At 48.1% G+C, this 122,098-nt stretch overlaps 5 protein-coding genes across 8 annotated transcripts; 2 read left to right on the top strand and 3 right to left on the bottom strand.

The window, feature by feature from the left end:
• Positions 1-4,391: 4,391 nt before the first annotated feature.
• On the bottom strand, positions 4,392-30,024 carry GCKR (glucokinase regulator). 3 transcript variants are annotated; one of them, XM_060251765.1, is made up of 19 exons: positions 29,916-30,024; positions 27,414-27,569; positions 25,193-25,261; positions 23,778-23,846; positions 18,812-18,885; positions 18,534-18,600; positions 17,708-17,761; positions 16,730-16,824; positions 15,882-15,987; positions 13,507-13,625; positions 12,913-13,011; positions 12,466-12,563; positions 11,446-11,522; positions 10,459-10,555; positions 9,544-9,641; positions 7,324-7,407; positions 6,925-7,074; positions 5,459-5,593; positions 4,392-5,224 (listed from the first exon to the last, which is right to left on the bottom strand). In XM_060251765.1, exons 1-19 carry the CDS (start codon positions 29,973-29,975, stop codon positions 5,057-5,059), a joined length of 1,875 nt encoding a protein of 624 aa, XP_060107748.1. In that variant the 5' UTR covers positions 29,976-30,024; the 3' UTR covers positions 4,392-5,056. The 3 variants fall into 3 exon arrangements, with proteins under 3 accessions (XP_060107748.1, XP_060107758.1, XP_060107767.1); XM_060251775.1 differs by lacking the exon at positions 17,708-17,761; XM_060251784.1 differs by lacking the exons at positions 4,392-5,224; positions 5,459-5,593 and adding an exon at positions 6,770-6,798.
• Positions 30,025-38,020: 7,996 nt separating this feature from the next.
• On the top strand, positions 38,021-54,973 carry FNDC4 (fibronectin type III domain containing 4). The gene is made up of 6 exons (XM_060251395.1): positions 38,021-38,180; positions 46,434-46,549; positions 46,732-46,936; positions 48,335-48,424; positions 49,864-49,997; positions 53,166-54,973. The coding sequence occupies exons 1-6, from the start codon at positions 38,102-38,104 to the stop codon at positions 53,199-53,201; spliced, it is 660 nt and encodes a 219-aa protein (XP_060107378.1). The 5' UTR covers positions 38,021-38,101; the 3' UTR covers positions 53,202-54,973.
• A 2,371-nt stretch (positions 54,974-57,344) lies between these two features.
• Positions 57,345-69,957, bottom strand: LOC132580523 (low density lipoprotein receptor adapter protein 1-like). Of its 2 annotated transcripts, XM_060251372.1 has the most exons (9): positions 69,722-69,957; positions 62,370-62,512; positions 60,925-61,037; positions 59,798-59,912; positions 59,425-59,497; positions 58,958-59,061; positions 58,739-58,797; positions 58,152-58,183; positions 57,345-58,028 (listed from the first exon to the last, which is right to left on the bottom strand). In XM_060251372.1, the coding sequence occupies exons 1-9, from the start codon at positions 69,936-69,938 to the stop codon at positions 57,919-57,921; spliced, it is 966 nt and encodes a 321-aa protein (XP_060107355.1). In that variant the 5' UTR covers positions 69,939-69,957; the 3' UTR covers positions 57,345-57,918. The 2 variants fall into 2 exon arrangements, with proteins under 2 accessions (XP_060107355.1, XP_060107365.1); XM_060251382.1 differs by lacking the exon at positions 58,152-58,183.
• A 61-nt stretch (positions 69,958-70,018) lies between these two features.
• IFT172 (intraflagellar transport 172) lies at positions 70,019-112,147 on the top strand. Its single transcript, XM_060251360.1, has 48 exons — positions 70,019-70,150; positions 81,113-81,256; positions 81,833-81,945; positions 82,759-82,798; positions 83,256-83,321; positions 83,510-83,589; positions 83,883-83,970; positions 85,189-85,403; positions 85,501-85,624; positions 85,796-85,891; positions 87,561-87,722; positions 89,447-89,500; positions 89,775-89,878; positions 89,983-90,068; positions 90,155-90,267; positions 90,366-90,533; positions 91,766-91,902; positions 92,102-92,209; positions 92,654-92,738; positions 94,474-94,566; positions 94,661-94,738; positions 94,872-95,120; positions 95,588-95,666; positions 95,906-96,026; positions 96,579-96,723; positions 96,808-96,897; positions 97,318-97,415; positions 97,637-97,772; positions 97,850-97,966; positions 98,446-98,588; positions 98,905-98,998; positions 99,098-99,162; positions 99,358-99,538; positions 99,933-100,042; positions 100,321-100,450; positions 100,716-100,814; positions 100,952-101,061; positions 101,617-101,680; positions 102,196-102,282; positions 103,060-103,176; positions 103,280-103,390; positions 104,526-104,645; positions 105,619-105,714; positions 107,335-107,394; positions 107,496-107,594; positions 107,812-107,965; positions 111,723-111,814; positions 111,973-112,147. Exons 1-48 carry the CDS (start codon positions 70,112-70,114, stop codon positions 112,060-112,062), a joined length of 5,250 nt encoding a protein of 1,749 aa, XP_060107343.1. The 5' UTR covers positions 70,019-70,111; the 3' UTR covers positions 112,063-112,147.
• A 1,084-nt stretch (positions 112,148-113,231) lies between these two features.
• On the bottom strand, positions 113,232-116,739 carry KRTCAP3 (keratinocyte associated protein 3). The gene is made up of 6 exons (XM_060251349.1): positions 116,678-116,739; positions 115,872-116,056; positions 115,480-115,539; positions 114,523-114,717; positions 114,307-114,441; positions 113,232-113,667 (listed from the first exon to the last, which is right to left on the bottom strand). Exons 1-6 carry the CDS (start codon positions 116,709-116,711, stop codon positions 113,569-113,571), a joined length of 708 nt encoding a protein of 235 aa, XP_060107332.1. The 5' UTR covers positions 116,712-116,739; the 3' UTR covers positions 113,232-113,568.
• Positions 116,740-122,098: the final 5,359 nt, after the last annotated feature.

Genomic DNA, 122,098 nt, shown 5'->3' with positions numbered 1-122,098 from the left:
ATTCAGTAAGAAGCGGGGCATATGTTTCAGCTGCAGAAACTGGCTTGTCTGGAAGCTTGCACAGTGAGATTCCTACCACACTTCTCTCAGTTCACATGAATCTACCCTGAGAAAGTAACAGAAACTGTTCTTTTGGCCCATGCACGCTGGTTGACAAAGTGAAGCAACACCCTAGGTCAGGGGTGTTGAACTCATTTGTTATGAGGGCTGGATCTGATATAAATGAGACCTTGTCAGGCCAGGCCATGGGTGTCATAAAATGCAATGCAATAGCAGAGATATAAACTTTATAAAGGGCACAAACACAATTAAAGTTTGTTTTTTGTTTTTTTTAAAAAAGCTTACAACATTAGCACTTGTTGGTCTTAATGGTGCTTTCTTTGTATCTCTCCTGTAAGATCCAGTGAACTGGGCAGAGGAGGTTCTGGCTCTTTCCTTCCTTCTCCAGGGGACCAGGCGGGAGAAGATCCTCATCCAATAGAAGAAAGAGAGGCTTGGCTCAGTAGCTCTGCTGTGCGATTGAGCGAGCCTGGCAGAGCAAGTTGTGATACAGAAGCAAGCAAGAGAGGGGGAGAAGGAAGCAGATGACAGCCAATTGCTTGGGGGCCTGATAGGAGCCCTTCGGGGGCCTGATTCGACCCCTGGGCCATATGTTTGAAACCCCTGCCCTAGGTAGGTACTGCTCTATTTCCCAGTCTTGTATCAAAAAAGAGTGGGTTATAACCGGAGGGGGGGGGGGGTTTAGTAGGAACGCAGTTCTGACTGGCTTGGTGTCAGGGGGTGTGGCCTAATATGCAAATGCATCCTGGCTGGGCTTTCTCTTAAACCTCCCCCCCCCCAGTTATCTTAAAAGAAGCTTCCACTTTTTCTTTTTAAAAAAATCTTTCTACCTGTGGTTCAGCGATGTAAATCAGGAAACCCCCTCCTATAAGAAAGCTGTGCTGCAGAAGGACAGCAGACTGCCTTGGAAAGGAATGCCAGAGAAGCAATGCAGCGGAGGCAGGAGCTATGAAATGAAATGCAGTTTCCACAGCTATGAAATGCAGTTTCCCCAAGGTCAATTGTGTTTCTCAGAGGGAAATTCTCTCTTCCCTAGGTCCCTTCCTTCCTCACCTCCTCTTGTCTTGTTCTTGGAAAAAGCCACTTGGGAGATGCTTTTACCATTGCTGGAGGAAAATGACAGGTAACTCTACTGTTTCTTCTTTAGGTCACCACCAGCAGGGCCAAAAGCAACTTTCTGATGGCTCTTCCCACTGAGAAAATCAGGGGAAGGATTGCAGGTGTCTTCTTTTCCTTGACAAAGCAATCCTGACAGCTACATTTGCAAAGGTGTGTCTGGGGGAGGTGCCTGAATGATTCCTAATGCAGATTTCCCATGGCAGGATCTGCACTTATCCTTTGTGCCCACCCCGCCCCCTCAATCTAAACTGAAGCTGTTTGTTCCTTGGTTCTGCAACACAAAGGGCAGCCAGCAGAGAAATCAAGCAGTCTCTTCTTTCTCCTGAATAGATCCAAAGGCAAACGGAAAGGGGACTCTTGTCTCCCTGCCCCAGCATTTTGTGCCCTGGTGAGCCTCCTGTAGACAACCTCCTAAAAGTCTGAGTGCTTGGGGTATACAGAACAAGATCCGGGAGTGGCAGTGGAGTTCTGCTCACCTGCTGCTTCTTCCCTTTTATGAGGCTGTCCATAAAGCGAGGAACAATGAAGAGAAGTCCCAACCAGGAGAACTAAGTTAATGCTGAACTTTAAACAACTGCAAGTAATGATGAACTTTAAACTACTACAGCTTCAAGTAAAGCTGAATGTCAGTTAGGAAGTACCTAGTGTAGGGAAAGAAGACACATATTTGCACCTTTTATTTGTTCCCTTGTGCAGCCTGAAATGCTTGGACAGTATCCTTTTATTCATTCTTTAAACTTTCTTATATTTCATACAGGGCCAGCCCTACCACTAAGAAAACTAGGTGATTGCCTAGGGCACTGGCCTTCTGGGGGCACCAAATTGGGTGCCCTCCATGTAACTCGGTGACATTATCAGTGTGGGGAGGGGGGGCGCCAGACAGTCTAGGGTGCCAGTCTGGGGTCGGCCGTGATTTCAAATGTTCTAAGTCTGATCTCTGGATAAACAGCATGCCTATTCTGTCTGGCTATCTGAAGTGTAATAACAAGGAGGAGCAGTGAGACAGCTCTTCATCCCCTGGAACACGATAGCTTGAACAGCTGTGATGCTGACAGAACAGCCCTGTGCTAGCTCATGGACTGAAGTGGACAGGCACATCAACTACACAGAGTGCTAGGCAGATTAGTCCATTTGTTGGGAGCAATATTGTTGGGACCAATCCAGTTTGGGCTTTTTGCAGTCCCAGGAAGCTAGGGTAAGGGGCTTTGTCATCACTATGCAGAGAATTGGAATGGTCAAGGTGGGGGAATCTTCTGACCTCTCAGGACCAACCAGAAGGAACAGAGAAGGGCTTGTGATTCTGTTATTTCACATCAGAAAGAAGAAGGTTTCTCTATCTTACTTTTCTCTAGCCTAATGAGTTTCAAAGTGGCTTACAGTCACTTTCTCTCTCTCTCTCCCCTGTGAGGTAGGTGGGGCTGAGAGTTCTGAGAGAACTGTGACTGGTGCAAGGTCACACAGCAGGCTTTACATGGAGGAAGTGTGGAGAGTCAAACTGGATTCTCCAGATACAGAATCTATCGTTCTTAACCACTACACCATGTTGCCTCTCCTTGCTGCCTCTTTAAAAGGTTCTGAGGTGGAGTTATTTTGGCAAGCGTTCCTATGAAAGCTGTTCTTGCAGATGGTTTTGGCTATATTAGGGATCTGTGTTCTCTGTTGTGGAGCTATTGCTGTGTTTTTATTTTTTGAGTTTGTAAGTCAATATTGTCATCTTGAGTCCCAATGGAGGGTGGGTTAGAAAGATGTAAATAAATGAATGAATACATAAATCATGAGCATGACCAGACATGAAGGTGCCCTATTTACAATCAGATTATTGGCCTACCAAGGTCAATACTGGCTAGCCTGACCAGGATGGCCCAGGCTAGCCCAATCTCATCAGATCTTGGAAGCTAAGCAGGGTTGGACCTGGTTAGTATTTGGATGGGAGACCACCAAAGCTGTCTATGGTTGTTAACACTGAGACAATGGCCAAACACCTCCTGCCTTGCATAAGTTGGCTGTGACTTGATGGCACTTCCCACCACTACTGAATGGGACCCCTCCAGAGTCTCAGGCAGAAAGCCTCACTTTAAGAAGGATGTGAACAGAGGAGAGTGACAAGAATGCTTGGGGACCTGAAGACCAAACCCTCTGAGGAAAGGCTGAGGGACTTGGGAATGTTCAGTCTGGAGAAGAGGAGGCTGAGGGAGGACAGGATTGCTCTCCAAGGGCTGTCACTTAGAGGAGGGCAGGGAGCTGTTCCTGTTGGCAGCAGAGGAGGGGACTCACAATAATAGGTCTAAATTAGGAGTGGGAGGGTACTGGCTGGATATTAGAAAAAACCTTTTTACAGTCAGAATTGTTTGACAGTGGAATCAGCTACAGAGGGAGGTGGTGAGCTCCCCCGCACAGGCAATCTTTAAGCAGTGGCTGGACAAACCCTGGTCAGGGATGCTGTAGGCTGATCCTGCACTGAGCAGGGGGTTGGACTAGAAAGCCTGTATAGTCCCTCCTAAGTCTTTCACATTAGCTGCGCCTTGATCCTTTTAATGGGAGATGCCAGAGGTTGAACCTGGGATCTTTTGCATGCAAGGAAATGCTCTCCTGCCGAGCCACAGCCCTTCTTACATGTGGCCTAGCCCAGTGCTAACAAAGGTGGGTCTGACTTGAATGCTCCCCCCTTGGAGCCTACAGAGGCTGCCTAGTTCAGCAGTTTGGGGCTCAGGGTTCTTCTACTGCTCTGCTCCTGGAGAAGGCTAACTGTTATGAGATGGCAAGTGAGAGCTTTGGGCAAACAAGAAGGGGACGTGGCTGGGATAAGCTCCAGGGCATGCTGCCTGTCTGAGGCCCCTGGCTTATAAGCAAATATACAGTTGAAGCATGTGAGGGTGTAGGAATGCAGTGCTCATCATTGCAACCCAGCAACTGCAGGGCAATCAGTGATGCTGCCAGGGAGTGGAGAGGGCAGGGGATGGCCAAGGCCACTGCGGGCTCTGCCCCCAGGTTCGTGGCATCTAACCTCTCTCTTAACAGATCTGAGAACTTCCCACTATGAGGACACATCTGGCCCAACATAGACACTCCATTGCCATGCAAAGCACTGAGAGTTCAAGGACAGCAAGGATGATACCCTGGGCCCTGAACCAGGTGGGGAATACTGGGCCCATTTTCCAGGAAACGAAAGCTTTGCCTCCTCCCAAACTCAGCTAGAAGAAAATGCACCAGAATACAGACACATGTTTTATTACAAAAAGTGAGAAGATTGCAGGACACTGACCACTCTACCTTCTCCTTAAAAAAAGGAAGAACCACAGTGAAAATTGGCCTCCAAAGAGGGAAAGTGCAGGGATGTTCCAAATCCCAGCTACTTCCACCCTGGCAGAGTTATGAATAGCTTTACAGGAGATCTGGGTTAGGAAATACCTGGAGATTTGGGGGGTGGAGCCTGAGGAAGCCAGGCTTTGGGGAGGAATGGGACCTCCAGGTGCCACATGGAGGCAGTTATTCCTGAGTGGCACAGATGCACCTCCAATGCACCAAAGAGGGGAGGGAATTGCAGGAAGAGCCTAATTTCCCAACAGAGAGAGGATCTTGGGATGGTTCAAACCCTCAGGTCCCTTAACCCTTTAAATGCTTCAAGACCCCCTGTCCACAGGAAATATCCCTTCCCAAGTATGCAGTTCCTCCTGCAAGATGCACCAGACACCTCTTTTGCCTTCCCCTCTTGCTGGGAAAAGAGGGACAACACAAAGTGGGGCAAAGGAAGGATGGGCCAGAAGCAACTTCTCCTAAACATCTCTGGCTGGAAGACCGTCCAGTACAGCACCTTGCAGCAGTGTCAATGTCAGCTGCCCCCTTTCTTTTTAGGGCCCTCAGGGGCTGACATCCACTCCTATGTGCTGTTCTCATCAGGATCTGATTTGCCAGCCCCTCGTTTGCGTCCCGGCGCGTTGAGCGCGGCATCCAGGGCATCACGTATGGAGGTTGCAGCATCAAGGCGGGAGCGGGCCTCCTGGGGCGAGCAGCTGCGTAGCAGGCAGAGCAGAGCTGTGGGGACCACCTGGCAGAGGAAACAGAGGCTCTCTGTTAGGGCTGGCTTCTCTGCTTGGGTCCCTTCTAGTGCTCACATGATGAAGAGATTGGGCTACAAGACAGCTGAGCAAGATGTGGAACTGAACAGGGGAAAGGCCAGGATGGAGCAGAAGTGGCTAAACTTTGCTAAACTTTACTACTACAGATTCCAGTCCATGACTGCTTTTGCCTCTCTGAGACAGGGAGGAAGGGAAATTCTTACCTTGGTCTTGTCTGTTGCTACAGCGATGTGCTTGGAGACTTCAGCAGCATGGATCTCTTCAGTGAGAGGCTCAGGATCATAAATCACCTGCAGCAGTACTTCCAAACACTTGGCCTGCGAGTGTCCCGTGAACCTCTGGTTTGGAAGGGACAGCTGTCAGATGGTAGCAAAAGGAGCAGCTCCCTGCCACTGGAACTGGGCTGAGAGAGGGCACCTCTTTCCTTGCAACAGTCACAACCCCATGGAGTCCATGTGGGGTAATGGGCCCTTGGACTGGCAGGGAGACCTGAATGCTTTTGAGCCAAGCCCTGTCTCTGTTTAAGCCTTGCAAGGTTGTTATGAGGGTAACCACTTGGAGGCCCAAGCTGTTACTGTTTTCGACACATCATGTCTGTATTCCCCATCCTAACTTTGAATCAGCCACAGCCTGAAAATGGTGCAAGAGGAGGCTAAAACGCCTTCATCTCTGTGTGCTGTGGTCAGGATCCAAAATCAGGGTCCTCTGTGTTAAGGACATGAGTTCCCGGTAGGGAACTCTCACTATGACATCTAACTGACTGATTCAAAGTCAGGTTGAGAAGATCCAGATACAACATGTTAATATTGTAACACATATCTTGGGTCTCAGAAAGTGAGATTCACATGTCTGAAATAAATAGATACAGAGTTCTGGAGCCACAGGGCCAGCCATAGAATGTGTGTGTAAGGTGCCATCATGTAACAGCTGCCTTATGGCAATCCCATAGGACAGAGGTGGCTAAACTGTGGCTTGGGAGCCACATGTGGTTCTTTCACACATGTTATGTGGCTCTCAAAGCCCCCACCACCCTGTTGGCCAGCTTGGAGAAGGCATTTGTTTTTTAAATCACTTCTCCATGTCAAGCCAACCAGCGGCTTGGGGAATGCATTTAAAGTTACTTGCTTTCTTTCCACCTCTCTCTCCCCCCAATCTATTTTCCTTCCTTCCTTCCTTCCTTCCTTCCTTCCTTCCTTCCTTCCTTCCTTCCTTCCTTCCTTCCTTCCTTCCTTCCTTCCTTCCTTCCTTCCTTCCTTCCTTCCTTCCTTCCTTCCTTCCTTCCTTCCTTCCTTCCTTCCTTCCTGTCTTGCAGCTCTCAAACATCTGACGTTCATGTCTTGCAGCTCTTGAACATCTGACCTTTATTCTATGTGGCTCTTACGTTAAGCAAGTTTGTCCACCCCTGCCATAGGGTAATCAAGGGAAGAGACTAACTGAGGTAGTTTGCCATTGCCTTCCTTTGCACAATGACCCTGGAATTCCTTGGTGGTCTCCCATCTACATACTATCCAGAGCTGGGCCAAGGGTCTCATCTCATCCTTCTCTGACAAAGAAAGGAAACATAGCTGGGAGGGACAGTCCTCCTTGAAACATGGTGTAAGTCAAGCCGCCTCCCAGTGTGACACGAGATGGTGCCTCCAGCTAAATCATGCTGAATCCCAGGTGATACCTGCAGGATGCTGACTGCTCTCCTGAAGAGTTTGGAGTTGCTCACTTTCAGATCCACCATGTAGTTGCGTAAGATCTTGCCTTTTAGCACATGGGCCCCAGTGCTGACTGTGTTCAGGATCCACTTGGTGCTCAATTCCCTTTGGAACCTCTGTGCAGAGCCAAAGAGCAGAAGAAAAATAAGGCAGGAGGATGGGAAGATGGAAGGGCTGGCGGGGAATGTGGGTGCTCATTTCCACTGTGAGTATAGCAGCCCCAGGCAGGTCCTATTAAAAGCCCTCCTACAAATAACTGTCACAGAGGAAGCTGCAAGGAAACTGAGCCAAACAATTCACACATTCTGGCCTGGAACGCCTTCCTCCCACCCGCCAATGACCACTGATCCTGCTGTGTGGGTTACCTGGATGAAATTCCCTTCATATTCCAGAAACAAGATGGGCCACATGACGCTTATGATGGAGGGAAAGAGCTTCTTGAGAGAGGCCTGTGGGGAAAAGACAGGAGTGGAGACAGACAGAAGAACTCCTCAGCTTCAAGACCAAGCTCTAAAGCAAGTGTTAAAAGCCACCAGGGAAGTACATTGGACACATACACTTGCCCAAAGGCTTTTGACAGAGGAGCCAGTTTTCCTAGTACCACAGTGGTGCCTCTTAGTCCTGATCCTTGAATAATTTTATCTATTTTATCCTCACAACAACTCTATGAGGAAGGTCAGGCTGAGAATATGTGATTGACCCAAGGTCACCCAGCAAGCTTCCATGGCAGAGTACAGATTCACACTTGGATCCCTCACATCTGAGTCCAACACTTTAACCACTGCACCACTGAAGTTTTCCCTGACGTTTGTTATCTGATGTCCTATACCAGGTGAATATACAATACAAAACAATAGACGTAATCAGACCTCAGATTCATTGGGAGCTCACAGGAGCACAACTCCTGAACTTTTCTGAGAGTTCTACCTTCTCCTTCCCACCTTGTCCATTGAATAGTAGATGCAGCTGCATAACAATCCCTGGATGAGCTCCACCACCTATTTTTCTACAAAATGATCCCTGGACGTGATGGTATACAAAGTGTAACCAAAAATTGATCCGACGCTAGGTGGTTCCTCAGTGGAACAGGCTTCCTCAGGAGGTGATAGGATTCCTTCCTCAGAGGTTTTTAAACAGAAGCTAGATGGCCATCTGACAGCAATGAGGATCCTGTGAATTTAGGGGGAGGTATTTGTGAGTTTCCTGCATTGTGCAGGGGGTTGGACTAGATGACCCTGGAGGTCCGTTCCAACTCTATGATTCTATTATTCTAATATATATTAATAATTAATGTCCACATAGAGTTCTGCTATCCCATGAAGCCCAGATGAAGACCCCAGGTATTTTATTTCTCCGTTTCAATTTTTTAGAAATTTTCAACAGTGGTATCAGCTTCAAATCAAATTTGGATGCCAAGGAAGAACAATGCCAGCTATAATTATCCATGCTCTGCCATGGAAGCTTGCTGGGTGACCTTGGATCAGTCACTGTTTCTTTCTTCCTATCACCAAGTATCTAAGCACTGTCATGGAATTAATCCCATTGTCGGTTAGAAAGGCCACCGAGCCATGGGCATGTATTGCAGGAACACTGGCAGCAGCCATAAACAAAACCAGACCATTGGTCCATCCAGCTTGGTATTGTCTATCCCAGGGACCCCCAACATGGCGCTTGTGGGTACCATGGTGCCCATGGTTGGAAGTGAAGGTGCTGTCCCCTGTCTCAGCCTCTAGACATCATGGCAACAGGTTAGGTAGCTAGACAGCCACACTGACCCTTCCTTCCTACATGTCTGCTCTTCTGCCTCTATCCTTTTGAAGGGTAGATTGTTTTCTCAGACAACTTCTTTCCTTCCACCCCCTCTCACACAATGCCAATGCCCTTCTCCCTGCACACACCAGGAGAGTCAACATGCTATCTGCTCTTGGCACCATGAGGCAGATGGCTCTGCTTCCATCCTCAGCTAGTAAGTTAGTAATCTATCCTGTCTCTAAAGTGTACTCCTCTAATAATGAGAGGAGTATTTTCTCCTTTTAAACTCGCAACATGGCTCTGTGTAACTCCCTGGTTGAGTGATGCTCCTGCTTTTGTAGCTTTATTTAAGCACTCTACTAACTAGTAGGAACTGGCCTCACTATTCCCAGCACCCACCAGGTGCTTTTGGAAAGTGGGTGGGGCCCGGTGGGGCTTTTGCCCAGCAAAGATTCTGATTGGCCATTGGAGCTTTAATAGATTTTTAAAAACATTGCTTTAGCAAAATCTGCCACCACAGCAAAAGGATCTTCACTGCATGAGTGAAGGTAAGCTGTGGCAGTCATTTTGTGGTTGGCTCCACCTTCTGTGGCAGCCATTTTGTGGCTGTACCCACCACTGTGTATCAGAATTCTAGTCTACCTTAACAATAGTTCTCTAAGGTCCCGGGTAGAAATATGTCATTCCCAACAGTTGCTATCTGAGCACCAGAATACATTAGCTTTTGTGATGAGTTGGATCTGGATCCCCCAGCCCCTACCCACCCCTCCTCTAGGACACAAGGCCCTGCTAAGCACAAACCATCTTAAAGGAAGCCCTTTGGGGGTTCTTACTGGCAGATACTGCCCAACGGTGGCGTGACAAAGCGCCTGCATATTTGATGTCCTCTCCTTCACCTGAACTGCCAGCTTCTCCACCTCAACAAGGTCATCTGCAGGTGAGAAACGGGAAGAGGGAGTTTAGGGGAGCTCCCTCGTACCATCTTGCATAACTGGATAGTGGGGCTGCTAAATCCAAATTGGGAAATTCCTAAAGATCTGGGGGTGCAGCCAAGGGAGAGTGGGGTTTGGGGAAGGGAGAGATATCAGCAGGGTGTAATGCCATACAGCCCATCCTCCAGAGCAGCCATTTTCACCAGGGGAACTGATCTCTGTAGTTCTGGAAATATCCAGCCCCACCCCCCAGGGATGTTGGGAACCGTAATAAAAGACCAGCCAGGCAGACCTTTGAGCTGCGTAAATTTTGAGATATTAAAAAAAAATGACAGCAGGCTTTTGTTGCAGCAGGAACTCCTTTGCATATTAGGCCATACACCCCTGATGTAGCCAATCCTCCTGAAGCTTACATCAGGCTCTGTACAAAGAGCCCTGTCAGTACTTGAAGAATTGGCTACATCAGGGGTGTGTGGCCTAATATGCAAAGGAGTTCCTGCTACAAAAAAAGTCCTTTCTGGGACATATTATGGATTTCTTCGGAACTGAACTCAGCATCATTTCTACTGACTGGTAGCAGCTCTCAGGGAAAGAGAGGCCTTTCCCCAACCCTGATACCTGAGAACCAATCCTGGGATCTTTGGCACACCAAGCTGGTGCCCTGCCACTGAGCTGTGTACAACTTTTGGAAAGTAAAGATTCCCTCAAAGCAATATTTGTTGCTAACCCCTCAGTGCTTGCTAAATCCTAGATATCACGCCATCTTTCCACCCCCAGCTCCTCTTGCCCTATTATCCAGACCCCTTCCAACCTCACCATCCACTGTGAAAAGGAAGAGGACAGTGTCAAGCTCTGTCAATGATGGGAGGATTGTTTTCACAAAATCTTCTTCAGAGAAAGCAAATTTTGGTCCCTGCCAAGGAGAAGACAGAAGAAAGCTGTCAAGACACCCTATGACATTGCGTATGACATACTGGGCCAAGAAATGTAGAAGAAGAATTGCAGATTTATACCCCACCCTTCTCTCTGAATCAGAGCCTCAGAGTGGCTTACAATCTCCTTCCCCCACAACAGACACCCAATGAGGTGGGTGGGGCTGAGAGGGCTCTCACAGCAACTGCCCTTTCAAGGACAACCTCTGTCAGAGCTATGGCTGACCCAAGGCCATTCCAGCAGGTGCATGTGGAGGAGTGGGGAATCAAACCTGGTTATCCCAGATAAGAGTCCATGCACTTAACCACTACACCAAACTGGCTCTCTGTATTTGGTCTAGTCATCACATTCCACTGGGAGTCATAAGCCAAGAATTTGAACAATGTGGACTGGATCCCACAGCTCTGTGGATGACAGCATTTCCTCCTTTTACAGAAGGAGCCAATCAGAAGGCCTTCCTTGTAAAGAACCTTGAGCAACAGCTGAAGTTTCCTTGCAGCAACAGAGGAAATTGCAAAATTAGAGGACTGGATCTGTGAACTCCTCTCTTAGATTTGTTGGGATAACTAGATCTGCTTCCTTTCAGGAGGCAGATCAAGTTGGGTAGGCAAAGTCTAATGAAATTTGTGGCAGGATATCAGCTTTCATGAGTTACTGCTCACTGTATCTGAAGAAGTGGGCAGTGACTCATGGAAGTTCATACCCTGCCACATTTTGTTAGCTTTAAGGTGCTACTGGACTCTTGCTCTTCCTACTGCTGCAGGAGTCAGGTTAATGATTTGGGGTTCCACTGAAGTATAAAGAGAAGATGGGATCGAAACCCCTTCCCCCATCGTTTGCCCTAGCCCCCATTCTCCTCCAGCCACTCACCTGTGCTATGAGATCAGCCTCTCGGTTAAACATTTCACTGTGATCCCCGATAAGGAAGCCCCGTACATCGTTGATGTCTGTGCCACAAATTGACAAACAAGGAACTGAGTTCTTAATCTCCATCGAAAAAGGAATATCCCTGCCCTGACCCGGATAGCCCAGGCAAACCTGATCTTGTCAGATCTTGGAGGCTAAGCAGGGCTGACCCTGGCAAGTACTTGAATGGGAGGCCTCCGTGGAATGCCAGCAGTCGGGAAGCAGGGACAGGCTTTATTCAGCCACCTCTCTGAATGTCCTCCAGGCTCCCAGAGGTTGCCATGACTTCCAGGTGTGTGCGCATACACACACACACAAGATACAAAAATGCCAAAAAAAGAAATAAAGAAATAAAATGGATATCTCACACCCTCACCTTGGGTCTCTTTTCACTGCAAGCTCTTTCCAATCATCCTTAGCCTACCTGCCCCCCCAATAGGCATATTATATATAATAATCCTGGAAAGCAAAGATATTTCTCTCTTTTCTTTCTTGCCTTTAATGAATCCATTCTTATAGCCCAATGCCTTGGAACGGTTCATACTGATAGGCTGGATAAATTAAAATCAAGTAAATATCAACCCACCTATTTTATATGTTTAATAACCACTGACTTTATTACTTCCTGGATGTTTTTGACTTCTGTTCGGTAACATTGCCATATTATGTGTAAAAGGGAGATCCAGCAATGTCTGATTGAAATAAGCAGGGCCCATTCAAATAAACAACGCTCTAGAGTGTCAATATTTCCCGTTGTGCAGTTACAAAGCCCATCTAAGAAAAGAATCCTTCCCTGACAGCCTATCATTTCTTCCAAAGGGACAGTTGCACCAACATAAATAGTCTCCTATACTTGGGTACTGTCAAAAACTAAAAATAAAATGGCAAAGAGTAAGCAAAGATATGATGGGGGGCCCCACCCATACCCAACACTTCTCTTCCTATTATGCAGCCCCTTTTCCCTTGGATGGTGGTGAGGCTCACCTGCCCCAAAGGTGGGAATACATTCTGCTCCATCCATGATGGCAATGATGCCCAGTGTGTGCCACCCTACCATGTACACATAGGCCTTCTTCTGTAGGCTGGGAAAGAAAGAAAAGAAGGAGGGAGGGAGGAAGAAAGGAAGGTTTTATTTATTTATATAGGTATTTAGACCTTGCTTTTTTTCCAGTGGGAACTCAAAGCAGCTTATAATACCATTTTCCCCTCCTCCATTCTATCCAACCAGTAACACCCCTGTGAGGTAGGTTAGGCTGAGAGTATGTGATTGGCCCAAGGCCACCCACTGAGTGTCCCAGCACTCTAACCACTACACTATATAGTCCACACAAGTGAAGACACCTAGACCAGTGGAAAGCTCTGTTTGATCATGGAGATGTCTCTGGCCCTGTTTGCACGGGAGCAAGAATCCCTTTGCACCGATGAGCTTACCTGGTGCCTGCTTGCTTCACCAGAGCAGCAATCTTCTTACTCTGGCTATAGGTGACTTTGTGGGCCCGTTCATAGGTGCGTAGAATCTCCAGAAGACACCTGGGGGAGAGGAGGGGGGAGGTTAGCAGGGTTTTGAGAGAGCCAGTTTGGTGTATTGGTTAAGTGTGCGGTCTCTTATCTGGGAGAACTGGGTTTGATTCCCCACTCTTCCTCTTGCAGCTGCTGGAATGGCCTTGGGTCAGCCATAGCTCTGGCAGAGGTTGTCCTTGAAAGGGCAGCTGCTGTGAGAGTCCTTTCTGCCCCACCCACCTCACTGGGTGTCTGTTGTTGGGGAGGAAGATAAAGGCGATTGGGAGCTGCTCTGAGATTCAGAGTGGAGGGCAGGATATAAATCCAATATCATCATCATCATCACCTAGAGTTGCCAAGCTCTAGGTGGCGGCTGGAGAAGTTCCAGAATTACAACTGATCCTTGTCCAGGCTTACCCCCAAATTTCCATTAATTCACCATCATGGAGTTGGCAACCTTACAGCAGACACTGCTAGACCAATGTCTTCTGCTATGTGGGACTCCCGCAGACAACACCTACTCACTTCTCTGAGATCTCGCTGTCCTTAGAAACTGTCTTATGGGCTGTCAGAAGCAGAGTCTCCAGAAGAACCTTTGTGGCACTGCCACCCTTCATCCGCGAGGAGCCAGTGATACCTTCAGGCTGAGAAAGGGAGAAAGCCCAACAGATAAAGACACACCCTCCCCGGGTTCTTTGAACACATGAGGCTGCCTCATAGGGAACCAAACCATTTGTCTCTTTGCTAAGATGAGTCTTGTGGGACCTTAACAGCCAACAGATTGGCTGCAGCATAAGCTTCTGTGGGCTAGAGCCCACATTGCCAGATGCAACCTGCTAAGTGGATGGCTCTGTATCGTCAGCTGATCACTTCTCAACTGGTGCTGGTGGGTGAGGGATGGTCCCCGGATGGCTTTGTTTAAGCATCCATGGGAGCCTGGGAAAGAAGCCTGGAAGGTTTTCTTGCCATCTTCTGGGCATGGGGCAGGGGGTCACTGGAGGGTTTCCTTGGTGGTGGTGATGACTACCGAAGAGGGGGAGGAGAGATCCATCAGTGGCTATTAGCCACAGTGTATTGTTGGAACTCTCAGTCTGGGGCAGTGATGCTCTGTATTCTTGGTGCTTGGTAGGGAGCAGCAGTGGGAGGGCTTCTAGTGTCCTGGCCCTACTGACGGACCTGATGGCACCTCATTTTTTTTGGGCCACTGTGTAACACAGAGTGTTGGAATGGATGGGCCACTGGCCTGATCCAGCATGGCTTCTCTTATGTTCTTATATGTTCTTTTGTATTTCTGAATTTCCTGCATTGTGCCGGGGGTTGGACTAGATGACCCCAGAAGCCTCTTCCAACCCTATGATTCTAAGATGACCCACTTGGCTGACCAACTGGGCAGAGATGTGTGTATGTGTGAAGAGACAGGTAAAGAACAGGTGTAGAAAGAAGCAGACAGGAGGGACTTGGCTGAAGCATCTTTGGGACTACAGGATCCCCACTCCTTCCTCACTTGAAAGTCACTGTGGGGTAGTAGTTGAGCTGCCAGCTCCAAGTTGGGAAAAGTGGAGTTTGAGGAGAGCAGAGTTTGAGGAAGGGAGTTCCACCAGCAGCTTATAACACCATAGAGTCCACATTCCAAAGCTGCCACTTTCTCCAGGTGAACTGATCTCTTTCACCTGGAGATTAGGTGTAATAGGGAGAGATCTCCAGGTGGAGGTTGGCAACCCTAGGTAGTGGGTCTGTATAAAGTGCCTGTTTGCTTATATCTGCACTTGCATGTTTGCAAATGAAGCAAATATTAGTCAACTATCATAATTCTCCAGTGCACTGAGATCCAAAGAAAATCAGCCCAGTATTGTTCTTGGAACCTCTTACTGGAGTGGGTGCTCAATATAATGTTTTCAAGCATGTTTCTCCATGGTGAGTAACCACACAATCTTGTGTGGAGTTTATCAGCCAATTCTAGCCAGGAGGATGTCAAAACTATTTACTTGGAAAGTAACAACATGCTCCCTACATTTCCTTTTCTGGATAAAAACAAATACAAAGAGGGTATAAGGTAGAGATAGGATAGAGAAGGTAAGATACTTCACTTTCTCTATGGGGGTCTGGCCTAGCTCCATTTGGCTTCAGCCCCTAGAGCCAGTTTGGTGTAGTGCTTAAGTGTGCAGACTCTAATCTGGGAGAACAGAGTATGATTCCCCACTCTTCCACATACAACTGCTGGCGTGACCTTGGGTCAGGCATAACTCTGTCAGAGAGCTGTTTTCTCAAGAGCAATTTCTGACAGAGCTCTCTCAGCCTCACCTACCTCACAAGGTGTCTGATGTGGGGAGGGAAAGGGAAAGGAGATTGTAAGCAGCTCTGAGACTTGTTTGGGTAGTGAAGGGTGGGATATAAATCAAATACCTCCTCTTCTTCATCAGACCTTCCCTCTCTCAGTGATGGCATCTATTCTTATAACCTCCATGGAAGGAGGATGCTTTGAAATCCATGAAATACTGCACTAAGTTGTATCCCACCATAAGGAAGGTTTCTTTGGTGGTGGCTACCAAAGGGCAAAGACCTGAAAGCTCATGAGGGAGAGCACTGGGGACCAGTGAAGGATTCTTGTTGGAAGGGTGAGTTTCCCTCAACCTAAACAACTTCCCTCCTAGCTTCTGAGAAGGGCTGAGCCTCGATCACTTACATAAGGGATGATTGCCCAATCTGGGAGTGAGGGTGGACTGGCAGATGGAAATGTTACAATGCCTGCCAAGCTTTCCCTCCAAATGCCAACCTCTGCTACAAGTGTGAGGATCTCAAATAAATCCAAATGTTGCCAGAAGTTACACCTCCTCTGCCCAAAAGTAGCATGGATGGGAGTTCATGACAGGAAGCCCCCCGTGCGCCCTCTCATCACCTACCCCCACCGCAGGGTTGAGGATGAAGGCCTTATGGGATTCCTGCAGCTTCTCCATCCGCTTGGCTACCTGCCAGAAGGTGGAGTGAAAATCTTCAATCTTCTCATTCCTGCGAGGAGATTTGGGGTGCGAAAGACAAACTCAACTAGGCCACAATATGACAGCCTTTCAAGGGAGTTCACTTTACTCTGCAGCCATACACTTCAGCCCTTATGAGATTTGCCTCAGTTTTTAAAAGAAATGGTTAGTTTCTTTAAAAAGAGGGAAACTAATGTGTTGTAGAGGTTAGAATGTCAGACACCCAGCTTGCAATTCCAGCTCCACCACTGAAACTCACTGGATGACCTTGGGCCAAGCTGCCAGTCACAAATTCTCTACTTAATCTACTTTACAATGTTGTGGAGATTAAAAAAAGAGGACTGATGTAAACCACTTTGGGTCCCAATTAAGGAAAAAAGCAAGGTATAAATGAGGTAAATATTTGAATGGTGCACTTCATATGTGTAAGTTAGTTTGAAGACAAACATCCTTAGACTTTTCAGGCAGAAGGCAAACCAGGCTGTGGCCCCTCTCCAGTCCCCTTTGGGCCTGTTAATCAGAGAGGTTTCTCCCATCTTAAGTGAGACTTGGATTGGAAGGACCTGGAGATCTCCCAGAATTGCAACTGAGATTTGCAGTGCTGGGTTTTCAGGCTCCACCTCTCCCAGGCTGAAGGGGCCTGTTGAACACATCTTGCTTTAAGGCCCCTGAAGCCAACTCTGGGTATCTAAGATCAAGAAAGACCTCAACCCAGGTTGGACACCTCAATTATTAAGCTGTTGTCCCCAGCAAACTCTTCTCTGCCCCCTTACCTGGCCATTGAGACTGGGTTGAATCCCACCAGCACTGGAACAAAGATGTCCAGGTTGTTCATGCAGAAGTCCAGCTGGCCAGCCACATAGGGGGCCTGTCGTAAGCCAAACCAAGACAGTGAGGCACCACCTTTCTCTCCCTCTCTTTCCCTGCTGCAAACAGATGCTGAGCAGGCTCATCTTCAATATCATGCTGGCCCTAGCCGCACCCCACCCATAATACCATATCCAAGATTGTGTCACCATCCCCTTTCTCCACCCACATTTCCTTTTAAAAATCAGGATCTCCAGTTTGGGAAACTGGTGCATGCCTCAGAAGCCAACAGCTTGCTGGCACATCTGTCTACCACTTGCGCAAGAGGACTGTGCTGTGGCCAAGTTAGCCATGTGTCTTCCTTCCCTTCAAATCCCCATGCTCCCTTTGAGGAAGGCGAGGCTGGGCTGGCAATACACTGGGGGCAAGGGGTCAGAAGCAGTGGCTAGTAGGGAGATAAGAAGGAAGTGTCCAAGCAAGGAGGGCTTCCCTCTGCCACATCATTTCAGAAAGGGTCATGAGCAGAATGCTTGCTGCATTCATCCAGAGACTAGGGGACTCCTCCCCACTCTTCTTGGCCCTAGGAGCCTTGAACAGCACCTTCTCTCCCCTCCCACAAGCCCTAAGAGAGGAGAGCCAGTTTGGGTAGGAGAGCCAGTTTGGTGTTGTGGTTAAGTGTGCGGACTCTTATCTGGGAGAACCGGGTTTGATTCCCCACTCCTCCACTTGCACCTGCTAGCATGGCCTTGGGTCAGCCATAGCTCTGGCAGAGGTTGTCCTTGAAAGGGCAGCTGCCAGCTGCTATGAGAGCCCTCTCCAGCCCCACCCACCTCACAGGGTGTCTGTTGTGGGGGAGGAAGGTAAAGGAGATTGTGAGCCGCTCTGAGACTCTTCAGTGTGGAGGGCGGGATATAAATCCAATATCTTCTAAATGAGCTACTCACAGACAAGCCACAGGAAATCCCAAAGAAAATGACCTTCTTCTTCCCTTCGCAGACCTGAGTGAGAAAAGGGTGGGTGTTGTGTGTGGTGCTGTGGTGTGGTAAGCATTCCTACAGATTGCTGCTGCTGGGAATCCTTACACAACAACACAAATAAAGGTGTCTTATACTGAATCAGACCTTTGGTCCATCAAAATCAGTATTATCTGCCTAGACTAGTAGCAGCTCTCCAGGGTCTCAGGCAGAGGTCTTTCACAACACCTACTTACTGATCCCTTTTTTTAAGTGGAGAAGCTGAGGCTTGAAACAGGGACCAAGCATTTTCTACCATGGAGTCATGGCCCCTCCCAACCTTTTCTTGTTGCTGCCATCAAGTTGCAATGAACCTATGACAACTGTAAGTTTTTCAGAGCAAGAGGTGGTTTGCCATTCATTGCTTGCCTCTGCAAAGCTATTTCTTGGTGGTCTCCCATATAAACACTAACTGGAGCAAATCCTTCTTAGCTTTCAAGATTGGACAAGATTGTGTTAGCCTAGGTTATGCTGGTCATGTGTGTTGCTCTACTACTGTTTGCACGGTTTGTGTGTGCCCAACTACTTCTGTCTTGCTGAAAATAGGTCTTTGCTTGTTGGGACCTGGAGGGCAACATGGCTTCACAGTGTGGAACTGATAAGCTCTGCATCGGAAAATGGCCCTTCAGAGTTCTCATGTTCAGAATATGTATGCCACTTTTGTATGCCACTTCTGGGGATCAGAAGGACTACTTGGGTCTAGATGCTGGTAGACCACTCTGTGCCTTACACATACACCTCATCTCAACTGTTTCACCTTGTTAAGATCCTGTATGCCCAGAAGCGCACTGTCCTCCGGATCCTCATGTGATGCTACAAGAGACCTGTGGGAAGACGGCAGATTTGCTGAAGACCTTTTCAATCCCTCAGACTGTGGAATTCCACAGCCAAGAACCCCAGCCAATCCCATCACACATAAAATGGAATCCCTTCTCCAACTGGCAGGGCAAACCCCCCAGTTGGGGTACCACAGATCTTGCATGCCAGATTCGCAACCCCTGCAAGCCCCAAAGTGGCCATTTTTCTCAGCCTCACCTGTCTCCCCCAGCAATGATGTACGTGTATTGTGGCAGCTGCCCTAGGCCCTTCAGAAGTTTGTTAAAGGACACCTGGGAAAGACAAACAGACAGACAATGAGAAGGCTGTGCTACCCACATGCATTCCTCTAAAGACAGGATGCTACAATTCAAAAGGTCTTCACGGACAAGCTAACAGATCCCTGGCAGCTCCCCAGAACTCCTGTCAAGCCTTTCAAGCACATATTTATTTAAATATTTATACCCCGTCTTTCTTTTGTGGCTCAAGATGGCTTATAAATCCAAATTTAAAATGTACAAAATCAAAGCCCTTTCCCCAGCAGTTATTTTTTTGTCTGTTAAGGCACTGGGACTACCACGGTGGAGTTGGGGTCAGAGTGTTGGGTTAGGACTCACTGGGGAGACCTAGGTTCAGCTCCCAAATCTGCCACAAATCTTACTTTGATGACTTAGGCCAGTTATTTTCTCTGATTTATCTTGAGGGTTGTCATCTATGGGTTGGGAAATTCCTGGAGGTGCTGGAGGTGGAGACTGAGGAGGGGGGGTGATTGGAGTGGAGAAGGATTTCAATGAGAAATAATGCCATAGAGTCCACCTTCCAACGTGACTGTTGTCTCTAGGGCAGTGGCTCCCAACCTTTTTGGCATCAGGGACCAGTTTTGTGGAAGAGAATTTTTCCACGGACCGGTGGGAGGGATGCTAGGTTTTTTGCTGCCCCAGGCTGCCCCCACCCACCCACGCCCTGTCCCCGCCTCCTCTTGGGGGGGTGGGGGTCCTTAAATGAGACGTAGGTGAAGGTTGCTGCCGCACTGACCCAGGCGGATGAAAGAGGTAGTGCTTTGGAGCGAGGCCACACTGCCTCTTTTGTCTGCCCGGGTCCTGGGCCAGCAAAAGGGGTGGTGCAGTGCCTCTGCCTCGCTCTGCGGCCCAGTTGCTAATAGGCCACTGACCAGTACCAGTCAGCGGCCCGGGGGTTGGGGTTGGGGACACCTGCTCTAGGGGAACCAATCTCTGTCACCTGGAGATCAGCTGTAACCCTAGGAGATAGCCAGCTGCCACCTGGAGTTTGGCAACCCTAGCTATCTTGCAGGATTGTTGTGGGAAAAATGGGGGAGGGGAGAATGACATATGCCTCTCTGAGCTTCTTGGTTGAAAAGCAGAGTAACAATCAAATGCATAAATAAATGATAGAACTGCACCAATAATTGATTATCCTAATGTGACTCTTGAAGAATTTCATTTATGGAGAGAATGTTATCTATGGATTTATTAAACAACAGCTTGTGGGAGCATAAAATAAAGGTATAGGAAGTCACGTGTTATGTTGGCTTGTGGATTTGCTGATAAAGCAATTATTAGCCCCTTTGGAAGAACTTATATCTGATGAGAAAAAAATTAAAATGCGAATGTTTGATAAAATATCAATGTGAAAGGAAGCAAGTAAAAATTGATGACATGAGATGATACTTGGGGCAAAGTATAAATGCTGAGATCTGACCATTTCAGTATTCATTTCTTGTGTTATAACAATTTAAAGAATTGCTACAAGGCTATGGCTGAATAGTGTGCAAGAAGAAAAAAGATTGCATAAAATTCAAGGTAATTTCCACTTTCTAAACTAAAAATGCAAAAGTGGATCTTTTTCATCTGTGGCTGTCCTGTTTATGTGCAAAGGCTAAAATACATAAAGCAAATCAAAAGAATCCTCACTTCATCTTTTAGTAGCTTTTATCACTTACATTGTTTTAAAAAACCCTGGAAAAGTAATCATGATTTATAACTACAGAAAGAATTTTTCACACTTAGTTCTGGAAGAAAAAAAACACACTCAGAACTGGGGCACAGAAGAATAAGGTGCAGATATAAGCATGTATGGCCAAACAGTTCAAAAACATGGCCAAAGGTAGAGGGAGGGAGGCAAAAACATAATCTGTGTAATGAAAATTGGAATCCAGTTTATTAGTTTGGCATAAGAGAACAGATTCTTAAGATTGCCACTTCCAGGGACGGAAACTCCTGGAGATTTGGGGTTGGAGGTTTGGGGGGGGGCAGGAACCTTGAGAGGGGGATGCAATGCCATAGAGTCCACCTTCCAAAGAATCCATTTTCTCCAGGAGAACTGATCTCTGTAGTCTGGAGATAAGCTGTAATTCCAGGGGATCCACCTCAGGCTGGCATCACTAACTGGTATTGAAGACAGTTCCAAAACTGTACCTGGTACAAAATGCTGCTGCGAGCAGGGCTGGCTCGCCCACGAGGCAAACTAGACGGTTGCCCAGGGTGCCGGGAGGGTGGGGACAACGAATTGGGCTCCCCCATTCCCGGTGCCCCAGGCAAGCACCTAGTTTGCCTGCCTTCACAGCCCGCTTGGCCGCCACTGCCCGCCCTTCCTTTCCCTTCGCCTCCCCACCCCCTGCACGATCACACCACTGTGCCTGGGATCTACCAGCCATAGCACAGCATGCCTGCCTCTTCCTCTGCCCGTGCACCTGCCCGCCGCGCCTCCTTTCCCTTTCCTTCCTGTCCCTTCGCCTCCTGCCCCCCTGCACCTGGGCTCTGCTGGCTGCAGCATGCCTGCCTCCCCCTTCACCCCCGCTGCCACCACCTGCCCCCTCCTTCCCTTTCCTCCTTGTTCTGATCCGTCCCCTCCCCCCTCGGGTCCTGCCAGCTGCAGTGTGCTGTGATCGCACGTGGGGAGGAGGCGACTGGAAGGAGGGGGCGGGCGAGCGCCGTGGCCCCGGGGGTGGTGGTTTGAAGTGCTGCAGGAGGCACCTGCCTGGGGCACCATGTGCCTTCAGGCCGCCGCTGGCTGCGAGAAGCCTCAGTGGGATATGGTGCCAGGGCCAGCCCTAGACTGTCTGACACCCTAGGCAAGGCTAACGTCTGGTGCCCTCCCTGCACTGATAACATCACTGAGTCACATGGGGGCACCCAATTCGGTGCCCTCAGAAGACCGGCGCCCTAGGCAATCGCCTAGTTTGCCTAGTGGCAGGGCCGGCCCTGTGTGCTGCAATGTCGACCCCGGTGGTACTTCACATGCAAAGGCTTCTAATTTGTTTCCAGGCTGAATTCAAGATGCTTGTTTGAACCTTCAGAGCCCCAAATGGACTGGCCCCAGGGTTCTCAATGGATCATCTCTACTTGTATTAACCAGCCTAATGCTGATGTCCATGAGTGATACCATTCTCTGAGAAATGGCCTTATTGTTGGTCTGCAGGGACTCATGCTTTCTCAGCTACGACCCTACAGTTTTAAGATCTCCAGGAATAGATTGAATACTTTCCTATTCTGCAAGAAGGGCCTGCCCATCCACTAGGCAAATACTGGGCAGGGGTAGAGTTCCAGAACTTGGGCGGGGGGGAGAAACCAAAAGAGTTAAAGGGCTTCAGATAGCCTCAGAGGTCCAGCGTGCAGGAGAAACATGGAGCTGAACCAGAATTCTTCCTATGCTTGTCTACCGTGCTTACTCAGAAGTAAATCTGACCCCAGGAATTACATCTTATCTCCAGACTACAGAGGACAGTTCCCCCAGAGAAAATGGCTACTTTGAAGGGTAGACTCTATGACATTGCACCTAATGAGGTCCCAGTCTTTCGCAGGCTCCATCGGGAGTTTCCCATCCTGGATCTGCTAATCCTACCCTTCCATCCCCTGCTGGTGGCCAAGAGGGACCTGGCAACCCTAGCAATTGCCTTCCCTTCCTCTCCCCACAACAGGGACCTTTTGAGGCAGGTGGGGCTGAGAGAGTTCTGAAAGAGAGTATTGTGACTAGCCCAAGGTCACCCAGCAGCCTTCCTGTGGAAGAGTGCAGAATCAAACCCTCTTTGTCCAGATCGGAGTCCCCCTCTCTTAACCAGCTCACCATGCTGGCTCCCTGTATGTTGTCTGTGTGTTGAATGGGAGAAGGAGCACCAAAGTCATAGTTTGCCTGGGGCACCCAAAACCCTTGAGCCAGCCCTCTCCAGAAGACCTTTGAATTTGATACAGTGATTGAGATGGTGCTTAGCAATTCCCAAGACTTTGTTTGTAGAAAAAACTCAGCAGGAACTCATTTGCATAATAGGCCCCACCTCCTGACATCACCATTGTTTCACATAGGGCTTTTTGAAGAAAAAGCCCAGTAGGAACTTATTTGCATATTAGGCCACACCCCCTGAAACCAAGCCAGCTGGAACTGCATTCCTGTGTGTTCCTGCTCAAAAAAAGCCCTGGCAATTCTTTGAGCCTTGTTATTGATCTGTCTGCTGGTTGTATGGGACTTTTGTGTGTGGTTGCGTGTGTGTTTTTAAAATCTAATTTGTAGCATATTTTACATTCCAACCTGATGGCTGCTGTGAAGATCCATAAAAGAGCACTAAAGAAATAAAATATTCTGCATCTGTTCAATTTGCTGTAGTATATTACATAATTTCGTTGTGTTTTTGGATCTGTATGATACAGAGGTTGCTGAAATTTTCCCCAGTGACAGCCACTTCTAATGAAAAATATTCTGAGCTACAAACCCAATACATATTTTTTTTTTTAAAAAAAAAAAATTACATTAGTGTGTTAAATTGGTTGTTGCAGTCTTTTCCAGAGTCTTCTAGGGGCTGCACAAGCAACCCATAAGCTACTCTTGGTAGTTCCCAATCTGCATTGGAGATAGGATTGCCAGCTCCAGGATGTGGAGAATTTGGTGGTGGAGCCTAATGAGAGCAGGGTTTGGGGAAGGGAGGGACTTCAGTGGGGTAGAATGCCATAGAGTCCACCTTCTAAAGTAGCCATTTTTCCCAGGAAAACTGATCTCTGTCACCAGTTGTGATCCCAAGAGATCAGTTGTAATCCCAAGAGATCTCCAGCCACTCCCTGGAAGCTGGCAACTCTACTTGGAGGCCTTCAGTACAATCTATTTTAAGGGACTTTAAAAACTGCAACTCACAGACACAGGAGGGGGGAGGGAAAGGAGGTGGGAACAGGAAACTCACAGCCATGAGGAAGGCAAGTCGGCCAGAAGCTCCACCACCGCTCAGGACGATGAGTGTGTCATCTGGTTCCTGGGGGAGGAAGAGAAGAAAGAAGAACCATGAAGAGGGACTCCCCACCCTCCACCATCCCTGTCTCCACTGGGGCTTGCTGGCAAGGAAGCAGCAGCCTTTCTTCTGGGGCTCCTCCATCCTTGGTATGGTTCTACAAAAATATACAAACCACACCCCTTCAGTGAATGAACAGGAACAAGTCGGCACCACTTCATTTGGCTTTGTATGCCTTGCAGTATAAGTGCCTCTGAGCATGAAGTGGGAATGCATCAGGGGGCTGGATAAGGATCTGGGAGACCCAGCTTGAAATCTCCACTCTGCCATGAAGCTCATTGGGTGATCATGGGTGAGTCATTCACTCTCAGCTTAGCCTGCCTCACACGGTTGTTGCAAGAGTAAAATTGGAGGTGCACAAAACAATCTAAATCCTTGGAGGAAGGATGGGATGGTTATATAGTAAACATATGTGAGGTCTTCTCTGGACTGCATAACCAAACCAACCCTTAGAGATATGTAACCTGCCCTGAGCCTTCCAAATAAATAAATACATTCAGAATTAGAACACGCAACTTCCATGAAGCCTCTCTTTGTTTACAGGTCAGACTCAGGGACAATTTTATCAACTCTCAGCAGCCCTGCCACATTTTAATCAGTGCACATTCTTGTATTCCACTTAGGATATTTTATAAAGTTCCTCTGCCCACCAGTAGACCCCAACCCCTGCAGTGAGGGCTCATCAGTTTTATCACAGAACCTGTCCATGTACTGGTGCTTGGAAGGCATAAATCTGGAAGCAGGGAGGCTAACCCAGGTATTCACCAGGTATGTGCAGCAAGGCTGATGGGGGGAGTATTATGACCAAAGCTGAGAGGCACAAGCTGGTGCTAGAGCATAGATCAAGGCTGTTTCCACTTAGCTCCTTCATGATCAGGACAACAGTCTGTGCATGAGACTGGAGGGCATTCCCTGAGCTCAGTCACCCAAGCCATTCCAATCATCATGAGATAAATAAGAAATAAATTCAAAATCGACTTTCTCCCATTCTTTCCATTGCACGAAAAAAAAAATCCTATCGGGTAAGCAACAAAATGGAGGAAATCTGGACAAGCAGGTAGAAGATGGGCCAGTGAGAAGTCCAGTTTGTGTAGAAGCTTTTAACCTTTGAAACATTGTCTGCAGCACAAGATTACAGTTGTTGTTTTTCCTTGGTTTCAAAATTAAGAACTGGATTAAGTTGACTGGACTTTGGCAGTACAAGGGAGCAGTGTTCAATAATAAGGGGCTGAAGAAGCTTGCAGGGCCTAGCCCATCCCTACCCCCTCATACAACACACAAACAGCACTGTGTACATTCGCCAACCATACCTTCAGCACCTCTTGTACTCTCCCAACGATATCCATCATTGTCTTCAGCACCGAGTCGCTGTACAGCCTCTGAAGGAGACACAATAGGGGCCTGAGCACCTGCTCTCACAACACTGAGCTCACCTCGATGTCAGCCCCAGGCCAGAGGGGACTAACAAACCACATTGCTGCACTGGGGGAACAGACCCTTCCGTGCCCTATATAGTTCAGATGGATCTGTCATTGGGCACAGGATTGTGGGGACAGGATGATACCTTGCAAGAGAAAAGCTCACACAATAGAGCAGGAGAGACATGGAGCTGAACCAGAATTCTTCCTATGCTTGTCTACCGTGCTTACTCAGAAGTAAATCCCATTATGTTTAATGGAATTTACTCCCAAAGTAAGCACGTTCAGCCTTTGGAATAAGCCAAGTGCTGTTTCATATTTGTAGAAAAGTAGGTTTTTATACCTTGCTTTTTTCTATTTTAAGGAGTCCCAAAGGGGCTTACAATTGCTAGGGATGCCAGCCTCTAGGCATCCTTTGAAATTCTGACACAGTGTTGTGGTTGCAGCAGAAGGCAAAGTCAGCTACAAAATGGTTGCCCCAGTTTACCTTCAGTCATGCACTGAAGATCCTCATGCTTGGTGGCAGCTGTACAAAAGCAACATTAAAGAAAATAATCTGTGCAGCCAATCTAGGGTTGCCTGGTCTGGTTCAGGAAATATCTGGGGACTTTGGGGGTGGAGCCTGGAAATTTTTGGGGTGGAGCCAGGAGTAAGGTTGTGACAAGCACAACTGAACTCTGAAAGGAGTTCTGGCCATCACATTTAAAGGGATTGCACATCTTTTAAATGCTTTCCCTCTACTGGAAATAATGGAGGATGGGGGCTCTTCGGGGGGCTCATAGAATTGGACCCTCTAGTCCAATCTTTTTGAAACTTGGAGGGTGTTTTGAGAAGAGGCATCAGATGCTTTGCTGAATATTTGGTGCATCCACCTCAAAAAACAGCACCCCCAGATACCCACAGATTGATTCTCTATTATACTCTATGGAAACTGTCTCCTAGAGTATAATGGAGTGCCCAGCAGACATTTCCTCCCCCCCACCCCACTTTCTGATAACCCTGAAGAGTGGGGAGGGCCTCCAAACCAGGGGATCTCCTACCCCCAACTGTGGATTGGAATCCCTGTCAAATCTCCAGCGGCCAATCAGAAGCCTTTCTGGGCAAAAGCCCCTCCTGGCCCAACCTACTTTCTAAAAACTCTTTGCAGCTGTCAGAAAAATATGAGTGAGCACCACGGTGCCCATGGCCCATGCAATAGGGCTTCCATCTAGGGTTGCCAGCCTCTGGATGGGGCTTGGTGATCTCAGGGAATTACAGTTGATCTCTAGACAAGAGTGATCAGTTCCTCTGGAGAAAATTTCTGCTTTGGAGGGTGGACTCTATGAAGTTATACCCACTGAAGTCCTCCCCTCCCCTGCCCTCCCCCTGCCCTCCTCAGGTTCCACACATTAATCTCCAAGAATTTCTCAACCCAGTGGTGACACCCCTACTTCCACCCTACACACGCACAGGCACAAATTTGATTGATTTGATTTATTAGATTTATATCCCGCCCTCCCTGCTGAAGCAGGCTCAGGGCGGCTCACAGAAATAAAATTGCAATAAAACATTAATTATACATTTAAAATAATACAACATTCAGTAATATGACAGTTTAAAAACAATTTGGTGCTAATATTGTTAATGTCAGTGCTCTTAGGTATCCTTTTATTACTATATCACAACATAGAGGTATCTTCTTCACCACACCCACAATTCTGTACAACTTGGGGTGCACCATGGAAGGGTGCCACATCACAAAACTAATCTATAGAGGGTTCTGTATTAACTCTATCTGGACCATTTTGATAAGCCATCTCCAGTTTAGGAAATTTCTGGATATTGGGGCAGTTCTTGTGGAGGATGGAGGAGGGGAGGGATCTCAAGAGGGCTCTGATGCTTTAAAGTTTACCCTCCAAAGTTGCCATTGCCTGCAGGGGAAGTTGAAACTGATCTCTGTAGTCTGGCAGTCAGTTGTAATTCCAAGGGAACTCCAGGGCCCAGCTGGAGGCTGGCAAACCTAGCAGATTTGTCTGCACACAGAATCCCAAGAGAAGATTGGCTCAGGGTCCAGGCAATGGTTCATGCATCCTAATCTTCCCTCCAGCGTGGTGTGCTTGAGAGACAGAGTTACCTTATAGTTAACCAAGGCCTCATCCTCTTCCTGAAAGATCTCGGCATCACAGTCCTTAAGGAGCTGGACAATCTGCGTGGGGTCAGCTTTGTCGATTTCTCGGGTGATGGGGTTTGACTTTTCTGTGATAGGCAGGGCTGCCTCATACCCTGCCAGCTAGAAGACAAAAGGCATCCAAGTCATAGGGGGAATCAAGGCCTGAGGAAAGTACTGGGCAATATTAGGGATGACACGGGAAAAAAATAAAGCAATTGCTGTAATAGCACTATAATAACTTTTTAACAAGTATGCTATTTTTGATTTTCCAAATATATTCTTTTAGTACAACTATCCAAATATGCATACATACAAAAACTAAATTTCACCAGATCTAAGAATGTCACCAAGTCTTCATAGCACCTAAATGCAATACATCATTATAAAGTGCAAAAGTCCACACAAATCCACACAGGATTTCTAGATAATAAGCCCATTCCGAAGTGTCTTCCTCAATGGACCCTTGGGGATGAAGGCATCATTTATTTAAATGTCCACAAAAAATCTCTGTGTCTTAATGACTGAAATTAATTATTTGTAAGCAAGACAACCTCCAGAAAATTTTCCTTATAGAATGAAGCTTTGGAATAGGGGGTGAGATAAGGGATGCTTAAACAAGTGTTCCAGAAGTAGGACATTTTAGGGCATATTTGCACCCGAGGCTGAAACTGGGACACACCAGTATCCTCACCAAACTGGGATTGACAGGACTCCTTGGGAGAAGGCATGCCAGTTAATCTGGCATAACACCAATATCACTATGCAAATAATACCAAAATGGACAGCTCGTGGTGATTATGAAAGCAGCAAAATCAGGTCACCCAAAGTCAAGGTGGGACTTTCTGCATACGCTGGGGACTCTCCCCAAGTAGATAGAAAAATAGGAACTTTTATGTTAACCCAAAGAAAAAAGACTGTTACCTCCCACCCCCACCCCCCGATAAAAAACCAGTATGATGATAACGGAACATACAACAAGAGGTACAATTTGTTGCGATGGATTGAGAGTCAGTTAAAGGCAAAAGAAAACAGGGAACTGGGGCAACGGTCCTACTCATATCCTTGAATAGCGTAAGAACTCCCTCCATGTTCACAAGGGATTTCCAAATTGTTTAACCCACCCTTCTTTGATTCCTCACAGATTCTCAAATTGTAGGCTTCTAATGTAGATGTAAGCTGATGTTTCAGGAGAGGGAATTTGATCAATTTTGGGGAAGGGGTCTAAAACATTTTCCTCTCCGTTTTAAAGAATGCTAGGTTTTTCAGAGTTAGACGAGAGCTGTTGCAGCAGCATCCTTGCTTTTATATTGCCAAATGAAGTGGCACCTTTAAGACTAACCAACTTTATTACAGCAGAATCTGATAACATATAAACATTCCAAAATGCAAAAGTCATGTGAGGCTAAAGGATAGCGTTATCTGAACCAGGGAGGTCACATCACTCAAAGTGTCTTAAAGCCTCCTGGGAAACAGTACCAAAGTTTCAACTACAGAGTCTAATTAATATAGAACTTGAAATAGGGAGGCAACTGAGACTCAATCCAGCCCTAATTCCACAACAAACACATTAAAAGAGAAACCTATAGACAGACAGATAGCTATTCTCAGGGCTTTTTTGTAGAAAAGGCCCAGCAAGAACTCATTTGCATATTAGGCCACACACACCCCATGCCAAGCCAGCTGGAATTGCATTTCTGTGCTTTCCTGCTCAAAAAAAGCCCTGGTTATTCAAATGAACTGTATCTAAATAAAACTTTGTGTATGCCATTTCTGTAGTATAAAAGTATGAAAGATAGGACAATACCCCTCACATGCACTGGCAAATAACTGCAAAAGGAAAGCAGCTCCAGGTGAACTTCTAGGCAATGGTGAGACATTCATAAATGCACATACAAAGATGCCTTCTATCAAGTCAGGCCATTCATTGGTCCATCTACCCCAGTATTGTCTGCTTTGACTGGCCAGCAGTCTCCAAGTTTTTGGGCACAGGAAAGTCATAATTTGAACTGGATATGCCCTGCAATTACATTTGGGGCTCTTCTTCATGCAAAGCGCGTGCTCTACTACTGAGTGAAGACCACTCCCTAAGATCAAAAAATTGACCCTTCAGACAGGTATGGGGCCCAGCACCAAACTCATCATTTTCAATATATTTACTTGGAAGGGCTATCAAAATAAACCCAGGCTTGCTTCCAAGTAAATGTTCCCCTACGATTGTGACAAATCTTCCTCAAGGCCGTCTTTCCTAGATGACTTCCCATAGATCATCCTCACAGACTGGGAACAAGTAGCTTCCATTTACAAGAGCCATACTGACCCAGCTCCTACTTCTCTTCATATCATCACATTCCTCCCATTGTGTCCTTGGTGGACACAGTCGGCCAGTCAGTCTCGGACACACTGGCTCATGGTCTCCAGCATCAGGCATGAGCCATTCCCACCTAAGCTTCTCCTTTTGTTCCTTACCTCCCATTTGCCGGGGTCTGGTGTGTCAATAACATGAGAGTATTTCTTGGTGCCCCTCATACTAGTTTGTGGCCAAGAGCAAGGCTCTGAGCTCCAGGAGGCTGCCTTTGCCCTAGCCTTATCAGGTTTCTGCAGTAATGATTAATCCTGACTAGTTAAATTTCAAGCTCCTCTATCTCTCTGTGCCCCACAGGTGGGCAGAAGTCCCTTACTTATCTTCAAAGGGGACCCAAACTCTGCCCTTACCAAATCCCGGGGGGGGGCACGGCTGGCTGCTTGCGTCATTCTTGGCTCTCCTAGAGGAAACGGACACCCAAGCCACAGCTGCGCAGCCACCCTCCACACCACAACTATGTATAAGATCCATAAGTAAGAGCGTGGAAAGGCTGTAGGCTGAAAGAGGATGGGTGGCTTCCCATGCAGGTGTTTTGTCCAGGTGTCTCTGGGTTCAGCAGGCGGCAATGTATCTACTTCCTTTTGAAATTTCCCCTCTAATCCCAGAATTCCAGTTGCTGGGAAATCTAATATCTGGGGAGCTGAAGATTGGCAAAGGGAATGGAATGCTACAGTCAGGATCAGAATTGGGGGACAGGCCTTTACGACTCTTGAATAGGCAGTGTCCTGTTTTGCCGCTGGTAAGAGAGACATGCCTCACAGGCTCCTCTTGTAAAGGCAGAGCTGACCACAACTGCTCAAACACAGAGTCCACTATCTACCCACTGGGGCATGCCCTGAAGCTTGGAACATGCAACAAAACAAGCTTGTTTGCACCAGGTCAGGGTCAAAGGCCCAGTGCCATCACATGATCCTGCATGCGCCCTCACCTTCCAGCTGATGCCAGAGTCAAAGATGGTGCATGGCTGTGCCTCAAATAGCAGCTTTCAGGGGAGGGGGAGGGGCTCAGTGGGAGCAGGAGAACATTTACTTTGGATGCAGTAGGTCCCAAGTTCAATCCCTGGCATATCCAGCTAAAAGAAAGGGAAAGATCCATGCCTGAGACCTTGTAAAGCCACGGCCAGATCAAGCAGGCCAGGGGTTCCCAACCTTTTTTGTACTTGGAATTTTTGGAATTCTTATGCCGCACAGTGGTCACAGCGACAGAACAGCTGCCACAGCTTACCTTCAGTCACAAGGACAATCTTTGTGTTATGAGGGCAGCTGCTGCCAAAGCAATGTCTTTACAAATTGGAACAGCCAATCAAAAGCCTTGCTGCAAAAGCCTTACATGGCCTCATCTCTTTCTAAAAACACTTAGTAGACACCAGGAAAGGTGTCAGTGGGTGCCATGGTGCCCACGGGCACCACGTTGGGGATCCCTGAACTATCACTACTGACTTTGATAGACAAATAGTCTGACACAGTATAAGGGAACTTCAGGTGTTCACATGTCACAAGCATCCTTACTGCATAGGGCAGCTCTTTGTGGGACTGGGGGAGTCTATGACTTGGATCTCATGGAAAATTTCCATGGATGGATGGAAGGTGATTTTTGTTAATTCCTCTTCCCTCTGCAAATTTATGATATACCACTGGCTGTTCTGGAGGTATGTCTTTTTCCCCTACCAAGGGTATTTTGGGCCACAGTGGAGGCAGGGGAACTCACATTCCATCAATGGAAATCTTTTCCATCTGGGGAAATCCTCCACAGGACCAAACCCCAGCATCGCCCATGACACTCTGTGCTCAGTTGATCCATAGGGCTCCATTCCAGGGGTAAGCCATGTGGATGCAGTATATGGTTGTTGTTCTCATATCAGGTTCCTTTTTTAGATGCTCTCAGGGACACAAAAACTCCCGCCCAAGGCCAGCAAAATTATTTGCCTGACAGCAATGATTTTGGATGAGCACCAACAAATTGCAATTCAGGCTTGACCAAATGCAGGTCCTGTTGTCAAAGTGTAGCCAGGCAGAGATTATGGCAGGAGTGGCCTGCCAGACTATGGCTCAGGAGTCACATGTGGCTCTTTCACACATATTATGTGGCTCTCAAAGCCCCCACCACCCGATCAGACAGCTTGGAAAAGGCATTTGTCTCTTTAAAACACTTTGCCACATCAAGCCAGTCGGCAGCTTGGAGAATGCATTTTGAATTTAAAGTTGCTTTTTTTTAATCTCTCCCAATCAATTTTTTCCCTTCCTTCCTCCCGTCTCTCAAACATCAGACGTTCATGTCTTGCGGCTCTCCAACATCTGAGGTTTATTCTATGTGGCTCTTATGTTAAGCAAGTTTGGCCACCCCTGGATTAGGGCATCATCTGTTGTGGATGGGGCTGCACTCACCCTAAAGGAGCAGGTTTCTTGGGACATGCTGTTAGATCTGCACCTATCAGGAAACAGAATGGGATTCTGAAAGGATGAGAAACAAAAGAATGTGCCCTTCTCCATTTGATCCTCATAACTACTGTGTGAGATAGGCAAGGCTGAGTGAGTGACTGACCAAGGTCACCAAGCAAGCACCCATGGCTGAGTGGGGATTTGAACCTGGTTTGCCCAGACCCTACTCTGAGACTCTTAACCACTCCACTATGTTGCCTCTCACTGGGTGGCCTCAGCCCAGTCACTCTCGCTTAGCCTAGCCTACCTAAGAGAGTTGTTGTGAGTAGGGGAGAACTTTGTACACAACCCTCCTTTGAGGAATGCAGAATAAAAATCTAATAGACAGTAATATGTTTAGCATGCTAGACAGGGTCTAACTGCTTCTTTAAGTCAAGAAGTTAGAGGTCCATACTTGAAGACTGTTATAGAAAATCTTATGAAGCTACACGCTTGACAAATGATTTTATAATTTTAATTTTTTTAGATTGCTGAAATATTTTAATGTTCTCAAGTTCTCTTCTTTGGGGACCATAACTGTATAGAAATATGAGCATAAAAATGTTTTAAACAAATAAATAAAGCAATAGATGCTCTGGTGTTCCCCAAGGCTACTTTTGAGATTGTTTTCATCAAAGTCAATAGCGGTCATAGGGGGCCGGGGCAAACACATTCATGCTTGTCTATTTATTTATAGTCTGCCTTTCTCATTGAGCCCCAAGGCAGATTGCATTATGTAAGCCAGTACAATCAATAGGATGTGCAGACATCTAACAAACAATATAATAGGTCTAGGACTGCAGAAATTTGAGACAAGCAGTATTAAACATGACATGGTTAATCAATGCAAGAAATGGCATTACGTAAGTAGTAATATAATGCATACAACAACAGATAACACTCATTAGAAGTACAGCCAACAGTTCTGTTTCCTCTTGTGAAGGATCTTCCTGAATCATTCAGTTCTAATGCAGTCCTATTAATTTCTGCCCTGGCCTGTATAGCCTATGCTAGCCCAATCTCATCAGGTTTCAGAAGCTAAGTAGGCTAGCATTTGGATGGGAGACCTCCAAGGAACGGTGGGGTCATGACCTGGAGGCAGGCAATGGCAAACCACCCCTGCATGTCTCTTGCCTTGAAAACCCTACAGGGCTTCTATAATTCAGCTATGATGGCACTTTCCACCACCTTTCATTTATAAAAATGTCCTCCTGAACAGTTCCTTCCTGACCTCCTCAGGCAAGCCATTTCATTGGGTGGGGCCCATAATAGAGAATGCACATGCCATGGGTGATTGTTGAGCTTGCCCATTTGCACCTGCAGAAGGCCCTGTTCAAATGAGTGGCTGTGGTGGGGCAAAGGAGAGGCTGCCAGGAGATGCATGGGCCACACATGAGCAAGGGAAGCATTCAAACTGCTCCTGCGTGTGTGGGGTGCTTCCATTGCGCGCCCCAGCCATTCAGACAGCTGGGGATTGTGCTCTGCCTGTGTTTTAGAGATTTGCCACCAGGAAGTTCCCAGTAGCTATTTAGTCTGATCCCAGCCTGTTCTAAGATGAGGCAGGACTTGGGGGGCAGATGTGCATGTGTAATTGTGCACATTAAATCCGGAGGGAAAGCATGGCTAGATTGGGCCAAATCTCTTGTGTAACTGCACCCATAGTTTAATTATTGGATTTAAACAAAGTTTAATTCATGTGCATGCAGTTTCTGATTTGATTTTTGGGGGGTGGGGGTGGGAGACCTATCTAGAGTACATTGCAGTAGTCTAGTCATGATGTTATCGTGGCATGCATCCAGGTGGCCAGATCAGCTGAGTCCAGGCTAAACTAAGTTGAAAGAAAGCAATTTTTGTGGTTGAATTAATTTGCTTCTCCAGCAGAATGCTGGCCCAGTGTAACATTAAGGCTCTTGACCAAGTCAGCAAGAATCAGCCGAACCCCATCAAAAGTGGGACTCATAATGTCCTTTGACTGCAGGTTTCCCAGACAGCATTACCTCCATTTTGTCAGGGTACAGTTTCAATGTGTTCTCTCTCAGCCATTTAATCACAGCAGTCAGGCAGTAGCGCAAGACCTCTACAGCATCACCAGAACATTTGGATAGAGAAGCATATCAATGGCACTTTAGTTCCAAAACTTAAAACAATTTACAACAATTGAGGGCATTGGTCAGAGACAGAATAATTGCTGGGAGATATCACCTCTCTTGTGGGTTGGCTCAGAATTATAGAAGAAGAAATTGGATTTATATCCCACCCTCCACTTCGAATCTCAGAGTCTCAGAGCGGCTCACAATTTCCTTTATCTTCCTCCCCCACGACAGACACCCTGTGAGGTGGGTTGGGCTGAATGAGTTCTCACAGAAGCTGCCCTTTCAAGGACTACCTCTGGGAGAGCTATGGCTGACCCAAGACCATTCCAGCAGCTGCAGGTGGAGGAGTGGGGAATCAAACCCAGTTCTTCCAGATAAAAAATGGAATAAAAACTGCCATCTCTATGAGATATCATAATGTGAGATGGCTAGGCTGGGCATTATGTGAGCCATGGTAATCTGAGTGCTGTTGAGTTGTCTGTTTATAAAATGTTTTTATTGTATTTTATTGTTTTATTATATGTTGTACTCTGCCCTGAGCCCTACCAGGAATGGGCGGAATAGAAATTTACTAAAATAAACAAACAAACACATAAATAAATAAATAAAAGTCTGTACACTTAGCCACTACACCAAGCTAGCTTTCAGGCCTGATTTTTATGTGAGCCCTCCCCTCTCACTAAAACACTACAAACCTGCTTGGCCCTCAATTGTTGTGGTTTTAAGAGTGTATGCTGTTTGATTTTAGGCCACTGAAGAAGGCTCTCAGAATTGAAATGCACCTGGTCTAGTGCCTTTTAATGAGATATTCAGTTGTGTGATTCATGTTTAATTAACAGGCAAGTTCAATAGGTTGGATTTTAACTCTGCTTATATATCGATCTTATTTTTAATAGTTAATTGTTACACTGTGTACTAAATAGTTACGTCTGTTATACACAAACTTCTGAGCACTGACTTCCCATCCAAGTACTAACAGCAGCCAACCCTGCTTAGCTTCCCAGATCTGATGAGATTAGGCAAGCCCAGGCTATCCAAGTTAGGACCTGATTAAATTTACCACATTGCTTTTACTGGATTGCCTTCTGCCTTTGTATTCTGCTCTCTGCATCATGGTACTTCATGCCTTGACCAGTTTTCTGTTTGCATTGTTTTCTACGTTCTGGAACCCTAGTCCTGTTTATTGGATGTCCAGTGCTGCTGGATTGAATTGCTTTCTCAGGGAGAAAGGTGGGCTATAAATGAAGTAAATAAACACACAAGAATCCTGTGCTGTTGCCGCCTCATACAAGGCAATGTCTGTACACGATCACCGAAAAACATTCTATTGGCTGACAACAAGGCAGGTGGGGGAATCAGACACAATCTACAGCTTCCCAGATTCCTGGGCTCCCATTCATAGCAATAATCCTCAAAGGGGCCGTGTGTGTACTCACAGATGCTCATGTGTTCATGAACCATGATTGCTGATTCTCGTACGCCAGTTCCAGGTGGAGTGTGACAAGGAGGGAAGAGGAAGAAGAGAGTGAGCTGGAGAGGAGGCTGAGTAGCCATGTAATATGCAAAAAGGCCAATAAATACAGTCTGTAACTCAGCAATCCTATATAGCAATCAGTGCTAAACATGAAAATACAACATACGCTCATTTAGTGTTAATTGATGTGAGACTGCTGCTTTTTATGTTAGGATGGGGGAGGGGGTTATGGATTAATTTTGTTAGCATGACTTGAAAAGAACACTCAGTTTAAAAATTACAGAAACACTTTTCCTGCAAAGACTCAAGGTGGATTACATAGAGTCAATACAATCAACAAAACAGGAGATCCAGTACCCAGTGCACTAGGATTTTAGAAGTCCAGAGCCACCAGAAGAGCTGAATCACAGCAAAAGTATCCATGTGACACATTAAGTGGGACAAAAATTGCATAAATAGACTCCTATTTACAATAAGCTATACATGTCATGGACCACATTAATCATTAATCTAAGCCAGTTTGTAAAACAATTTTGTACTGTGCAGCCTTATTACCTCTGCAGAAAAGCCCTCTTGAATAGTTCAGTTTTGCATAGTTTGCGGAAAGCCAGGCGAATGGGAGCTTTCCTGACCTCCTCAGGCTGGCCGTTTCACAAGGCAGGAGGCAAAGTGTTCCAGGAAGGAAATACAAGTTGAGGTGGCAGATGTTTAATTCTTTTGGCCTCCCCTTGTCATGATCTTAGATCTCTCAGAATTCCTTCTGTCTCTCTGATTGGGTAGCAGAGTTTTGGAGGGAAAACCAGCCCATAGGGGCTACGCATCTGTCTGACATGAGGCATGCCTTTTTGTTACTGTTTTATTGTGCCATCCATTGTTTTACTGTTTGTACTGTTTTTATTGTTCTGATGGGTTTCCGATGTAACCTGCCTTGAACCCTCTCATGGTATGGGGCAGGGTATAAATCAAATAAATCAAATCAAAAGTGACTTGGGTCATTGCACAACTATTTATAGTTTCTAGGGGAAAACTGTAATGGTCATTCAAAGCTCTCCCCCAAATCCCTTGCATTTTCCCTTCTTCCACCTGTACCAACCCTGCAGGGTAAACAGGAAAGGTAAAGACCAGCCATGCTGTTTAAAGACTTTGGAAGACAGAGATACACACCAAGGGGTTTTTTTTAAATGTCCCTTGAAAGAAAACCAAGAAGAGACTAGGAGGGGAAAATTGGTACTGAAGAGAAGGTGTTTCCTAGCCCTCCCTCCAGCAAGTTAGGGTGGGTGTCAGTTGTGGGCTGCTTGTCTGATGAGCAAATGCCCAACTGGTGGTGCATAAGAAACTGTTGTTACCCAGCAGTCTGGATGCTGCCAAGCTAAACTATGTGTTATCCCAGCTGAGAGGCTTCCCCTGCAAGTAGGGAAATGTGAACTTGTTTGAACAGCTACAAAGATGGGCCATCGCACCTGCAGAGTTGTTGCACCTGTCTCCGAAGCCCACCAATCAGTGCAGGGATTACTCTGGGGGTGGGAGTGGATGATAGGGGAGAGAGCACTGCTTTTTGGAGTGCGCATGGGAGCCATGGACCGAAGCTCCAGGTGTGACTTTGGGTCAGTGGACTGTTGAACGTGGTTCCTTAACTCCCTCCCGCCCCCCCAGCACCCGTGCCAAGCTCAGTCCCACGCAGATCATGGCCCCAAGATTTCCTTCGGCGGCAGCTGCTGCCCCTCCTTTAGGCGCTGCTCTCTCCGGTGGCCAAAGCTGACGAGGCCCCTTCTCGTCCACCCCTGCTCGGGGTCGGGGATCCCTGGAACAGGTTCGGGCTGCTGGGAGGGGCAAGGAGGAGGAGGCGGGCCGCTTGGTGGGTGCCAAGCGGGGCGGGGCTTGGCGGACCCGGTGAGGCTTGGCTGGCGCTGCGGGACTCGCTCGCTCGCTGGCTGGCTGGCTGCTGCCGTCCGGCCAGTCCTTCCTTCCAGCGGCTCCGGGTCAGGTAGCTTTGCGGCGGCGGCAGCAGCTGGCCTCGCTCGGCTCTCAGGGCTCTGGGCCGTCGGGGGCTGCTGGGCATCTCGCCTCCGGGCCCCGCCTGGATGGAGCGGCGAGCAAGAGGGAGAGGCGGCGGCGGCGGCGGCGGCAGCTCTCGGGGCCCGGGCGAGGGGAAGGCGGCGCTCGCACCCGGCCCAGCGCACCCCCTGCTGCCTTGAGAAGACCCCGAGGCCGGCGGCCCTCCCCTCGCCTCGCCTCCCCGGGGGGACTCCTGCAGCGGCCCTCGCCTCGCCCGGCTCCATGAACAGCTGCGTCTGGCCGCGGCCACCATGGCTCCGATCGCCGCGTACCTCAGCCCGGCCGCCGTCCTGGTGCTGGTCAGCTGCGACCTGTGCCTCGTGCGCGCAAGTAAGTGGCTGCAGGCGGGCCGGCTGGGCTGGGCTGGGCTGGGCTGGAGCGGGCCTCCGCGACCTCGCCTCGGTCGCTGGCCTTGGTGCTGAAACGGGGCGCCCTGGGCATGGCGGAGGGGCCCAGACTCCGAGTCCCTTGGCGCCGGGCAGGAGGGCTGGGGACGGGGGAGACGGGCTGGGCCGGGCACAGGGCGACGCTGTGGCAGGCAAGAGTGACGGCTGCGTCACCGGGACTGTAGGAGCAAATCTCCCCCAGCCAGTCCGCCTTGGATTCGGAGCAACCCGCGCCGCACCCCAACCTCCCCCTCCCACCCAAGCCTTCCATGCCTTTCTCCTTCCCAGCAGCCAGAAGCGAAAATCCCCAGCCAATTTCATTAACGTAAAAGCCTGACTCAAGAGAAGACACTGCTGCCAGTTCCGGAGTGTGGAACATCTCCCCAGAGCATCCCTTGCCTCCACAGCCAGTGGCACGCACTTCACACCCTGCAGCGTATGCAGGCGGGGACACTGTTCACCAAGAGCCTCGATCCTCCAGGGGTGGAGATGGTGTTAGGCAGCTGACTGAACCTGGAAAGTGTCAATCAGGCCACTGCTCTCTTCGGCTGGCAGAAAGTGAATGGCTTCTCTGCTTTCCTTATGGGTGATCCCCATTTAAGAACCCCTCCCATGATTTCTCAAGTCTTGTCTGATTTGCAAGGGAGTGGGCCAGAAATGAGAGTGCCTGACTGTTCACTTCCTGGTGCCCACACCAGCACCTCCAGGGAGCCAGCACCCCTTAAAGTAGGGAGTTAAGGAGCTTCTAGCCAGCATCCCAAACCAACATGGCTAAAGAGATGACTCTGGCACAGGGACATGACTCACAGCAACTCAGTGCATCTCTCAATGGAAACTGCCCAGTTGAGAATAGTACAGAGAACAGTACCACTTCGTATGTACAGAGTTTCTTCCACAGTATGAAGCCACAGAAATTCTCCTGTGCTCTGTGTTCAACTGAGAAACATTTCTCAGCTCACCCGTCTGGGGATCTGCAGCCCCTGCTAAGGCTCTGACAATGCCTACTCTGTTGTGCTACACTCCTTTGTAAATATGATGCAACCCCAGCAAAAAGTTGGTCATCACTAAAACAGCCTGTTGTGTTTTGTAAGAAGCTAACTTCTATGTCAAATGCACTTACCCTGCTAGCAAGCATTACTGCATCTTCTGAGTACATCTTCTGAGTTAGGATTTGCCACAGTTACTCAAAACAAAACTGAGCATTTGGATTTGAACATTATATGTATGTATAGTGCTGTATTGTAACATAACTTTAATGTGACCCTCCATCTCCAACTAAGGCTGGATGCTCTTCGTGTTTCCCTGGGTTACAGATCCACATGCAACCTCACTTGATAAAGATCTCATCATCCATGTGCATGAAGCTGTACAAAGCAATAGAAACCAAAAGGGCAGAGCCCTGATTTTTTATTTCTGTTACTTTGTGAAGCTCCATGCCAAGAGCTTACACTCACAGAGGCAATAGAACAAAGCAGTAGACAAGTGTACCTTTAAGACCAACTAAGTTTTATTCAGACTTCATCAGACAAAATGGGAATGGCAAGCAGCAGTTCCTAGTATAAGTGGGAAGTGAGTTGTTATGTGGAATCATGGGAATGTTTTTAGCAGATTAAAAGAATCACAAATAGGGATCTGTGTTTGTTAGTGCTGGAACAAAGCAGGGCTAAAACAACACTGGAAGTGATAAAAAGCAGACTGCTGTTGTAGGTGTGAAGTGCTATAAATCTAGGTAACTCACAGAGGCAATCAGTGGGAAGATCAAAAGAAGGGGTGCGGAATGGCACCATTACAAAAAAGCAATATTTTGAACTATGCTTGTCACATTTTTATCCTCCAAGGAGCTCAGGGTAGCATCCATGGCTCTCTCTTTCTACATTTTATCCTGACAAGGGCCCAGAGGTAGGTTAGCGACTAACTGGTCCAAAAATTTAATTGTTGAGTAGTGATCTGAATATAGGTTTCCTTAGCCTGACATTTTAATCCTGCATCACTGTGGCTCATAGTTGTAAAACCTCCCCCACCCACCCACCCCACCACCACACATATCCTTTCATTCCTTTCCCAGGTCCCCTTTCTCCTACAGCTTTCAAAATACTTTCAAAATACTGTCCTCTTTTCCATTTCTGTTGACCGCATCCACCTCTCCATATGCCACCTTGATCCTACCCCATCCTAGTGGCTATCTCCCCCACACTATTCTTCCTCCTCTCCAGGACTTAATCATCCTATCCCTCTTCTCTAGCCCTTCCAGAACTCAAACATGTCACTGTTTCCTCCTTTCCAAAATACCAGCTCTTGACCTGGTTTCCTTCTCACAAGTTCCCAATTTTCCTATGGCCTTTTGACTCTAGTTCCCTAGAGGAGTTCCTTACTCCAGCTCTTCCCTTCCTCTCCTCCTTTCTCATCCAGCTACAATTTGCATTATGCCCTCTTCATGACCACTGAAACTACGCTTATCCAAATCCCTTTCTCTTCAGTGCCAGAGCCAAAGGGACTATCTTCATCCTCCTTGACTTCTCTGCTATCTTTGATACAGTTGATCATTGTGTTCTGCTCAGCTTCCTTCACACCTAAGCTGCTCCTGCTCCTCCTTTCCCCAAGAGATGACCAAAGCACTTCCCCAAAGTGCTCTGGTCATCTCTTGCCTTGACTACAGCAACTTCCTCCTCTGTGGTCTCATCACATTTCTTCATCTTCACCTCTGTCTAGCACTTCACCACCAAAATAACTCCTCTCACTGCTTGAATCACATCATCCGCTGCATTGACTTCCTGTTCACTTCCACACAAGGTGTGCCTTAGTCATAGAGCATCTTTGCATGCAGAAGACCCCAGGTTCAATCCCCAACATTTCCAGTTCAAAGGATCGGGGGCCCATATGTGTGGAGACATCCATCTCCCTTCATTGCATATCTTCTACCAATCCTTGGACCCATCCTTATGGGAAATAAAACCCTGAAATGCTTGTCAGCAGCTCTCAGGGAAGATGAAAGAGAAACTGGAGATTAGAGAAGGTCTGGGGCTGAGTAGCAAAGTCCCTGGGTTCAATCTCCAGTTATGAGGATCAGGTAATGGGTAATATGAAAGATCCCTACCTGAGACTCTGTACAGCCACTGCCAGTTAAAGTAGATGACACTGGCCAAGAGAATAGGCAAGTTCACATGTTCTTGTTAAGGAAAGAATATGCATTTTAGTGGTAGAACATCTTTACTTGCAGTAAGTAGGTTCAATTCCTGGCATCACCTCCTAACAGGTGATGGGAGAAACCTCTGCTTGAGACCCTGGAGAGCATCTGCCAGCCACAGTAAACAATACTGACCTAGATGCACCAACAGTGTGATTCAGTATAAGGCAGCCTCACATGCTGAGATCCAGCACAGATTCCTCATCGCTACTTTCAAAGTCCTGCATGGCTATTCCTCTCTTTATCTTTTATATCCTATTATCTCTCTTCAAGCACCTAAATAGTAGTTTCAATTCTGAGAAGCCTCTTGGATAACTAGTCTACATGCATCATCAGAGCTGGAGGAAGAGGCATCTCACACTACCTAGATTAGCTACTTCGCTAGCTCAAGATTGCTGGTCTGACGCTCTCTCTCCCCTCCCCAATTAATCTCCACCACTTCCCTTGCATAACCACTCCTTTTACAAGCATGGCAATTTTGCTTCCTGAACCTTTGACTCACTTCATTGCCAGTTTCTATAGTGAGTGAGATCACTGGTCATTTGTCTTCTATATGGATGCTGATAAAATATTCAGAGGTCTCTCCATACTCTTGTCCTGTCTTCCTCTGGGCTGCATATGTGCAGTTCTGCCTCCACACATCACAAGCCATTCCAAACTATCCTTCAAAGAGCCCCAACTTGTTCCCATCATCATAAGAGGAAATGTCCCTTCTTTCAGCAGTTTAGGCCAGTGCCAAGCAGAACAACAACTCAATTGTTTTTTTTGAGGTTGAGACTCAGCAATGATCCTAAATGGTGCAGTTGTACCCCAGAAAGAGTACATGCACACACTGTGAACATCCCAAGAGAATCCCTTGGTGGCACTAATGTGCAGCCAAAATATGCTTGTTCCATGACTTGTTTCAGTTTTCATTGGGGCAGCCCCTAGCCATTTGGCATAGGAGATGGAGCGCCGCTATTTCCACCCCATTCCAGGACCCCCGTTTCCTTCCCCAAACCTGCCTTACCATCCCATCCCTTGTATCTGGCTGACTTCTTCCTCCAGCAACACTAAAACAGAAATACTTCCAAGAGGGTGTTGGAAATGCACAGTCCATATTCTATAGTTGTTGTCAGATGATACAGCATCTACTTTGTATGCAGAAATCTCTGGTTTCTATCCTCAGCATCCCCATTTAAAGAAGGATTGGGTAGAAGGTGATAGGAAAGCTTTCCACTTTACCCTGGAGACCCAGTGCCAGTCAGGGTGGACAGAACTGACCTTGAGGGCCTAAGATTCTTCTGACTCAGTAGAATGCAGCTTGGTGTGTTCCTGTTCTAGGAAGTTTGCATGCAATGCACAGACACATTTCTCTACCCCATGTCATCAGTAGTTTTTTAAAGGTGTGTTGAGACTGAAAAAAATACCCAGACAAAATCTGCCATCATTAATAGCATCCATAATCTGAGTCCTCTGCTTCTTTCATGGTAAAGCAGCTTGTGCTTTTGAGTCCCTTGCTAGCCTGAAATTATTGTTGAGCCTTTTCCCCCATACATTTGTGCTTCCGGCTTCTAGAACTGCATACTGAAGGTGTTTCAGAGCCACTGTATTATAGGTGTTAGACAACTGGTGGTGTGGGGGGGGGGACTGGGTTTAAAATCCCACTCAGTCATGAATCTCACAAATAGTGCAATCCTAAAAACACTTTCCTGGGAATAAGGCCCTTTTAATAACCTAAGCAGAGTTCTGGGGAGATCTGTTTAGGATGGCACACTGCAAGGGACCTTGCTCCTGTCACTCTAACCTAACCTACCTCACAGGATTGATGTAATGATAAATGGAGGACAGAAAACCATGCATATCATTCAGATTTCTTGGAAGAAAGGTGGGTTAAATGTATGTAATTTTTTTTTAAAAAAGGAAAAAGGTTAGTTTGACTGATTGCACCCTTGTGCCATTACAGTGGAACAGCAGATTTTTTCAGGGTTGTAGATCAGCAGGTCTTGGGATCCAACATGAACCAGGATTGTAGCTTTTGGTAGCAGACCAAATCAGCAATGTGTCAGGGGAGAAGTTCCTTGACCTGGTTGGCCTAGGCTAAACTGATCTCATCAAGTCTCAGAAGCTAAGAAAGGGTCAGACCCATTGGAAGACCCTGGTTGCTACGTAGAGGCAGGCAATGGCAAAGCACCTCTGCACACCTGCTGCTGTGAAAAACCTACAGGGTGACCATAAGTTGCCTGTGACTTGATGGCACTTTACACATAGGCACACGAAGAAAAAATGTGCAATGGTGAAAACTCAGAAATAAAGAAAGGGAATCTAATATTGAAGGAGAAGCAGAATGCAATAACCAGCAAGAGAAAATGAGGTTCATAAGACAAAACAGCTGAATGGCTTTTATAGACATGCATAATTTTGCATCAGCCAATTAAGACTTGGAGCTCAGTGGGTGACTTGGCACTGCTTTTGCCTGCAGTTCTGAGCACACTTTCCTAGGAGTAAGCCCCAGTGCATAAAATGGGATTTGCTTCTGAGTAGGTCTGCTTAGGATGACTCCCCCTTGGTTTTTTTTCTGTTTGTAAAGACATCTATTAGCATGCCTGCATCTTTGCAGCAATGAAATCTTCAAGTTAATTATGCAATGTGCGAAGAAGCACTTCTCACAATTGTCCACCAGCCAGTATTGACAGTAGAGGGGTTTTTTTTTTTTTTTTTTTTTTAAAAATATGATTAATACCAATGACAGCCAAGAAGAAACTGGAAATTTATGTAGACTGCAATGAACTAACCACTGAAATGCGTGATGGCTGGTGTTACTACTACCCCTACTGCTCTTTGGTCTTTTTGTAAAGTGACAGGAAAGCAAAACCCTAGGAAGGTTTCTTTCTGTTGGCAGCCATAACTTGGCTACAAGAGCCACCTGGACAGGGGAAGAGTACAAGGGGTACAACTTCTTTGTCTTGGCTGCTCACCCTGGTTCCTGGCCTGACACTCATCCAGCCTTGACTTACAGCCATTTAGGTGACCTCCCAGATCTCATGAGAACATCTCAAGTACTCCATCTTCAGCATGCTGTGGCTGATTGCAGGGGTATGGATCACCATTTCCATAAGCAAGGCAATTGTGAATCTGGGACCTCTTAATGCTGCAGTTGGGCTTCTGGATTTGCAAGGGATCCTCTCTGCTCTTGAATATATGCCTGGGGAATGGACTGCTTCCCAGTGCTGAAGTAGTAGGGTTGGTAAGCTTTGGTTTTGCAGTCACTCCATTGATTTATTTCAGAATTCATTTCAAAGTGATGGCTATTACATACAAATCTCTTCATGGCCTGGGAATCATACATGTAAGGGACTATCTCTCCCTCAGTCTGCCTCACAGAAACAGCTGTGCTCATCTGAGCAAAACTTTTTGAAGATTCCATTCTGCAGACAGGTAAGGTCAACAGCAGCCCATATCTGAACATTCTATTTTCAAGTTCCCATTTGGTGGCAGGGCCCACCTGAATAATCCTGTCCTGTTATTTCACAGAATGTGTCAGAACTGTCCAAGAAGGCATTTCTATAAAGCAAACAGAGTTGTATTTCAACAGCACAGTCCTAAGTGAGTTACATTTTTCTAAGCCCATTGACTTCAGTAGAGCTGGAAGAGTGTAACTCTGTTTAGGATTGCACTGCAAATGACTGAAGAACAAGTGGCTTCTTCCACTGCTTATTTGTACTAAATTTACTGCATTATTTAAAATTGTTGCCCCTCAGTCTCTGCAAGAAAGGCAGACCATAAATTAAGTTACAGAACAAAGTTTAAGTCCAGTGGCACCTTTATGACTAACAAAGTTTTAAAGCTTATACCCAGAATTAAACTTTGTTGGTCTGAAAGGTGCCAGTGGACTCAAACTTTGTTCTGTTGCTTTAGACCAACATGGCTACCCCCTGAATCTGCAAATGAAGTTCTTATTATCAGCGTAAGCTGCAGAGTAATAGTAATTCCAGAAAAAGAGGCACAAGAACTCTCAAGTGGGAAATGAAGGAGAAACACACAGGTGCCCCTCGTGAATTTTTAAACATTTTTTGATAAGTTTGTTTCTACAAAGCGGTTCCAGAATTCCATTCCGCCATTTTCCCTCAGGGAAAAAAGCCCTGGATAGTAGTAGTAATCATCATAGGTCCTCACCTGACAGTACGTTCTCTAGCCAGAAGGCAGAGAAAGTGGCATGAAGAAACAGGCTGGTGCCAAATTTTTAAGCTCAATACAGTTCTCATGCTTCAATTCACCCACTGGTTAGACAAAGGAGATAATACTTCAGCTCCAGAAAGTTCAGAAGCCGGTAGAGCACTCCCTCATGCACAGTGAGGATCACATCAGTTCTTGAAAGGCAGCAAGGAGAACATGCGGCAAGGCTCCCATTCTGCTTCAGCAGGCAGGATTCAGCTTTTGCTCTGACTCAAGGAAAGAAGGGCATTCTCTAGCACAGCTGCCAGTGCTGCATCCATCCCTGGCATGACAGACCCACTGTGTTGGGAGCTTCTCATTAGCAAATTGACACTGGGGCTGGGCAGCAGAGCCAGAGTCCTGGCAGGCTTGCAAAGGACCACTGGGAGCTTCTTGGCAGGGCAGGACAGGAGGCTGTTTTGCAATGCGGAGAGGAACGAACACCAGGAAGACCAATCTGGGGTGGGAGGCAGTCTTTAAAGTGGGAGGGATAGGCCATCATTCCTCCCCTGACCCTTTGAAGCATTCTGACTTTGTGCACCAATTTGATTTTGGAAGGGGGGAAGGTCAGACAGAAGATGGGTGCTCAGTTTATTTTTCTTTCCAAGGTTAACCTTGGAGCATGAAAAGTGACGGCTTTAATAGCCCTGCAGAATTGGAAGAATCAAAACCCCTCTCTTCTCCCTCCATGGCCCCCTTTCTAATCAGTCCCTCATACATGACATGTAATATTCCACTCTAGAGGGACTACCAAATGCTGGCCATTTTTTCCAGCCTTGCCCAGAAATGACCCTGTCCTCCTCTTCTCTTTATTTGCAGATAGGCCTCCATCCCCCGTCAATGTAACTGTCACCCAGCTCAAAGCAAATTCTGCAACCGTCTCCTGGGATGTCCCTGAGGGAGATGTCATTATTGGCTATGCCATCTCACAGCAGGTAAGTCTGCCGCAAGGACCACGGCTCCTCCAGGTCTACAACTCTCTGGGCTCCTTGTTCTCCACGCCAAGACCCTGAAATCCCTGGGGAAAATCCCTGCACAAACTAGGCCCCTGGTAGAAGGCCAGGAGAGGCTCCTTTCCCCCAGCTGGTCCCTCTGACCACCTCCCTGGCTCTGGCAGCGGCAAGACGGACAGATGCAGAGATTCATCCGAGAGGTAAACACCACGAACCGGGCCTGTGTGCTGTGGGATCTGGCGGAGGATGCAGACTACATCATCCAAGTGCAGAGCGTCGGTCTCTATGGAGAAAGCCAAGCCAGCAAGAGAGTCCATTTCCGCACCCTGAAGCAGAGTGATCGCCTCCCGTCCAACAGCTCCAACCAGGGTAGGCAGAGCAGAGCAACCCCCCCCCCCATCCAACTCCTAGGAAGTATTGATTCCATCCCCCTTCTCTCTGCCCCATCCCTGCTCTAACCATGCAGGACTTTTGATTTCTGAGGAGGTTGGCAGTGTGTCTAGAGCAGGGCACTTTTTTGTAGAAAAAGCCTAGCAGGAACTCATTTGCATATTAGGTCACACCCCCTGACATCACCATTGTTTCACACAGGGCTTTTTGTAGAAATAGCCCAGCAGCAGTGTTCTCTCTAAGCTGAGCTAGTGTGCGCTAACTCACAGATTTTTAGTCTTCAGCTCACACATTTTTGTCTGAGCTCAGGAAGATGGCCCTAGAGCAAGCTAATCACAACTTTAATACCAGTAGTTCACTGCGTTCCTGCGCATTCATGCTCAAAAAAAAGTCCTGGTCTAGAGTATATGTGCATCAATATCTGTGGGTATATCCACCTCCCTCCACGGCATGTCTCCTACCAGTCCCTGGGCCCACCTTGATGGGGAAAAAAACCCTGAACAGCCTCCTGCTGAGGCCAGGCTTACCAGTGCTTGCCAGCATCAATCAAGCAAGATGAAGGAGAGGGTGGAGATGAGGGAGAGGTTGTGGCTCAGTGGCAGAGCATCTGCTTGGCATGCAGAAGGTCCCAGGTTAAATCTCCAGGCCTTGAATTCAGCAGGAGTTTACAGGAGCACAGCTCCTGAAAGTTTCTGAGGATTCTCCCTCCTCCTCCCCACCTACCTTGTCCACTGAATAGTAGGTGTAGCTGCATAACCACCCCTGGGTTAGGAGAGCGAGCAGCCAGCCAGCCACCAGGGGCTTTGCCATGTCCCCAGCAGCCCTCATTAACCCCTGGAGAAGCCCCCCCCCCTTTCTCCACTTCTTATGTGATTTTGGGTGGCAGGTGGCTTGCTGGCCTTTTGACTGGGGTGGGGTGTGTGTGTGGCCAAGGAGAGCGAGTTCTGCTTAGGCTGCATGGATCTATAGCCAGCCCAAGCAGGCCTTGCTCGCCTGGGGCCCTCCTTCCTTGCATTAGGTTGCTTTTGGCTGGGGGGGGGGAGCATATGCTAATGAGTTATGCTAATGAGCCCCACCATCTATTTTTCTACAAAATGACCCCTGTAAATCTTCTTTTAAAACAATCTGGTGGTGGGTGATGTGAAAGACCTCTGCCGGAGACCCTGGAGAGCCACAACCAGTCAGAGCTGATGATAATGCTCCTGATAGACCAATGGTCAGTATAAAGCAGACAGGGGGCAGGGTATTTCCAAGTGTGTGGGTATTCCACCCCCTCCCAAGCTCCAGAACTGAGCCCAAGAATGATAAATAAGTTTAATAGCTAAATTACTGCAAGCCTGGGCTGCTGCTCAGCTGTGCGTCTTTGTGTCCCTACAGGAGACATCACTGTGGAAGGGTTGGACAAGGAGCGACAGCTGCAGACAGGGGAGATTATCATCATAGTGGTCGTGTTGCTCATGTGGGCAGGTGAGTTGAGTAGACGACTGATCTCCAGACTACAGAGACGGATTCCCCGGGAGAAGTGGCAGCTCGGTAGGGTTGTTGGTTCCCTCAGAGCAGCCAGAAGGGGATGGGGGTGCACTTAATGGGAGATTAAAGGAATGCTAGAAGTTAAGACAACGTGCCTACGTGGCCCAGAAGTGATGTAGGCACATCAGTGGGGGATACTCTGGTTTGAGGGCAAAACTCTATGGTAGAATTAGCTTCTACCATAGAGTTTTGCTCAAAAAACAGCACCAGCACCAAATGTGCCTACATCACTTCTGAGTCACACAGGCACATCACGTTCATTTCTGACATTCTTCGCTTGGGGGGATGGTGGTAATTTTCCCCTGCCAGCTAGCTGGCCAGCAGCAGAGAGATGGGGACTGAAAGCGGGAGACCTTCACCTCTACTGGGGTGTGTGTGTGTCTGGCATCCCTGCAGCTTGGGAGGAGGGACTGTGTGAAATAACATCCCAAGCATCCTCCCCTCCCCAAACTCCACCTTTTCCAAGTACCACCCCCATCTTCAGGAATTCCCTGGCATCTCTCACAGTACAGGGTCTTGTGGCCTATCCAAGCACTTGCTCTGCTGAAGTACTGGGATGAAGAAATCAAACCAGTCATGTAGAGGGTATTTAGCAGCCTCATGCACACAGCTTTGCAGGCAGGAGCAAATGCTGATGAACCCTAGCTAGGAAGTTGTGGGGAAAGATCAAAACATACAGCTGGAAGGGACCCCAAGGGTCATCTAGTTTAACCCACTGCATAATGCGGAAATTTCCCACCCCATTCTCCCAGTGACCCCTGCTCTATGCCCAGAGGAAGGCAAAAACAACCACCACCACCCTCCAGGATCCCTGGGCCAGTCTGAGCTAGCTCACTTATTTTTAGCCTCCAGATCACACATTTTTGTCTTAGCTCAGGAAAAAGAGCCCCGGAGCACAATAATTTATGCAGTAGTTCACAGCTTTAATGCCAGTAGCTCACAACTTTAATACCAGTAGCTCACAAATAGAATTTTTGCTCAGAAGACTATGCAGCTTAGAGGGAACATTGTTCCTGACCACAAAGTGGTGATCAGCATTACCCTGGGTATACAAGAAAGGGCCACAAGAGCTGAGCACTGGTTCATTCCTTCCTCCCCCCCACTCATGATCTATCTAAATTCATAGTCAGTCCCAGAACCAGCATTGCTGTCAGACGGCCATCTAGCCTCTGCTTAAAAACCTCCAAAGGTCTACTTTAAAATCTCCAGAACCACCAGCTCCTGAGAAGCCTGTTCCACTAAGGAACTGCTCTGCAAGGAAGTTCTTCCTCAGGATTATTGGGGGGGGGCAGCAATCAATGAGGCAAGGTGACTAAGTGACACTGTCTTTTTTCCCACCACCCTAACCTTAACCCACCACCCTGGTGGCATCTTAGCGGTCATTGCGCTCTTTTGCAAGCAATATGACATCATCAAGGACAATGATTCCAACAACAACAAGGAGAAGACCAAGCCTTCATCGGAACACAGCACTCCGGAGCGGCCGACAGGGGGCCTCCTGCGCAACAAGGTCAGTGTGCCCCCGGGAGCGGGCAGGTGGCAGGCAGAAGTTGGCTTGGGCACCATGGGGCAAGAAGCGGTGCCCTATGCAAAATGTAGAAGAAGGGTTTATTCTTTATTTACAAAATTTATATCCCACCTTTCTGCCAAGTCATGGCTCCCAAAGTGGCTAATGCACAAGAGCAAAACATTATAAAAACACATCATTACAACTAGGACTTTTTTTTGTCGCAGGAACTCTTTTGCATATTAGGCCACACACTCCTGCTGTAGCCAGTCCTCCTGGAGCTTACAGTAGGCCCCATACTAAGAGCCCTGTAAGCTCTTGGAGGATTGGCTACATTGGGGGGTATGGCCTAATATGCAAAGGAGCTCCTGCTACAAAAAAAAGCCCCGATTACAACCATTAAAACCCAACATAAAATAAGTATATGAAAACACAAAACCAGCAATTCCAACACAGGGCAAAAAGGAGTCATTGAGCAAATGCCAGAGGAAACAAAGAAGACCTCCCCTTGCTGGTGAAAGACCATACTGCTAGTGTACTCTTGCAGAAGGGAAGCACTTGCTATGACTTCCATTCAACCAAAGGGTTCTAGGGAAACATTTTGTATTCCTGTAGAAGATTGTAGCTGTTGCCGAAGCCCTGAGTTTTAAACTCTTTGCTAAGATCAACAGGTGCTAGGCAGCCATGGTCAGTAGACTGCCTGGCTTCTCATATCCCAGGAAGTCCCACCCTATTGGCAGACCTGGGTCAGGTTCATTTGCCATTCCATGGGGCTTTTGCGCCAGAATATATCTGCCATCCTTCTGGCAGTCTATGCAAGTTTGACAGTTCCCAGTAGGTGGCAGCACATGCTGTTTATTAGCAGGCAAAGAACTATAAAAGAAGCTGTTTACTTGCTGGGTTTTGGAGACGTTTGAATATTTAATTAAAATCACATTGATTGTGATGAGATGCTCTGTAGTTAACAAACTGTGAAGTTCAGCACTCAGGGCTGGGAATGGTTGGAAGTGAGATTACCCTCGCCCCAAATCCTATTGTCCTGGAGAAAAATATTCTGTGGTTTAACAGATTTAATGTGTGGAAATGGGCAGCTGATGCTTTTCAGGGTATGGAGGTGAATAACACCACCTGGTAAATAACATCCCATTAAGCCTCTATAAAAAGGACAGGACATTTTTTTAATCCAGGCAGTTGGCAATACTACAAGCTGCTGGTATTTCCAGAGAGCCCTCTTTGGACAGAAAACAGATTAAGACAAAATTAAATTTTTATGTTAATTACTATTGCTTCTCCACAGAGGCCTGAACCTTCCAGGTTCCCCCAGCTCCCTTTTTAAGCATTGGCATTCCATTTGCTACTTTCCCAAAGTGAAAAATATTTTTTGTTAGGAGACAGCCAATTTCACACCTGAGATCTACAAAACTCAAGGGGGTGGACGTGCTATGCCAATTTTCTTTGTAAAAGTAAATATCATCCAATGATTCTGGCTGGCAATAGGCTCAGAACTGGCAGAAGGAAGCATTTCCCCATGCAATGAAATGTGCTATTGCAAAATGGCATTCATGCTTGCAAGCGCCTAGACCTGTTTCAGACTTCAGAGCTTCTTGGTTTCAAGCAATCCAGTAATGTGTAAACAACCATCACATGGGTAGCTGGAACAGCCATTTCACACATACCTGCTAGCCCACCCTAGGAGGAAACTACTGGCAATAGGATGATTCACAGTGTCCCATTCTGATTTTCCAGAGCCAAATGAACAAGGCAGTGGCCATCTTATAGCTGGCCTTAAAGGCACATGCCTTTTCTGTCATGGATAGGCAGCAAAACAGGGGTGGGGAAAATTAACAAATCCCAGAACCTGGAAGATGTTGAGGTTGTGAATAGGGATGGTGGTGCAGGAAAAGAGATTTCAGTGGATTCTTAAGCTGCCTTTGTATGGTTGTCTCTGCTTCAAGGAGCATGCTAAAGCGCATTTGGTGTCATTGGTACTGCAAGAGTTTGGTGAAAGCTGAAATTTGGGATGTGTGTGACAAGAGGTCTAATTTGGTTGAAGCATATCACCCAACAAGTGACTGCATTGTGAGTTTTGAAGGGGAATTGGACAGGTTCATGGAAGAGAAGTCCAATTCAACTAGCCATTATTACTGTTGGAACTATTTCTTCACACAGTGCATTGTAGTCATGTGCTGAGCCATGTGCTTGTGGGGGGAATATTAGGGAAGGCCTTGGCCTCTCTATCCTGTTTGCTGGGCATCCAGTGTTTGACTGCTGTGTGAAACCGGAAGCAGGTTATCTTTTAGGTTCTTAGCAGGGCAAGTAGGACAAAGGAGAAAGCTGGAAAGATCTCTCCAGTAACCATTTAGGGGTACCAATTGTGAAGGCTTACCTCCCTGTTTCTTAGATCCAAGTGGGCAGCCGTGTTGGTCTGAAGCAGTTGAACAAAGCAGGAGTCAAGTTTCACCTTTAAGACCAACTGATTTTTATTTATGTTCTAAATAAAAATTGGTTGGTCTTAAAGGTGAAACTTGACTCCTGCTTTGTTCTCCTCGTTTCTTGAAGCAGTTGTCCCCCTGCAGGCACCTTTGGAATTCTGACAAAGCACAGCAAGCCATAAAACGACTGCCACAAAATGGCTGCAGTAGGAAACAGAGCTAGCCACACAATGGCTGCTGCAATTTATCTTCAGTCACACAGCGAAGATCTTTGTAATGTAGTGGAAGTTACTGTCAACACAGCGCTTTTAAAAATCTGCACAGCCAATCAGATTTCCAGCAGCCAGACAGAAGCATTGCTAGGCAAAAGCCCCACTACTTTCTAAACACACTTGGCAGACACCAGGAAAGGTGTTACTGGGCACCAAGACTCCAAGTGACATCATCAAGCCGGGGACATTGTGCAGCGACACTCTGGGTTTTGTGCAAACTCTATGGTTTCAAAGGCAAAAACCAGAGTTTTGCCCAAAGACCAGAGCATTATGTGTGATGTCACTGACACAATGATGTAACTTCTGGGAGACATCATCCCATTGGAACTATTGTCCCACCACCCCCAGAATGCCCCCCAAAGCAATGGCAAGGGAACCTGGCAACCCTAATAATGGCGTCATATTGGAAACCTTCATCTCAAGATATCCTGCTAGTCCTGGTTCTAGGATTTCTCTCTCTTTTGCAGAAGAAAACGCCATCTGTCAACATCATTGAAGTGTAGCTGTTACTGCAGGCCAAGAGCCTTCTAGGACTCTGGGACCTCACTGTGCACCTGGCCTGGCTTCCCACCTGCATGCAATGAATTCATGCTTCTTGCCCCCCACCGAGGGAATCTGCATGGAGCAGCTGGCACAGGGTGCATGCAGAAGCCAGTCTCTAACCCCCTGCCCAACAGCCGCAGGAAACCCTGGCTTGTGCTGGGGCCACAAGGAGTAGCCACGAGAATCCCATGGAAAGAGTGGTGCCCAGAACCATGGACAGCCATGGCTTGAACGGTATTGGTGTGGCCTTATTTCCAGCTGGTGTGAGAGACCAGAGCTGCGAGCTGCAGGCTCTTCCACCCCCGACTCGGTGACTGGATGGGAGCTGAAGGCGTGGCTTACCACTGGACTCTGACCCACAAGTTGTGACGTCCGTTTGGGCCACTGAAAAGAAGCAGCTGAGCAGTTGGCAGGAAAGCAAATGACTTGTGTTAGGGTTCATTTCAGTGTAGCAACTTGATGATGCCTGTCAGGGGAGGTGCAGGAATGGAACACTTGGGGTGTGGTGTGTGTGTGTGGGGGGGTGTTGGAACTTTACCACGTCTGGCAGGCAGCTACTTCCATCGGGGAAGCAAAGGGGCACAGGGTGAAGATCTGGACACCTGAAACTGCCATATAGACTCAAACCATTTGTCTGTCTAGGTCAGTATTGTCAGCTCTGACTGGCGGCAGCTCTCTTGGGGCTCGGGCTGAGGTCTTTCGCATCATCGACAACCTGATCCATTTAACTGGAGAGGGTGAGGATTGAACCAGAAACCTTCTGCATGCAAAGCAGGTGGTCTGTCCTTGAGCCATGGCCCCACCCTGCCCTACCCCACCCATCTGCGCTAGTTAAAGTTGTCCTGCAAAAGCAATTAAGCCCAGGAAGGAGCTAGATCCAGTAACTCTGGAGGAAAAATTTCCATCTGTTTCCAGGTCCAACGGAATAGGAAGAAAGGATTGGTTTGTCCTGGCATAGCTGTGGGCCATAGCTGTTGTCCTGGCATAGCTTCAGACCAGAGAACTCTTTCCCCCTTCCTCTCCTTCAGCAATAAGAGTTCACCAGGACTATAAGAAGCTGCTACCTCCCTGCTGCCAAAAACAACCCCCAAACAAAAAGCAGTCCCCAGTGATCTCTCTTTTGTGCCAAAGGCTCTGGTTGGTGGCGTCTCCTCCCCCAACAGCATTCAGACCTCAACTTGGTATTACAAGGGCCTTGGCCATACCCTCTGCTTCAAGCCCTCAGCCACTCCTACTCCTGAGCCAGAATTCAGGAAGCCTGTTCTACTCTCCACCAGCCAGAGGAGCAGCAACATCTGGAGTGCCCCCTTGTCAAGCGTAACTGCCCAGGTTCCACCCCAACTGCTCCCCAACCAGCATTCCCAGCCATGACAAAGTGCCGCAGGAAGAACTGACAGTCACCCCTGCTCTTCCCCCACACACACTGCCAGCTGGAGCCTGGAGGCTGCTGGGCCACCCCCATGGCACGTGCACCAGCATCTACCGTCTTCCAGTAATCTAGCTCTTCCAGCCCAGGGCCACAGCTCAGAGTGTTGCATGGTGGGATGGGAGGGAAAAGCACCATCCAAGGACTGTGGGAGGAGTGGGCAGATGAGCGCAGGGAGGGTGCAAGGGAGAGGCTGCAGCCAGGCTCTCCCATGGCTTCCGCAGGGCACTGGCAGTGGGGTGAGAGGGGACGTTGATACTGCTCAGTGAGGTCCTTTTCAATAAAAGACTCTTCTGGCAAAGGCAACGCTATGGCCTCCTGTCCCCACTGCTACCACCCACGTAGTCCAACTTTGTTCTGTTGCTTCAGACCAACACGGCTGCCTACCTGGATAGTCCTGAGTAGACAGGGGGAGGGTCACATCACATGTATGTCTGACACACCTGAATGCTGCTTTGGTTTGGTGGGAGGCATTGCTTTCAGAAAAGTGGCTAGTCCTCATGGCTGATGTTTCGAACACACTGCCAAGAGTCCTTCTAGAAGAAGCATGTAGGAGTTACACGTCTCATCTGCTGCCTCCTCACCTAGAGTTCCCAGGTCCAGGTTGGAAAATACTTGGGAGATTTGGGGGAGGAGCCTGAGGGAGTGGGGTTTGGGACATACCTGAAGATTTGAGGATGGCTCCTGAGGGGGGTGGAGTTTGGGAAAAACCTGGATATTTGAAGGTGGAACCTGAGGGGGGTGAGGTTTGGGACCTCTGTGGGTACAATGCCATAAAGTCCACCTCCCACAGCAGCCATTTTCTCCAGATGAACTGTTCTCTGTCACCTAGAGTTCAGTTATGATCCCAGGTGGAGGCTGCCAATCCTTCCCCTTCTTCCTCAGGGGCCTTGAATACATTTCCACCACTTCAAGCGGACAGCCTGTGCCTCTTCTCTCAACATTTGCCTGTCCGAGTTGAATTCTGCTCACAAAATACCAGGGTCTGTCATCACAGTCCCTACAGAACACATGAACATTCACTCTGTGCTCATTTAAATCATCTGACAACAGAACAGGGGATTCTCAGCCCTGCACAAAAGGCCCTGGAAGCTACCAGAAGGGAACTGCTGCTGCTTCAGGCCCACAACTGTTCATTCACTCCAAGGATTTGGGCTGAGTGACATCCTTGAGGCCTATTATCATCAGCCATTAGGCTATCAGGCTCATTGCTTACTCTGACTGGTGGCTATTCTCCAAGGTCTTTCCTAACCCTGGCTACCTTCTGCTCATTAACACTGTGCCTCACTGTTAACATAAGAACATAAGAGAAGCCATGTTAGATCAGGCCAATGGCCCATCCAGTCGAAAATTCTGTGTCACACAGCGGCCAAATTATATATACACACACACACACACACACACTGTGGCTAATAGCCACTGATGGACCTCTGCTCCATATTTTTATCTAACCCCCTCTTGAAGGTGGCCATGCTTGTGGCCGCCACCACCTCCTGTGGCAGTGAATTCCATATGTTAATCACCCTTTGGGTGAAGAAGTACTTCCTTTTATCCGTTTTAACCTGTTGAGCTGTGGCCTTACAACTACACCTTAATGGGATGTTGCTGTGGTCGAATCTGCCATTTCCTCTCCCCTACCAAGCTCTACGATGCCCTCAAATCCTGGGATCCTGCTCCTGTGAGGGAAATCGCTCCTGCAATGGCCACAGAGACAGCCCTCAGGAACAATGCTCCCTCTAAGCTGTGGAGTCTTGTGAGCAAAACTTCTGCTCTTTGAGCTACTGGCATTAAAGTTCTGAGGGAGCAATTTGGCTGCTGCATAATTAGCTTGCTCTGGGGTCGTCCCTCGTGAGCTAAGACAAAAATGTGTGAGCCGGAGGCTAAAAAACAGTGAGCTAGCTCACATTAACTCAATTTAAAGGGACTGCTGCTCAGGAATTTTCTCCCCCTTCCACATTCCCCAGTCCCATAGCTAGCTTACAAAAGTCCAACTTCTGCCAAATCTGGAAGGAAGGAACAGGGAGATGGATGTCTGCCTTTTCCTGGCCCCCTGATTCCAAGTGTGCCACCCATCCCCACATAGCTGTTCACTTCCTTCCCTGAACCACTCTGCTCTTGTTGGCACCACTCACTGGCATGCCCCTCCTTTCTGAAGGCCTTGAGACACAACGTGCCACACTGCAAGGCCAGCAGCTTTCCACAAACCACTCTGCCAGGAGTAGAGAACCTCACACCATCACTACTGCTCCAGCAGAAGCAAAAGAGAAGGAGAGGAGAGATGAGTTTATGCCAGGCTTCGAAGTACCTGGGATGAAGAGAGAAGCCACACAAACCAGTCTGGCTGGCAACTGAATCCTAAGAGTTGGATTTGGGTATGTAGCTGACCTCTGCTTTTGCTGACTGATCTGAGGGTGCCTCAAGAGCCAGTCTGGTGTAGTGGTTAAAAGCAGCAGATTGTAATCTGGGAGAACCAGGTTCGATTCCCCACATGAAGCCAGCTGAGTGATCTTGGGCCAGTCACAGTTCTCTCAGAGCTCTCTCAGCCACATCTACTTCACAGGGTGTCTTGTGCTGGGGAGAGGAAGGGAAGGAGATTGTAAACTGCTCTGAGACTCTGAGCGAAGTGTGGGCTATCAATCCAACTCTTCTTTGTCTTCTGCAAGGAAGGACGCCAAAGTACAACAGTACAAATAGTTTATTTCCCTTTAGAAAAGGACATGAAAAACTAACATCTTTCTCTACAAAGCTGTGATTTGGCAGTGATGAGAGACAAGGGGAAGGGCATGGAGGAGTTGCTGCCTTTGCACCAGACCGTGCAGAAAGCCGGCAACAGAGGCCAGACTTCCTCTGTACCTCCACAACACACAGCTCCCTCCAAGAAGCAAGGGAAAGGGCGATTGGGACCAGTCTCCCTGCTTTGCAGCACACCTGGCCAGAGGTGGGATGCACCTCTTGGCCTACAGGGGGGGCCTTTGAACAAGGCCCAGCACCATTACTAGACACCCCCACAGGAGGTCCCAGAACACCCCTTGCCACAGGCAGAGCTTGGAGCATTCCCCCCTCCGGTGACTCAGGCAAGCAACAGGAGCACTGCTGGTGACCCTAAGGCTAATTGAGGCTCAGAGTTCAGTAAGGTGATGCCGGCCAATCAGGGAGCTGCACCAGGAGGGCTGAGGAAGACTGGCTGGTCCTTTGTGTGCTACATACAAGTGGTGCTGGAGATGGCAAGGATGGCGGTGTCCAAGCTGATCTTAGAAAAGCGTCCCTGGAGGCAGGCAGCTGTTGGGGTGACCACTTCCCATGGCTGCCTCTGACTGGAACTGTGTGACTGGGGAGCTCCCAAACGCAAGGCACCCCTCATCTGAAACACAGATGGGTGAGAGCACAGGTGCTGAGAAGAGTGAGACATGCTGGGAGGGGGGAAAGGATGCTGAGCCATGGAAAGTGGGGCAATCAAGCAAGGGGAGCCAGAGACCTCTTTTACCTGTTGTGGGCTGGCCACCCTCCTCCGTGCAGCTTGGTGCAAAGAAAAAAAAGAGACATGTCTAAGCAGCAGAAACCCCCCCGCCACCACCACATAGATGCAGGTGGCCTCACTCCTGCAGTCACAACTGAGCACCATCCCTGCCAACGTCCAGGGGGGAGCCAGCATGGTGTATTGGTTAAGAGCAATGGACTGTCACCTGGAGAGCTGAGTTTGAGTCCCCCCTCCTCCTCCACATGAAGCCAGCTGGGTGACTTTGGACCAGTCACAGCTCTCTCTCAGAACTCTCTCAGACCCACTTACCACACAAGGTGCCTGTTGTAGGGGGAGGAAGGGAAGGTGATTGTAAGTCGCTTTGAATCTTAAGGTAGAGAAAAGCAGGACATAAAAACCAATGCTGCTACTACTACGATAGCTATAACACAGTTTTCTTGCTAGTGGGGACCCAAAGCAGCTTACAACATTTTCCCTTCTTCCTTTTCATTCTCACAACCACAACCCTGTGAGGTCGGTTAGGCCGAGAGAGTGGCTGGCCAAAGGCCACTCAGGCAAGCTTACGTGGCAGAGTGCTGCGGCCTCTCACCTACCTGGAAAAAGTTTCCGGGAGATCACCTTCCTCTTCCTCCTCTTCCTCTTCATCATCATCCTAGCACCAGAAGGGGGAAAAAAAGCACAGGGGCCACAGGTAAAGCCTCAAGCCTCCTCCCTAAGGCCTCAGGAATCCACCACCTATGTAGCCAGGGACAAGGGAGGCATCAGTCCACTGAGGCCCTCGCTCCTGCTTTGTTGACTACACAGTTCCATACCTCAAAGTTTGCCTTGAAGGGGGGGCTACCCATGGGTGACCTGACTGGCTGGCAAGGGCTTTCCATGGGGCAGAGCGTACTCAGCGGGTGCTCCTGCCTGGAACCTGGAACGAGATCAGGAAAGGGAGGGGACCCTTTTTTCATTGTTTGGAAGATAGTAACTCATGCCTGATCTAGAACGGAATGCCCCTGAGCATATCAGGAGTCCCCACCCCCTCCTTCCTGAATAACTCAAAGCTTGTTCTACCCATTTGAGATCAGGAGGTTGGAAATTAAGCTCCCATCTCTGGACTTCACTTGGCCCAACCTGGAAAAGGACAAGCCAACGACAGTGAGATGGGGTCAGAAGGACAGGCCCTGAGGGAAATTTAGTGGAGCCACTGATGTTGCATCAGGGCTCTGCCTCACCAGGGAGAAAAGGAGACCCCCCCCCCGTCTCACCCCAGAAAGGACAGGTGGGTTCCTACCTGCCTGTGCAGCCTCCCAAAGATCCAGGGCTACCTGGAAGGCCTGTGCCACAGTCAGTGTCACAGCTTGGGCCTAGATGTTGGAAGAGAAGGCACAGGTGACTGAGAAGGCAGACAACCTGGAAACAGCCCTGGGATAGAAGGGCGGGTGGGGCGGGAGGCAGGCAGAAGCAACGGGTCAGGCAGAAAACCATGACACTGAAGCCACCCCAGGAGCCAGCCAGCCAGCCAGCCTGCACCATCTTATCCAGACAGCATGTGGGAGGGCAGTCGAGTCAAAGAGAAGCCCTAGTCCAGCGCTGGGAACCAGCCTTCTTCTGTCCCCAGCCCCTACTGTCCCCCCAAGAGGAACACAGTCCAGAGTGGAGCTTACAATCTTCTTCTTGGGCGACAAAAAAGCATGGCACTCGAGTGCTCCACTCTGCGAGTTCTGTGCTACATAGGCAAAGACCTTGTTCTGCAGCTTGTCCGTGGTGCAATAGGAAATCCTAGGGGGAGAGAGCATGAAAGGGGCATGTTAGCATGGGCAAGGGAAACGGGCACCCCATGCCAAAAGCAGGAGAGACCCATGAGCAGCAGTGACAGGGGATTCACGGCATATGCAAGAGTCCACATGCAAAAGCCACAGGTCACACACTGTCCACAGCCAAGAGAATAAAAGCTAGCCAGCATGCGTCTCTCCTCTCAACAGAAGGTCTGGGATCAGAGATCAGCCATTCTGCAGGTAGACAGAAAACACACCCCTCCCCAAAATGAGCAGGTTGGGTTAAATATAAATCCAGTAGCACCTTAAAGATTAACAGCCTTCATTCTAGTAGAAGCTTTTACAAATCAGAGCTTGCTTTATCAAATGGACCTTAGACTCCCAAAAGCTGAGGAGAGGGGCTGTGGCTCAGTGGCAGAGCACCTGCTTGGCATGCAGAAGGACCCAGGTTTAATCCCCTGCATCTCCGGCTTGAAAGGATCGGAGGTAAATTGCATGAAAGAGCTAGAGAACTGCTGGCCGTCAGAACAGACAGTACTGACACTGATGGATCAAAGTTCTGATTCCATCTGAGGCAGCTTCATGTGTTCAGCCTTCTGCTAACAGACTCCTGTTTAATGTTGCTGCAACAGAGTAACATAACTGCTCCTCTAGAATTCCGGTAGGTGGGAAGTGCATGCAAGGACTGGCGGCAGAGACCCAAGGTGGCTTTCTCACATTTCTCCTCTTTGAGGGAGGCTCACGGCCAGGCCTGTGTGTTCTGGAGCCTTCCCTTCGGGCTTTGGGTTTTGGTAAAGCATAACTTGAGGCTTTGTTGGATATATTCAATCCTGCTTGAGACCTGCTGTTAGCCACCAAACCAGTAGTTTTTCAAGGCTTTCGATACAAGGAGAACCAGGGCGAGTGATGGATAGCTGCCCATCTCTTTCTGGCTCTGAGGGACACTGCCTGCATGCACACACACACACCCTTCAGCAGTTTTCCCCCAGGGGATGCCCTCTTCTCTAGTGCTGCACCTGTAGATGGAGACATTTTCAATGGTCTCCTTTGTCTCGGCATCCTGCAGAGAAAGGCCGCGGGGCGAGACAGTCAGAATCACCTTCTGGAACTTCTTGGGTCCCACTCGAGCCTGGAGACAGGAAGAAGAACCGTGGGAAGAAAGCCACAGCCTTGTGCTCATTAGCATGCCCCTTTGTCAGTCATTCTGACAGCCAGCTGCAGCACCACATACTGCTCAAGGTAGAGGGAGGGTGAGTGTAGGGCCTGATCCCTGCTTTCAACAGGCTCCAGAGAAGGTAGCCACCTGACAGCAGGGATCCAGGCTGATTTCCTCCCCACAGTAGAAAAGAGAACATAAGAACTTAAGAGAAGGGCCAGTGGCCCATCCAGTCCGTGTCACACAGCAGCCAAAAAACCCCCAGGTGCCATAAGGAGGTCCATCAGTGGGGCCAGGACACTAGAAGCCCTCCCACTGTTGCCCCCCCAAGCACCAAGAATACAGAGCATCACTTGCCCCAGACAGAGAGTTCCATCAGTAAGCTGTGGCTAATAGCCACTGATGGACCTCTGCTCCATAAATTTATCCAGTCCCCACTTGAAGCTGTCTATGCTTGTAGCCACCACCACCTCCTGTGGCAGTGAATTCCATGCCTTAATCACCCTTTGAGTGAAGAAGTTCTTCCTTTTATCCATTCTAACCTGACTGTAATTTAATTGAGTGTCCACAAGTTCTTGTATTGTGAGAAAGGGAGAAAAGTACTGGTGAAAAAAAAAAGAGTCCAGTAGCACCTTAAAGACTAGCAAAATTTGCAGTAAGATATGAGCTTTCACGAGTCACTGCTCGCTTCTTCGGATGCAGCTAGAATATGAGTCCTCCTATCCTATATACAGGGAAGTGGAGTGATTTCAGACACCAAATGACATTAGCAAGCAAATGACAACAGAAGGTGTGATATATCTACTACCTCTGTGCATATGACTCCTCATCCAATCACACCTTCTATTGTCATTTGCCTGCTAATGTCATTTGGTATCTGAAATCACTCTGCCTTCCAATATATAGGGCAGACGGACTCACATTCTAGTTGCATCTGAAGAAGTGAGCAGTGATTCACAAAAGGTCAGACCCTGCCACAAATTTTGTTAGTCTTTAAGGTGCCACTGGGCTCTTGCTCTTTCCTGTTACTACAGACAGACTAACATCTTGATCTTCTTCCCCACAGTTCCCTGAGAAGGCCAAGTGTTCAACCTCCCCAGTCATAGTGACTCTCTGCACTTCTTCTCTCTATGAGCCAGCGCTCTGAAAGGCACAGAAGACCAGTCAAATGCTGGCAGAGGAAGGGAGGGCAGAGTGGCAAAGGAGCAACTTTCCTTGGCCTGCTTTAGTGCTGCAGTGGTTCAACCTCCCCACAGTGGTACCACCTCCCCCAGGCTCTCTTCGAGGCAGCCACAAACAACCTACCATGGCAATGATCCGGTGGATGGCTGCGGTTGCCATGTCCTCCCCTTTAGGCTTCTCCACCAGTGTCATGCCCAGGTACTTGAGGGCAAACCCCATGCCCTCCAGGAGGGGCTCGCGCATGTCAGTCCAGGTCTCTGGGAGTTCTGCAACAGAAGGTCGAGCAGGGAGAGAGGAGCACAAGAAATGCCATTCGGAACCGTTCTCTACTTATTTATTTACATATTTAGACCTTGCTTTTCTCCTCAAGTGGCCCCATGGAGCAGAGTGGTAAAGCAGCAGTACTGCAGTGCTGTGGTCTGAACTCTCTGCTCACGACCTGAGTTCAATTCCGGCCCAAGGTAGCCGGCCCAAGGTTGACTCAGCCTTCCATCCTTCCGGAGTCAGTAAAATGAGTACCCAGCTTGCTGGGGGGAAAGCGTAGATGACTGGGGAAGGCGATGGCAAACCACCCTGTAAAAAGGTCTGCCGTGAAAACGCTGCGAAAGCAACATCACCCCAGAGTCGGAAACGACTGGTGCTTGCACAGGGGACCTTTCCTTTCCCCTCAATGGGAACCCTAAGCTGCTTATGACATCATTCTCCCCTCCTTCTGCCTCCATCTTCACAACCATTAGGTTAGGCTGAGAGAGAGTGTCTGGCCCAAGGTTACCCAAGAAGCTTCCACAGCAGATGGGGAATTCAAACTTGGATTTCTAAGATCATTGTCTGACTCTCTACCACTCCACAGCACTGGCTCTCTAAATAATACACCGGTAGATCTTTACACCACTGCCTATGGACCCTGATTCATATAATGTTATTTATAATCTCATCTCCAAGAAACAAAACATGTTAATTGCAATTCACTGAATCACTCTCTCACCCTGTTGCACCCAAGAGATGTAGCCACAAGTAACTTTAGCAGGACCGGAGCCACGGACTCTAATATTCTAGGGAACATGTCTAGTCTCAAATATTATTTAAGACACTTTTAGTCCACCTTTATTCTAAAAAGGACTTCAGGAAAGATATGATTATATTTTTTAAAATACTACAGAATAAAACATATTAAAATCTACACATTAACCAAAAACATCAGATGACCACAATACCTTTATCTACTGAAGACCTAGCTAAACAATTCGGTCTTACATCATTTTTGGAACAAAAATAATGTGGGGGGCCTTCCTTCATTTTTTTTTGGGGGGGGGTGGTATTTTTGTAGTTTTATGTGCCCATGCATGTGTGAGTGTGCATCTGAAGTCATGGTGACTTCTGGTGACTGACCCCTACTTGGGGGCCTGGAGGATATTCAGAGAGGTGGTTGAATAAATCCTGCTCATGCCTCCTGACTGCTGGTATTCCAAGGAGGTCTTCCATCCAAGTATTTGCCAGAGCCAGCCCTGTTTAGCTTCCGAGATCTGACAAGATTGCCCTGATCTGGATAGCCCAGGCAGGCCCAATGTGGGGGCCTCCCTGACCTGCACAGAAAGGCTGTTCAACCACTCAGGAACCACCACAGAAAAGACTCTGTAGAAGGCAGATGCAGATCTAATCTGCCCATATGACAGCACTTTGAGGCTCAAATTAGACAAGGCATTCTGGCTCAAGATTGTCTCAAAGTCTAACATGATCTGTGGGAAGCAAAGCTCCCAAGTGTGCCAGAGCCCAGTGTGGATCAGGACCATGGCTCAGAGGGAGGCTTTCTTAACCCAAAACAGTCTGGAGGGACACTATTTGCTCCATGGGGAGGGGTTGCACAATCCAATCTAACTTGTTTCAAAATGTTCTGTCTAGTTTGTGCCTAAGTAGGCTGATGAGTGAAGCTGTTAACCTGGGGTATATTGTCAAAGAAAGGGCTTAAATTTCCCAGCCTACTTTAATGCTCTCAGTCTGGGCATCCTTCCTGTTTCATATCAAAACTCACAGCAACTTTGCCCATGTCTGGAATTCTTCAGATGGATGGATGGATGGATGGATGGATGGAAGGAAGGAAGGAAGGAAGGAAGGAAGGAAGGAAGGAAGGAAGGAAGGAAGGAAGGAAGGAAGGAAGCTAGCTTCAACTTTAAATGCATTCTCCAAGCCATCGGCTGGCTTGGCTTGGAGAAGTAATGTAGAGAGATAAATGTCTTCTCCAAGCTGGCTGATGAGGCAGTGGGGGCTTGGAGAGCCACACAATATGTGTGAAAGAGCCACATGTGGCTCCCGAGCCACAGTTTGGCCACCCCTGGTTTAGCCTCACCCTTGCAGAAGCCCAAGAGTTGATTCAGAAAGGGGATAGAGGCAACAACACAAATACATTCCACAGATGGTGCCACTGCCTAGATCAATGGTAGGACACTCTTGGCACATGTGCTACATGGTGATGCTCCAGGCCTTTTTGTTCAGCCCTGCAGCTCCCTTGTTGCCCCTGAAAAAAAATCAAGCCAGGCTGGCACAGCTTTCCTCTTAATGCACTTCATGGAAGGGCCTGCCTGAGGAGGGCAGCTCAACCCACCGAAGCCCAAGTACCACTGGGCTCCGTGACCTCTCTGGACAATCTCTTGCACCAGTCCATTGCAGAATCATTGCATATGTTATTGAAGAGTTAATGCCTGAAACTCCTTTCATTCCAGTCTCCTTTACCTTTTGCGTTCTGCACATCATAGGCATTATTTTGAATTTTAAACAGCCTTGAATGCAAGGGCAGGAAGGCATAAGAACATAAGAGAAGCCATGTTGGATCAGGCCAATGGCCCAACCAGTCCAACACTCTGTGTCACACAGTGGCCAAAAAACCCAAGTGCCATCAGGAGGTTCACCGGTGGGGCTAGAAGCCCTCCCATTGTGCCCCCCCCAAACACCAATAATACAGAGCATCACTGCCCCAGACAGAGAGTACCAACAATACGCTGTGGCTAATAGCCCCTGGTGGACCTCTGCTCCATATACTTATCCAATCCCCTCTTGAAGCTGTCTATGCTTGTAGCCGCTGCCACCTCCTATGGCAGTGAAGACATGTATCAAATACATAAATTTGCTAGATTCAACTCCAGTAGCACCTTACAAAACAACAGGATCTTGGGGGTATAAGCTTCTGAGAGCCCAAGTTCCTTTTCAAAAACATATCCCAAAAAACTCTGGTTGGTTCCCAAGATACTATTGGATTCAAACCTAGCTGTTCTGATGCAGACCAACATAGCTACCCTCTGAAACTAGATACATAAATCTGGCACTCAGGCAAAAAGAAAGAAAGAAAGAAAGAAAGAAAGAAAGAAAGAAAGAAAGAAAGAAAGAAAGAAAGAAAGAAAGAAAGAAAGAAAGAAAGAAAGAAAGAAAGAAAGAAAGAAAGACCCTCTTGCCCAGCCTTGCCCTACAAACTATATACAGAGAGTGTGTTATGCTTCATGGAAGCGAGCCTAGATATGTACTGCTCTAGCCTTAAGTAAAAATGTGGGGAAGAGCTGCTTGCATGAATGACAAGCAGTGTTCTGGGGCAGTTGGAATCTGCTGAAGTCAATTACGGAAATTCAATTACAGTGCGGCGTTCTCCCTTTGTCTCCAATATGATCTTAGAAACTCTGTTGGTGGTTACTAAAATACTACCGAAATTAATAGGTTAGAACTAATCTATGTTTATCCTTCACTTCTTCTGCTGCATCCACACAGCTGCTTGGTTGTTCCTGGGGCTTCAAACCAGAGCGGTGTTTTTCAGAGCATCCACGTGACATTGCCCATCCTCCCCAAGCTATCCACATTCCAGGTTTCCTCCTGCTTTGCTCCAGTCTTTCCCAAACCTGCTCTGCTATAATCTTTCCAGTCCAAGTAGGGTTGCTCACCACCTGGACAGGAAGGTGTTCATCAACCAACGTGATACAGATGCTAAAGAGTCAGACTACAATCTGTGAAACCCAGATGTGAACCCCCTACTCTGCCATGGAAACCTGCTGAGTGACCTTGGGCCAGTCACGCTCTCTCAGCCTAACCTCCCTCACAAGACTGAAATGAAGTCAAAAGACTTCCGGCTAAATATTAGAAAGAACTTCCTGACAGAGTGGTTCCTCAGTGCAACAGGCTTCCTCAGGTGGTGGGCTCTCCTTCCTTGGAGGTTTTTAAACACAGGCTAGAGAGCTATCTGAAAGCAATGCTGATTCTGTGAATTCTGTAGAATTATATAAAAAACTTTGAGGTGTTTACATGTGGATCTCTTGATAAAGATACTTGATCAAAACGGGAGGTATAACAATCAACATTCTGTTGCTCATTTTTATGCACATTTGGAAAATTTATATTCACACACACTGTATGTTGTACATTGTCAATATTATTTCCTTGTAAGCCTAGACTTGTTATTGAGTATATAAAGAGCCCTGCAGCGCAGAGTGGTAAACTGGAGTATTGCAGTCCAAGCTCTGCTCATGACCTGAATTCGATTCCAGCAGAAGCTGGGTTCAGGTAGCCGGCTTAAGGTTGACTTAGTCTTCCATCCTTCCCAGGTCGGTAAAACGAGTACCCAGCTTGCTGGGGGAAAAGTACAGATGACTGGGAAGGCAATGGCAAACCACCCCATAAAAAGTCTGCCGTAAAAACGTCGTGATGAAATGTCACCCCAGAGTTGGAAAAGACTGGTGCTTACACAGGGGGACTACCTTTACCTTTATACAGATACCTTTTGTATTTATTTGAATTAGCATTTATATTGTAGCATAAAGCTTTTCTTGTGGTGTATCTATATAAATGTTTTGCATACTTTTGGGTGATGTTTTCATTGAGCAAGGGAGATAATTGGTATTTCGTTTAGTTAGGCAGATAACTGGTGTTTTTTGGCTGCTTTGCTTTTTCTCCGTTCTTGTATTTTCCTTGATTCTGTGAATGAGGCAGATCATGAGGAGGAGGGCAGAAAGGGTTGCATCAGTGCTTAATTCTTGTGGCCCCTTCTTACACACCCAAGGAAATGCTATTTATCACTTTGGGGTCAGGCAGCAATTTTTCTCCAGGTCAGTTTGGCAAGGGATCCTGGAGGGTTTTTTTGCCATCTTCTAGGCATGGAACAGGTGTCACTGGGTGTGTGTGGGGGGAGGTATTTTCCATGCATTGTGCAGAGGATTGGACTAGATGACCTTCATAGATGACTTTGAAGATTTTTTTGAGGTTGAAACAGAGTCGAGGAGAATGATGTAAGCCACTTAAGGTCCCACTGGGAGAAAGGCAGGATATCAATAAATAGATAAATTTCTCAAACTGCTGACCACTTCAGCAGCATTTCACTGCCACCAGCCCATAACAGCTGCCATTTCCCCCACGGGGCTGTGGGAGGCCATCTGGACAGTTAAAAAACCTTTAGTTACCATATTGCTACAGCATTAGACTACATTGATATAAAACTACTTTTTTAAACATGCTGGCAAAAAAGCCCTCAGGTGATGCTGGGCAGGAGGAGGGAGATGTAAGAAAGCCAAGCAAAGTGGGTTGGAACTGCCATGGGAATGGGAACATGTTGGGCTGGCCCTGCCACTAGGCAAACTAGACAATTGTCTAGGGCACTGGCCTCCAAGGGGCACCAAACTGGGCACCCCATGTGACTCAGTGACGTTATCAGTGCTGGAATCACTTGCACCTGCTGGAATGGCCTTGGGTCAGCCATAGCTCTGGCAGAAGTTGTCCTTGAAAGGGCAGCTGCTGTGAGAGCCCTCTCCAGCCCCGCCCACCTCACAGGGTGTTTGTTGTGGGGGAGGAAGGTAAGGAGATTGTGAGCCGCTCTGAGACTCTTCGGAGTGGAGGGCGGGATATAAATCCATCGTCGTCATCGTCGTCTTCTTCTTCTTCTCACCAGAAGTTAGCCTTGCCTAGGATGCCAAATCGTCTAGGGCCAGCCCTGGGAACGTGTCATTTCTGCTGTGAGTGTCTCTGCATTGGGAACGGCTGTGAGTTCAGAACAGACATCCTGCACTGTGTGGATGCTGCTTTCATCATTATTTCAATATTTAAACAGAACACCTTCTGCGTTTGCTTCTTCTGTAAAGTTTAAGCAAACTTTGCCTTCTTTCCCAGTTTAAAAATACTGGGAATAATTAACTCCTCAGCATTTTGTCTGATGAAGTCTGCTTAAGAGCATACGAAAGCTTACATTCTGAATAAAACGTAGTTGGTCTTAAAGGTGCACTTGTCTACTGCTTTGTTCTATAACTCCTCAGTGGTTCCTTCTCTGCAACCCACATTGTCATTCACTTCTTCCAGAGAGTAAGCAACTGCTCCTGAGAAGTGCATGATGCTCTCCTGCTGAATGTGGAGCATGAACACCTCACGTTGTCTTCTGTATCTGTGTCAGCCTGGCTTCCCTTCACCTGCATTCCTGACTGCCTCACACATTCCATGTGAGGCATAAATATTCATGGCCCAGAATGAGGACAGCGCCGATTTCTGGGGCAGGCAATTGCCATATGTTTCTCCTCTAGGAGACTTTCAGAGAATCGGCAGCAGCCCCAACCCACAGTTCAATAAGGCTTCCGGGCAGAGTGCGAACAGAAGGGAGACCCAGCTTACACAATACCTAAGAAACATGTCCTGGTAGCAGTTTTTTTAGCAAACTGATATTATGAATAATGTTATGCATATAGCACCATCAGCATGCAGAGTGCTTATGCAAAGCAATTTCCCCTTGCAATTCCAACCCTAAGCCAGCCTGCTGTCTAATTTGCCACATATAAGATCACAAGCAGAAAACCCCCTTCTGTAATCTCTCTGCCTTGTTCTTGCACCTCTGAAAAACCTTATCCATAGAGGGAGCAGCCATCAGGAGGTGGGGCAGCCATTCCGCCCAACAGAAGGCAACCCAATATTCCCAGCCACTCTGGGTCTGCCTTCCTGGACTCCACCATGTCCAGGATACAGGAGTGGACATAGGAACACCCATCAGGAGCGAATACTTAGGCAGGCTGTTTTCTCTCTTGGGAGGGCTTCCGTCCGGGCCGCTAGCTCTTGTAAAGCAACCATTTGCTTGCCTCCTTCTCCGACATGTCTAGCCAAGAGACACGAGGTTAAAGGGGGGGCTCAACAGGTGCACAACTGGCAAGACCGACTGGAGGAGGAAATCACAGCAAAGCCTAGCCTGAGCAGCATTCCTCTCCCCCCCTCCCCCCAAAAAATCTGGTAACTCAGCAACAAAGGAGAGGAAGGGAGCTGGCGGAGCGATTCTGTTTTTATCCCGCAGCCTCCCTAGAGAGGGGACCGGTGGGGCGCGCCGAGGAGGATGCCACTCGCTCAGCATCCCGTCTCCCAGCAACCGCTCCCACTGCTGCTGCTGCTCCACCGCCGGATGGATCACCCGCCTCCGTCCCTCCGAGCTCTGCTTCCACCCGACCGTCGCAGGCATCGCTTTCCACCCTTTTACTCACGTTGCCGGTGTCGGCGGAGGCGGGAGACGCCCAAGCGATGCCGCGCCAGACTGGGGCTCCTGAGCACAGCCCGTCCCGCCGCTCGCAGCGCCTCCATCGGGGAAACCAAGAGGAGAAAGGCGACAGGGCTGGGGCGGGGCCTCGGCTGAGGGGGCGGGGCTTTGTCTGGCTCCTCAGCCGACCCTCCTCCTTCGCTTCGAGGGCGACGACAGAGCATGCGCCTCTAGCAGCGCTCCTGGTCCCGCCCCGCCCCGCCTCTAGGAGAGAGGATCATTCGTTCACCGTTCCGCGCGTCACCTTCCGTGTCATCAGAGGTGGCCTGGGCCTGGTGGCTGTTACCTGGGTAACGGGCGGGGACGCGACGCAGAGCCCGAGCGGCGGGATCGGGACATGCAGCTGAGGCACGTCCGGACGCTGTTGACCCCGCAGGTGGGAACCGGCGAGGCGGGATATGCTGTTCACATGAGCGGTTGTTGTCAAACCGAAGTAGAAGCGGAGTTAGAATGGGGCTGCTCGTGTGGGGAATAGGCGGCGGGCTCAGTCTCTTATTCTGGTGGGGTAAAAGAAAGTAGGAGTCAAGTGCATCTTTAAGACCAACAAAGTTTTATTCAGAATGGAAGGTTTCGTGTGCTCTAAGCACACTTCTTCAGACGAGGAGTCAGGTACAGTGAGCAGAGCTACATATAGCTGGTAGGCAGTGATTTAGAATGCAAAATGGTACAAATTTAAAATCCAATGACAGAACAGTAAAATTAACAAATTGAGCAAACCTTTGATCTGAGTATCATGAGCGTGAGAAACCAATAAAACAGTAACGTGAGAATGTCTGCTAATCACTCTATTGTTATAAGCCAGGGCATTTCTTTCTCAGAAGTTTTTCCCATCCATATAATTTATTTTTTAACATGTAACATACATATAGTTTGCCATTAGAAGAAAAATTCATTAAAATATAATGCGATTGGAAGGATACAGGGGAACGAGGACAGGTCACTCTCTTTCCAGAAGGCTGGTGGCTTTTTAAAGACTAATAGCATTTCTTCCGACACGGCCTTTCGTGAGCCAGAACTCAATTCTACAGATGCTGTATAGAAGGAAATCATTTTGCAGATTTTTATAAAGAAAACTGCAGAAGTCCCTGAATAAAATGTCTGATATTGTAATGCCCCTGTATGGCTCTATGGTGCGGCCTCATTTGGAGTACTGTGTACAGTTCGGGTCACCGTATATCAAAAAAGACATTGCAGAGCTGGGAAAAGTACAGAGGAGAGCAACCCAGATGATTAGGGGTTGGAGCACCTTCCCTGTGAGGAAAGGCTGAAGAGTCTGGGATGTTTCAGTTTAGAAAAGAAGAAGAAAATATTGGATTTATATCCCACCCTCCACTCCGAAGAGACTCAGAGTGGCTTACAATCTCCCTTATCTCCTCCCCCCACAACAGACACCCTGTGAGGTGGGTGGGGCTGAGAGGGCTCTCACAGCAGCTGCCCTTTCAAGGACAACCTTTGCCAGAGCTATGGCTGACCCAAGGCCATTCCAGCAGGTGCAAGTGGAGGAGTGGGGAATCAAGCCCGGTTCTCCCAGATAAGAGTCTGCTCACTTAACCACTACACCAAACGGGCTCTCTAAAGAGATGACTGAGGGGGTACATGAGCGGAGTGTTGAACTCCTTTGTTATGAGGGCCGGATCTGATATAAATGTCACTTTGTCGGGCCAGGCCATGCGTGCCATAACAAGTAACACAAGGCACAGGATATATAAACTTTATAAAGGTGATTTCAGATGCCAAATGACAATCTTCGGATTCATTCCTTTTGAGAAGAAAAAACTGCACAGGCACTTTGACCTACAAGCACTTTGTAGCACTAAGCACTTTAAGCAATTTGTTCTAATGAAGTGTGTGCTTACATGTGTTTTGTAAATGATTCAGATGTACTTACCTTGACATATTAATTGTTGAATTGGATAATGATAATCAGTGCTTTGAAGTTTCATACTTAAATATTTGTAAATGATTTAACAATTGCGTTTGTTGTTTTGTCACGGGTTCTTATTGTGAGATGACAATAGCAGGCTTGATTGGATTAGGTGTGATATGCAGTGCATAGGGGTAGTAGGAGTGGAGATACCAGCATTGATAATGAGACAGGAAACCTAGGTCTCAGTTTGATCCTGGAGGATTCAATCAAGGAGGATTCAAAAAAGTCTGACATTAGAATACAAAACATTAAAAAAAAACAGTGGGGGAGCATTTAACCTTTCAGGATATTCAGTTGCTGACCTAAGAGTAGCCATTCTCTTACAAAGGAATTTCAAAGGGAGATTAGAAAGAGACTGCTGAATTGCAATTGGTAATGAAGCTCAATGCATCCCCCAGGACTGTGAGTCCTAGGTTGAGCGGGCTGAAATTGAATCCGGCGAAGACAGAGGTCCTTTGCCTGGGTCGGGGCGCTCTAGGGGGGGAAATATCTCTTCCGGTCTTTGACGGGTTAGAAGCCTGTGAGAAGCACCGGGTTAGAAGCCTGTGAGTTCTACTGGAGCCTTCATTATCAATGGAGGCCCAGATAGCAGCCGCTGCCAAGTCAGCCTTTTTTCATCTGAGGTGGGCAAGGCAGTTGGCCCCCTTCCTGGAGCGTCGGGACCTGGCAACAGTGATCCACGCAACGGTCACCTCGAGACTGGATTACTGTAATGCCCTCTACATGGGGCTGCCTTTGTGCGGAACCCGGAAGCTGCAGCTAGTGCAGAACGTAGCTGCCAGACTGTTGCTGGGGCTTCCAAAGCGGGAGCACATACAGCCAGGGCTGCGTGAACTGCACTGGCTGCCAGTTGTATACCGGATTCGCTACAAAGTGCTGGTCATTACCTTTAAAGCCCTATATGGCCGAGGACCTGCCTACCTTAGGGACCGCCTCTCCCCATATGAACCCCAGAGAGCACTGAGGTCATCAGGGAAGAACCTGCTGACTATCCCTGGCCCAAAGGAGGTAAGACTCCAGAGTACCCGTACTCGGGCCTTCTCAGTTTTGGCCCCACAGCTGTGGAATCAACTCCCAGAGGAAATGCGGGCCCTGCGGGACATTGAACAATTCCGCAGGGCCTGCAAAACCATCCTGTTCCAACTGGCCTTCACCAGCTGATACTACTAAATTGCCAAGTAAACTTGCCGATGGAATAGCACTAAATGTATTAATGTTTTTAGAATTTTATGGATTTTAATTAACTGTCTTCAAATGTTATTTATTATACAATGTATGTATCGAATTTTATGCTGTTAGCCGCCCTGAGCCGCTTGGTCGGGGAGGGCGGGATACAAATAAAATGTGACTGACTGACTAGGTTTCCTGTCTCACTATCAACACATACTATTGTCGTTTGGCATCTGAAATCACTCCACTCTCCAAGATATAAGGACCAGTGGACTTACATTCCAGATTTATTTTAAGAAGTGAGCAATGACTCACAAATCTCATGACCTGACACAAATTTCATTAGATGCTACTGGATTATGAATCATTAGGGTTTGTAGAATCTTTCAGGCTCAAGTGCCGTGTTCTACTGGAGAAAGTTTTTCTTCCAGACGTTTCGTTCTCAGCTGCAGAGAACATCCTGAGAACGAAACGTCTGGAAGAAAAACTTTCTCCAGTAGAACACGACACTTGAGCCCGAAAGATTCTACAAACCCTAATGATGTTACCAGCCGTGAAAACCTGAAATCTTTGGATTATGAATCCTTTCTACTAATAAAGACTGCAAGATGTGCTGTTAGGCTTCTTTTTTCCCCCTCTTCATCTGTTTAAACTGGAGAAGGGGATCTCTCCAAGTGAAATAATGTGTTGATTTCAGGCTGGCCAAAATCAGTGCTAGAAAGGCAGTCAGGGAGGGAGACATGTTGAACCATAAATGTATTTTGAAATATAGCCATCTACTTCCAATAATTAAACTATGAAATCCAATCCAAATGTTCTAATTCCTAATCAGGGTGGCACTGAGAAATCTTTTTTTTAAAAAAACTCTTTTCAGAATAAACCAACATAATTTCCTTTTATTTCTCCTTTCCCTTTATCCCAACGTGACCCTTCCTTTAACACACCTGCATGTGTGTGTGAGGAGGAGAGAGAGAGAGAGAGAGAAAGTCTCCAAACAAACAAACAAAAACAGCAGACCAAAGCAATCTCAGTGATTGAATAAGAATAAGAATGAAAGCTTATATCTGAAATGAAACGTTGCTGTTCTTAAAGCAGCCACAGGAGGAGTCAGGCTTTGCTCTTATTCTGCTGCACAAGCACTGGCTTTCACTTTCCGTCCCTGTCCCTTCCTTCCAAAGGAGATGAGCTCAGTCAATGGAGAGAGGGGAGGCATGGCTTGGTTCTCTTCTGCACAAAGCAGGAAGAAGGAGCTGGGCAAAAGCTAGCTGCAATACCTGCAATACAATGGTGGTGACAGCAACCCAAGAGATATAAGGGGGACAGATGGGAGCGCTGCAGGGGATGGAGATGGCCCGCAGGCCACATGTTTGACACTGCTGCATCAGAGTTCTTCTGTTCTTAAGATTAGGGGGAAAGAGAGGTGCTGGAGGCAGAGATTCTTTGTGAAGAGACTGGAATGGATTCTATTTTTATGCATAATGGATGATGAGGTCAGATGTTCCAGTCTCTCTTTCATAGCATAACTAAACAAAGACTACGTGAAGTAGAAGCAGTCTGAAGCACAGGAAAATTAGTTGACATCAGTAAAGCATTATAGTATGTTACAACATGTTAAAAACAGCCTCCCTTTAGGGGAGGGACGGTGGCTCAGTGGTAGAGCATCTGCTTGGGAAGCAGAGGGTCCCAGGTTCAATCCCTGGCATCTCCAAAAAAGGGTCCAGGCAAATAGGTGTGAAAAACCTCAGCTTGAGACCCTGGAGAGCCGCTGACAGTCTGAGAAGACAATACTGACTTTGATGGACCAAGGGTCTGATTCAGTATAAGGCAGCTTCATATGTTCATATGTTCAGAGTTTCTAAAAAATGGACTGTGTTGAAGTGTTAGAAATTTAATGAGTAATGATGTCTCTGTTTAAGCCAGGATGAGAGACTGTATTTAATTTTTCAATGTTCTAATTCAGCATTTTCATTTCGCACATTCCCTTTGACATTTTTGTGTAGAACTTTCCAACCAGTGTCTCCCCACTTTTGACAGCTCATGTTGTTTTTTTCTTCTTAGCAGAAACTCCTTTCAGCGATTGTTTTGAGAACTCACGGTTTACAGGGTTGCCATATTAAAGTTCCCTGAATCTAGTTCTGGGCAGCCCAATCCAGACATACATGGTGGCCAGCCGCTCAGGCATGGGCGGATCTACAGTGCTGCTTGTTGGCTTCCAAAATTACGCTTGGAGGGGGAGGAGCGGCCCAACGAGCGAGAGAGAACCCATCACCATGGTGATTCTGCCCAGGCGCACACCATTGGCCCGCTGCTGATGCAGGGGTGAGGGAGGCGCAGGCTCACATGGGACCATGGGATTGGCCAGCCCATTGCACATGACCGGGCGAGGGGACAGAAAGCCCGCGCGCCTGAGAGGCCGTCAGTCCCCCCACTCCCTCCCACTGTCACAGACTCTGCCAATGGCAGGCAGGCAGGTAGAGGCATGCGCGGACAAGCAGGAAGTGCCAAGTGCAAGAGTTCGCTGTCCTAGACAGCGGCTGGAATGTGTGTCTGGGAGCGGCCAGACCAAGTCTGAAAGACATACCCTGGAGCCCCCCCAACTGGTGTTGCCCTGCTGCCGCCCCCCGCTATGTGCAAGGAACAACTCCCCTGGGGGCGCAGAACTCAGAGTGTGAGCCGCTGGGCATGCATCTACTTTAGCGCCCCCACCAAGTGCCCAGCACACAACAGCCCTGTGCATTCGGGTAGGCCGTCAGCTCGGGCAGGCTGAGGGGCGGCACACCCTCCCCTGTCCAGCCATGTGGGGGGCAGCGTAGCGGTTCATAGTCCATCCCCCCCCAAGAACCAAGTCTGCCCACCCTCCCAGGCATTCCCTCGGAGAGGCCACTGACGGGGGGGGGGGGTTGCCCAGGGAACATGCAGCAGATGCCAAGTGGGAGAGACAACAGAGGGCACAGCTCAGAAACAGACTGCAACAGTCTCCCTGGAGCGCGCTGTGCAATCTCGCCGTGGGCGGGGCTCTATTCTGAGCGGCAGGCAGAAGCAGCTGAGGGAGGGGGGGCGGTGGAGCAACACACGCAGAAGCCTCTGTGTTGGAGTCCCACCTGCAAAAAGGAGACAGAGATCAAGAGCACCTGTAGGGGCGGCAGCTGGAAGAGCAGGCTGCATTTCAGCCAGGCGCTCTCTTAAAGGGACAGTCTCTGACCCACCTCCCCGCATCGGGGCAACTGCCCCCCCCTCCCGTGCCCTTCCAGGGGTTGGGAATTAGGCAGAGGGCAGACCAAGGGAAGGGAGCAGGGGAGTGGGCTCAGCAAATGCCCCATGCTGGAGCCCACTGCCGGGTTCAAGCGCCAGAGATGCTCGCACACCGAGGGGTCGAGAGTGAGGAGAGGAGGAGGACGGTGGGGGGCGGGACAGTGGAACTTACCTAGCCATGGGCGACAATCCTCGCATGCAGAGCCTCCAGGAGCCCAGAACCTGTGGAGACCTGGAAACGAGCAGTTAGCCCCAGGGGAGAGTCCTCTCTCTCCCTCTCGCAAGTCAAAGATACTGTCAAAGCAACCGCGCAGTGCAAAACCCATCACCAGTGTGCCTGCCTGTCCCTCACTCTAAGTCTGTATGGCCGGGAGCTTGCCGGCAGAGCTTCCCGCCATACGAACCTGTCCCTAACAACTGAGTTGTGCGAGTCAGAGCAGAAGTATTTCTAGAAGGGTGGGGCCGGGATTGGATGCCGGGGAGGGGGCTCGCCAGGCTGAGGCGCAAGGGGATTGGTGAGGCAATCACGCCGCTCCCTAAGCGGTTTGCGAGCTTCCGCAGCGGCGGAGACGACCTTTGTTTTTGGTTTCAACGAGTGCCTATGGGACACGCCGCTATTTTTGCCGGCATAAAGTTGCACCTCTCGGGGGGGGGGCTGTCATAGGCCAAACTGCTCAGGAAGCCGCCTAAGCCTGGCCGCGCCCCCAACTCCGCCCCATCCTTCACCTGAACGCTGTGCTCCGCCTCACTTCTGCCCACGCTCAGGCGCCGCTGCTCTCGGGTGGAGTGGTGCTTGGGCGGCCCCCCGCCCACGTAACTCCCCTGTACTATGGTGGTGCCGGTCGCACGTCGGTGCAACCCCTTCGTGTGCCCACGTAGCGGCTCGTCTGCTCCCAAAAGACTTTCTGTCCCCCCTCTCTGGATTGTGCTGTTAATCTATGTAGAGAAATGCCTTCCATCCTAGACTTCAGCCCCAATAATTCAGCCTTTGGGACTGTGCTTGGTTCATTAGCAGAAACCCTGCAGCAAACTCGTAGCTAACAGAAAGGAGGGGTCCCAAGCACAGAATATTTTAGTGCTTGTAGATGTTAATGGCTCTGGCTGAAGCAGAGCAATAGGTTTACCATCTCATATTTTGCCAGAATGTCACAGGAAGGTGAGAACAAGACCAGGTGGAGATGGACTCTTGAAAGAGAGATTATAAATTCTATGGCCAAGGGGAAAGAAGCTCTCTTCTCTTACGTCTTGGTCTTCTCTTTGGATGGGCACAAACCATGAATAGTAACCCTTTACCTAGGGACACCACTTTGCCCATGAAGTGAGGCACAATGGGGAAAAGACCAGACTCTGAGAATTGAGGAATTACCATCCTATCCTAATTAACCATCATAGGTCCTGAACATAGGATGTGAGGACTGCATAATGCATATTTTCACCTTTTCTTTGTATCTTCAGTCTGAGGCTTGAATGGACCATGCATACTCTTTTTTGTTGTTTGTTAAACACAATGTGACTGCTCAAAACCTGATTTCTCTAAACACACCATTCCTATTCACATGTGCTATCTTAAGAGTAGCAACGGAAGGGGCAGCACGTAAGCGCCACCATCCCTTGAGTGCAATTGCTCAAAATTGTGGAAGTGTGAAGTGTGACACCTCATCCTTGTGCTGGCTTGTAGAAGCAAAGCAGGAGATGCGGCAACTAAGTGAAGCCTCAAAACTACAGTGCTTCTACAGATTGCTGGATGTGCAAATCCATCCAGCAGGAGATGCTCTCAGCATATTATCCCAATTAATTATGCAAACCATTCTTTTTAATTGTCATCTACCGATTAAGTCTTTTCCTGATAACCATAATAAAGCATCACAGACAACACATCTGTACCTCATCCTTTGCTCATGCCAGGATTTGCTCAAGTTGTCTTCTGAGACAATGGCAAAGGTTGTCTGGGAGAGAGAAAAGCTTCTCTGGGATTTATTGCTCGAGCATCACATGGCTCTGCAGCTGTTCAATCAATGGGCAAGTAGAAGGCCCTGGTTAAGAGGTTCATGTTTGCTTTTCGTCTGGAAATTTTGACATTCCTATATATCTTTTGGCTTGTAGCATTTTGTCTGAGCTGGCAGAAATGAAAATTCCCCATAGTTAGCTGAAGTGAAATTTGTTCTGTGGTTATGTCCCCACCTAACTTTCTTTTGGCTTCCATGAAACTTAGGGCTTTTCAGCAATTTTCTCTGCCATTGATCCTCCAGCATCAGAATTGCGCTGAGTGCGGATTTTCCACATATCTTCCCTCCCTCCACATTTTTTCAGTTGTCATGCTGGTTAATATTTTACACACATCCATAATACTACTGGGTTTTCCCAGCTGAGGGTGCCATCATCATCAGCATTACAGCACCACCACCACTTCTTTTTCCCTTTCATTGATGTACTGCTGTTAAGTACGTTTTTTATTGATGTACTGCCTGTGTCCTGCTGTCTCCCCCCCGCCCCCGCCCCCCCATAATCTGCTGATCGGGCAGTCATCTTTCTGCCATTCCAATTTTGAACTTGCTGGCCAAGACATTGGTTAGGACTTTTTTTTTTAATGCCAAACCTCAGCATTGTGCTAAAGGTGTGCTTTGTATTTACAAACTTACTGCCTGCCATGCAAAGTGATTTGATTGGCTCTGACAGTGCCCATTTGCCAATGATTGACTGAATGATTGGCATGATGGCAATTTTCTGATTCGTTTTGGCTCTGAAACCCCACCTCAACCAAAAGTGATAAATCCTTGCCCTGAGCTGGATAGCCCAGGCAAACCTGATCTTATCAAAGCTCAGAAGCTAGGCAGGGCCATTCCTGGCAAGTACTTGGAAGGGAGACCTCCAAAAGAATATTAGGCCTGGGATGCAGAGGCAGAAAATATCAAGCCACCCCTCTGAAAATGTCCTAGTCCCACTAGGAGCCGCCAGAAGTCACCATGACCTCCAGGCAGACAAGCACACACGTGTGCATACACACACGAATACTAAAGTGGTAAATCCACTCAAAACCATAATTAAAAAAAAAGATGAGAGGAGGATTATGAAGAGGTACAGAGGCGCATTTTATACTGATACACTGTTTTCAGGTATGTGTTTAATTAAAGAACACTTTGCCTATGCAAGAAAAAAATCCTTCCTTGAGTACTGGAGTAGGAAGGAGGTCAAGGAACCTGGAGATGGACTTGAAAGAGCAATGATCATTTCTGTGCCATCTCATAGTGATATATTGCTGTAAGGCATTTTTTCTTTTAAAAAAATCAAAAACTAGTAGAAAAATGAAACCCAAATGTCTTGGGTGGGGAAACAGAGCAAGCTTGTCTCATAGTCACAACAGTCCAGTCAGCAAAAAATAGATTGGAAGTGAGTGGAACAAACAAACAAAAGCTCAGGAAAATTACACACAGGAACAAACATGACTGAAAACTGGTTGTCCAAAAAAGACCAGGGAGAAAAGGATCCCAAAAGAGCAAAACAATAAACAAGGAGAAATGTCAGATGAAATCTTTTTTTTTTGTGACCAAACTTTTTATTTTGCAATATATTGAAATAAATTCATCTATTCAAATTCAAATATACTTCTCCAATACATTACATATTTTCCTCCCCCCCCACACTCTTTTTCATGACCTCTGTCGGTACTTAAAACAAATTAAAAGCATATTATAGGTAAATTCACAATTATAAAATCTTTAGAAAGAAAAAAAATATCATTCACTAACCTTTTCTCTAATAATCACTTAGTACTTATTAAACACAAAGCTCATAATTATTAATTCAGTTCCAGAGTTCCCCCTATCTTAGTCTTATCTTAACTCTCATATATATATATTTACCAAATAACTATGTTCTACTAATGCTTTTATCACAATTCCTCTTTATCATTAAAAGTTCAATTAATGTTGTCATACACTACTAAATATCTTTTCACCATTATAAAATTTTTACACAAAGAGTTATCTTTCAATAACCTTTTCTCTATAATTCACTTAGTACTTATTAAACACAAAACTCATAGTTATATAATCAACTCCGGAATTCCAGCTGTCTTAATCTTATCTTAACTCATATATGTATAATTACCATGTAACTATATCCTACTAACTCAATAATCACGATTCTTCTTTATCATTTAAAGTTCAATTAATGTTGTCATAAACTACTAAATGTCTCTTCACCCTCCATTGTATTTCCACGTAACTTTGGGATTTACTTCAGTCTTCTTTAAACTTCTCCAAATTATTGTCTTTTAAGATTCTAGTAAGTTTGTCCATTTCACTCCAGTTAAGAACCTTTAAGACCCAGTCCCATTTTTCAGGTATTCTGTCTTGCTTCCACATTTGCGCATACAGTGTTCTCGCAGCTGAAAGCAAATACCACAACAATGTTCTGTCTTGCTTCGGAAAGCTTTCTATTTGTAATCCCACCAGAAAGACATCTGGTGCTCTCCTAATATTATAACCCAAGATTTTCGAGATCTATGTCAGATGAAATCTAATGGTTTAAGAGAGCATGTGGAAACCAGGGGATAAACTGATGCAGTTTGGGGCCAGAACCAAAGCAGTAGTGCTTTGTGGAATTGTCCTTACCCATCAAAGTTTGAATAGGACCATAGCCTTAAAATCTAAGCCTAATTTACGAGACGTAAATCTTACCAATTTAAATGGGATTAATTTCCAAATCATTGCGTGCATAGTATTGCAGCTGCCTCTCTAATATCTTTTCTGTAACGAGCAATGATGAGTCTACAAGTTTCTCTGCACAAACTATTAAGCAACTGACTACGCATCTCAAAATGAATGTAACAGTCCATAATCTCAGCCAGTTAATTAAATCATCATATCAGACCAACTGCAGGCTATGCTGCTGCCCAACTTAAGTTTGAAGAACCTGGGGTTTGTGATGGGCCATGCACAGTGGGCCTTAGCCCCCAGCCCGTGTGACCATTATCCTACTTTGTTGCAGGAGGGGGCAGCCAAGGTAACATGCATGTCCTGGGCCCCAAACAATGCCAAATTTGCTGTCTGCACTGTAGACAAGGTGGTTCTCCTATATGATGAACATGGCGAGCGGAGGGACAAGTTTTCCACAAAGCCTGCGGATCCTAAGGTAAACACTGGGTTATTACTAACTGAAAGGGGTGTTTCCTTCCTCATTGGTCTCACAAAGAAAATAGCCGTGAGTGTAACGTGCTTTGGAACTGGTCTGCGTGAGAGTTGACTGGGACTCTCTCAACAATGAAAATTTGCACTTGTGGCTGTATAGTGCATTCAGAATGTATATGCTGCTAAATAATACTGAAAGGGTTTAATCGTACTAGAGTTATTAGGTCTGGTATTTGAGTGAAGGAGAGTCTTCCACTGTAGTACCTGAGAACAGGCTCCTCTTTCCGAGGGTAGACTTCTGGCCAAGGATCTACTTACCTTGGCTGGCCTTGGTAATTTCTGCTTGCTTCTGGGCTAGAATCTGTCTTATCACTGCCTCTGCCTCCCAAGGAGAGTGGTGTTCCTTGTCCATGCCCTTATCCTGAACCTTGGAGGTATCTCCAAAGTGCAATTCAACTGCACAGATTAGTTTGGAGGAAGGGATTTGTCTCTGTCATGCCTAGCTTTTCTGGGTTTTGTTGGTACCTAAAAGCGGAGCCGGTGTTCCTACCTTTATCTTTGTTTCCTCTTCTCTTTCTAGTATGGCAGGAAAAGCTATGTGGTGAAAGGCATGGCATTCTCCCCAGATTCCACCAAGATTGCTATTGGGCAAACAGACAACATCATCTTTGTCTACAAGATCGGGGAGGAATGGTAAGGGCCTTTATGTGGGGAAAGTGAGACCATTCAGGGAGCAAGCACCAGACCAATTTCCTGCTGCAGACCCCTGTGGACTGGCTTGCTCCTGTGTCTCCACTCCAGATCCAACTACAGCTGAAAGACGTGTAGGCGTCATTCCATTCTCTTTGTAGCAATTTCAGTCTTCTGAGAGATCAGGTGGTTCATCTTGCCTTGGGATGTAGCAGATCAGTGATCAGGATCTTTCCCTCTCTCCTTTTCAAATTTAATTAATTAACAGCCCTGTATGGCCTTTCTGACTACTGTGGAAGTGGAGCTGAGGGAGGGAACATTTAACCTTTTCTTTCATGCTGTTTCTCAATATGAAATCACTCCCTAAAATATAAGTGTGTGTTTTTTGCTTCTTCCTCCCATGCTTTCTGCTATGAAGCTAATAGCAACTTGGGGGAAGAGGGCAGGGAATTAAATGAAGGGGACAACATGGGGGTTAATGGTTGAGTATCTACCCCTTACCCCATGCCACTTCCCCAGTATTCAAGGCAACTTTGTGGAGTTGTGGACGAGTTGAAGATGCACAGAGGGCATCCCAGTCACGGATCTCCCATATCTCACCTAGTTTGCAGCATGGGGGGTTCAGTCAGGCCCCATAGACAGTTTTCTCTTGGGGTGCAGCAGCTGTTCCTTAGCTGACCCTTGGCCCTGGGCAGAGGGGAAGGGCAAGCGGATCTTGATCAGTATTGTTGCCTGCAGTGGTAATCCAAGGTACCCCTGTATCCCCATAGAACCTTTCTGGCAACAGTCATCTTTTTTTTCTTCCCTGTTGTGCAGGGGTGACAAGAAGGTGATCTGCAACAAGTTCATTCAAACGGTAAGGCCCAGCCTGCCTTCTCCCTGTGAGAACCGATGACTGTTGCTGTGATGTCTGGGTCCCCTTTAGAACCTGCTTTCCTGCTACCTCTCTCCTTTGCACTTCTCTACAAATGAGAGGTGGCAATCTGGCAGTAGGCAGATAGTTGTGTGGGTTTTTAAAATCTTCCCAAGAGCATGATTTGAAAAATTCACCAGGGAAGAGGGGGAGGTTCAACGCTTGGCCAAGCAAAGCCACAGAGCATGCGTTGGGCAGAATAACTCAGCCCAGCTCTCATGTCCTTCTGAGGCAATGTGGGAACAAGGGCTGCAATAAGACTCCCATTCTTGGGGAAACAATCATTATTTAAGACCCATCAGAGACCAGACTGTATATTTAAGGTTCCTCTCCATCAGTCAATTCAAGCCATGCTTTTCTAATGCTCCTGTCTGCTTATTCTTATTCTGTTCTCCCACAGAGTGCTGTGACTTGTTTGCTGTGGCCAGAAGAGAACACTATAGTCTTTGGGCTCGTTGAGGGCAAGGTAGGGAAGCTGCTGTCCATTCCTGATGCAGCATTGGGTGCTGGGATGAGCACACTCAAATGATTACACCCAGAGATCTGGTCTTAGCTGGCTGGTGCCCCAAGACTCCCTTGGCTCACTTTGACCATAAGTGCTTTCCTTCCTGCTGCCACAGGCTGATGACTTGACCAGATATTTCTCTCCCAAAGGTTCGTCTAGCAAACACCAAGTCTAGCAAGTCATCCACTATTTATGGGACCGATTCCTATGTGGTATCATTAGCCTCCAAGTAAGTGTGCAACAATGGGAGAAGAAAATCCCACTTCACTACCGTCTCTGTGGTCACCCCCAGAATGGCAAGCTCTATTTTTTCACCTGCCAGCTTCATAGCAGTGTGATACCAGTCTTAACACGTCTTTGTGATGTACCTCATCCATTTTAGACTCCTAGGGTACTGTGCTATAACAATTCACTCATTTACCGTCCCCCCCATCCTCCAACAAACCATCTTAGCTGAAAGGCTGTGATGATGAGACCTTCTAGGCTTCTCTGCAGCTGATAACATCTTGTATACTTTTGCAGCACCTCAGGGAAGGGAATCCTGTCAGGCCATGCAGATGGAACGATTGTGCGCTACTTCTTTGATGATGAAGGTTCTGGGGAGTCTCAGGTGCGGTCGGGTTCTTCCCTCTAAGCAGCCCCATTCTCCAGTCCAGATAGACCTACAAAGTGGCGGTGGTGGGGGGAGGGGTTTGTGACCTCCTGGGTCTTTCCAAAGGGAAACCTTGACATGAGGTTTGCTTCTATTCCGAGGAGTCAGAATTTCCTGTGCTAAGTGGAGTTTTAAGACCAACGAAGTTTTATTCAGGGTATTTTGTGTGCAAGCACCCTTCCTCAGATACAAAAACTTATACTTTGAATAAAACTTTGCTGGTCTTAAAGGTGCCACTGGGCTCAAACTTTGTTCTGCTGTTTCAAACCAGCATGGCTACCCACCTGAATCTATCAGCAAAAAAGCTGTAAATCTTTTTCTTTTATAGCAGCCCCCCTAGATGGCTTGCTGCTGATCTCAAGCTCATGGTTTCAGTGTTACAGAACAAAGCAATTTTTCCCACTACAGTCAGGGTATGTGGAGGGGAAGAAGGCATAATTCTCAGTAGGGTTGTAGAACTGTTTATTAGAGATGGGGGGCGGTTACTGCTTTAGTTATGAGCCCAGAGGGCTTTCAACCAAGGGGACTGGGTAGTGAAGTGAATAAGAGCATGAATCATTCTCCTTCCAAGCGTTTTGGGTTAGTAGCATCACCCACAGCCATTTAGCCACAAATCCCTTCATGAGGCCCAAATTGCAGTCAGCCCATGGGTGCCTCTCTGGGAAAATGTTGCTTATACTTCCTGATGTGTCTGTGCTTTTAAGGGGGCAGCCCTGTCCCAGACACTCAGGCTGAGACTCAAAGCCATCTTTCTTGCACATCCTGTGCCAGAGAGCATTATTTGGCCAGAGAATAACCCTGTTTGAAAATGCTCATCAACACAAACAGCTGGGAGGGTCAACACTGATTTGTGTCCGCAACAGTGCATTTACAGTGTCCTGTGGCGCTCTTCCCGGCACACGTCCCTTTTGCTTGTAGTTTGAGATCGCAGAGTAGCTCCCAATAGAGAAGAGCCCTTTGATCTCCTCTTTGGCAGCTCTGTTTCCTGGCTGTTTTGTGCAGTTGTTGGAGGGTAATGCTGCTTTTGCCAGTAACAGAATGATGCAGCAGCCTGAGGCTTGCTTATGGAGCAAAAGCTTGTTTGGCGAGACGGTGGGCGCAACCTTAGCTGGCTGCTTTACAACTTGGTCCCTGCTTCTCAGTCCATGCTCATCCTTGTCTCTACTTTTTCCACAGGGCAAATTGGTATTGCACCCCTGTCCCCCTTATGCCCTGGCATGGGCATCCAACAGCATTGTGGCTGCTGGCTGTGACAAGAAGATTGTGGCCTATGGGAAGGAGGGGCATGTGATCCAAACCTTTGACTACAGCCGGGACTCTTCAGAGAAAGAGTTCATGGTAGCTGCTGCCAGCCCTGGGGGACAATCAGTAGTAATCGGCAGCTTTGACAGGTGTGGTGCTGGGGGCAGGTGCTACTCTGTAAAGTAACCTAACTCCCCATTTCCCCCACACCTTGGTTATGCAGTGCCCCCCCACCTATTCCTGCAGGCTCAGGGTGCTGAACTGGAGTCCCCGTCGGAGTGCCTGGGAGGAAGCCAAACCCAAGGAGATCCCTCACTTGTACACGATCACAGCCTTGGCGTGGAAACGGGATGGCTCACGGCTCTGTGCGGTGTGTATAAAGTTTGTGTGGCAGCATTTTGTGGTCTTGATTGTGCCCACTTTGGGTGGTGCCCTCCCATGAGGCCAAGGAGCCAGCTGGCAGGTTTGAAGGCTAGGCAGGAGCTGCTCTAGGGTTAAGAGGTCTTGCCTGATGCCTTTGTGTGCTTCCTTGTTCCCACAGGGCACCCTCTGTGGCGGGGTTGAGCAGTTTGACTGTTGTCTTCGCAGAACCATTTACAAGAACAAATTTGAAATGACGTATGTGGGTCCCAGCCAGGTAGGTGTCATTTGGGGGTGTGAGAACGGCTTGGCTGTGAATGAGGTGGTGCGGGGGTAGGGGGGAGAGTTTGTCTTGGACCTGGGTTTGGAAGAGGAGACTAGGGCAGGGCTATAAAAGACTGCTGCTGGGCAGACTTTTCCTGCAAGTCACCTTCCTGAAGCTTCGTCAAAGCACAATGTCCTTGCTGAAGAGAGAAAATATTACAACAGACTGACACATTACAAAAGACACTGCAGAGCACTTTACTGAATACAAGCATATATCTAACAGCAACAAGTGACTATTGACATCTACATTCAGGCTCTTGGGGGAGGGGGGCACCCAGGCATCAGCTTGAGCTTTGTGTGAGCCAGGTAAACCCAAGTTCTGCAGACAAATCAGCCCTAAACCAGAATCTGCACTGTCTGAGCACGTGCATAGAGAAGAAAAGGAAGGAAGCAGAAGTGAAAAGAGGAGAGGTGCCAAGAGTGGGGGCAAGGGTAGGGGAAGCAAGCACAGCTGAGGTAGGAGGGCCCAGGGGGTTTCCATTTCCCTTACCTGAGTCCCTGTGAGCTCCATTCAGGTAATAAAACCAATTACAAAAACATTAGAAAAGAAGAGTGGCACACAGTGAACCTAAGAAATTAGCAGTTTGATAAAATGCCTGTGAGAACTGTTTTATAGAAAAAAATAGTAACAGATGCAGAAACGGAATTATAGGATGGAAAAGAAATTTTAACAAGCAACAAGAATTGGCTGAACAAAAAGGGAAGTTTTAACCTGGTGTCCAGGTGTCAGTAGAATTGGCATGAGTTTTACAGGGGAAGGCGCCATGGCAGAGAAAGGTCTTCTGTTAGCAGCCACCCCTTGACCCCTTGGAACTGGGCCTCTTTTTTTTTTGGAGAGCCAGTTTGGTGTAGTGGTTAAGTGTGCGGACTCTTATCTGAGAGAACCAGGTTTGATTCCCCACTCCTCCACTTGCATCTGCTAGCATGGCCTTGGGTCAGCCATAGCTCTGGCGGAGGTTGTCCTTGAAAGGGCAGCTGCTGTGAGAGCCCTCTCAGCCCCACCTACCTCATAGGGTGTCTGTTGTGGGGGAAGGAGATAAAGGAGATTGTAAGCCACTCTGAGTCTCTGATTCAGAGAGAAGGGGGGATATAAATCTGCAATTCTTCTTCTTTAAATTTTATTTTTTGTGACTATTTTGTGTGTATGCATGAGTGAAGTGTGCATGTGTGCCTGGAAGTCATAGTTGACGTCTGGTGACCCCTAGTGGAGCTTGAACATTCAGAGAAGGAGCTCTGTTGCCTTGCCTCCCAACTGCTGGTATTCCAGGGAAGTCTCCCATCCAAGTACTTGGTCCTTCTTAGCTTTTGAAATCTGATGAGACTAGGCTTGCCTGGGCTATCCAGGTCAAGGACTGGAGCTGGGCTTTGCTGTAGAGCTTAAACAGGGGACAGACTTGTATTGAAGCCAGTGACCCTTAAAGTAACCTAGCCCAAACTGAGGCCATCCTTTTTGTAATCAGAGTTTGGCTCAGGTCCTGAAGACCAGGCAGAGCTATAAAAGGCTTCTGCTGGACAGACTTCTCCTACAGGTCACCATCTGTTGGGATGGGGAAAGCATCCTTCCACATATAGCCAGATAGAGAGCAGCAGTGATGTACTTTTCTCCACTTCCCTCCCAGGTCATTGTGAAGAATCTGTCCACAGGGATGCGAGTGGTGTTGAAATCCCACTACGGCTATGAAATCGACGAGGTGAAAATCTTGGGGAAGGACCGCTACCTTGTGGCCCACACTTCAGACACCCTGCTTCTGGGGGACCTTAGTTCCACCAAACTTAGCGAGGTACTGTGGGACCCAGGGGATCTCAGCTTGCGGACTCAGTGTTCAAAAGCAGCGCGGGGTACAGCTGGTTCATATGGCACAGAGAAGATTGCCTGGCAATACTTGTGTGTGCTGAGGTATGGATCAGTGAGTACAGTGTGATTAGACCAGAGTAGCCAGGCCAAGCCATAGGTTTGATATGCCCTTCTGATGGTGCTTTTCCATTAACACTCTCCCTGGGGGTTCCTGCCTCTCTGCTCCTAGGCCTCCCACACTGAACTGTTGCATCAGATGCAAGATTTCTTTAGCTGCACTTCAGAGCCTTCAGGTCCAAAACCTCAGAGGCTCTATTGGTGGGTCATTTGCTCTGGTCCTGCTCTTCTTCTGCCCCTTTGTTCAGCCTCCCTCTTCTGTTGCTTGTTTGTACTGCCCCTTGGCTTTCCAAAGGCGGTGCATCTCTCTCTCCCTCTCAGCATTGCATAGATAAGTCTTTGCTACTTCCCTGTGGGACTGTTACTGATGTAGACCAAAAGAACCGTTCATGTGTACTAATATTACCACTGTTCAAAAACACATTTTATATAATTATATCATAAACAGTTGTTTTCATATACAATATATTATCAGTATCCAATTGAAGAATCTGGACTAAACTGTTTTAAAAGGGCTTTGCCTGTTTTAAACACTTAGGAGCAGATATTTCTATAAACCTTTAAATCTGATAATGCAAATGAGATAATTGTGAGTTCTTTTCTTTAAATTAAAACCAGCAAGCCAGTCTGAAAATCTTCAGAACATTTTTTAGTGAAAAAAGGAATAGTTCTCTTCACTAGGCAAGATGTTAGAAAATATAAACATGTGAAATTTAATCCTATAGCTACTGTAAAAACAAATGCTAAACTTACCAGTTTATGACATTTCTTCATCATATTATAGTAAGTAATATTTTAAAGCAAACCAGGTTTCAGATTATTGTATTAAAACTGCTTCTAGGGATTTTCATGTAAGCCCCAATCACACACAGATGGAGAGATCTCACATAATCATCTGAGATTTCTTTCCAGAGAAATCTGATTTGCTTAGCATAGTAATGCTTTTATCGAAAAATATCAGTCTTATCTTACTCTAAACCACTATTGTCTTAATCATGTAATTATTTCTGGTAACTGATTGGTTCTTAACTGTGCATCCAAGAATACACCTGTTATGTCCTCATTATCTTCTGTAAAGCAAGATGAGAAGGCTGAACTTAGCTGCCAATTTCTATTTAAACAGCAACAAATCTAATTTTTCTGCAACTCTTTTCAATCAGCTGTCAAAGATCAAATGTCAACTTTACACCACCAGAGTTTACCAATTGTTGAATCTTGCATGAGCTCAGGAAAGCATGTGTGATCAGCAAGAAAGGAAATAATGTGATGTGACTAATGGCAGGCCGAGTTTTGGTCCTGCTGTGCTTCCCTTTTCATTGGAAGGCCCAGAGATTTAAACCAGGGCTCTTCCGCAAACCAAGCACAGCTCGTTCCGAGCTGGCTACCCACCAGATGACCAGCCACGTGCTTGAGAGGAGTGTGGTCCTCAGCTTTTGGTCACGTGCAGATGGGAAGCACCAAAGCATGCAGCGTGAGAAGGCTGCAGTGCTGTGCCACAGGGTATTCTGTCAGCACACAGGGGTGCAGCAAGCCTGGCTCAGCTGACGTGGAGCTCATGTGGCCTCCCCATGTTTGCTGTCATTGTTGTTGCAGGTGGCCTGGCAAGGTTCTGGAGGAAACGAGAAGTTTTTCTTCGAAAATGAAGATGTAAGTTGTCCTGGGCAGGGGCAGCCCCGGGACTGCATGGAACAGCCATTCTCTTCACTTCGCCCAGCTTTGCCTCTGGGAATAGAAGTGGCTTTTCCTTGTAGACACTCTTTCTGCAGGGGAAGACACAATGTTAGGGAATGAGGGCCAGCACAAGGCCCCCAGGCAAATAGAGCAAGCCTTGCACTTGGAAAGCCAACACTCTGCCTCTCTCCCCCTGTGGCTCCTGCAATCCAAGCAATGACATCCCTCTCCATCTCTCCCCTTGCTCTAGGTCTGCATGATCTTCAATGCAGGGGAGCTGACTCTGGTGGAGTATGGCAGCAATGAGATCCTGGGCTCTGTGCGCACCGAGTTTATGAACCCCCATCTCATCAGGTGAGCAGCGAAGCCCTCTTTTTTTCCCCTTCCTGAAACCTCTGTAGGGAGGAAAGTAACCGGGCTCTCACCCTGTCGTAATCCCTGTCTCTTCTGTGTCCCAGTGTCCGCATCAATGAAAGGAGGCAGCGGGGAATGGAAGAGAACAAGCGGCTGGCCTATCTGGTGGACATCAAGACGATAGCAGCGGGTGAGTGAGGGCTCTTCTTTCATTCCTGGCCCCCCACCTCTTTGACATAGCTCCTGAGTCATGTGGCTTTAATCTGCCTTCCCCAGTGGACCTTGTGGGTGGCTATAACATCGGCACCATCAGCCACGACAGCAAGATTGACTGGCTGGAGCTCAATGAGACAGGTCACAAGTTGCTCTTTCGGGACAAGAAGATGAGGGTAAGGCCCAGAGGGAGAGGCAGGGGTGGGAAAAAGGCAGGAAGGGCATGCCTCCCCTTCTCGAGCATTCCCCTGACTCTTTTCCTTCCTGCCTCCAGCTGCAGCTCTATGACATCGAGGGAGCCACCAAGACCACCATCCTGAGCTACTGCTCCTATGTGCAGTGGGTCCCGGGGAGCGACGTGGTGGTGGCTCAGAACCGAAACAGCCTCTGTGTGTGGTATAACATTGACACCCCCGAGCGGGTGACCATGTTCCCTATGAAGGTAACAACCTTCCTTTACTGGATAGATCCAAGTAGTCAGCTATGTTGGTCTGAAGTAGTAGAACAAAATAGGAGTCAAGTTGCACCTTTAAGACCAATTCAGTTTAATTCAGAACATAAGCTTTTTTGTGCTCTCTAAGCACGCTTCATCAGATGAGGAATCCGGTACAGTGAGCAAAGCCACACATAGCTGGTAGTCAGTGGCTCAGAATGCACTGTTACTGTTATACACTGTTATACACAGTATTCCAATGTATTTCTCTTTTAGAATAGTGTATCAGAATGATTTTTTGTATTGACATACTCAAAATAGGGATATTGGTTGTTTATCTCATTGCTTAACCCATTTTCACTATATTTTATTGTATTCTTTTTTTCCTATGGCAAACTAGAATGACGTTTACATGTTAAAAAGTAAATTAGGTGGACAAGAACATCATTATCCAATGTTTTTCTCTTTTAGCTGTATTGACATACTCAAACAGGGATATTGTTTATCCCATTGCATATACTGAACCCTTCTCCCAGTGATTTTAATGTATTTTTCTCCTAATGGCAAACTATATGCATGTTACATGTTAAAAGGTAAATTAGTTGGATGGGAAATCTTCTGAGATATAAATACCTTCCTTTTGACCCAGGCTTAACATTTTGACATATTACTGTTTTATTGCTTTTGCATGCTCATGCTACTGTGATCAAAAGTTTGCTCAATTTGTTAATTTTACTATTCTGTCATTGAATCTTAAATTTGTACCAGTTTGCATTCTAAACCACTCCCTACCAGATAATTTTACTATACTGTCATTGGATCTTAAATTTGTACCAGTTTGCATTCTGAGCCACTGACTACCAGCTACGTGTGGCTTTGCTCGCTGTATCGGATTCCTCGTCTGATGAAGTGTGCTTAGAGAGCACACAAAAGCTTACGTTCTGAATAAAACCAAGTTGGTCTTAAAGGTGAACTTGACTCCTATTTTGTTCCTTTACTGGAGATTGTAGTGGCTGCTGCTAGGCTACCAGCGTCAGGTACCTGGGCTCTGACTTGGTGTCAAGCCAGCATCCTCTCTCTCTGTCTGAGGATGGGGGGGATGGCAAAGCAGCTGGGCATCCCTCAGCTGGTGGAGGGGAAAGCAAGGTCAGGTTCACAGAGGGCTGAGTGGCGTCAGGCCCTCCCATGCTTGCCAAGTGGGCAGAAGGCAAAGCTAAATGTAGGGTTTTGACTCCTGGCAGGGTGACATCGTGGACCTGGAAAGAAGCAATGGGAAGACGGAGGTGATTGTGACCGAAGGGGTGAACACAGTGTCCTACACCCTGGATGAAGGACTAATAGAGTTTGGCACAGCAATTGATGATGGCGATTACCACAGGTAAGGAAGGAAGAAGCAGGACAGGCAGGCACTCCTCAGTAGGGGGCAGGAGAAGGAACCAGCACCTCCCTTTGCAGAGCTTCGTCCGTTCTCACAGAGACCTCACCTTTCATGCTAGGCTTTTACAGCAAACTCTCCCCCTCCTGCACCCTGCCTTGTGAGAAGCAGTGGTCCTCACTTTCTTCTGTTTTGTTTCCAGGGCTGTTGCCTTCCTAGAGACCCTGGAGATGTCCACGGAGACAGAGGCCATGTGGAAGACGCTGAGCCGGCTGGCCCTGGAAGCCAAGCAACTGCACATTGCTGAAAGGTGTGGTCTGATAGGGGGTGATCTGACTAGTCCAAAAAACCATCTAGTGACCCTTTGTTCCCAAATGGCAGTGCTTATGCCAATTCATGCTGACTGCGGGATTCCTCCTGTCTTGAACTGCCACAATAATAGTCTTCATAGAATCATAGAGTTGGAAAGGGCCATACAGGCCATCTAGTCTAACCTCCTGCTCAACACAGACGATTAAGATCGAACTTCGGATGTTATGTTAGGGAACCATGAGCCTTTAAAAGCAGCCACAAGCAATGGAATTTAACCTGGGGCTATCCACAGCTGCTTTTTAAGGGTTGAACTACTCTGTTACAAGAACTGTGTGCACATCTTTAAAGTCACTTGTATTTTGGACCTCTAACTATCTTTGTTTAACAGCAAGCTGGCCTGATTATTGCAGTGGAGTTCCAGCCTTTCTTACTCTCTCCACAGGTGTTTTGCTGCTCTTGGGAATGTATCCAAGGCCCGATTCCTCCATGAGACCAATGAGATTGCTGACCAGGTGGCCAAAGAATATGTGAGTGGAGCGAAGACCTGTGTCTGTCTGTTCCTTTGCATGTGTACCTTTCTCCTCTTCTTTAAAGATACCAAGGAGGGAACATATGAACTTAAGAGAAGCCATGTTGGATCAGGCCAATGGCCCATCCAGTCCAACACTCTGTGTCACACAGTGGCCAAAAAAAACCCCCAAGTGCCATCAGGAAGTTCACAAGTGGGGCTAGAAGCCCTTCCACTTTGCCCCCCGCCAAGTACCAAGAATACAGAGCATCACTGCCCCAGACAGTTCCAATAAAATGCTGTGGCTAATAGCCACTGATGGACCTCTGCTCCATATTTTTATCCAATCCCCTCTTCAAACTGGCTATGCTTGTAGCTGCCACCGCCTCCTGTGGCAGTGAATTCCACATGTTAATCATCTTTTGGGTGAAGAAGTACTTCCTTTTATCCGTTCTAACCTGACTGCTCAGCAATTTCATTGAATGTCCATGAGTTCTTGTATTGTGAGAAAGGGAGAAAAGTACTTCTTTCTCTACTTTCTCCATTCCATGCATAACCTTGTAAACCTCTATCATGTCACCTCACAGTCGACGTTTCTCCATGCTAAAGAGCCTCAAGCGTTTTAACCTTTCTTCATAGGGAAAGTGTTCCAAACCTTTAATCATTCTAGTTGCCCTTTTCCGGACTTTTTCCAATGCTATAATATCCTTTTTGAGGTGCGGTGACCAGAATTGCACACAGTATTCCAAATGAAACCGCACCATCGATTTATACAGGGGCATTATGATACTGGCTGATTTGTTATCAATTCCCTTCCTAATAATTCCCAGCATGGCGTTGGCCTTTTTTTATTGCAATCGCACACTGTCTTGAGGGAGCCTCACCTGTCTGTGTGTCTCAGTGGCAGACCATCTGCTTTGCATGCAGAAGGTACCAGGTTTGATCCCTACCACCTCCGGTTAAAAGAACCAGGTTGTAGGTAATGTAGATAACCTCAGCCTGAGACCCTAGAGCAGAGGTGTCAAACTCATTTGTTATGAGGACCAGATCTGATATTAATGTCACTTTCTCAGGCTGGGCCATGTGTGCCTTAAAATGTACTGCCAGGTATTGGAGATATTTTACCACTTGCCATGCATTTGGGGAAAGGTGGGACCTCAGCAGGAGGTCTGATACCCTAACATAGGGCCTTCTGGTCCACATTTGGGCTGGTTCCCCCCCAGCTGCTTGCAGGCCAGATAAGAGCCCAGGACAGGCCTCCCAGGCCTTATATTTGACATGTCTGCCCTAGAGAGCCTTTGCTGTCAAAGTAGACAGTACTGATGTTGATGGGTCAGTGGCTTTTTTTGTAGCAGGATCTTCTTTGCATATTAGGCCACACACCCCTGCTGTAGCCAATCCTCCTGGAGTTTACAGGGTTCTTCTTACAGCGCCTACTTTAAGCTCTTGGAGGATCTGCTACATCAGGGGTGTGTGGCCTAATACGCAAAGGGTTCCTGCTACAAAAAAAAGCCCTGAGTGTAAGGTAGCTTTGTGGGTGTATTCATATCACACCTAGATTCCTTCTCAGACGGCCTGTCTGAACAGATGCTGGACTCACTCAGGGTGGCGATTACATTATAGCAGTTAAGAGTCCTGCTGTCCTAACTGACCAGACAGGGTGGGAGGCATCCATTCTTCTGCTTCCTGCCTCCAGGAGCAGGGAGCCCCTGTCTGCTCCCTGCCTGACTATAGACTGCCCCATTTCCTTTTAGGGAGGGGATGGCACAGACTATTACCAGGTGCGGGTCCGCCTGGCCATGCTGGAAAAGAACTACAAGCTGGCGGAGATGATCTTACTTGAGCAGGTGAGACTAAGAGCCAGGCTCTCTTGCAGCCAGCCCATCCCATGTGCACCTCCTGAGTCTTTCCCTGCACCTAATACTTTTTACCTTCATCTAGAATGCTGTGGAGGAAGCCATGGAAATGTACCAAGAGCTGCACATGTGGGACGAATGCATTGCAGTGGCAGAGGCCAAAGTAAGATGAGGCTGGGTGTAGAAGGATTTGCACTGGTGGAGATTGTGGCTCTTTGTACCAGCTGGCAAAAAGCAGAGCTTGAAAGGATGGCAAGCCATTCTAGGTGCATCCACTTAGTGTCTCCTTTTCCCAGAGCCATCCCGCCCTGGAGAAACTGCGCCGAGGGTATTATGAGTGGCTGTTGCAGACGCAGCAGGAGGAGCGGGCTGCAGAGGTGCAGGAGAGCCAAGGGGACCTGCAAGCAGCTGTTAGCCTCTACTTGAAGGCGGGGCTGCCGGCCAAAGCAGCACGGCTGGCCATGGGCCGAGAGGAGCTGCTGGGCAACACTGACCTTGTCAATCGCATTGCCACGGCTCTTATCCGAGGGGAGCTCTTTGAGCAGGTGAGGCTTCTGATAGGGGGTGGGGTAGAACTGGTGCCAAGGAAGGGCATGGGGAATAATGCACTAAAAGGAATTGCAGGAAACTTGGCAGACTCAGTCAGCTGCTGGGCATCCCCTTCTCTCCATATGCAGCCTTACTTTCTCATTCTTCTCACTTTCCAATAAGAGCTCTGGGATTGGGGTGTAAAGGCCTGAGTGGCACTTGCTTATGCATCACTGCAGCTGGGGTTAGAATTATGGTTTCCCAGGCAAGTGGCTTGGGGTGCAACAGGAGTCATCTGGATTCTGGGTACCAAAGGGACGTGACCACCCCCCTCCCCCCCCCGTGAATCAGGTCACTTTAGGTTCATTCTAGATTTGTTTTGAAAAGTCCTTCAATTGCCTTTGAAAAAGGGCTAGAGTTGCATTTTGGTTCGCTTCTCTTGGGAAGGATTTCAGTGAGGGCCCTTCTTCTATCTGTGTCTCAGGCTGGGGAGCTCTTCGAGAAGACTCGGAACCCCCAGAGGGCGCTGGAGTGTTACCGGAAGGGCAGCTCTTTCCTGAAAGGTATCGGACTGGGCAGGGGAGCTGCTTCCAAAATTTGCGGCTTGGCTTAATTTTAGCCTCCTAAATCCTATTTTGGGCTAACCTGGGGTCTCTTTCTCCAACCCTGCCTGCCACCCCATTCCTTAAGACCATTGTCCTGGACCTGGTCTGGAACACTGAAGCCAAGGAAGAGCAAGAGAGCCGGTGTTCTTCCTCTTCCTTCCACGCTTAGGCCTTTCTCGTGTCTTCCCTCCATGCAGCAGTGGAGCTGGCTCGTGCGGTCTTCCCAGCAGAAGTCGTGAAACTGGAGGAGGGCTGGGGGGACCACCTGGTGCAGCAGAAGCAACTAGATGCAGCCATCAACCACTATATTGAGGCCAGGTAAAGGCAGGAGAACCCTGATGACACTAGCCAAGTCTCATCAGTTCTGGGAAGCTGAGCAGGGTCTGCCCTGGTTAGTACTTGGATGGGAGACCACCAACGAAATTCAGGACTGCTGCACAAAGGCAGGGAATAGCAAACTACCTCAGAATGTCTCTTGCCTCAGAATCACCAGGGCTTGAATTCAGCAGGAGCTCACAAGAGCACAGCCCCTGAACCTCCAGCCAGGGTCTGCATGCAGTGGGGAGTCCTCTCTCCGCTGCACACAAATCTCAGGGCATAGATGAGATATGCTACTGAGCTCCTGCACCTTTTTTTCTACAAAACGATCCCTGAGAATCACCATGTATGGGGTTTGACTTTACAAACATAAAAGCATTAGGAAGGCACCCTTCCTCATTTCAGTTGTCTGTGCTGGGTACTGTGATGGGTTCGTTGTTGTACATGGGTTTGGTACCCTTCCCTGTTCCTTCTCTGTTCTCCTGGAGAGCTTCAGGATCTGGCTGCAGCAGCCAAGAGTCTTGCCCTAAGAAGTGTGTCCTCCTACTCCAGGTGTGCCATCAAAGCCATTGAGGCAGCCATCGGGGCACGGCAATGGAAGAAGGCCATTTACATCCTGGACACGCAGGACAGGAAAACAGGAGCCAAGTACTATCCCAAGATAGCCCAGCACTATGCAGCCCTGCAGGAGTATGAGGTAAGCCCCTCCCCCCCCCAAACTCCCAAGCAGCAAGCAGGTGGTACAACATTGATGGGTCATTTGGCATTTGTCTTTCTCCAGATAGCTGAGGAAGTGTACATCAAGGGAGACTGCATAAAGGATGCCATTGACATGTACACACAGGCCGGGCGCTGGGAACAGGCGCATAAGGTGAGATTCCTGTCTGGAGGCCCCATTCCTCTTGCACACATGCACGGCACTGAGTTGGGGAGACACGGGTCGCCATTAGATTGATGTCCTTTCAGTTTTTGATCCCCACTGAACAATGAAAGCAGTTTACCATTAAAATTAACAATACGGTCACTGGTAAATGCAACCACAGGACCCAGTGCAGGTGACTCTCAAATGGAGGCTTACTGTGGAACCTTGCTGGGCTGGACAGAGGAGAGGTTCCAATGCTGTCAATTCTAGAGAGTGAACTCTTTGCTTTCCTAAAAAACCCCAAACCAGTTGGTCTGTCCTGAATTACTTGCCCCGTTGAAAGAAGTGTGTGTGTGGGGGTAAACTAGACTCTACTTTTGGGGAGGTATGGGGAGATCATCTTGGCCTGGGACCTGTGTCTCCCTGCAGCTGGCGTCCAGGTGCATGAGGCCCGAGGACGTGTCCGTGCTGTACATCACGCAGGCCCAGGAGATGGAACGGCAAGGGAAGTACAAGGAGGCCGAGAGGTAAGTGGCATTGCCCAACTGTCTGAACTGGGATTTCAGTCCACTTGGATTGTGGGGGAGGCCTGAAGCTGCCCTGGCAGAAGAGCCACTGCCAGCTTTGAGTTGGCCTGAGTTCTCTGGTAGTTGTTGGGAGGAGAAAGCAGCCAGAGCCACACAAGGCCTAGGGGTTACACTCTTCCACTCACCCTGGGGTCGTCCTCTCAACTCCACACGTACCCTAGGTTGTACATCACGGTCGACGAACCGGACTTGGCCATCACCATGTACAAGAAGTGCAAGATGTATGACGAGATGATCCGCCTGCTGGCCAAATACCACAAGGACCTGCTGAGCGATACGCACCTCCACCTGGGCAAGGTGAGAATTTGGGAGAGGGCTTCAAGGGGCAGCGGCAAGGAGAGCCAGCCTGGTAATGAGCGGGATTATGGTTTCAGGAGCTGGAAGCTGATGGCCACTTGCAGGAGGCAGAATATCATTACCTGGAAGCCAAGGAATGGAAGGCTGCCGTGAACATGTACCGAATGAATAACATGTGGGACGAGGCCTACAGGGTAAGGGCAGCTCCCAGCACACACTGCAGTAACAACAGTAGAGACTGTTTACTTATTTGGCATACTTATTCACCGCTTTTCTCCCTGCAGAAGCCCAAAGTAGCTTACAACAGCAATATAAAAATTCAATCCAAAATACAATAAATGAAACATAGAGGTTTTACATAAAGAAAACAAAAATAAGTATGTCCTGAGCTGGTCCTGTATCCAGTGGGCCAAGGCTGCAGGGGGCCAGGCCCAGGGCCCTGTGATTCTTGCCCTTGGAGGCGCACCCCTGGCCGCACCCAGAGTTCATCCCTGGAGGCAGAAGGCACAAACAAAAGCCCAACTTCAGAGGTTGCAGCACTGACTGTCCTCCTTGCTGAAGGACTCTCCTGCTGACTGACTGGGGAGGACATTCTTTCCTATGGCGGGGGCAGGGGGGGAAGCTGCCGCAGAAGAATTGCCCCACACTCAGTCCCCTCTTTGATTTGAGGCAGGTGGCCAAAGCTCATGGCGGGGCAAACTCCCACAAGCACGTGGCCTTTTTATGGGCAAAGAATCTGGGCGGAGAGGCTGCTGTGAAGCTCCTGAACAAGTTTGGACTCCTGGAAATGGCCATTGACCACTCGGCTGACAACAAGTGAGTGAGGGGTTGGAAGGCTTTTCGCAGCTGAGCGTGGGCTTTCCCATTGGGATGCCTTTCGCCCATAGGCCCAAGAGTGCCTTGCTTCAGCTGTAGGCCCAGGATGTCTTCAGGGGTAGGGATTGTCTGTGGCCTCTCACAATGCACCAGGTTTCTGCTGGGTCCTACCAGCACCTGTCAGCATGGTAGCCTCTGTGGCCACACCCTCCTTTGTGGCCTTTATTCAGCTGAGCGTATGTGGAGCACCCATTGCCATCCGCTGGAGTCAGATTATGCTCCTCCCCTCCTGCCAGCTCCTTTTTTTTCTCTGCAGCATGTTTGACTTTGCCTTTGAGCTGGCTCGGCTCTCACTCAAACAGAAGCTGCCTGAGATTCATTTCAAGTATGGCTCCTTCTTGGAAGACGAGGTAGGAATGGTAGCAAGGGACTGGAATCGAGTGGGTGGAATACCTGCAGTAACTGCTCTGGGATATGCCCCCTCTGTCTGTCTTTCTCCTGGTAAATAGGGAAAGTTTGAAGAGGCAGAAGTGGAGTTCGTGAAGGCCGGGAAACCCAAAGAAGCAGTTCTGATGTAAGTGTGCCCTTTCCACAACTGTCTCCCTGGCTTCTGCCCTGGTTTCTCTTTCCTTCATTGGTCCCATTTCTGGTCTTATCTGGCTATGTCAGCTGGGAGAGGGCCTTCGAACCTCTTGGGCTCTCCTAGGCTGTTTGATCCTCTCTTTTCATGACTGTCTCTGCTCTACCCTGTTCCGCCGTGCTCCCCCAGGCATGCTCATGCACAGAACTGGGCTGCTGCCCAGCGGGTGGCTGAGGCCCATGACCCAGACAGCGTGGTGATTGTGCTGGTTGGCCAGGCTGACGCTGCCTTCAAGCAAAAGGAGTACCCGAAAGCGGAGGCCTTGCTGCTGCGAGCTCAGCGCCTTGACCTGGCAGTGAAGCACTACAAGGTGGGAGAACCCTGCACCTCTCGGCTTTGTTGGGGGTAGGGGTGAGTGCCAGTTACATGGGGGCGGAATCACACTTCCTCTTGATGGTGGGAGCTGTGAAAGAAAAGAGATCATTTTGTGCCAGTGGTGCTGTTCTGCTTTTGCTGATTGCCACCGGTGCAGGCATTGCCATGATCCTGAGTGAGTCATGAAGAACTGACATGAAAAAATGGTGGCACCAGTGGTTGCGAAAGTACCCCACGAATTTTATGGCACTGAAGAATAATCCCCTATATGGGTGGTTTTGAGGTTCTTCTCCAGAGTGCTGAGCAAAGGGGACGTCTGGGTCCTGAGCAACTTCTCTCCTTACAAAGGCACTCATGGTCACGATCCTGTGCTTGCTTCACACCCCCAGGAAGCAGGCATGTGGGCTGACGCCCTACGGGTCTGCAAGGAGTATCTTCCAGGGGATTTGGAGGCTCTGCAGGAGGCATATGAAAGAGAGGCAGCAAAGAAGGGCCACAGGTGAGCAACTCTTTACGAAGTAAGACCTGGATGTGGGTATCCCAGCATGCAGAAGAAGGTCTGTGGCCCCAGTCCCTGGCCTCTGGGATCCACAGATCATTGCCTTTGTGAACCAAAAGCTTTTCTGCTCCTTGTACCAACACTGGGATTGCCTCAATTGAGCTCCCCCCCACCCGGTTCCTAGCACAACAAAGCTCTGTGGTTAGGGAAGGGGAAGGTCCTACATTCCATGGGAGGCCCCAAATGCTAATGCACCTCCCTCCCCTGTTGACTGGCAGGGGCATTGAGGGGATCCTGGAGCAAGCGCGGGAATGGGAGCAGGCGGGCGAGTACTCCCGAGCTGTGGACTGCTACCTGAAGGTGCGTGACCCAGGCAACAACGCCCGGATGGAGAAGTGCTGGATGAAGGTAAGTGACCACTGCAGATCTGCAGAACTGTTTCGGTGTTAATCTAAGGCAACCGGTTAGGAGGCAGGATCTGCTCAGGTGGCATGCAAGATCATTTGAGTCAATTGCCCCTGCAGGGTTTGAGGTCTCCTTTCTGTTCCCCAACGGCCAGTACCTTGTAGGCTGTACATGCCTCTTGCTACCTTTTGAGGTCCTTGCCCAGGGAAACCAGGCAATGGTTAGGTCATCTTGGCCTCCTCTCCCTCTCTGCTTCCTCTTTTGGTAGGCTGCAGAGCTTTCCATCAAATTCCTCGGCCAGCCCCGGAGCATTGAAGTGATGCGGACAGTGGGACCCCAGCTAGTCAGCATCGGCAAGTTTAATGTGGTAAGCTGCTTTGGGGGGTACAACTCACTAACCAGGACTGGAGCATTGGGCGTCAGATCCTGCTCTTGCAGGTGCATGCCCACTTTTCCCCGTATGAAAGGAGCAAAATGTCTAGCTGATTCCTCGCCCATCCTCAGGCAGCCGAGCTCTACCTCAATCTGGACATGATCAAGGAAGCCATTGATGCCTTCATGGAGGGGGAAGAGTGGAACAAAGCCAAACGGGTGGCCAAGGAGCTCGACCCCAGGTAACTTCCCTTGCTGGTGAAGCTGCCTTAGACTGTCATAGCAGTGGCACCTCTGAGCCCCTGTATTCTCTGTTATGACTGCCTAAGGAGGTGGTGAGCTCTTCAAGCAGCAACTGGACAAACACTTGTCAGGGATGGTCAAGGCTGATCCTGCATTGAGCAGGGGGTTGGACTATATGGTCTGCCTGGGCCCTGTCCAATTCTGTGATTCGGTGACTGGAAGTAGCTTCTTGAGAAGAATGTAGTCTTTCCCAGCTGTGTTCTCGTAACTGGAAATGCCAAGGACTGAACTGAGGACTTTTGACAAAACATGCATTCTACCACTGAGCAGCAGCTTCTTTCTACTAACTGTCTAAGAAAGACAAGAATGTAGAGGCAGAACTGAGTGTATATCTTCTTGCCTTGCAAGCTGTTAAGGACTCCATTGAGGTGGGCTATATACCCCTTATCCACTACTGCTGGGATTATGTTGGGAAGGCTGTTCCACTGTGGGCCACAAAGGGTGACATTCTCTGCCAAGCTACAAGTGACAAACATACACTTTCTCTGTGGCAGGTATGAAGAGTACGTGGACCAGCACTACAAGGAGTACCTCAAGGACCAGGGCAAAGTGGACTCGGTGAGATGGAACTCTGAGAGGGAGGAGGGTAAAGGGTGCAGACCCATCATTTGCTGTTGTTACAGAGGGATATCAGTTCAGATCAGCATGTGTCATGCTACCCAAAAGGCCCTGCTTTAAAAAAAAATACAATCAGCAAGCATTTAAAGATGCCTTTTAAATGGCATGTGAAAGCTGCTACCGCTCCATCTGTGATCACTTACAAAAACATTAATAAAACCAGTGCATGGATGCTAGATAAGCACGAGCCAGCAAGCTGTGTTACAAGAGAAGGAAGAGAGGCAATGGATCCATCAACAAACAGCTGGACTCTTCCAGGGTTTTGTGGAGGGCTTCTAAAGCGAGGCCTGTGTGACAGAGCAAAAAGTGATCTGTGGCAGCCTCTGTGGGCAGGCCTAAGAGGACAGGCTTTGGTTTAGAGTTTAGGAGGCTTAAGTTGACTCTTTGTACTGGAAACTACCTTCTTTTTGCAGTGCTGTCTTATCTGTGCAAGAGCTTTCTTTCCTCTTTTTCAGCTGGTGGGAGTTGATGTCATGGCTGCCCTTGACATGTACGTAGAGAGAGAACAGTGGGAAAAGTGCCTAGAGACAGCTGCCAAGCAGGTAGGTGTGGGATTTCCTGCCCTTCAGACCCATTCTGTGTTCCCTCTGCACCCCAAATCACCATGAGCCCAGTCCGCTTGCTTTTTATCAAGGCATCGAAAAAGCTGCCCACAGATCTCCGATGCAGCAAGGCCAGGCTCAGCTTTCCTAAAGATAAGGGCACCTGGAAATGGTGGCTGTCTCTCAGTTCTGTGGAGCCAAGGCAATCAAGTGTGCTGAATGAGCATGTTGAATCAATCCCCTTTCTTCCCTGAAAACAATTGGTTCTGCCAAATGGAATAAAGCCAGTGGAATTTGGTGATTGTGAGAGCTGCAAAGTGCCTGGATAAGGCAAAGGTCAGCAAAAATCAACCTGGGATCGCAAACTGAATCCACATTTTGTGTTCTAGCTAAAGCATAAATAAGTGACCTCTGTACTGGGGGAGTCTAAGCTCAGTATTCTAATTTCCTACCTGCCGAAGCTCTGAACCCTAAACTCTCAGCTGCTCATGGCAGTTGGGGGACTACTTTGGAACAGGGGGTTGGTTGTTATTTGATTTTACCAAGGTTCCCCATGCGCACACACTAAAAGATCAAGAAATGGGAAGTACTAAGGGCACAACCCATAAATGAAGAGGTTGCTGTAAGGTGCAGCTGGCCCTTGAATGACCAGCCCTTTCTCCCAGCGGAAGGGCGATTTGTGCCTCCTGTCCAAAGATCCCCTCATCCCTTTCCTCCCTAGAGCCTTAGACCGATAATATTGCAAGGAACCTCCTAGCCCTCTGCTTGTTCTTGCAGAATTACAAGGTGTTGCACAAGTACGTGGCCCTTTATGCCACCCACCTCATCCGGGAGGGAAGCTGGGACAAAGCCCTGAGCCTCTATGTCCAGCATGGTACGCCTGCCAATTCCCAGGTAATGGATGCTGTGAAAGCTGGAGGGGATGGGAGCTGCTGGCCTGTTGAACCCCCTTTGCTTTCCCAGATCTCTCTATCCAGACTCTTCTCCCCTTATGCAGAATTTCAACATTTACAAACGGCTCTTTGTGGAGATGGTGAATGTAGCTGGCATGAACAACCCAGAGGCCTACAGCAATTGGGCTGACCTGCGGGATGTGCTTTTCAACCTGGTGAGTGCCACAGGAGCTCGGCAGGCCCCGGTATCTGGGAAAGGTTCTTGTCAGTTTTGGGTGCTCTGCTGCCAGAGGAGCACCGGCAGCATAAAATCTGTGGACAGGCCCTCCCTGAATCTCCTCTGGAGCACCAAAGTCTGGCTGCTTTGCTTCTCAGCTGTAGCCACGTGTTTTGGGTGCTTGCCTTTGAGCAGTTCTGCAAGGAGTCCAGGGTTCAGTGGAAGAGCCTTGTTTTTTTCAGTTCTCCCCTTGGCTTCAGCTAACACTCATAATACGGGAAAGGCAAATCTGGTTCTAATCCAGAGAAGTCCTTGCTGTAATTAAAACAAGACTTCTGGGGCTTGCAATGTGAACTTTTGTGCCTGTGGAACTCTCCAGGACAGGACTGCTTCTCTTGAAATAGCCTTGCTTCAGCCAACTGTCAAGGGAGTCTTCCCCCCCCCCTCATGTTATTTGGGATCTAACCTATCCCATGATCAAGATACAAGGTTTCCTTGCAGTAGAAAAATGGTGTGATATGGTAAGACGATCTTCACATTCCCCAGGACTGGGTCTTTCACCATCACTTCCTGCCCAGCAGATGTGTGATCGTCTGGTTTAATAGCTTCACCTCTTGGTTCCTCCTCAAAGGTTGCCTTTGAACTCAGAGGCAATGGGGGTCCTGGTTCTTTCACAAGTACCTGAAGCCCAGGTGTTTAATGACATACTGTCTGTATACAAAATAACAAATGGCATCCAAAATAGGTGAAGGTGCTTTTATAGTGAGTCAGTGCAACAATCCCGCAAGCTCTGTACTGTCTACCTTGACTGGCAACATTTGACAGAGAAAGTCCTTTTTCCAGCGAAGATGCTTTAAATGGGAGGTACTGCTAGAAACTGGACTAAGGAACTGGTGCTCTGCCAGTAAACTGTGGCTCTTTCCCAAGGCAAGTGGCTAGAACTTCTTAAGAAATCATAACCACGTGCCTTTTTGCATTTGCTTCCTTTAAAAAAAAAAGTGCATCTCTTTAATCTGAAGCAAGGGCTGACTTCCAACTGCGACCACTGCTGGTTCCTGGTAGCAGCTACGCTTCTGGCTGGTGAAGGCTACACTTCACAATCACTAACTTCCCCACGTCCCTTTCAACTACAGTGCGAGAACCTAGTGAAGTCAAGCGAAGCCAACACGCCTGCTCACGAGGAGTTTGAGGCCATGTTGCTTGTATCCCACTACTATGCCACGCGGGCTGCAGCCCAGAGTATCAAGCAGCTGGTGAGTGAAGGAAGGCGGGCACAGGCCACAGGGAGATGCTGCGCTTGGGATCATGTGGCAGTCCCTCATGGCAGGGGCGGGCATCTGGGTTGGCTTCACCTGAAAGAAGAGCACGGTCTTTTACCGTCAGAGCAAGAGGTCTAGCCTTTGAGGGCCAGAAAGGTCTCCATGTTAGCAAAACCCAGCAGGAGCCTTGTGGCCCTTTACAGAAAAACAGAATTTTCTTTCAGCACAAGCTTCTGACGGCTGGAGCCCTCTTGCAATGAACAGATCCTCAGTGTATTGATATTTTAAATAGCTGTATTTCTATCTGATGCATTAAGCTTCACAGTTGTATTTCAGAAGTGTTTTTAACATCCTTTTAGACCAAACGGCTGAAATCAACACCACCACCACTGGTGTTGCAGTCCGTTTCATCTTTTGCAAAAGCTCCTTTTTCTGTGACATCAGCAGAACAGGGCCTCATTCAAACAGCCTAGGTTCTGACCCAGTTAACATCAGGCACTTTTAATACTGTCCCATTAAGAGGATGAAGCTATTTCAGAGTGAGGAAGTAGGACATTCAGATCCCCGTTCTCCTTGGAGAAACAATTTTTATCAGTTCTCATGTCCCCTGGCACTTTCCCACATCTAAAAGGTGGAAAGAATTAGGCCCCAAGTATTATCTCCCACCACCTTATGCTCTTTAAACCTGTTCCCCTCCCCCCACGTTCACTCATACAAAGCAAGAGAGTCTGTCCAGTCCTAAAAAAACACAAAGGAAGACCTTGCCTAGAAGCCTTCTGAGTTGTATCCCTTTTCAGGGCTGAGAGTTAAAGTCCTATGCTGAGGGCAGCAAGATCAAGTTGGAGGAGTGCAAGGTTTTACTCACGGGGAGGCCTTGCACCTCCAAAAGGCAATGGGGAGTTGAGGCTTCCTGGAGAACTAGAGTCAGGGGGCTGATGCTGGAACTAATATGATGTTTGTCTCTCAGGACACTGTGGCAGCAAAGCTTTCCATCTCCTTGCTACGTCACACAGACATCATCCCTGCAGACAAGGCCTTCTACGAAGCTGGGACCGCGGCCAAGGTGAGAGGGTGCTGCTGAGAGGTCATGTGCATTGCATGAAGGGCATTGCAGGCTCAGTTCCCAGCACCTCCAGTTGAAAACAACACCTCTAATGCTCAAGATCAAGGGAGCTGCCATTGCTCAAGGCTAGTTGAAATAGTGGCCAGCTCTTTGTGCTTGCTCTGAGGGCTCTTAAATAGCTCCAGAGCTCAAAGGCACAACTGCTCACCAGTTTCCGGGTGGAATGCAGAGCCAAGGCTGGAGACGGCAGCATCCCTATCCTGCACAGAGAGGGCACTGGGGATGCAGGGCCAGCCATCGCAGAAGCTCCAGCAAGAAATCCTGCCCGGTTCTGTGATCCAGATGTGTGGCTGCATATGCCTCTGAACTGCTGCTCCACCCCAGGAGTTAGCATTATACCTCATCCCTGGGAAGGAATTCTGCCCCATCCAAGGGATTGGATTGCTGCCTGCACACTTTCTGTTCAGTGCAGAGATCACAGAATCATAGAGTTGGAAGGGACCCCCAGAGTCATCTAGCTCATCTCCTGCACAATGCAGGAAATTCACAAATACCTTTTCCTAGATGCGGGGGGAGGGGGGGCATGGCAGCATGAGGATGGGGCAGTGGTAAAAACAGGAAAAGGCCTGGTCTCTTTGGGGGGGGAGTGTTTGGAGCCCACCTTCTACTGACATTCTGTGGCCATTCCCATGTTTGATACTGCCAGTGCCAGGTACACCTCAGACTCCCCGGAGGCTCGTTGTAGCACCACCCCAGCTATTCCTGTAAGAAAGCAGGGAGGACTTGAGCAGCTCTTTGCTTCTAAGCAAGTTTCAGGCTCTGCTTGCCTGCCTCTTGGAAATGGCTGGGTTAGAAGAAGAGCTGGCTTTTATACCCCACTTTTCTCTGTCTTAAGGAGTCTCAAAGTGGCTTACAACCGCCTTCGTTTCCTCTCCCCAAAACTGGCACCTTGTGAGACAGGTGGGGCTGAGAGAGTTGAGGGAACTGTGACTGGCTCAAGGTCACCCAGCAGGCTACATGTGGAGGAGGAGCAGGGCTTTTTTTGTAGGAGAAACTTCTTTGCATATTAGGCCACACCCCCTGATGTAGCCAATCCTCCAAGAGCTTATAGGGCCTACTGTAAGCTCCTGGAGGATTGACTAATATGCAAAGGAGTTCCTGCCACAAAAAATGCCTTGAGAGTGGGGAATCAAACTCCATTCTCCAGATTAGAGTCCACTGGTCTTAAACACTACACCCTGCTGGCTTTCAGTGTTGCAGAAACAAGAAGGGCAATTTGCTGTTCTCTTGGCGAGCTTTATCAGACCTTTATAACCACACTGGCAGTGAACATCACATAAGAACATAAGAGAAGCCATGTTGGATCAGGCCAATGGCCCATCCAGTCCAACACTCTGTATCACACAGTGGCCAAAAAATTTATATATATATATATATATATATATATACACACACACACACACACACACTCACACACTGTGGTTAATCACCCTTTGGGTGAAGTACCTCCTTTTGCAGAGGCCCAAACTAGGTCACTCCGGTGCATTCCCTCCCCCCTCCACTCCCACCATGTCCTCCTGTTCATGCCACCCTCTTTCTCTGTCTCTGCCCCATCTCCAGGAAGTTGGCTGGGAAAACATGGCATTCATCTTCTTGAACCGCTTCCTCGACCTGACTGATGTGAGTCTTGCCTGAAGACCTCCTGAGGGAGGGCAGGGGTGGCTGAGTGGGGCTGGTTGGGGTTATGTTCCTTCTCACCAGCTCATGTTCATTCTCCCAAGGCCATCGAGGAAGGCTCCCTCGACGCTCTGGACCACTCTGACTTCCAAAACACAGACATCCCTTATGAGGTGTCGCTGCCTGCCAAGCAGCATGTGGTGGTGAGTTCGCTGTCATATGCACACCCAACCACATGGGGGGGAGGGATGAGGGAAGAATGCTGCCCACAAGGCTGAGGCTTTCAAGGGGCAGGGGGGAGGATGTTCCTTGGCCCATCCCACTTGCACACAGACAACCCCCCAAATGGTCCCTTCCTGTCCCACCACCATGCATGCAGTGCACTCACTCTCGCTGAGAGGGCTTGGTTGTGTGTGGCAGGAAGAGCAGCGGGAGGAGATCCGCGACTGGGTGCTCACCATGTCCATGGACCAGCGGCTGGAGCAAGTGCTGCCACGGGACGAGCGTGACACCTACGAGGCCTCACTAGTGGCAGTCAGCACAGGCGTGCGCTCCCTGCCCTGCCTTATCACAGGTGAGGAGAGGCTGGGAGTGGAGGCAGGGCTGAGGATCGCAGGGAGGGTGGCCCTGCAGCAAACAAGCTGTCTTGGAAAGGGCTCTCTCAACCCTTGATCATCTGGCTGAGGTTTCATTTCTGGTTTCAACCTAAGCCATATTGACTGCATCCCTCTTGGTCCTCTTCTCAAGTTCTCTTAGATGCAGGAGTGTTGGATGATCAATCATATAAAGCATCAGAATTGATTAAAATATACAGCACATTTATTTGAGAGCAAAAATACAAGCGCTTACAAAAAGTGCCTTTGGAAGCAGCATTCCCTTTTTCTCCGGGGGAATGCCTCTTTGAAAGTAATGCCTTCCATTACTTCGCTTATATTGTTGCATTATGCCAGGAAGCCTGCTCCGTCTAGGACAGGGGTTCCCCAACCCCCGGGCCACAGATTGGTATCGGTCTGTGGCCTGTTAGCAACCGGGTCATGAATTCTATAATTATTTCATTATATATTACAATAAAGTTAAGGCCAGGACCTCCAAGGTAGCCTTCTCAGAAGTGCTACCTGTTCCACGTGCAGGGCTGGAGAGACAGGCACAAATTAGAAGTCTCAATGTGTGGATGAATTGATGGTGTAGGGAGGAAGGGTTTAAGTTTGTTAGGCACCGGGATGCTTTCTGGAACAAGCAGGAACTGTACAAAAGAGACGGTCTCCACTTGTCCCCAGAAGAAACCAGGCTGCTGGCACTTAAAATCAAAAAGGTGGCAGAGCAGTTTTTAAACTAAATCTTGGGGGAAAGCCGACAGGAGATGAAATGTCTCTGGTTCAGGAGGACTCATGTCAAAGAGATGAAGCTGTTACTTTTCTGCTGGGTAACGGATCAGAGTTGTCCACTGAGATGGTGGCAAACAGTATGGAGTGTCTGCCAAGTCTCAAGGCAGCAGGAGAAAGGTTGCGGGCCTAACTTGCCTGGGAAATTATAGATGTTTGTATACAAATGCTAGAAGTGTTCGAAGTAAAATTGGGGAGTTGGAATGTTTAGTGTTGGGGGAAAACATAGACATTGTGGGAATTTCAGAAACTTGGTGGAATGAGGAGAATCAGTGGGACATGATGATTCCTGGATATAAGTTATATTGAAAGGATAGGGAGGGAAGGGTTGGAGGTGGGGTGGCTCTGTATGTCAGAGAGGGTATACAGTCCAGTACGATTGAGGTCAGAGAATGAGATTCCCATCTAGAAATGCTTTGGGTCGAAATAGAGGGCCCAAAAGGATTTGACTATGGGAGTTTGTTATCACCCACCAAATCAAAATATAGAGGACAATTATAATATGATGGAAGGATTAAAGATAGTGGCTAAACGTAAAAACTGTGTCATAATAGGTGATTTTAACTACCCGCAGATTGATTGGGTCAATATGTGTCCTGATCAAGAGAAAGAGATTGAGTTTCTAGATGCTCTCAATGACTGTGCTATGGAGCAGATGGTCACAGAACCTACCAGGGGTGGGACGATCCTGGATTTGGTCCAAAGTAATGCCCAAGACCTGGTGACAGATGTAAAAGTGATTGCACCACTTCGGAGCAGTGACCATAATGTTATTGATTTCACCATTTGTATAAATGGGGAGTTGCCCCAAAAGACCAGCACAATCACTTTTAACTTTAAAAGGGGTAAATTCTCTGAGATGAGGAGGCATGTGAAGTGGAAACTGAAAAGAAAGGTAAATGCAGTCAAAACAATTGGGGAAGCTGGGAAACTATTTAAAATGACAATCCTAGAAGCTCAGAGGCCTGCATGGTTAACAAACAAAGTAATGGGAGCTGTAAAAGGTAAGAAGGATTCCTTTAAGCGGTGGAAAGCTATCAAAGATTTCAGGTTTTCATGGCTGGTAACATCATTAGGGTTTGTAGAATCTTTCGGGCACAAGTGCCGTGTTCTAATGGAGAAAGTTTTTCTTCCAGACGTTTCGTTCTCGGTGGAAAGCTAGTGCAAATGAGATTAATAAAGGGGAACACACGCTGTGGCAAGTCAAATGCAAGACTGTGATCAGGCAGGCAAAAAGGGACCATGGGCATATTACAAAAAACATAAAGACCAACAATAATTTTTTTTTTCAAATACATAAGAAGCAGGAAACCAGCCAGGGAGGCAGTGGGGCCCTTGGATGACCAAGGGGTAAGAGGATTACTGAAGGAGGATAGGGAAATGGCTGAGAAGCTGAATGCATTTTTTTTTGCCTCCGTCTTCACTGTGGAAGATGAGAAGTGTTTGCCTGCTCCAGAACCACTGATTTTGGGAGGGATATTGAAAGACCTGAGTCAGATTGAGGTGACGAGAGGAGGTCCTACAACTGATAGACAAATTAAAAACTAATAAGTCACCAGGTTTGGATGGCATACACCTAAGAGTTCTGAAAGAACTCAAAGATGAACTTGTGGATCTCCTGACAAAAATACATAATTTTTCAATGAAATCTGCCTCCGTTCCTGAGGACTGGAAGGTAGCAAATGTCACCCCATCTTTAAAAAGGGTTCCAGAGGAGATCCGAGAAATTACAGGCCAGTCAGTCTGACTTCAATACCGGGAAAGTTGGTAGAAACCATTATCAAGGACAGAATGAGTAGGCACATTGATGAACATGGGTTATTGAGGAAGACTCAGCATGGGTTCTATAAGGGAAGATCTTGCCTCACTAACCCGTTACAGTTCTTTGAGGGGGTGAACAAACATGTGGACAAAGGGGACCCAATAGATGTTGTTTACCTTGACTTAATGCCCCTGTATAAATCGATGGTGCGGTCTCATTTAGAATACTGTGTACAATTCTGGTCACCACACCTCAAAAAGGATATTATAGCATTGGAAAAAGTCCAGAAAAGGGCAACTAGAATGATTAAAGGTTTGAAACACTTTCCTCATGAAGAAAGGTTAAAACACTTGGGGCTCTTTAGCATGGAGAAACGTCGACTGCGGGGTGACATGGTAGAGGTTTACAAGATTATGCATGGGATGGAGAAAGTAGAGAAAGAAGTACTTTTCTCCCTTTCTCACAATACAAGAACTCATGGGCATTCAATGAAATTGCTTAGCAGTCGGGTTAGAATGGATAAAAGGAAATACTTCTTCACCCAAAGGGTGATTAATATGTGGAATTCACTGCCACAGGACATGGTGGCGGCTACAAGCATAGCCAACTTCAAGAGGGGTTTGGATAAAAATATGGAGCAGAGGTCCATCAGTGGCTGTCAGCATATTATTGGAACTGTCTGGGTCAGTGATGCTCTGTATTCTTGGTGCTTTGTGAGGGGGTCCCACTTGTGAACCTCCTTTTTTTTGCCACTGTGTGACACAGTGTTTAACTGGATGGGCCATTGGCCTGATCCAACATGGCTTCTCTTATGTTCTTAAGTGCACAATTATATCATCCCGAAACCATCACCCCTCCCCCCAGTCCATGGAAAAATTGTCTTCCATGAAACCAGTCCCTGGTGCCAGAAAGGTTGAGGACCGCTGGTCTAAGACTGCTTGCAGCTACCCCATTTCCCATTTAGCTGCTGGCAGCTTTGATTATTTGCTTTCCAGCAAGCATACTCGCAGAGTTGTTGACTGAGTCACATGCCCAGCATAACCAACAGGCAGAACAAGTCTTGCCTCCATCCCAGGCAGAAAGGAGGGGAGAGAACCTTCTCCCCAGCTCCTAGGAGTCAGGCCTCTACCTCATGACAGAAGCGAGAGTGCATCAGCCGTCCTGAGTCTCTCTTTCCCCTTTTCCAGGCTATCCCGTGCTGAGGAATAAAGTGGAATTCAAGCGACCGGGCAAGCAGGCCAACAAGGAAAGTTGGAACAAGTTTCTGATGGCTGTTAAGGTGAGGGTGGATTGGGGGGGCAGGATGGGAAGAGGGCAGAAAGCAATGGAACAGGGTTGGAAGGGCAAGGCTGGGCCGCTGGGCTGCCTATGAGAGCATTGCACAAAGCCCTGGCCAGCTCTTATCCTCCCCTGCTTTTGTCTCACCCTCCCTTGCAGATGTCACACAGTCCCTCCTGCCAGGATGTCCTCAAGTTCATCAACCAGTGGTGCGGGGGCCTCCCCACCACCAGCTTCTCCTTCCAGTGAGCTGGGGTCTCCTGCTCCGTGCCTATCACAGACTTTCCCCCTCCCTTGCTATTTATTTTCCAGTAATTAAACATTCTTTGTACTACTCTGGTCCCTCTCTTTGTGGGGATGGCCCCTGCCCTCCTTTCCCTGGCTTCTGCATTTCCATCTTCTCCCAGTATTGCTGGGCAGCCCACCGGGAGGCACCTTAAGTCTACTATGGTTTAGACCAGTGATGCTCATTCAGTAACTGCCGCCATGTCCCAGGAGAGTGGTCCTTACCATTGCTCAGTACAGCCGGTGGTTCACACCTTGAAATGGCCATTGTTGGAAGGACTGGAGGAAGCGTGAGCTGCAGGCCTCCTTGAGCTGTGGGCATCGTGCTAAGGATGGGAGTAAAAACCCCTCAACCTCTCTTCTACGCTCTCATCTCAACATTTGAGTGGCTGCTGGGAGCAGAGCAAGCAAGCTGCTGAGAAGAGAGAGTAAAACCATTCCCCAAAAAGCCATCTAAGAAAAGAGCAAGCTGACCCCAGCGGGATGGTTTTGCTCCCCTTTCTCCATTGCCAGCTTGCTTTCTATTCTGCCAGGTACCCTGCATCTCATGGTCTCACAGGAGCTGTTCCATCCACCCATCCCCTGCAGTGCTGTAGAGTTCAGCTTAAAGGGGCTTTGAACACAAGGAAGCATTTTTATTTTTTATTTTTTGCAACTTGCCTAATAAAGAAGGATGGAGGCCCTGACCTGGATAGGCCAGGCAAGTCTGTTCTTGACAGATCTCAAAAGCTAAGCAGGGCTGACCCTGGCAAGTATTGGGAAGGGAGACCTCTAGAATACTAGGAGGCAGAGGCAGGCTTTTATCAAGCCACTTCTCTGAACTTCCTTCATGGCCCAGAAGGAGTCGGCAGAGGTCACCATGACTTGCCGGCACGGGTGTGCACACACATACAACAATGCAAAAACAAATAAGAGTTGTGGAGAACTGGAATGCTAACGTGCTGTTTTGTGTCATGAGCCTGACTTGGCCCTTCCCTTCACGCTAGATACACAAGGGCTGGCTGAGGTACAATGGTGGGGAAAGAGCAGTTCTATCTACTCGGAGGCATCCTGGTAATTTAAAATATTATAGTGCAAAGGGGAGGCTGGGGGCTGATGTTGGCCCCAAGAGTTGGGCCTTAGAGCCAAGACTATTTATTTTCCTTCTCTGCATAATTTTATTTTTTATTAATGTTGGCTCCAAAACCACACAGTGATCTGTCTTATCTGTGAGTGGCCGAGTCGTGAGATGGCCAGCCCTAGTAAACTGGCTTCGTAGTATCTCTTTTGGTTTTTTGCAAGACAGCCGTTGGGAAACTTATCCTCCTTCACAGTTCTTTTCCAGTTTGGCGTTAGAACCCCCTTGGGAAGGGAAAGGCTAGGTTGCAGCCAGTTTGGCTCTGCACTGAACACCAGTCCCATGGAGGCCCTACCTACCCCCATGGGCCTGACCAGGCGCTGCTGGTCTTTCCTTGAGTCCACCTCTCCTTCCTAGGAGTGTCTTTGAGCCACTTCAACCAGCAGCTGGTGATGAGGCTCACCTTCACAGCCTTCCTCTGCAGCCACTTTCTGTAGGACCGTCTCCTGCAGCTGGAAAGAGAACAAGGAGAAGGCATGAGCTTCAAGTACATAAGAACATAAGAGAAGCCATGTTGGATCAGGCCAATGGCCCATCCAGTCCAACACTCTGTGTCACACAGTGGCCAAAAGTTATATATACACACACACACACACACACTGTGGCTAATAGCCACTGATGGACCTCTGCTCCATATTTTTATCTAACCCCCTCTTGAAGGTGGCTATGCTTGTGGCTGCCACCACCTCCTGTGGCAGTGAATTCCACATGTTAATCACCCTTTGGGTGAAGAAGTACCTCCTTTTATCCATTCTAACCCGACTGCTCAGCAATTTCATTGAATGCCCACGAGTTCTTGTATTGGGAGAAAAGGACTTCTTTCTCTACTTTCTCCATCCCATGCATAATCTTGTAAACCTCTATCATGTTCCCCCGCAGTCGACGTTTCTCCAAGCTAAAGAGCCCCAAGCGTTTTAACCTTTCTTCATAGGGAAAGTGTTCCAAACCTGTAATCATTCTAGTTGTATAGTGGTGGATGTGGTTTGGGGAGCCACCTACACCCCCCACACTCACACACATATCTGGAGGGACTCAGTGGAAGAAAATACTGTGGAATCCATTCCCCAAAAAGGCAGCCAGAGGACTCTTACCAGTACCACCTGGTAGGAAGCAGCGCATGGACCGATTCCACGCAGGGAAAGCGATGCCACGCAGCACCAGGCAGAGAGACCAGCCTCCATTGCCGCCATCACTAAGGAGGTGAGCCAAAGGAGCAGAGCTGTATCCTGCAGGGCAGAGGGGTGCAAGTCAGCCGAGCCCAGGGGATTCAATTTGAAAGTAGCAGCAGCCTGTAGGCTTCCACTCACATAGATGCGGGTGGTGTCAAAAGGGCACTCGTTGCTCGTGATGTGTGTCTCAGCTGGAAGGGCAGAACTGTTGCATCCGGCAAGGAGGTGGCGGCCACTGTTGGCAGCGGTGAGAGAGACAGCGACTGCCAGTCCCACGCAGCAGGCTCCCGAGATCAAGACATTTGCCAGGGCGACCACAAACAAGACCCAAGACTGAAAACAGATTGCAAATGGCAGGGAGAGGGAAGCTGTAGGTTAGTCCTGGAGTGGACCCCTGGGCTGCTACCACCTGGGGAAGGGAGCAAGTCCACTGACTCTGTGCAAAGATCAGGGTATAAAGGTGCTACCAGTGGAGGGTGGGAGACAGCTGGGACCTGGGGCAGTCTGAGAGCAGGTGTCTCACTCACTGGGTCTGAACCCACAGTCTTTCAACACATGACAGAGATAAGCTTAGATGTTTGATTGGCAAGTGATGTGAGCAGGCCAGAGACTGGGCCATGCCTTGAAAGGCAAAGATTAGTAGACTCCAGAGAGGCCTCGGGAGCAGCTCCCAGCAGAAGAAGAAGAAGATGATATTGGATTTATATCCCGCCCTCCACTCCGAAGAGTCTCAGAGCGGCTCACAATCTCCTTTACCTTCCTCCCCCACAACAGACACCCTGTGAGGTGGGTGGGGCTGAGAGGGCTCTGACAGCAGCTGCCCTTTCAAGGACAACCTCTGCCAGAGCTATGGCTGACCCAATGCCATGCTAGCAGGTGCAAGTGGAGGAGTGGGGAATCAAACCCGGTTCTCCCAGATAAGAGTCCGCACACTTAACCACTACACCAAACCGGCTCTCAGAAGGCCCTGCTAGTAGGCCAGCTGTAGTGCCTGCTGCCTCTATGCCAGCTGGAATGAGGCCCTGTGAGGAGCAAAGTCCAGGCAAGAGGAGGAGTGGTTCCAGGGCAGCTTCCGGGCTAGGAATAGTCACTTACCAGAGAGCGGTGGGAGAGATTTCGGGACACCAGGATAGCCACAATGCCTGTAGTGATGCTCTAGGAAAACCAGACAGGAGGGGTGGTCATTGGTGCGACCAGATGTAAATGCCCCCTCCTACCTGAACACAGCTGGAGGGACAGGATCTGACCCACAACCTCAGATTCTGCAGCAGGGAGCCAGGATCAGCTCCATCCTTCCTTTCACCACCACCTTTGCCCTCAAGAAGTGCTTGGTTGCAGGGAGCTGTCTCAGGCCTTCCCACAATGCAACAGACTTGCTTCTGTGTTGACCATAAGAAGCATTTCAGACTACCGGGACATTTGTTCTCTGCCTCTTTGGATGCCCTGGATTTTTAACCCTAAATTCTCTTCCAAGGTGGGTCACTCACCAGAAAAGCAGAGACCACACCAATGACGTTGGCCACAGCATACTCAGAAGTGATGGTGTGGTTGGGTCGGGCCACGTGGCGCAGGACGGAGCCATGGACAATGGCACCCAGCACCAAATTCAAGTGGCCAATCACCACCAGGGAGATGCCGGTGCTCATCAGCCGCTGGAGCCCATGCCTCGCATCTGCAAAAGTCACAGGTAGGCCCCAGAGACGCAAGTTAGGGAGTGCAACAGGAGCTCTGGGGAGAAGGCAGGAAGAGTGCAGAAGCCCCAGGGGAACCTGGATGGACCAAGCGCTTCCAGGAATATATCAGATCCAGAATGCAGCACAACAGGGGATCCTGGAACTGGTTGCTACTGTTGTTTCTGTAGCACCACTTTCCCCATCAAAATCTCCCAGAAGAACAGAGAAAATGTCTCTATAACCTGGCGGGGGGGGGGGGGGGGGGGCGGGGGGCGTGTAGTTTAGAAAATCCCCTGACCCGAATGGCCCAGGCTAGGCTGAGTCGGCCCTAGTCAGTACTTGGACACACAGAGACGCACACACACACACACGAGAGAGAAGTCCGGGAAACCTGATGAGGCGGGGGAGGGGGCCTAAAATTGCAGCTGGGGCGGGAATCGGGCGGCGCTTTTTGAGCAAGAGGCTGAATGATATTTTGGGCCGGTGGGGTGGGGGAGAGCCGCCCGGCTGGGGTCCCCCGGGGGGAGGAGGCAGGAGGGGCTGTGCTTGCAAGCAAGGCGGGGGGGGGGGGGCGCGGTCGGAGGTGAGGGAGACTTGCCAGGAGGAGACAGCGCGCTCACCGAGTCCACAGCGTCCGGCGCCGCTGCGCCCCATCCCGCTTCTTCCTGCCTGGCGGCGTTGCCCCAAGACCGCCCTCGAGGCGGCGCCAACCTAGCCCGGCCCTCCTCAGCCTGGGCGGCGGGCCTGGAGCGCCTCCGAGGACAGGCAGCGCAGTAGTCAGCGGCCCGGGGGGAGAAGGACGGGATGGGAGAAACCTCTTGGCTTCCCCCCCACCCCCCAGTTGAGTAGGCTGCGGGCGGGGGCGCACCTGCAGTATGTTTTCCTCGGCCCTGAGGAGCTGGAAAGGCAGGGCATTCCGGAGCTGAGAACCAGGTTTTCTGGCTGCGTCGCGCCTCTCCGAGTGGAGTTTCCAACAGCAGCCGCGAGAACTCACTGCCACTTCAGACATCTCTGTAACTGACACATAACCTTCTGCGTAAAGAAATCCTCTTCAAGGTGCCCCAGGACGCCTTTGGACCCTCTCACTTTGTGGAAGCACGACTTTGGATTTCTACTCACTCAGTGTGCCCTGATCTGGATAGCTCGGGCCAGCCTAATTTAACTAAGCAGGATGGACCTCTTGGCTAGTATTTGGCTACCTCCAAGGAATACCAGAGTTGTGACACAGAGACAGGCAATGGTGAACCACCTGTCTCTTGCCTTAAAAACAAGTCTATATCGCAACCTAGTGGTGTGTAATGTTAAAAGAACTAGAACTTTTAGCTGTCAGACAGTCTTAGGATCGCTTGGCTATACTACACATAATGCCATATGAGGTTGGCAATCATGAACTGTATACAGAATACCTTGGCCAGGGAAAGGGAGAATACAACAGTACACATCCCTTTCTTTGCCTCCTCTGGAAGTACTTTGGTTACTTTGTGGTGAAATTTATTCAATGCCAGTGGTCCATCTAGTCTACAATCTCATTTCATGTGATCTATATTATTTCAATATGAAATCCCTGAAGTCATGCCATCAAAAATTATGTGGTTTTAATTTTTTTCATTCATAATAATTTGAATCTGAGTCATAAGAACATAAGATAAGCCATGTTGGATCAGGCCAGTGGCCCATCTGATCCAACATTCTGTATCACACGTTGGTCAAACCCCAGGTGTCATCAAGAGGTCCACCAGCAGGGCCAGAACTCCAGAAGCCCTCCCACTGTTGCCCCCCCCAAGCAAAGGAGGCAGAGCATTACTGCCCCAGACATGGTGTTCCATCTATTGTTGTTGTTCAGTCACACAGTCAAGTCCAACTCTTTGTGACCCCATGGACAAAGTCATGCCAGGCCCTCCTGTCTTCTACCATCCTATGAAGTCTGTTCAAATTCGTGTTAGTTACATCAGTAACACTGTCCAGACATCTCATCTTTTGCCATCCCCTTCTTTTGCCTTGTCTTTCCCAGCATCAGGGGCTTCTCCAGTGAGCGCTCCCTTCTCATCTGGTGGCCAAAGTATTTGAGCTTCAGCTTCAACATCTGACCTTCCAGGGAACAGTCAGGGTTGATTTCCCTTAGGACTGACTGATTTGATCTTCTTGCAGTCCAAGGGACTCTCAAGATTTTTCTCCAGCACATCTCAAAGCATCTATTCTTCTGCGCCTGGCCTTCCTTATGGTTCAACTCTCACAGCCATTCTGGGAATACCATCGCTTTGACTATACGGATTTTTGTTGGCAGTGTGATGTCTCTACTTGTTATTATACTACCTAGGTTCACCATAGCTGTCCTCCCAAGGAGCAAACGTCATTTAATTTCATGGCTACAGTCACCATCTGCAGTGATCTTGGATCCCAGAAATGTGAAGTCTGTCACTACTTCCATGTTTTCCCCTTCTATTTGCCAAGGAGTGATGGGGCCTAATGCCATGATCTTAGTTTTTTTGATGTTGAGTTTCTAGCCTACTTTTGTGCTCTCCTCTTTCACCTTCAACAAGAGGTTCTTTAGGTCCTCCTCACTTTCTGCCATTAGAGTGTCATCTGCATTTTGAGGTTGTTGATGTTTTCCCCAGCAATCTTAATTCCAGCTTGTGCTTCATTCAGGCCAGCATTCTGCATGATGTACTCTGCATATAAATTAAATCAGCAGGGTGACAATATGCATCCTTGTCGAACCCCCTTTCCTATTCTAAACCAATCAGTTGCTCCATATCCCATTCTGACAGTTGCTTCTTGACCCTTATATAGGTCTCTCAGGAGACATGTGAGGTGGGCTGGTACTCCCATCTCTTTAAGGACTTGCCACTGTTTGTTGTGATCCACACAACAAACTTTGTTGGCTTTAGCCATCAATGAAGCAGAAATAGGCGTTTTTCTGATACTCCTGTGCTTTCTCCATAATCCAGCAAATGTTGGCAATTTGACCTCTAGTTCCCCTCCGAACTTTTCCAATGCTGTATCTTTTTTGAGGTGCGGTGACCAGGACTGTACAGAGATTTCTACAGGGGCATTATGATACTGGCTGATTTGTTACCCTTCCTAATAATCCCCAGTATAGCATTGGCCTTTTTAAAAAATTGCAGTTGCACACTTAATTGATCTTTTCAGTTTTCGGCCATGATGCCAAGATCTCTCTCCTGGTCAGTTACTATCAGTTTGGACCCTATCAACATAAATTTATAGTCAGGATTTTTGGCTTCTATGTGCATTCCTTTGCACTTACCCACACTGAACCTCATCTTCAATGCTGACGCCTACTTGCCCAGTGTCAATAGATCCCTTTGGAGCTCCTCACAGTCCTTCCTGGTTCTCGCTGCCCTGAACTTAGTGTTATCTGCAAACTTAGTCACTTCACTGCTTACTCCGAACTTGAAAATGATAATGAACAAAAAGCACTGGACCTTGTACTACCCTGTACTCCACTGCTTACCACCTTTCACTGTAAAAACTGCCCATTTATACTCACTCTGTTTCCTGTTAATTAACCAGTTTTTAATCCACAACAGGACTTAATCCTCTTATCCCATGACAGTTTAGTTTATGTAGCCTTTGATGAGGAACTCATCAAAAACTTTCTGGATGGAAGGCTATATAAACAACATCTACTGTGTCACCCTTGTCCATGTTTGTTTGCCCCCTCAAAGAACTCTAAAAGGTTAGTGAGACAGAATCCATGCTGACAGAGAAAGGGCTCTGTAACAGGAAAGATGTCATGAACTCCTTCACTGAGACAATATGAATACATATTTCATTCCTGTATGAAAGGAAATACTTCGTCTCCCTCTCTTTTCCTCATATCTAAGGCTGAGTGTGTGGCTGGCCCAAGGGCACAGAGTGTATTTTGTGAGTGAACTTTGGTCTCCCCAATCTTAGACCAACTCTTTAACAACTACACCACTGACATAGTAGATACTCAATATTCTCATCTCCTCAATTTATTTTTCTCTAAAGCTAAGTCCCCAGATACCAAATTCACCTTAACTTCCAGTACATTGTTGGTTTTTATAACCCACAGGCTGAGAGTAGAGGCTTTAGGCGGAACTTCCAAACATCCCGAGGAAAAAATGAAGTAAGGCAGTGGAAGGGTACTCCTGTGCAGCAAGTCAATGTCCCAAAGTCACAGAGAAAGAAGAGTTGGCAGCCTCCGTACATGTGGAGAGGCTGAGACCACAGTTTTGGCTAGAAGTGACAGTTATAGGAGCCAGAACAAAAGAAATTAAAAGAAATTGGATCCAGGAATTCAGGGTGAGTCCAGGATGAGAATCTATTAATTTCCTGGCTCTAACTTGAGGGGAGGGACTTCCCAGAAAGGTGATAAAAGCAAACTGCATCCAGGGAGAGTGGAGAAAATGGATGGCAGGGTGGTGGCTTCCTCCATGCCTGGGCTAGGCTAGGAGACATTTGAGGGAAGATCAGCAAAAGGCAATCAGCTCACCTGGCTGCTTGAGAGTAATTAGATTTTGCACTCAGAAAGACTTGTCTTTGTTGATGATATACCAAGGTGGGTGCCCAGCTTTGCAAGCCCCTGTGGCAATAGGTAGGCATGCAGATGTCCTGTCAGTCAGTCTCCTGCCCAAAGTTTTAACCTGAGGAGAACCTTGACCTCACCTTCTCCAAAACAAGGCAATGCTAGCTCCTAACATGGTTGCCAAAGCACATTCAGCCTGGATGAAATCAGAGCAGAAAGCACACATCTAGGTAGGAAGGGGGTCCTTGGTAACATCCCCCCACACCGATAGCTAAAGATAAAATGGAGATAAGACCATTTCTTTCTCTAAAACAGGGCCACCAGAATACAGCAATAATGCAATTATTTGTATGCCATCTCTGAAGGCAAAACATAATTCTCTTGATCCATTACTTACATCAGAGGGTAACTGTGTTGGCCTGCAGTAGATTTGAGCTCAATAGCACTTTAGATTCTGTGATAAAATGCATTTTCTCCTGGTAGGCTGGCAAGCAGCAAACCTCCAATTGGTGTTTTAAAAATGCCACACACACACACCCCCGCCCAGGCAGAGAACTAGCTGGGAAAGAGAAGTCTGTCAATGGCTTTCCAGGCCCACCTGTTAAAAAATGCTAATAGGCCTAGAAGGAAAGACAAGCCTTCCCATCCTTCTCCCCCATTCCCCTCCCTCTAGGCAAGGAACAGTTTGGAGGACTGGAAGCTAAACATCTCCAGGAATACTCTCCAGGAAGGAGCTGGAGGAAATGCATCTTTGACCTGGGCTGATGGGATCAAGTGGGAGGGGAATCAGAATTGATAAAACCTCTGTGGAACAAGTGGCCTTAGGGCAAACTCTCTGCCCGCAACGCAAGGCTAACATTGGCCTACCTTCCAGGGCTACTGTATAGATTACAAGACAATGAGAAAAGCCTTTGGGGAGTCCTGTATAAAACATAAGTACCACCAATCTTTTGTAACAGTTTTTAAATACTTTTGCAAGTAGACAGTATTGTTTTTGCTCTTCCTTAGTCTCAAGCCTTTGTCTGGTGCCTCAGAGAATCAACCCGATCACACTGCATCTGTATGATGGTTTGGAACAGGAGTTTGAAAGCCAGCTGTTTTAGACGAGGATTTCTAGCCTTCAGCCGTACACCCTCGTCCCTACAAATCCAGACTCTATGCTTTCCGTAAATGCTAAGCCACCATTCTGTAAGGGTTTCTTTTTCTTTCAACTGCTTTAGGCCTGGTCTTCTGTAACAAACCAGGTCACTGCCCCAACTGTTCTCTTCTCAGACACACCATACAGAGTTCAACTTTGCTGCTTAATTCTAGGCTCGCAGAGTCAGAAGTCTAAATCCTACCAAGGTAGCAGTTACATCCTTTTCAGCCCCAACTGTTATCCTTCCACTAATTCTACTTGACCTTCACATCATGCTTTAGTTTAGAGTTGGTATGCTGACCTGGATAGGGCAGGCTGCATCCAATCTTGTCAGACCCTGCTAGGGGGGTTGCCATTTTGGTTGCAACCAGATGGTTAAAAAAAATATTTCCC

This window comes from Heteronotia binoei, chromosome 1 (genome assembly GCF_032191835.1).
Source record: "Heteronotia binoei isolate CCM8104 ecotype False Entrance Well chromosome 1, APGP_CSIRO_Hbin_v1, whole genome shotgun sequence".
NCBI lineage: Eukaryota > Metazoa > Chordata > Lepidosauria > Squamata > Gekkonidae > Heteronotia > Heteronotia binoei.
The sequence above is the reverse complement of the archived record's forward strand: the minus strand, read 5'-3'. Positions and strand labels throughout refer to the sequence as shown.

Excerpts from the sequence above, each read along its gene's own strand:
- IFT172 (XM_060251360.1), top strand. The coding sequence starts at position 70,112 with ATGCAGCTGAGGCACGTCCGGACGCTGTTGACCCCGCAG. Across the intron at positions 100,043-100,320 it reads GCAGCAAAGAAGGGCCACAG|GGGCATTGAGGGGATCCTGG; the intron begins GTGAGCAACTCT and ends GTTGACTGGCAG. Across the intron at positions 107,966-111,722 it reads CCTGCCCTGCCTTATCACAG|GCTATCCCGTGCTGAGGAAT; the intron begins GTGAGGAGAGGC and ends CCCCTTTTCCAG.
- LOC132580523 (XM_060251372.1), bottom strand. The coding sequence starts at position 69,938 with ATGCTCTGTCGTCGCCCTCGAAGCGAAGGAGGAGGGTCGGCTGAGGAG. Across the intron at positions 62,513-69,721 it reads CCTCCGCCGACACCGGCAAC|AACTCCCAGAGACCTGGACT; the intron begins GTGAGTAAAAGG and ends CTTCTGTTGCAG. Across the intron at positions 58,798-58,957 it reads CCTTCAAGGCAAACTTTGAG|GATGATGATGAAGAGGAAGA; the intron begins GTATGGAACTGT and ends TTCTGGTGCTAG.
- KRTCAP3 (XM_060251349.1), bottom strand. The coding sequence starts at position 116,711 with ATGGGGCGCAGCGGCGCCGGACGCTGTGGACTCG. Across the intron at positions 114,718-115,479 it reads ATCTCTCCCACCGCTCTCTG|TCTTGGGTCTTGTTTGTGGT; the intron begins GTAAGTGACTAT and ends ATCTGTTTTCAG. Across the intron at positions 113,668-114,306 it reads CTTCCTACCAGGTGGTACTG|CTGCAGGAGACGGTCCTACA; the intron begins GTAAGAGTCCTC and ends TTCTCTTTCCAG.
- GCKR (XM_060251765.1), bottom strand. The coding sequence starts at position 29,975 with ATGAGGGGCACCAAGAAATACTCTCATGTTATTGACACACCAGACCCC. Across the intron at positions 12,564-12,912 it reads GTGAAGCAAGCAGGCACCAG|CCTACAGAAGAAGGCCTATG; the intron begins GTAAGCTCATCG and ends TTTCTTTCCCAG. Across the intron at positions 5,225-5,458 it reads TAGCAACAGACAAGACCAAG|GTGGTCCCCACAGCTCTGCT; the intron begins GTAAGAATTTCC and ends TTCCTCTGCCAG.
- FNDC4 (XM_060251395.1), top strand. The coding sequence starts at position 38,102 with ATGGCTCCGATCGCCGCGTACCTCAGCCCGGCCGCCGTCCTGGTGCTG. Across the intron at positions 38,181-46,433 it reads CCTGTGCCTCGTGCGCGCAA|ATAGGCCTCCATCCCCCGTC; the intron begins GTAAGTGGCTGC and ends CTTTATTTGCAG. Across the intron at positions 48,425-49,863 it reads CGTGTTGCTCATGTGGGCAG|CGGTCATTGCGCTCTTTTGC; the intron begins GTGAGTTGAGTA and ends GTGGCATCTTAG.